Source organism: Dermacentor variabilis, chromosome 4, assembly GCF_050947875.1.
Source record: "Dermacentor variabilis isolate Ectoservices chromosome 4, ASM5094787v1, whole genome shotgun sequence".
In the NCBI taxonomy this organism is placed as follows: Eukaryota; Metazoa; Arthropoda; class Arachnida; order Ixodida; family Ixodidae; genus Dermacentor; species Dermacentor variabilis.
In genome coordinates this window covers 46,736,468-46,858,363 of record NC_134571.1, presented here as the reverse complement: position 1 = coordinate 46,858,363, position 121,896 = coordinate 46,736,468, and the positions used below count along the sequence as shown (strand labels likewise).

Genomic DNA, 121,896 nt, shown 5'->3' with positions numbered 1-121,896 from the left:
TCGTTTTATTTCTGCAAATCCTGACAATAGGAGGACAAGCGCATTAGAAGCACCAGCGGCGGCTGCCTCATCCGTATTTCTTCACTTCAACACTCTATTACATTTACACTGTAAATACTATGCACATACACCTGTGCATATGTTTAAATATATACACAGGACAACTTTTATACCTTTGAAAGAGGAGGAGGTAGCCAATTAACAATTATTTCTAAAGGTATGGATAGCCTATGCCTAAAGAATGAATTTGTTGCTATATGTTCACCTCGCTTCAAATTGCTTTGCGCGCTTTTTTTACCCTGGAAAGAACCTATAGAGTTCAGTTACCCCTTCGGCAGAATCTTTTATCAACGGCGTGTGAAATGCGCGTGAATGTTGTGTGTCTCAGTATTGCTTCTCTTTCCAGTAAGCCAATGCTAACGACTCACTAAAAAAAATCTAGTAATTTACAACATTTATTAGGGATGAAAACATCGTCACTTGTGTGCAGATGTCATAAATATATATAGGGCGTCCCAATTAAATATCACTCACCAAGATTTAAAAGAAAGAGCAATGCTTTACTCGGCGAAAATCTAGTGCATATTGTTTCCAGTACAGTGGAGTAGCTGCCAATAATATTTTTCGTAACTGAGATTTAATTAGGCCATTGTAATTATTTATCTGTCTCGAGACGTACTATCCTAATTATCGACGTGTCAGTGAGGCATTAGTAGGGCAGCCAAGGGACATCTAACTGGCAGTTTCAGCGACTTACCAATTGTGTACTAACTTTTTACGATTGATAAATAAACCCGGCGAAATATGGAGAATGCCACGTGTCTGCGCTCCCACCCGCATCATAAAGCAGCGCACTCGAACGGGCTCCCTCTGAGTTAGAACAAAATAAAGAAAATAAAGAAGAAACATCGCGATCGAGCTAGTGCCTTATCTGCCGCGCTCCGGCCGAATTAACCCGTCCCGTTTGATGTTATTTGGAAACAACCTGTGAAGGCTGTTGTCTTAGCGTAGATAAAGTGCATTGATGTAGTTTCTTCTTTTGTTTTTCACCACAAAACCTGCCATCACAAAAGCGAATTGACAACGTCAGTGCAAATGTTTAAAGGTGCGTTTTGTTTCATCCCAGTCGCCATGTCTTTCTATAATGAGCAGAAGGAAAACATGGCCCTTGCCCAGGGATCTGCAAATGGCAACAAGATGCAGGACGCATATATATATATATATATATATATATATATATATATATATATATATATATATATATATATATATATATATATATATATATATATATATATATATATATATATCTATATATATATCAGCCATGGAAGTGTAGTGGTGAACGAAACGCATCGGCTATCATAAGAAATTACGAAAACCTGAGACAAACTGGCAGCATTAAGAAAGAAAGGCGAAAGATTCCATTTTTGAGACCTAGCCTACACACGAGTGTTCTACCATTTATGGCCTCAAACCCTCTCGCTAGTGTGCGGAACGTAGCAGCCCATGTACTAATTTCCAAGTTATCAGTTTGGAGGATTCTAAATGACGGCCTTTCGCTCGTATCACCTTAACCAGCACCAATGCTTGGAAGATAGGGACCTTTAGAATCGCCTAGATTTCTCGAATTGTGTCCTCACAAGTGCGGGTGTGTCACCGCACTTTTTGAGCAACATCATGTGCACAAATGAAGCCAATTTTCGCAGAAACTCCCAGGTAACTTTGCATAATGCACAATATTCAAGTGTCTCCAATCCACGCTGGGTAAATCGCAATCGGCACAAGTATCAGTGGTCGTTCAATGTGTGGTGCGGAATTTATGCCGGTGCTATAATTAGACCCATCTTCTTCGATCACACACTGACTGGACAGCGTTACGTGGACTAACTCCTTGAAGGAGTGGTTGATGAGTTTCTCATCGAAGTCCCGCTGTCACGTCTTCCACTTCTGTGGCATCAGCAAGATGGGGCATCCGCACACAGCAGTATCCGAGCACGCAACTGGCTCGATCCGAATTTTTATGCGCAATAGATTGGAAGGCACGGGCCCGTAAATTGGCCGGCTAAGTCAGCTGACCTCTCTCCGCTCGATTGCTTTCTTTGGCGTCATGTGAAATATCTTGCTTACATGATCAAGACAGACGTCAGATTAGCTCAAGGCAAGGATAACGGATGCCTGCCCGAGACTTCGAGCGTCGGTCATCAAGAAAGCCACTGAAGACGTGATAAAGCAAACTTAGTACTGCGTGGCTGCAGAAGACCTATTCGAACACGTCCTCTACGCAGCAGCTAGTTTTCAACAGGGCTTACGAATTCATAGATAATAAGGGCGAACTGAAATCTGATGTTTTATTTTAACTTTTTGTGTAGGAATCCCGATTGCCAATTCGGCTCATTTATAAGTGTTATATTTACTTTTTTGAACGCATCGGTTTTGCCTTTTCTCTAGCTGTGGGTCGCCTCTAGATTTGTTGTTTCGCGTTTATTTTTTGACAGGAACCTGTTTTTGCAGCACGCATACACTTTCATGAAAAATAAAACCGTCACTTTAATTTGGTTTCTGGCGCGAAAGCAAGTTTTTGGCGCGAAATTTAGCTGCGCGCGCACTCTGCGGTGCTATAGCAGAGCCGGGATTTTGAAACATTCCATGCCTGCGCCTGTGTTTGTGATTTTGAGTCTGCGCCTGTGTCGTGTGGTTCTTTCTCTGTCTTGATCTTTTTTGCGCAGTTTTTCTTTGTTCTCATAATGTCATACCAACTAGCCCCTCACCGAACGCTTCTAGATTCCATGCCTATTCCATTGCTTTTCGCGTTTCGCGCATAGTCAGTGTGGCCCTTCGGACGCGTTATCAAAGGGCTTTCGTTATCAATGCGATCAGTTGGCCTTGAGAGACGGATAATAAGTGTGTCCTAGAAATGAGAGGAATGTATTGCTGCGAAACGCGAAACCTGCTGTTGGTGCTCCTTCCGTACCGTTATCAAGGTGATGCGCTGGCTCTTTGAGTTTGCGACAGGCACGCAGTTCAGTTGCTTTCAATCAGAGAGGCTGCAGTTTCGCCGGAAAGGCGAAGCAATAGTAGTATATGACAATTACACGAAGGAACATTACACCACCGCGAGACGCCAGATTCTTGTTTGTACGAGAGGACTCAAGCTGTGAAACTGAAGTGTCTCCTACTATGAGGACTTGTAGATTCACATATTTCCCCGACAGGTGACCTATATATATGGGGTTCGGAAAGCTGGTAGACCCCCCCCCCCTCCCTCCCCGGAAAAATGAACACTTTACGCCTATATTCTGTGCAATATCTTACGCTTGAAATACAAGTCAATCCGTCACAAAGAGCTCGCAAAAATCGTTGTTCTTCATCCCGAAATTGAAAAAAAAAAAAGAAAAGACGCCACCATTATCACTCGGCGGAAGGGACGTACAGTGAAGAATGTGGAGAACCACCGCCCATGCCGCCTGCTTTCCTTGATTGCTTTCCGTACCGGTTTATCAGCGAACAGTCCCACACGCCTGTCTGCTAACCTCAGAGTTATAGTATATAGTTTGCTAGCTGCTTCGTGCGCTGTGACAACGCTGTTGCGCACCCGCGATGTTCTTTGAATGCAAGTCCAGTTTGTTTCCTCTACCTGGTTCTTTTCGTTCAACAGCAGGTCTGTGGCAGGGCCTCGATGCGTTCTGCCTCCGCTCGAAGAGCGCATTGGGGTGACCAAGCTAAAGCTGCGGTATATAGACCGGCTTAACGCGGACGCGACCCAGGCGTGGCGCAGTTACGCTACATCGGCGAAAATTGGACACTGCACATTCTAGTGTGGCTTGCGTGGGAGTATAGAACATGTCCTATCGCACGCCGCACCTGCCGGAACAGCGTGTCTCACGCGCTAGCTTGGCTGACCAGCAGCATGCTGTTCGGGTTCACCGAAGCGAGCGTGTTGCGTTTGCGCCTTCGACAAAGAAGCGCACGCTCGCCTCGCACTTGTCCGCTAGCGCTGTGGCAACAGCTGATCGCCGCGCTACTGCCGGTCACGTTTAAAGCGCAAGGCAAAATTTTAGTGATCTTAGCGCCTCCGGCATGACGTATCCGACTTCACCGGCCGCTGCCTGGCACGCTGGAAACGCCGGACTCGTCGACCGATCAGACAATTACCGCCATCTGTAGTAAAGGATAAGTAGCTGAGGCTTGGCACGGCCGGGATAGAGGGGCTGGGTGCTAAGTGTGCGTGAACTAGAGCGTAAACTCACGGCCAGACAGGCCGGGCTGCAGACGTGATGAAGCTTCGCCCATTTCGCTCTGGCGGCATTGCATTTCTGCATGGCTTGCCGCCGCATCTACACCATGGACTCCGCATTGTGTTCTCCTTCGCGACAAATGCAGCATTCGGTTTCTGCTCGTTTCTGGCGTGTGTATAAAAAGGATTTCGTTCGTCTATACTTCGAGGCGCCCGATGTAGAGACGCACGAAGTATCTTGAAGATGATGCACTATATACCGCAAATGATCGCTCGAAAATATCACCCTTGAATACAATTTACGTTTGAACGTTACCTTCGGTTTTCGTGCGCCATCGCGGCACAATAGTCACTCTTAGAAAGCGTTTACCAAGCAAATATTTGTGGGTAAGGGACTGTGCTGTCGAAATGTAGCTTGTGACACTTTTATCACGGAGTCATACATTTCAAATTCGCTCTGTGTGGTAAATAAACAAGTAATTATGTAAATTAGACTAACTAACTGTTAGCCAAAAGAGCCATGCGATTGATCCCAACAGAAGACTAGAAGCTTGCCATCCGAGGAGCTCGTAACCGTTCCCAGAAATTCAAATAGTTGAAGCTGGTAATTTTTTGCAGCGTGTTGATTTCCTGACAATTTCACGCAGAAAAGAGAAACTGAAGAGTCGAAAATTGCTATTGTGGCGCCCATAACTGCTGGGGGGGGGGGGGGTGCGCCTCACTTTCGGGCGACCATGAAGCGCCCGAGATTGCCGCTTGGAAAGGGTGCTCGCTTGAGGATCATCCACCAGTGAGGCACAATCAGTTCACCCGTGGGCGTCTACTATGGGCGTCACAGTTACGCTCTTTGGCTGTTCAGTTTCACTTTTCTGCACATTTTCGATTTGTAGCGTCTTTATATTTAAAAAAGAAAGAAAGAAAAGGCCCGATTTTCTCTAGCATTAGCGGTGTGTGGAAGCCCCCTATACAGGGGCCTTGGTTTTTCGTGTGGCGATGGCCGGTTCCCCAGGAGACGGCGGCCTGGTCCGTAGACGGATTCGTCAAGCTTCAGCCACTTATGCGAAAGATCGTCCTGATTGATGTTTCGAGGTCGAATTCAATCATTCAGCCTGGCTGGCTTGATATCTCGAGCTATTCCGTACATGATGCGCTTGTGTATTAGGCCTACCTTGTGTCTATCTAGGACAATCCCACATCACATGTCTTCTAATGACTTCTTGCTGGCATGTTGCGCGCACATTCCTTCGTTTAGCTCGTCATCAAAAAGATATCTCTCTTGTGGGGTGACATCATTGTATATATGTGGTCATCCTTCTCACTAGTACCTGGGTTCCTCGTGGTAGCTACCTCGGCACATCCGGAAAATGAACATCGCCCATTGCGATTCTGTCTATACTCTCTTGCTCTGCGAAGCGCAGATTGGCCGATGGATTTAGTATAGATGGGTGAAGGTGGGCGTGGTATATAATTTGTGTGCGGCACGGATTGTCGTGTAAGGGCTGCTCGTACCTCGCTGTCTGCCCATTCCTTTCCTGTTACTCCGGCGCGTACCGGTACCCATTTGGTCGAAATATGACGCTGCAAAAATTATAGTGTCAACTTCTCGCATTTTTAGAAACGATTACGACCTACTCGAATGGCGCGCTTCAAGTCTTCCATACGTATCAATCGCATGGCTCTTTCGGTCAAAAAGTTTCATGGGTCTACTTTGCATAATTACTTGCTTAATTACTACATTGAGTCATTTTCAAATGTATGACTCCGTCGTAAATGCAATATGGAGATAATCATTTATCTCGCCTTCCCTAATTTTAAGGAATTTCGAACGGATTTCGTGAAACACCTGGTATAAAGCGCTGGATTTGGTCACGCCGGGAGCATACGTGCTGATTGCACGAGTGTTTGCGCGAATGCTTGCACGACGAGATTTACATGCGAGACATTCTTGTTGATAACAGCGCCTTTTCGTTTTTTGTTGATTCATGATGTTTGACAGCGCTAACGTGGACAAAGGACGGCGAAAGAGGCGACAAACGAAGACAAGCGCGCTGTCCTAAGGGCTGTCTCACCCCGATAAGATTATTGTTCCTAAGCTCCCAGATTCGCGAATTTCGAAAGCTTTCAGGTATATCGATGATTTCTTAATTTTACTAGACACTGACGAATTACTTTTCTGCTCTTGTGTTCATCAGACGTTAACTATATTCAATGAATGCCTTCACCCTTTGAGACCCAGTCATGGGCTTCCGGTAGAATATGCTATCCAGTTTCTAGATATGAAGCTAACGCTCTCAACCGTTAATGTCTGCTGGTGCTATGCACCACGAGCCAAAAATGACACTTTTACCTTTCGGGTCATCCAACAATAAGCTCATCAAAAAGGTAATCGCGAACACGTGTTTTTGGAATGCCTTAAGCAACTCCTGCAGTCATACAGTTCAGAAGAGCTTTGATGCGCAAGTGTCCAGTCTTCAGGACCTGACGTACCCCATACAACTGTTGATATCGATAGTGGAAACATTGCTTCAGAAAACAACTAAAGATCGTGCAGGGTGTGCGCGAAACCGTCACTAATGTACGGGAATCGCCAAGACGGAAAGTGGCGGTAATCCCGCACGTTCACCGTGCTCCGCATCGATTAAAGAAGTTTGGCCAGCGTTCTGGTGTCACCGTTGTCTTTTCCTCTCCCAAAAAACAGCGCTTGTCTTCATTTTAATTGTCACCTCTTTCTCCGTTCTTTGTCTATGTTATCAAACATCATGGATAGCACAAACTAGCCTGGTCGCATACCTTATTGCAGTTTATTTTTTTTTCTTTGTTTCCTACGCAGGAAAACTACGCTGATAATTCGTATGGCGAATGCACTCACGTGCAACCTGGCCAAATGCCGAAAGAAACTGACCACGGTTGCTTGGGTTTGTATAATGCTTTATTGCAAACATTCGACACCCTTCGTGGCGCCTTTATTTATCCTTAATTTATTTGGTATTTGATAAAAAAATAAAATAAGAATGTAGAGGGTGTATCACCATCGGCTGTACCACCTCTTGCTGCTTTCTTACTTTCTATTTTAATTTGGGACTGCTCCTTACGTAATCACTCCGGCGTGAGAGCGTATGCTTAGACGAGCGAGAAAGCCTATAGGTACCTCATCTCCTTTGCCCCGAACTGCATTCGCACTCAGCGATCCAATCGTCAAGTTTTTTCTTCTGTTTCTCTTTCTTTCCCTCTCCTCCCTTCTTTCTAAAGCTTCTTTTCACGTAACTTATACGTGCGGGTAAGAAACCGCAGACTAGCATTTGGTTGACCTCCATGCCTTTGCTTCCTTTCTATCGCTCTCTCTCTCTTGCAAGGGTGGCTGCTCCTTTAAACAACAACGATGACGACGACGACAACAGCAACAACAAATAGGGCCAACGAACTAAGAATGCAAGCCCGCGCTTCTCTTCGAAGGCGTGTTCTATTCTGGGCGTGATTAGAAACATGTCGAAGAGGGTGACTTTTCGAGATTTTCGAGATTTTCATCGGGTCACCAGCGCACCAAATCTCGACGATTATGATACATTGACTAGTCTTAAAGCCCCTTCAAACATGTTTCCGGCGACCAGCGCTGGCAAGTGGATGAAAGAGCTTGAGCTATTATTCATGCCGAGGCGCCACTCTGGTTCTCAACCGTCCAGCTTTTGTGTCATTAGAGAGCTTTAGTTTGTCCGGTATTCCGGTAAACACAGGCGGAGTGGGCGTTTTACCGGGTGGGGCGCGAGGCGTAAACGTGAGCGACCGAAGCGGTGCGGTCACCTGGAGGCACAGAGCTCAATCGGACAAACACAGAGCTAATATTGCAGTAACCAGGCGTATTCGTTTTCGCTTCTGGTCTATTTTTCACAGCGGCGTAATTGTGTCACGATTCACCGCTGCCGAAAATTTACACCAGCAGCGAAGTAGAATTTGCTGAAATTGAATTTCTTTGCCTGCGAGCGGTAATGGTGGCGTCTTTTACAGTGAAGCTACTAGAACCTCGCTGGGTTTCTCCTGACGTTCGCAGCTTCGCCGAGCTGGGAGAAAGAGAGCTGAGAGAGAGTGAAAGCAGAGTATAAAAATAGCATTGCGCAGTATAGCGACGCGGCGAGAGTGGGTGGAGCCTAGCGAGGGAGAAGGAGCGGCGTGGTGGGGACACAGGTGGTGCGACGTCATTGCTCTCCGATAAAAACCTGCGCGCTGGCTTCGGCGGTCCTCTATCTTGTAGTGGAAAAAAAATGATGCGTGGCTCTGCTGTCGCAAACACCAGGCACCGGTGAAGCTGGGGGAAGCCCAGCAAGAAGTAGACAAGTGTACGGTTTGGCAATGCTTTACTGGCCTTCCCCCAACTCCACTGGTCTCTGGTGTTTGCGATAGCAGAGTCACGCATAATTTTTCTCATTTTTCCCCGTCCCTTTTCAGTCCTGTTACCCGAAATGCCTATTTTCGCGAGACTTCTGTGACCCATCTACTTGTATTTCAAGCTTAATATTTTGCACGAATGCTGCTCTATATTCGCATTATCCTGAAACTACGCTATTTATGCGATCCAGAATTTAAATATCTTTTTCCTTGTGTTATTTTTCTCAGGATGATAACCTGGTCTCCCGTTGCATTTCAGGTCACTTCCTGCTCTCGTATCCTTTCTTGTGCTGCCTTTAGAAAGTGAAATTTCATTAGAAGCTCCACATAGTGGCCGTGTGAACGCTCACAAAAGCGGTAAACACAGCCGAGTGCTGAGTGGTTAGGCAAGTTCACCTGCTTGTTGTGTGTTGCTTGCTGTGTTGCTTGCTTGTTGCCAAGAAGAACAAGGTTGAGTAAAGACACTGCCATTTTGTCTGCACATTTTGTCGTTTCTCAGATATGAATTTCCTACTCAACAGCTACGTTTAGCCGAAATGTGAAGGGAAGCGAGAGGGAGAGAGCGTCGCAAATACTGTCCATCATTCGCCGGACCAAATGCTGCCTTTGCCTCCTTAGCAGCTGACGATGCACGTAGATGTCTTTTGCGAGGAAGATGCTTCGCGGGAGCTGGCTGCTCGCCCCGTCTGCCCGGCGTGTAAGTTTTTCGGCGAACTGTGAATGTATAGAATGCTGTAGCAGAATTGTGCCTTGCACAATGACATCTTTACTGACTTGTTGCGTTAGCTTGGATGACTCTAAAGTGGCCCTTCTTCAACTTCACGGCTTTTCTTTGAGCTTTCGGCAAGAGTCTTATAGACATTACATAATGGTCAGTGTGCTTTGGTAACTACTATACTTAATGCGTGAGACTTCAAGCGCGAAGGCAAGAAGCAGGCACGAATAAATCTTACCAAAGCAACGTATTTAGTAAGCTTCATCGCAATACCGACGTGTATTGTGGTGAAATAATCTAGCAGGCGAAAACAAAAATATACTTGGAAGGGAGGCCTGACAAGAGCAGGTGATTATATTAAAGTGGGCTGCGAGGTATCTTCAGGGCACCCAAGGGGCAGCGGGGTGATCAAAGCTTTAACCAGGACGGTCAGTGGGTGGTTGCCGCCGAGGCCAGATCGCGCCGAGGGTACGTGTTCTCAAACAAGATCGGCCGTCCGCGTAAATGGACAGTAGATTTTATACACCCTTGGGAGGCGGAGGCCTAGGCAATGCCTCAACCCACAGACGAGTCCAGGTTTCAGCTTCCGTGTCCCCGTCGCCCCTTTTGGTGTCCTGGAGGTGCCGCCAAAGTATACGAAATAAAAATCACCGCCCAACCATTCCGTACAGATGGTTAACCAGCGAAGCTGAAACGCGCGTCCCCAGTGTTTATCACTGGGTTAATCCCGAATGTTCATTAAACGACGGCTTGGTAGGCTGCCGGATCTCCGGTACGCAGTTCCTACTTGCGCTCGGCGGCACGAGCCTACTCTTGTGCCCGGGCTGCAGTATCGGCACGGCGTAGACGAGCTCGTTCCCGGTTATGCTCGTGGCGTTGCTGATCGAAAGCTGCCTGCACTTCAGGAGTACGTATGACGCGGGGCCTACCCATTTCAGGGCTGGAAAGAAACTGCTGTGCGCTCGGCTGCGACAGAGAGCAGCGACGTTACTACTGACGCAGCCAATCGCGCGCCTCTCATTTTTTTTTTTTCGTGCATCCGCACGGGGTTGCGCCAGGGAAGTTTTTGGCGTACAGGCGAAAGACGTACGGACGGACGGACGGAAGGAAGGACGAATAGGCTAGTCATATACAGCGTCGCTGTAATAATGACACGATGTTCACACTTACGCCTTGCGCAATTTCTTAGTTTCCTTCACCGCAATACATTGTGTATGCTTCACCGCATTACGTTGTGTACGTTTTGCCGCACTACGTAACTGCAATGTGAGGAAGATAATATGTGAATGCATATAATATGAAATGCATATGTGATTTTTGCGCTTTTTTTTAAACGGTAACTGTTAACCTTTCGTGCGCGTTATTAACCTATGGCGACCGTGTCAGACAGCGTTTGCTGAATAGAAATGTTGCTGCAATAGAGGTGCCGTCTACTAGCGAAACACAGTGCTGCAAGAAACATCTAGATTTCGTGTTTAACGCAGAAGCACGAGCCGAAGTATGATGGTACTCATTTTGATGGCAGCGAAAGTAAGCAAGCATGTTCATCGTGAAAGCCGTACTAACATGGCACAATACGAAAACCAGATCGAAGAAGAACACGAAATAACGTTTCTCTTTTTGCGTCTTTCACGTTTGGTGGCCATCTCTATGGCCGTCGAGATTGCCCGTTTGCGTTTAGATCTCGGAGGCCACGTACTGTTTGCATCCGCCCCCACTAGGCGCTCCTTCTCGTCTCTCTCTCGCGCATGTGATGTGAAAAACTTGATGTCCTCTGTTGTCCCCGCTTACCCGGATAGGCAACATAGCGAGAAGTCGCATGGCGTTCTTCGTGAATCTGTAGTGACCGAGGAATTGCTTGTCGTCGTACAGCTCCATCGGATTCCCTCGGTCACGTAGGGTGGGTCGCGGAATTTTCGGGAAGGGCTGCGCCTCTGAAAATGCTGTGTCCATGGCGTGGCAAGCAAACTCGAAAGCAGCTAACCTCCGCGCGAGGTCCGTTCGGGAGGCGGACATGTTGGAATAACACACGAAGTCAGTTTCAAGCTAGCCCGGGAGCAGACTTGAAACTTGAGCGGACTTCGACGCAGCCAAGTCGTTCGCAAGTCGTCCGCAAGCTCAAGCACGATTTAGGACGCGCGGCGAAGCTGTCTTGAGACTGCCAGAAGTCAAGTTCGAGCCAAGTTAGATCTCTGCATTCGGAGGTTATAGTTTTCTTCAAGGCGCGCGCTGGCCTACTTCGCAAGACGAACCCAAGGCAGAAGGCGATGTGTGCGCACCGAGCGTTGATGGACGACAAAATAATCGTGCTTTAGCGGGCTTCCTCCCATTTAATTTTCTGGCTTTGTTCCAACAGCTGCGATCGTTGCTGTAACATAGTCGATCAGTTTGAATATTCCGAGCCCGAAATAAGCACGTCCTTGCGCGCAATGCACTTTCCAAGAGGTATACCGTCCGTTGTCATGGTTTCTCGCTTCCGATGAAGAAAGGCTGAGAAATAACGGGGGATAAACTATTGGTTTCAATTCTGTCGGGACATTTATGAACTTTTTTTCTGTGTTCATTCATTCATATACATACTCGCTATGCGGCCCTTTTCTACAACTCCACCAGGCGGCGTTCAACTGCCGGGAAAGTTTGACTTGGTGCGCGTGGATGTCGACCCTCCTGAGCACTTCCGAACGGTGAGCACAACAGCGCATCGTCGACAGGCAGATCAGAAGTAGCGAGATAATGCAATCATCCTTTCAAAAGGAAATCGTTCCTTGAGGAACTATTTTTAGTTCAGGAAACGTCGTAGTTTGGCTGCTGTCGATACACTCACCTTTAGGACACAGGAATGCATCAACACTGGTCATAGCGTGCGTTTAGAAAAAAAAAAAAATTTGGTCTGTCAATGGTGCCTAGATTCCGCCTTTCTGTGTTTTGCAAGCGAATCACTGCAGTATCTGCAATGGCTGGGCGTCGATTAGCGTTATGTGAATGATTGGTTACGTCAATTGTTACGAGCGTAACTTCTTAAGAAACACCGAACCCAAGCGGAAAGGAATATTTGTTTCACTTCGAGGCCGCATTGGGTACTAATACTGCACTACGATGTGGCTAAATGAGCTCTGCTTTATCCTGTGCATATACTTTATTTCTGTATTTTTTATTCCGTAATTGAAATGCAGCCTCGGCCAATAGAAGCGGTGACAATAACCGATTGTGATTGTGTATCTGTACTCCCTTTATTCTTCTCTCTCTTCACTTTCCTGTCACATTACCCGCCTCCCCTCTCTCCCCAGTGTAGGGTGGCAAACCGGATCTTCCCCTCTGTTTAATCTCCCTTTCTTTCCCCTTTCTTCTCTCTCTCTCTTTCTGTTTCTTTTGTCCATAGAAACGATGCAACTGGGACTGCATGAGTGCTGCTTACAGCCCAAACGCTGCCGAAATTATACTATGACTGCTGACCTATGGAATTATAAGTGGCGCTATAAACATCTCCAGCTTAAGGAAGGTATAGTTAGTCTTTCTCTCCGGACCTTACGGGGTCTAGATTGTGCATGTTTATACCAGAAAATCGCGGTGCAAGCAACGTCGACAACGATAACGAAGATCTTCATCGTTATTGTTCAATTTGCTTGCACCGCTGTTATTTCTGGTTCGAAAATTCGAACGGTGTGAATAAACGAAAGATCAACTATAGACGGGTCTCTAAAGCAGCTGCTGTCATGCGCCCTGTGGCTTCGTTTCTCTCGACGAGGTCTGTGTGCGTACTAACCTGCTCTTGGGGGACTGTGGTGCACTTGCTTCTCGTGCGTCTGAAGATGGTGCTGGCTGGCTACAGCCCGGAGATCATCATGGACGCGTGCTCGCGGGCCCTGGCCTTCTGGTCGTACCAGATGGCCCAGCAGGGGTCCTGTCTGGAGACCTCCCTCGAGCGCAGCCGCCAGAGGGCAGCACAACTGGAGCAGGCCGTCGAGAGGACCACCCGGGAGTGCAGGGGTGCGTAGTTATGAACTATTGCATGGTGACGGATGAACAGCGCTCATGAAGATGTGGACTTGGGAATTAAATAGACGTAACAAGCGTTCTTTTTTCTTTTCTCTGACTTCACCAAAGTTTATTACCTGCTTCGGGATGAACAATATGATTTTTTTTTGTTTTATTTCATGCTGATCTGTAAGTCAAAGTCGTTATTTGCGCTGTTTATCCGTCACTATGCAACTATACCACCCGCCCAACTTCCTGCATTAGTGAAACGAACTATTACCGGCGCGAGTGACCAGCGGACAGTGCGAAGAGGGCTTGCTGTTGATGGAAAACGAAAATGGAGTGAACTGACAAGTAATGCGGTTCTGCTGGACACGTACTGCTGGTGAAACAGGGCCACATAGACCACCTTCGGATGTATCACCGTCTGAACGCGCTGATTGTGCTATGTCAGTCTAGCGAATGTGACGAATGAAATGGCGCACCTTCTCCTTTCAGCGTTACAGCATTTACTCTCGTGATGTCCATGCACGGAGGACAGACACCCTTTGTAGGGTGCCGATGAAGTGAGCTCGTCAAACTACAGGAGCAGTGAAAACGGAAGGCCGCAAGGACTAAAGCCCCTCTATACATGTTTTTGCCGACAAGGTTAAACATTGTCAACTTACCATCCTCCTCCGCGCACCTTCCTCGCTCACCCCCTCAGCTTCTGGTGCTTGCATTATACTCTGCATCGAATTCTGAGCAGCATTTGAAGCGCCGGTGAAAAGCCATAAGCCTGACTCGTGTCAGGCTTATGGCCTAACACGGCAAAAATTTCAAAATAGTGCGAACTACGAGCCGACAGTGCGAATCTGTTGTAGTGCAAAAGGGCCACCGTAAACCGATTAGAAAATGAAGGGCCTTGTTGTATACGGTCTTGTGGCAGGGCTTGTGGCAGGGCTGAGGGCTTCGGCGGTTGCTTGTCGGCGTTTGTACAGAGACGTGCGCCCTATTTTTGTTTCGTTTTTGCACGGTTGCCTGCACCGTCGTCTTTCTTACACGGCGCTTCTGCGAAAGTCAGGGATGTGTCACGTGGCTTGAGGGACGCTTTCTTGCCGCTCTTTGTCATTTGTTATGGATAAGAATAGATACCTTCGAGCATGTGCGAGTGCTGGTCCGCGGTCTTGCCGTTCGAGAAACTTACCGCGGCTGCTGAAAGTATGTCTCGCTTTCTGCTGTAAACCCACCGCAGTGGCTTGGTGGCTATGACGTTTCCGTGCTAAGCACGAGGCGGCGGCTTCGATTGCCGGCCATGGCAACTGCATTTCGATGGGTGTAAAATGCAAAAACGCTTGAATACTTCGATTTATGCGCACGTTAAAGAACCCCGGATGGTCAAAATTAATCCGGTGTTCCACACTACATCTCACCTCATGAATACATTGAAGTTTTGGCTCGTAAAAACTCAAGAATTCAATTACTGAAATTTTATGCTCTCAGCACAGCACCTCAAGCTCGATTGCGGGCCGCATTTTATTGGCGTGCAGTGCATAAGAATTGGTGCACTTCTATTTGGTTCACATTAATAACTCCCAGGCAGACAAATTTCATCTCTTACCATCGACTATAGCGCGTCCCTTTAAAGCTACATTCCTTCGTTCGGCGTGCTCCTCGGGGAGAAGAACACCTTAAGAAACAAACACCTGACAGCCGGTCGCGTAAGGGGAAATCACCAGAAAGTACAGTAAGTGATCGCATTTTGGTAACGGAAACGCAAAACGACAAGTCACAAAGACGAAGACGGTTACTGGACAAGCGCCGACTCGCAACTAAGATTTGGTCATCCAAAACAATGTATTATACAAGCACCCACAGTATCAAAGCAAGATCCTAAACAATGCACAAGCAATGATTCGTGTCGCCATCCGGGGTATCCTATTCACAGCGCTTTTGCTACCAGACACTTGCTTTTACTGTAGCAAATAATCACGTTAGACTAGCTAGATGGTTGCTGGATTCTTGATTAATGTCGCTTTCACTACCAGACACTTGCATTTACTATATCAAATAATGATGTCAGACTAGCTAGATGGTTGCTGGGTTCTTGACTAATGTCGCCAGCACAAAATTAGACGGGGACAGCACGTGCGCTTGAGCACAACAAAAATTTACTTAATGCAGTTCTACACTATGCAAGAGCCATAAAAGACAGCATTATTACTCGGCATGCGTGCCACTCACTCTCTGACTAGGAAACTCCTTTTTCCTTGTGATGCCAACAAAAGTGGCACAAGTAATCCTCTTGGTATCTAATGACTTAGTATCTTGTGGTTTATGATTCGTTCTACGGTCCTGCAATAATGCCTTTCATAAGACGCTGCAGGTAATTTAAATAAATAAATAAATAAATAAATAAATAAATAAATAAATAAATAAATAAATAAATAAATAAATAAATAAATAAATAAATAAAATTCACTCAAATGTAGCCGCTAAGATTTTTTCACTGTGGAAGCAGTGCCAGGACATCTACTTCAGGGGTTTGAAACACTCATGTTTGAGACCACGCACCCGACGCACGCGGCTCGCATGGTTCGCGGAGCTCCCGGGTGCGGCCTGCGTAGTCCCGCTGAGTGCATGGCTCGGCAGGGCTTGAAATAAGCCATTGAAGACCAGCAAGCTAGAACAAGCTTTGACATTTCGCAGCTCATAGCTAAGTCTTCCGAACCGCTTACGGATGTTGTCTTCATAAAGATGTGCCCGCTAGAAGACGCTGTTTGTCGTAGCATGAAAGGAAGTTTTGAGAAGATTGGTTACTCCGCAAACACTGTTGCTGAACCCGTTGATGAAATCAGCGCGGACATTGAGAGAGGTCGCAACAAGTTGCGCTGCAGGTTTGTCGCGCTTTAGATGGCTGTGGACGAGAGCGCCGACATTACCGACAACGCTTAGTGCGCCGTTTTCAGCAAGAGCGTTGACGGAAGTCTTAACGTCAAAGCGCACATACCCTGCATCGCGTAAGAAAGCAGTGAGAATGCACGCCATGTTTGGAAGAGCATGTTTGTGTGAGCAGCTATATTCAATTTGGTGAACATGAACAAGTCGTCGTCTGCGCTCAAAAATGACTGTCGCGCATGTTCAGTTCGTCACATAGGGACCGCGTCAGTGCAAGATTTTGCGACGGACAAATCCTGCCTTGGTCGCCTGAGCGTTGCCAGGCGTCAAGCCGGCGTCCGTGAAGGCAGCAGAGGGCCAATCAATGGGAATAAAGTACATTTTGAGTCCCACCCCTCCCCCCTTTTTTTCTTTTGGCCAGCGACCTCCGACCGTCAGCCACCAACCAGAAATACCGGAGAAAGAGCCAAAGACAGTTATTCTCTCGAAAAGAGAAAAATACATCTCAATCCACTGCTCAATGTTAAATAATAGCATGCAACTCACATACCAGAGAAGAAAGCAAGAATACCAGAAGAAGAGCAAGCCAGAACATCAATTTCATTGACAATTTAATAAGACATTTATTAACCTTGGTAGCCTGCGTAGAGCGCAACATTGTCATTCCGCAGTTAAGCGCGCGGGTGTGTTATATGTGCAAATGCTCTGGCTTTCTGGGTTGGGGGGGGGGGGGGGTGAGGTGGAGAAGACATTCTGTAAGTATCCACTTAGTAGACATGTCCATTTCGCCTGCTGCTGCAGCGCCGACTGGCTGGGGGCGTATACCCCAGCCCAGCCAATCAGAACTTCAGCAGCCGGCGGAATAGACACGTCCGCTAGGAGGACGCTTGCAGAATACCCCCCTGGTGTTGCAGGGAAAATCGTGTTTCTTTAAATGAGCCGTACAACCAGCGTAGTTTTCTTTTCTTTTCTGCTCATTTTTATATGCAAGTAATAAAAGGTACTTTAAGAGGGCCTTTAACTTTCATGTCTTAAAATTATGAATTAACGACGCTTAACGATGCTGAAGAAAATATCATATTCTAAATTGTAATTGGTACGTCTGCGAACGTGGTGCTACGCGGGACGTTTGATCACATTTACTCGGAGCACGTCACGCAAGTATCAAATTCCTGAGTGAATGAAAGTAAATCTTCCTTTCATTAGGTTATGCATACTTACTTTAGCAGTACAGTATATGATATATAGTATTAACGCTGTGTAGTAGCACAGCACAGAGTACACAGTATTTCACAGTAGTAGTAGTGCTACTTTTGTGCATTAGACAGAGAGATAATTTATTAGAAAGACAGAGGGGTCGGCTTGAGCTAGCGTGCTCTGGCCTGCTACTCTGCACAGGGAGAAAAGGAAAGGGGACAAGGAAGAGTGATGATAGATGACGACGGGGACAGGAAAAAGGGATGCATATACATGTATACACTAACACAGTAGTGGTTTCCTTAAAGTCTTGCGTCTTGTCCTGTAATCTTCAAGTAGGCCAGAGCAGCACTTGTAGCTATTGTTATACTGCACGGTCACGCATTGCAGACAAAATAATACTGTCAGACAATGTTCGCCTGGCGATGCCTGCTAGCGTCGAAGCCAGTGTCTTCTGCTGTGATGCGTAGAGAGGGCAGTCGCACAACAGATGTTGTAGAGTCTCAGACACTTGGCAGCGTTCACACTGAAGTTCACAGTGCAGTAGTATTAGAAAGAGTTAGTAGCGCTGTCTCTGCCGCTTATAAACTGTACGGTCCCGTCTTTAGCGCCGTTTGATTCCCTTCAATACACACAAACAAGCTCGGTGCAGCACGCTCCTACAGTAGCTTTAGTATATGCATTACTCTATACACTCTTTATACTGATTTTCCAGGTGTCAGCACGCGCTATGCCGCTTAAGGGCTACTCTAAAATCTGGTTTAAGTTTTTGTGACAGCTCCTTTGAGCTGTATCAAGTACCTCGAAGCACTGCATGTAGTGGTGTGCGTGCCACTAAACTGCTCTCGGCCTTCCTCTAGGCAGTACTTGATAATGTGTGTGCTTGCGTATTTGGCGTGCATGCGTGTCTGCTATGTATACAAATGCGTCGTTTCATGTGTCACCCCCATTATCCGGAGTAGTATGCTAGACGTATAGCCGGGCAAACATGTCCAGCCTCCTCACACGAATGTTTATCTATATATACTAAAGAAAAGTGCCCATCCGTGTTACACTGCTTTTCAGCAGTATCTTATTCGTGCGTTATTCTTTGCGCCTGTTGGAACATATCCCTCTAGATTCCCTCGTGTGCGCAATACTAAATCTCTCCAATCAGCTCACGTTTCGATGCATCGACATGTTTCCTCCTTCAGCTCTGAAGGAACACTTGCAGGGTAAGTGATGTGGCGGTAGGTTTGCACGGACCTCGGCGCCGAGGCTGTTCCATTCCTCTGCGACAAAACTACATCTCCTGCCCTCATCCGTGCTGGCGGCGGTTTAGTTGCTGAGCGCGAGAACGCCAAGCTGCGCCAGTACAGCGAGGACCTGCGCGACCAGCTCGAGAGGAGGAATGGAGCGGCAGGTATGGGGGGATGTGTACGAGTGCCTTCAGCCCCTGCCGCTGCCGCAGCTCCCATCGGTCCGCCGCCTGAACCGACGCATCTGGACGCTATATTCCAGGCCGACGATCAAGGTCCGTGCAGAGTCCTTCCAATATATATTTCTTTCTTTTTGTACTACCGTGTTGGATGACTCTGGTCCGTGTTTCGGTGGAAAGATTCACTCACTCACTCACTCACTCACTCACTCACTCACTCACTCACTCACTCACTCACTCACTCACTCACTCACTCACTCACTCACTCACTCACTCACTCACTCACTCACTCACTCACTCACTCACTCACTCACTCACTCGCTCGCTCGCTCACTCACTCACTCACTCACTCACTCACTCACTCACTCACTCACTCACTCACTCACTCACTCACTCACTCACTCACTCACTCACTCACTCACTCACTCACTCACTCACTCACTCACTCAACCATTCACTCACTAAAGCTCTTCTTTTATAGAATGAATTCTCCTGCGAGATTTAATAATACTCTCAAACGCCTTTAAAACGAAGTGCTTCGGATCTTCGGCAGGAGTATCGCGCAGCGTACCGCTTGCTACAGAACAGGCTCAACTCGTCTGAGAAAAGAAAATCTTTATTTAGCATGAATTCAATAGGTACTTAACGAATGACGTCGCTATTTTTTCTGAACAATTAGTTCGATGGAATCAGCGACTACAGGCTAAATTCTGGCAGCCAGGTTCGCGGCGTGCGCGGTGGCGAAATTCAGAAGTGACGCAAGGTACAGCTGCAGAGCGTCTGGCCCCGCTATTGTCTGCCTCGTCAAAATCCTTGGTTACTCTGCGGGCCGTTCATCACTGTTGCGTTCGTTGATCTTTGTTTCCATCCCGTCCTCCCGGCCTCGACCATGTCCTCAGCTCTGAGCAGATCATCACGTTGGATAAAGGAAGTGGGAAGGAGAGGTACGGGAGGTGCACGCTACTGTTTGGTACGAAATCCGCCTGCATAGTGGCGCCTTAGACGTGGCACTGAGGCACCCCACTTCCTATGCTCACAGCCGCTCTGTGCCGGCTGCGGAAGGTAGCGGTGGTGACGCTACTTGCGTTGTCTGTAAAGCAACAAATCAGCCCTCGGGGACGCCTATATTCTTTTGTTGGGCAGGCAGATTTGTGTTAGTGGTCTTCGTTGGACAGATAGTAATTCGGCTGGAACGCACGAAAACCTTCGTTACACAGATTATTTCGTTGTAAAGGCATTCGGCTGTAATTCACTGATCGATTGCGTGCTGCTAATTCATTTAATTACTGTCTTTTTGATTGATTAGTTGTGTTTAACGCTTCGAAACAATAACTGAGCTAGAGGAGACTATTGGGTGAAGTCCCGCTGAGTAAATTAGACCGCGTTGAAGATAAACAGTGTAAAGTTGCAACAATGCTACGTTGTCTATCGCGTCTACAACTGCACGCGCTACCCACCGCTTCACTTGCGTTTTGATGACAATTGGAAGGGAATTCCCACGTACATTGTCATGACATGTCATCGTGGTCGAACCTGCTCAGCCTTGCCGCGGTCCGTTTCTTGCAGGTGGCTTCTTCTTTCGGCCGGTCCAGAATTCACGCCCCGTGAGACAAACCAAGCCAACCTGCTTCGATCACCAGTGAAGATTTGGTCTTGTGGCTTCTCACTTTGTTCAACGCGACGAAAACTTTCCCAATTAAGCGATTGCTTTAATTCTTCAAGTGGATTCTCGTGCGTGTTCTTTCTGATAGTTACGAGGATGCGCAATCCTGCAGGGACATTAAAGGGAAAATTAAGTTGAGCATTATTAGCAAATGACACTTATCCAATACAAAATAATAATAATAATAATAAAGCCATTCTTACCTACAGAGGAGGTGTTGTAAGCGAGGAAAGGCGGTAAGGCGAAAGGCGAATAACGGCGCCGCCTCGAAGTTCCCTCGCCAACACGCCGTTAAGCGAAGGATTTCGATGGCGATTCAGTGTTCGGGCCTAAGACACACACACACACACACACACACACACGCACACACACACACACACACACACACACACACACACACACACACACACACACACACACACACACACACACACACACACACACACACACACACACACACACACACACACACACACACACACACACACACACACACACACACACACACACACACTGGGGCTGGGGTTACATCGCAAAATTGAAAACCTACAAGTCTAGCCTCCATTTCCTCCGCTAATAATCAACCCGTTATCGTTTAATCAACGAAACTTGAATTTTGGAAGAACACTTTACCGCTCTATACTGACTTAGTGTTCTTATTTGAGGCTCATTTAAACCTGATACAATTTGTTGGCAATATCTAACCGTCGATGAGCTTTAGTAAGGATTGTTCATGTCCGCATTTGACTGCACAGGACATTCGTATATAAAAAAGAGAAAAAACAAATGCCAGTGGTAAAGAAAGTTTAATTTTTATAAAGTAACTATAACAGCGAATCATGGAAGTTACTGAACTCAAGGGTCAGGGTAAGTGATTGCTTGCAAGAAAGCACTCATTGCGCGGTTCGGGACTAAGGAAAATTCAAGCAACGGAACATCTACGTAACGCTCCGCCTCCCGCATATGGATCGTACATCCAAGATACTGAAGTAACGGGGTTAACAGACGCCAAAGCAAAAGGGAAATGGACGCCTTTTGTTTAATTAAGGCGTCAGGTAAGTAATTATAGAGGCGAGTTAGAGGTACAAATCTCTCTCTCTCTTTATCGGCAGCGCCTTCGTCTTCCGCACTGCCAGTCACACGTCGCTTATATATAGCAAACTGAGAGCAGCACCGCCTAACAAAAGGCGGAAATACTCTATACGGCCGACGTAATTGTTGCAGTCTTCGGAATACGGGAGAGCACATGGGCATGGCGAGAGGCACGATATTTGTAATATACTGTGTATAGCCATGACGCTACGGACGTCAGTATGCGGGCACATAGTGGCGAGAATACCTGAGTTGGCTTCCACAAAGATGTTGTTCTCCTATTGCTTCTCTGTTCCTTTTCTCTCGCCTACTATTTTTCTTCTTTTTCTACCGTGAGGAGGCAGCTGCAGCCTCGCAAGTAGCGCTGTTGGAAACAATTTTTGGATCCCCGCTTCTGACAGCCTTTTAAGCTCCTTTATCCGCTTACACGCCGCACGTGGCGCCGAGTTGTCGCGGCAGGACAACTCTTTCTTGGGTTTCTCGGTAGCTGCCGAACGACTCGAGCGGTGGGGACGAGCGCGGCCATCACACCACGGTTGTCGTAGGACGCGGGGATGAGCCGCGCACAGGGGGTCTCGGCCACTGACCCTAGCGAGGTGGGAGAACTACGACGAAAAAGACATGGGGGAGGGGGGACTAACCTGGCCTCCACTGCTACTGCTGCTGGGCCGAGGAAGAAGGAGGCGTTCAAAGCCTTAGGGAGCAGCAACCTTCCTTTCTGTGTTCCTATACGTAGATGAGCGGTGTTGTCTAAGGTGGCGCCACATTCGCTTCTCTTATACATTGCTAAAATATTTTACCGTACACGTCGATCACAGACATATATTGACTATATTGACATTATTTTTCTTTTCCTTTTTGTTTGTTTGTTTACTTGTTTGATAGTTTTGTTTTGTTTTGTTAGTGAATCGAGAACGCTCGAATCGTCGTAACAAAGCCACGGGTGTCGGTTCGATCCAGTTACTAATCAAACAGATTTCCTCCGAGTGGCAGACGGTGAGCAGAATTCCAATCTCGACTACAGTCCGATCCGAATCCTCTCCCGACCGCAGACGAAGGTAAGTGAGAGCGAACTTGTGCTTAACTTTCTTCGTCATAAACCAGCTCGCTAAGAGACATCCGCTTGATCAAAATAAATAACTTGGGCGTGTATTCACAAAATAGTTCTTAATCTAGAACCGTTCTTAGGAGGAGAGGTCAATCAATAGTGTTATAGGACCTATTATTTGCAACGGTGGCCAGCTAATGGCAAAAAAAGAAAGCACTAACGAAAACCTCTGTGAATTCGGCACCTGAGAGTCTTTCGTCCGTAAGTGCTCTGGGCCATGGTACGGCCGGATGACTTCGGTAATAATATGCCCAACGTCTAGATTGGCTAGAATTTGGTCTTACGAAAAATTGTAGCGTTAAGAGAGTTTTGTGGATTTGGGCCCTTTATTCTATTCGCAACCAACCTCCCGGCGCGTGCGCATCCTCGAGTAATTCGAAAGGAAGCCTCCGAATTCATTCCCAGAAGCCTCGACGGCTAAACAAACGTGCACCGCATAAAATTGCCTTATAAGACTAAACGTTGAACGGGAGAGATACTCGTTACATATTAACATGCCACATTTGGGTAAACACATCGCGAGTAATCGTAAATGAATGGCGGTGCATCCACCCTTTTGAGATGACTGGCGACTTTAATGCTATTATCAATCTAGCTTATGGTCAGTGAGTAATTGTTGATGATGTGTTTTATATAATGATTATTATGAAATGCAGCACATAACCAGGGACTCCAGCAAACAGGTTCAACGGAAAGCCGCACATACCCAGTGAGACAAGTTGCCCTGGCGGTTGGTTTCGAATCCGGTTCCCTCAGCTCAGCAGCCCGACGTCGGCGGGAAAGGGATTATACTCGGACACAGGTACATAAACAGATACGTAGAGATATATGGACATACCGCACAGTGGGGGAAGAGTTCCCAAAGAATGCTAATAGCATTAAAACGAATTGTATGTTTCCTCTCCTACTGCTCCACGACTGTACTCTGTTCGCAACTACCAACTAGCCCGAACCAACGCTTTGCTCGGTCCAGAAGCCGTGCAAGTGCCTATTGTCGTGCAACACGAATATGCGTTGCCATTCGCTTGCGTGTATTGTTGCGCAATCTTGGCCCCGCATTCACAAAAAAGCTCTTGCGCCAGAATTGTTCGTGAAAGAAAAATCGCAGTCCATCCTGATGCTGGACATATTACTAGCTAACGCGTCCAGCCAATGTAAAATAACACTTACGAACGAAAAGCTTCGTGAATTCGGCCCCTTGTCCAGTATCACTGAAAGCATCGAATGCAATGCGCACAGTTCCGGAAGTGTTCTGTAAGGTGACACGTTTGCTAGTTCAGATATATATATAAAACTGACTCGAGGCGTGCGTTCGAAAAAAAAAAAAAAACTCGTTGGAAACGAAAAAAAAAAAGAAAACGTTGCTGGAAGCTCTAGGTCAATGACTCCTTTCTTTTGTAGGACGGTGGCGACCATGGCTTTATGGGCACCAAGCGTACTGCTCCCTAGAGATAGTGACTGGCACGCACTGGCCATAACGTCTGTTTGACGTACATCGAAATTAAAGAATAAATAACCTAATTACGGTGTTCTCCGAAACGAGACACACATTATTGCACGAAATTATGTTTAAATTTAATAAATAAATATGAAGGTTTTAGACTTAAACTTTCGACAACAATGATGTTCCTACTTGCACGTATACGGTCAAATTTTAAAACAACTTTGGATAACCTGCCATCTGCACTGTAAAGAACAGTTTTTAGCTCGTAAATATTATGTATTGCGTTTACAGGTGCATAGCTTGCCCGCTGCAATACAAGGAAAGAATGGGTTGACCGAAATAGAAATACGATTAAAGAGCTTCGTCAAGTAGTTTTTTTTTTCTTTACTTGTTGCCTAGGGATGATATAAGCGCTTGGTATAAGTGCCTTTTTCCGTCCAGCGTTTCATAGCTTAGCTTCACAACTTAAGCATTCTCAGTCAAGAACTGCTCGTAATTGCGAGTGCTGTTCGATCGTTCAGTGAGCGGTCTCACAGCCATAGAGGATGCGAATGGAAAAGAAACAGAAACATTTCGAACTAGACATCTGTTTAGCGCCCCGCATTTAAAAGAAAAGAAATGAAACCACGCTTCCTTAGCTCAGGCTTGCTGGCACTGCACGCAAACACGCCAGGGAGTCGTGTTAGCACATGACCCCTGCACGTGTGCACGTCAATCCGCCATCGTGTCACCAGTGTAGCTGAGGTGCTCGACCAAGCAACCAATGGAAAGCGGCGCTCAACGCGCCTCTTTCCCAAAGAGGGGGAGGAGCCTACAAAAGCGACCCACTGCCTTCCCAGCGGGTTTATTTCCTTTTTACCGTCGTCTGGACTGCAGGCGGCAACAGGTACGTCTACTGTTCTATTCCTGTCTCGGAACAATGATGCGGTGCCTCCGTATGTGGTGCTTCTTAAATAATGCCACATAACGTTTACGCGCAATTATAGGAACATCAGGCAATACATAATACAGCTCAAATCACAATATCTACCGTTAAAGGCGTCTTCACAACCGCTGGAGTGCCGGTTAGAATTTGGTTACGGTTATTGATACCTTTAGGCTGGCGTGTTTGTAATCTTAATTTCCATCTCAATTACCCCCCCCCCCCCCCCGCGGATTTGAGAACACTAGAATGCAAAGCATTAGACAGGACTCGGCGTTTCTAGCAACATCTCGACAAGCCTGTTCACAAATCACCGAGTTTGGTCGGCGCCCCGTGGCTTTGATTTAAATGAATCAGTTATCTCTGTACAGGTTCCTTAAGCGCACATTCGCTTTTTTTTTTCTTTGTCCCATACACACTGCTGACTCGCTAACGGAGAAGATTTTCAACTTTTCGTTTGCTCTCAGATTCTCTGCAAGAGTAATGCAAGAGTAATGTGATTTATCCCAATGAAAGAAAAGAGACCATTGAGGAGCTCATGACCATTCCCAGAATTGCAAAACTTGACGCTGCTAATTTTTACAGCGTAATGAATCCCAGCCCGAAGAGTGCAACTGTCCTGCCCTCAGTAGATGCTCACAAGTCAAGTCACTGCTTCGACTCGCGGTCGGACAAGCATGACGCGAGCGAGATCGCAGCTTGATAAGGCTAATAGCCGCCGACCGGTGAGGTGCAAGCAGTGATGTTACACGGCACCTGCTTAGGGCGATACAACTGCGCTCGTCGACCGTTCTGTTTTGCCTTTTTGTCTGAAATTAGTCGGAATTCTTTACGCTGTAAAAATTAGCACTGTCAAGTTCTTGCCAGGTTGGAAACGGTTATGAGCTTTTCGGATGGCGCACTTCAACTCTTCCATTGGGATAAATCGCATTGCCATTTCGGTTAAAAGGTAGATTTGTCTCAGTTGTATAATTACTTGTCAAATTACTACACTGAGTCATTTCCGAATGAATGACCCTGTCGCAAAAGCAGTCCGGAGAAAATCATTTAATTATCCCATGTTCCCTATATTTCGAAGAGATTTAGAATGCCATTTCATGAAACACCCGGTATATATACGTAGAAATATGTACCACACACGCGCGCGCGCGTAAGGTATCAGCAGTATTTTCTCCTTCCGAACGCGTTCTCGCAGAAACCACAGGACTGATCGCAAGGATCGTGTACACACCGTCGGCTGACACCCAGTTGGCCTTTTACTTCTCTGACGCAGGATGGGGCGCATATCGACGCTCGCAGCGATCACGCTCGTCGCGTGGTGCGCATCGAGCGGCACTGATGCCACGCCGCCGGCTCTGCTCGCGGGCCTCGCCACCTATCCGTCGCCCAGCGTGGCCGCCGTGCTGATCGGCGGCAAGCTGCTGGCCGCCAAGAAGATCCTCGGCATCAAAGGCGCCAAGCTCGTCGGTGCCTCCCTGCTCACACCAATCCTCGCCAAGAAGGCCATCAAGCCCCTTTTCGGCCTCACAGCCAAGGCCGTCGTGGCCAGCAAGTTTAGCAAGGTCGGCAGCAAGTTCGGCAGCAAGTTCGGTAGCAAGTTCGGCAGTAAGTTCCACAAGAAGCACGTGCCCTGGCCCGTACCGTCGGCTCCGGTAGTCTACGGCGCGCCCACCGTCTACTCAACCACCGTGGTCAAGAATGAGCCGAAGGAGCAGTGGCCCTCCGCTTGGCCCTCGGCAGCCTGGCCTTCCGCCGCCTGGCCTTCCGCCGCCTGGCCCCCTTCTTACGCCTCGGAATGGCCATCTGCGTCGTCTTTCGGCTCTTCTGCGGGTCTCAAAAGCAACGCCTACGGCGGTCTCTCGTACGGTGGACTTGAATCAGCCCAGGCGCCGGCTTTCTCGTACGCTTCCCTGGCCGCGGCTCCGAAGCTCCAGGCGGCGGCTGCTCCCCTCTCCACCGCTGCATTTTCGCAGAGCGTTCCGGACGTCTACTCGAGCTACTTGGACACCGCCAAGCAGGCTGTTCCAGCTAACTACGGCTCTTACTCGTTCGGCAAGCCGCTTCACGGACTCGCCTCCTCGGTGAGCGCGGTGAAGCCGGCGCTGACCGCTGCGCTGCCCGCGACGCACATAAGCTCGGCAAGCAAGTACACGGTGTCCACAGGCTACGCTGGCGGACAGGGTGGTGGCTGGGCCTTCCCCAGCGCCGCTGGCTCGGACTGGCCCGCGGTTTACAACACCAAGCCTGGCTTCGCCATGGCGCCAACAGTGACGCTGTGAAGCGACGCCGCCCCAACAGATGTGGTGAGTATACCACAATCATGTACTACATTGCTCAATACAAAAGTGCTCCTTTTGTCCCTGCGGCATGCAAGTCTTGATATGATGTTCTGAAAAAAGTTATCCCGAGCTACACGATAGTGCATTTAGCATGTGTTTGTGCGTAAGCATGCATTCTCATTCACTCAGTGTATTTTCTCTTTCATGCATGATTGTTGTTCGTTGTTCACTAAATAATGAGACTGCGTGAAAATAGGATACCGAATGGGCGGTTATCGCAATCATAAAACACACTCAAGCAACTAAGGAATGTAGTAAAAGAGAAAGAAAACGAAGCTTTGTGCTCTATTTTTTTCCCATTTGCTCTGCGTCTAGCAGTAGTCGGCACCACCGAATACTTCAACCTCCCATTTAGGTAAATTCGTGTAGCTAAAAAAATTATGCGTGGCTCTGCTATCGCAAACACCAAAGACCAGCGGAGCTGGGAGAAGGCCAGTAAAGTAGTGCCAAACCGCACACAAGACACCAGCACCGGCAACGCGTCCCTACAAGGTCCACCACAGGCGTCTCCTACGGCGTCCGCGATTCGCGTGGCCAACGCCGTGGTCGTGGCCGTAGTAGGCGTCCCGGTTGTCTCCACTCTGTGCGCAACGGCGGGCGAGGAGGGCATCGAGGCACCCTAGCTACCGCCGAAGAAGAACGCCCCTCCTCCCTCGACTGACCCCCCCCCCCCCTGCCTCGCGCGCCACAGGAGAGAGCATGCGCGTCCGGGCCGCGTTCCTCGCTCGCATGCGCGCCACTCCTTCACCTCCGCTAGGCTCTACACACCCTCGCCGCGTCGCTATGCTGCGCGATGCTATTTTTATACTTTGCTTTCACTTTCCCTCAGCTCTTTCTCCCTCAGCTCGACGAATCCGCGGACGCAAAGAGAAACCCAGTGAGGTTCTAAGAGGTCCACTGTAAAAAAATAAAGCAAGGCTACAGTAAATGCTGGATGTACTGCGATTTGCTTTCGTCGCCACGAGCTTACACTATGCAGGAGCGCAAAGAACAAAGCAATCTTTAAAAGAAATTTTCTTTCGTCCGTGCGAACACCACTCGTCATGTAGCGGCGCAGAGAGCGTCTGTCGCGGACGTAATTGCAGACTGCTGGCCTATTTATTTCAATGCACAGTTGCGTGCCAATATTCAACAGCGTGTATATCCATTAAATTCAATCGTGCGTATTTATATGGTCTCTATAAACGGCACATCACTCTGTATTTGTAGTGAAACTTCCACTTTTCCGACCTGTTGATATGTTTCAGACTTGGAAGACTCTCCAGGGACGATTGCAACAAAGCCGAAGCCACTCGTGTAGCCTGGATGGAAGTCTGCTAGAAACTCACTGAAGACAAGCTCGTGAACGCGTTAACCGACGAGCACTCGCTCGAATTTGGTCGTGTGCAATAGCTCGCGCTCTCACAGAGAAAGTTGTTTATCGCTGTCTATTAAATGTTGTGGTTTGGTACAGCAATAAAAAAGGTTGTTGCCCGCTAGGAAAGTAGCGTTCGTCGCGAAGTTGAAGTCTTGATCTGTCAGTAAACAAGGGACGGGCGAACGAGAGCCGCGGTCGGCGGAAGCACGGGCATTTTTTTCGCGGTGTCAAGCCCTGTTAACGAAAGACACTTTCACGAGCGTTTCACATTTCAGAACACGTGCTTGTGCTCCAATCCACAGTGCTGCAATACGCGGGACACTCCGTGATAGAGTAAGATGTACAGTGTAGCTGGGTCTCGAACATAGTGACTATGTTGTCATTTGTCAAAAGAGAAAAGAAATAATGCATAATTTCCTGTTTAGGATCTGGGTTTAAGTCCGGCAAATGGACAGTTAGCTCAGTGATAGACTGACTGAATGAGAATTCTTACAATGTGCGCAGAGCAGTAGAGATGAAAATTTGCTAGAAACCACCAGGGCGTTAAAAAACAAAAACAAAAGAAGAATCTTCAAACAAGCTAGTTCGGAAAATTTGGGAACGCCATTTTAAGCTACTATGAAAAGTAAAAATGCTTCCGCTGGCTACGGCAAGTTGTTGACACTGCACAACAATTACCGCAGCTATCCCTTTTTTATTTTTCGCTCAGACATTCTTGGTGACCTTTGGCATTTTTATCCATTGACAATAAAAGCTGCAACTTCGCTTTTTCGAAAGGAGAGAAAGAAATGGAGAAAGGTCTAATGGTAAGAAAGGCAGAGAGGTCGCCCTGACGCACGTTCATCGAGCCGTAAACGGCTACTCATATAGGAGGCTACTCAGCGCTGGGGGAAGGGGAATAGAGAAAGAAAGAGGAACGAGATCGATGACGACAGAGGGACGAGAAAAATCACATAAGGGGAAATTCTTCTCAAAGCCTATAGAGTTCAGGCCCGTACTTCTTAAAAAGCCGAGCAAGGCCTAGATGGCCTGAAAACTAGATTTATTCAGTCGCCGCAAGGGTCGAAATGCAAAGTCCTCTGACAACAGTTAGGTCTCGAAACGGTCAAGAGAATCATTGAACTTCTATCGATCGATCTTCCATGTACTCAGGGCAGACACCTAGCACACTTTTCACGCAGATGGCACGGTTAGTAGTTGCGAGAGTCGGTGCGTCACATGAAGTACACAAGCAAAGACGTGTGGACGCCCCTTTCAGCCGAAGCCGGCGCAGAAGACTGGCACTGCTGCTGCGCGGAATGGTTAGTGGTGGCTACCTATAAATGTAATCTTAGGGTCCAGTCTCTGGAGACGTCTGTGACGATTTTACGGATGGTCTCAGTGCTTTTTCGTCCGATTGGCGTCCGCTCTTGACAATGAAATCGTAAGCAGTGTGTGCTCAGTGCGTCTGCCTGCGCGTGTGCAGCAGTTTTTTTTTCGGGCAGTTTGTGAAGGGGCAGAATTTTTCAATACGTGGCCAATTTCACGTTACTGATTCATTGTGGTGAAAGCTAGGTCCACGCTTTTAGGCGCATTGAGTGAGTGGCGGAGAAACAGCAACAAGTAGGCGTCGTTCTGTCGACCATTTTGGTTGCGCAGTTTAAGACATTCTGACTGTCCATTTGACATTAGCGGGTAGTAAATCGAATGACTTGTCTTCAAAATCTAGTTCTAGGAGTGCGCAATTATACTTGTGCCGCAAGGAGGTCTGCCAATGCTGCAGCCTGAAGACTCGTAGAGAAATAAAAATTGCCGCGCGAATCGCCGCACGAGGCACTTTGCGTGTATTCGCGGACTTCTTTTACGCTCGGAGAAACACTTTTACGTAGCACCTATTGAGCAAGAGAAGGCTGTGTGGGGAGTTTTTCATGTTGCTCTACAATTTTCTCATTCACATTTTTCATATAACTATAATGTTCGAGAATTTGATTAATTAATTAAGAGTATTTATGTAATTAAGCGGAATGCAAGAATAATTTGAGTATCTCCAAGCGACGGCAAACAATATTACCCTAGTTCTGTCCAGCTACGTGGCATTTGCATATATTTAAATATTGGGGCAAGACAGTTGGGGCACCCCGTATATACCGCAATTGTACTGCTCCCGTGGCCGGTCACTTGTGCTGATCTGTTTCTGTTACCACGGTACGTAGGCACAGTGCCGCCCACTGTTAAAGAGAACACTATAAAGGGTGGCTCTCACTTTGCTACACCAATGCACTATACGTAAGAATGTAGGTCTCAGCCCCACCGACAACAAATCATCTTCCACAGAACTGGGCGTTTGTACAGTTGCAGGACTGGAAAATTCGCAGGTACTGTGCACTATCGTGCTCCCTTTAACAGTGGACCGCAACGTACATAGTAGTTATGAAAAATGCTGCACAGATCTGCCAGTCTCTCGGACTCTGTGACATGAGAGAAAGTAATTATGTCCCGAACCTTGTTCCAAACATCCCTGGAGACGCGTTTGGAAATGTCCCTGGAGAGACGACAGGCGCCTATAACTTGGCTTTCGAAGCCTGTTTTTGTTGAATCTACAAAGCCGCGAGAGAAGAGAAGAGGTCACAAGCAAGGCTCAAGTCTGTTTCACTTTTATTGTCCTGTTCCCACTGAAGCACTGAGGCATGCTCGCTGTGAAAGTCATGTACCAGATATCCTTGCGTGATACAAAGGGCCGGGTACCGCGAACTCCAGTTATCCGTGGCTCATTTCTGGCCACTTAGGCTAGGAAAAGGGGGGGGGGGGGGAGGGGGGGTCGAGATCCAGTTACTTTCTTACGAATTATGGTGATAGGTTGGTTAAAAAAGTTGTAGTGGCTACCGCCTAGCGGTGGCTGAAGCTGCAACTACGGTGGGGCGAGGCAGAGACGAGAACTGAGAATCGAAGTTGAACGTTTCTTTTTTTTTTACCGAACCTTTGCGGTGTGGCTCGTACGTGCATTCTGCCGCCACCGCGGTTCTTTCTCTTCTTCAGTCACCGCCTGTAGCAGTTGCCGCTACAATGTCAGTATCCGTCATGCAGGGGAGCGGAGAGGAACTATAAGTAAAGATGAATGGACGCTCCATCCTCAGTGTCTGCCGGTGCAGCGCTCCATTTCTCAAGTACTATAGGCATAAAATGCCACAAATACAAACGCGAACAATTCCGGAACTACTCCAATGTATTGTTCCGCTTCCAGGTTCGCCTGGTTTTGTAACACGGGTCAAATTCAGACTAAAAAAAAGAAAGAAAGAAACGTACTGTTCCGCTTCCAGGTTCGCCTGTTTTTGTAACACTGGTCAAATTCAGACTAAAAAAATAAAGAAACGTACACTCGGGACTGCTTCACGTTTAGAAACTAGCTGCAGAGCGGAAGTACATTTTGTCCATTCATATAATTACTGCTCTAACAGGTGTTCTGGTCAGTTATTTCCTGTTCTTGCTTCAATTTATAGTAATGCTGCGGATGGTACAGAGCATCTAAACGATGTTCGTGTGCACGATGATAGCTTCACTGTGCGCTTGAAATTGCCAAAGTTGCGATAGAGCTTACGTAGCCTTCTTACGCCGTTACGTCGGAAGTAGCAAGTTATTACGGAGAGAGTTCGGCAGATAAGTCTTTCCTGTTTCCAAATAGTTCACTTGTGGGGTCGTTTATGTTTAAAAGGTGTGCAACAGGCGCTATATGAGAGTGCGCTATATCGGAGAGCTCCGGGTTCGTTTTATAAACCTGAAATGCTTTAACGTGGTCGTAAATCTAAGTGCGCGTGACTTTCACAAGGCTTCGAAAGCTGTATAGTTTGCTGTTAGAGAAATGAAACGACTCAAGGTGACTACTGTTCGTGATACAGCATTATCTGTCCACCGGAAAACTTGGGACACCACGCGCAAAAAAACAAAAACAAAAGTGTGGCGCTGCAGGCGCAATCACTTTTACGTATGAAAATATTTATCGAATATTCCATGTTTCGATACCAGGAATCACGGATATAACGGGCCAAGGGCGAATTCAGCAGAAAGATAAGCAGCACAAGGCTGATGTTTCAATGTTAATGTTGATAATAGCCTTCCATTCTTCCAGTAATTCCTAGGCGTACTTCTTGGGCTAACGGCAGCAGCACAAGTCAGCTTAACTATCCACAAACGAATATAAGAACTATGGCTGACCTTTGCTCAACCTACAGCAAGCGCGAATTGGCGCATTTGCTGCAACTTAATAGCATTGAAACTGGGTCAAGATACAACTGAGTTGCAGTGCTGTCTATTGACAGGTTATTGGCCTATTGCGTATCGCATAAAGGTTCCATAAGCAGTGAGTGAGTACGTGGAGTCCTCAGCATCCCGTGCTTCGGTCTGTAGCACTGTAGCCACGACCACTAACACATAGGTGCATGAAAAACCGGTGGATGTCTTGTTAGTGATCTTTAAACACATTCACATTTAATTGTGAAAGCACACTGCTCATTTCCGCCATAATACTGTTATTTTATACGTGGCCTTCTTATTCACTGTACTCAATGTTTCTAAGCATGAAAAGTGTGTTCAGCCAGCATAGTTTTCTTTTCTTTGAGTACAAAGCATTCAGTCCATTTTTCAGATTCTCAAGGTTTATCGAACACTGAACACAAACAGAACAGACACACACATGAAAACCAGTTGGCCTTACTACACACTTCAGCGATGCCAGCGCAACGTTGAACATCTCGAAGTTCTATACGTGACTCAAGTACTCGCTCTTAGAATCCAGCGAGGAATACGGAGAGAATAAATATACAAATTATTGTCCAAGCTAGATATTCCGCTTGGGTCACCGGCAAAAAAATGCACATGCCTTTACGGCAAGTGTCTCATGGCGAAAATGAAACGCCTCCACGTCGAAACACAGTGCAGTATATAACTACTCTACTTCTTTGTCTTTCTTAAGCCCTCGTCAAGTTTCACGACCAGTGCAACACCGTGCAGACACAATCGAGCGTTGTTACAGCACACACAAACACGTGACCTGCAACCTGATGTGCGGTCAAATACTGCATGCCGCCGCACCGCTCGCGTTTGCGGGCCTCATACCGTTCGTATATGTTAGGTATTTCGCGAGTGAAAATTGTCCAGCAATCGGTGGCGCGTCTCGAGGTGACGTTGGCTCCGTAAACACGCACTTGTGTCAAGCGCCGCGAACTGCTCTCGCTGCTTAACCCTTAATGCGAGTGACAGAACGCATGCTTAAGTTAGCTCATAGTGTGTCTTTCACGTCTTTTTATAAGCGCTATAGTAGACCTTCGCTATATTGACCAACGCACACAACTGTGAACAACGCCCTCTACTCTCAACTAGCGGATCACGCATTCTCCGGCCTCTTTTTACCAAGGCAGCGTGACGCTTACCCCAAGTTGACACACACACACACACGAACACACCAAGAGTTCACTGCGGGCGACAGAGTCAGCTATTCGCTCCGGTGTTCCAGCAGCGAATCGACACGAGTCAGTCAGTCAGTCAGTCATCATGCGGTGATGATAGCCTTTGGCGCAGCGAACTCGTTGTTATGCGGTGTGAACTCGGATGTTCTCAGTGGGCAAAGTATCTGCAGAGTGTCCGATCCGATGGCAACAGCAGCAAGGCGAGAGATACACTGCTCGCGCTGTCCGTACCACCACCGCACAAGAACAAAAAATAAAAACGAAAAAAAAAAAATGAAAACGCACTGGCTCGTCTCCGCACAAGAACCAGTCTTGATATGGCTGCACGCACTACTGTCCAGTCGATATGTCGACGAGATCGGAGAATTGGCGTCGCTTCGAAGACTCGTACGTTGTCGACGCTGTCCTTCGCGCTCGATGAGCCACTGCCTCCGGCTAGTTCGGTGTCCATAGCGTGCTCTTGGATTGCGGACGCACGTCGGTGTCGCTAGACCTATCGGCCTGGGAGGAAAATTAAAAACGTACGAGACGAATGTGAGTAGACAGCAGAAACGGAAACAAACGTGACTAAACAAAGGTTGCCAAAAACAAATTATCACTGGACATCATAACTTAATTTTCTTGGTAATTTATGAACAGTCATGTGCCGTAAATAGAAGAGCTGTTGGCTGAGAAGCTAACATAGATTGCGAATTTGCTGATCAGTTAACTAACTATAAATAATTATATCAGCAATTTATTATTTTATATTGCTAAAAGAATGGCTCTAGGGTCTATAAACTCGGTTATGAAAGTGGGAACGGATCACGCAGAGCTGCCTAGAGGGGGTAGGGCTTGGCTTAATTCCCCGATGCATTGCGCGTAAACTGATAAATCCCGATCATATTAATATAATCACCGAAAGGTTGCGATAAGAATACCGCAGGAAAACACTAATGTTGTATATTTGCTCCGTTACCGCAAGTGAATTTCTGTTAAGCTCTTCGCTATTATATTATTCCTTGGCTAAACTATTATGAGCACTAGCAATGCTTAATGCGAACATAAAAATGTGTACTTACTCTTAACACTGTTGTCTGACTCCATGGCGATAGTATCCTCGCTCTTGATTTCATCCTGCAATGTTTCTGAAATTATGTAACAAACAATGGTTCAATATTGTCCAAAGCACATATTACCAAACTTACACGGCGAAGTATAAAGCAAACAATTCTCGCTCGGTTTGTACATACAGAAATGTCCAGTTAGCCCGAAGCGTCTGCGTTTACTGAACTTAGGCCGATGAAATATAGTTTTTATCACTCCATGCCAATCCATTCCAATTGTAAGGCTGACAATACTAACCCCCATTCAAGTCATACATACTCCGCCCATCCAAAGACAAATTGTATTCCCGAACTAAAATGTGCAGTTTAGGGCCAAAACACACGCGCCATTGCTATGGTCAACATCTTATAATTTTACAAGTGCTTGCACAAGTATAATAAAGCTGTGTAGAGTATTATTCTGTATACCTGCCACTTGCAGCAGGGACTATATGCAACAAGAAAAATAGGTAATCAATTGTGTCTTATTATTCCGCAATAATAAGCGGCGTTCTATTGACAGCTTAACAGCTGTGATTCCAAAAACACACAAACAAACAGTTGCTGTGAAGGCAAACGTAAAGCAACCGCAGTAAAGCATATGCTGCAGCCACATGAAGCGCATTTTTTTACTTATCTTCGGCAAGGCGGTGTTACTTATGTTTTGCGCTCTGTAATGCTCGCGCTGCGATTCCGGCCTGAATTTGCGTGATGTATTTACAGAGTTGACGAATAAAAAATGACGCTAAGCCGTCAGTACGTAGCACACACCTTCCTCCATGTTTGCAGTTTAAGAATGCCGCACTACAAGTGGCTTTTCGAAAGCGAGCAAAGCTTTAAAATTTTGCGGCTTTGAAAGGCACTGTATGCCTGAACCCCGAGGAAGGAAACTCGCCAACTTTCCGTGCCCACTTTCCCGACATGTCGCGGGTAACAGCTAGCGCATGCAGTCGTAACAGCGGAAGCTGCCTCTTACACCATCGTTCCGCAAGATTGAGACGTGCACCCAGAGAAATAGTTGAACTCCTCCCTTACCTTTGGGCGTCTGCTGCGACTCCACGAGCGTGGAGCGGAGCGCTTCCTCGCACCGAGCCCTCTTCTTGACTTCGCCTTCCAGCTGGTCTTGCACCTGGCGCCGGCAGCGCTTCTCACGTCGAAGCCGTTTCTGGTAGAACACTGCAAGTGCATGATCGAGGTACGTTGTACAATGAGAAGGTGCGGTTTGGACATCCTCTCTGAGCGACTACGCCGGCATCAGAGCATTTGAATGTAAAGATCCGGTAAAGCACTTCCTCTGGTCATGTCGTCGACTGATCACTTTGGGCGATGTCGCTTTCCTCGCGCAGTAGTTGGCTAGGCTAGCCGAAGTGGTTGTGCCGAAAGAATTCGCTGGCTACCTGTCAGCGTCATTTTCTCATCGCATAGTTCTCGAATGCATTGAATACATGACCATGACGCGTTGCGCTCGGTGATTACATGACAGAACATGTCCGAAAGTGACCGATCGAGAAAACGATTAGGAACCGTTCTCTCAAACTTCAGAGCCGCTGATATCTTACGAACGTAACACCCAAAGCGTGCTTCGCCGCACAGTATGTCTTTAGCAGGTGAAGCAATCTTTTTAAAGTTAGGGTGGAGCTGTCAGCACGAAGGCGGTAGAAAGTCGGTGGCTCGGTTTTCGCAATGTTGACAAACCTACGTCAACCAGCTAACACAAAAACGCACGAATGAGAACATCTCTCTTTCTTTTCTCTGCCATTTGTCGCGTGTGAGAATATGCTATCAACTTGAAGTTGATTTAAACGAGGGCTTTTTGGAAAGGGAAGTTTCGCCCTTTGGCAGTCAACTCAGGCTTGTCACAAGCATTCTTTAAATGAGCTCTTGAATGTCTGTTTGCATTAGAAGTTTTGAGCATTCTTTCCTGCTGCAGCAGGGAGGAATGACAGCCACTACTGACCTCGTTTGGTTTGTTCCTCCTGAAGTTTCTTCTCAAGGCCTTCTCTGAGTTCTCGCTCACGAAGGATTTCCACTTTTAGTTCCGCTGCAAAACAAGAACCGCAATAAAAATATTAATTAACGCAACTTGTTGGCAAGCTACTAGAATTTTGGGGACAATATGCAGAACTAGTTGAGCAGCATAAGCAGATTGAAGTCGCTTATTAGCACGGTAAGACACTTTCCACGCGGTTTCAGGGAGCCAGCGCGAATGTAATGATAAAATAGAAGAACGAAACATCCCACAGAGTAATGACCACTAAATATAGCTGGACTCCGAAATTCACGGTTGTATTTTGCATAGGGACTCCGCTTTTAGTCAACGCTAGTTGTCATAAAGTTCCTTGCGTCACACCAGATCGCATAAAGCGACAATAATGTTTCATGGCAAGTAAGCAACCGCGCACTGAAAACAACAATAACGTTGCGGCAGCTTACATCCCGCAATGGTATCTTGGGCAATTAGGAAGCCGGTTATCTTGTGAACTCAGCTGGGCAGAAAGTAGCGGCTCGTGCTGGTGTTGCATTCTTGAGGATTTTAAGGCGCGAGGGTACGGTCAGTAACAGACAAGGAGACAAATAAGGACAGGACTGGGGCCAGGCATACTTCACCGTGCACCACTCATTATGCATTTCGCGGTGACTCAGAGTCTATGAAGTTCTGCACTTAAGCACAGGGTCGCGAGTTCAACTCATTATGACGTCCCTCGCATATACCAGGTGCTGCTTTGGGAAATAATGAGATCGGTCGACCAAGCAATGAATGAATGAATGAATGAATGAATGAATGAATGCACTGCTTATGCACCCATCGACTACAATACTCGCAACCAGGTCAGCGTGTCACAACAGTGTCTAATTTTACGTCAAATAGCAACCGCCTCCCGCCGAGATGGCTTGGTGGCTATGGCGTCATGCTACTGAGCACGAGGTCGCGAGTTCGATTTCCGGCCGCGGCGGCTGCAATCTGATAGAAGCGGAATGTAAAATAGACGCTCGTTTATCATGCTTGCAGTATAGCTTAAAAAAATAAGAAGAAACACATCTGGTCGAAATTGAACAGGAGCCTTTCGCTAAGGCTTCCCTCCTAACCCGCTGTGTAGTTTCGCGACTTTGAACCCCAAAATGTAATAGAATTTAAATAAACAGTGACCTTGATTCCCTATATTTTGTTCTCAATCGGATGATGACGATGACGAACGAAAGCAATCCACCGCGCACGGCGCTCACCTCTCTCCATGTGGACCTGCTGCTCCTGTTGCCTGGCGTTCTCCTCGGCCACCTTGAGCAAGCCGAGGATGTTCTGCAGGAGGGTCTCGACGGAGCCCATGCCCCGTGCCGCCAGCAGACCGGCCCGCTCCATGAAGAGCTGCGCCTCGCCGTCCTGCGACGAGCTGCGCTTCATGCCTCCGCCACCGGAGCTCGACAGGCTGGCTTCCGAGTCCTCGCCGCTCAGGTCGCCTGCGTGCAGGGGGGCCCCGGAGGACGCGCTCGTCAAACTCGCGCGGCACTTCGACGCTATGTGGTACAGAAACGATAAGGTGCAATTTCTACACGATAGCTCGTTCGGTGGTTTTGACACTTAAGTGACAGACTTGTTGCGAGGTAATGAACCATTCAGAAAACAATAGCGCGAATTCGCGCTATTGTTTTCTGAATGGTTCATTACCTCGCAACAAGTCTGTAATGTATTGTTTTTCTTCTTCTTTACTATTTCTATTACTATTACTATTTACTATTTCTACACGTTTATATTCTTCATAGGCGTTTCCTTTCGATATTTGAAAAAAAAAAACGAAATGAAAAGAATAAAAGGGAAGCTGAGAGCTGTCGAACAGTTGGGACATTGTCATATTTTGACGTATATTTCGTCTCCTGTGCTGAATTTTTTTCAATACGGATCCGGCTGTTTCTCTTACTCTGAGTCCACGTTGCGGTAGCACTGTGCACACCCGATCAATATCAAGTCTCTCTCTGTCTCTCTCTCTCTCTCCACTTCATCCTCGCCGCTTTGCTAAAGTTGGCGGGTAAGGTCATACAGACCGAGATTAGGAGCAGGCCGTGGATGTGAGCAGGTGATGTAATGCGTAGAAGAGACGACCTGTAGCTAATTGCACTAGCTTAACGGGTGCCAAGGAAAGCAAGTGTGTCAAATGTGCTGAACGGGAGCAATGTATTAAACGTATTGATACAGATGGCGAAATCTGCAGAAATAGGATTGCTTCGACAGACATAGGGCAGGGGTAACTGGAAATCTCCATGAGATAATGTTTTCGTCCAGTAGTTGGCGTAAGATAGAATGATGGTGAGTGCCATACTTTTGTTCAGAACTGGATTTCAAAGGACGACCAAAGAAGCATTGTGCCACTATATGGTCCCGGTGCAGCTAGATAGTATTATTATTATTATTATTATTATTATTATTATTATTATTATTATTATTATTATTATTTTTGCTCCGGAGTTGTCACGAGCGAAGAAGAAAGCGACCAGCGACGGAAGATGACGCAGGACCACAGTGTAGGATGAACGCAGGACACATCAGTGTTGTGTGCTGTTGGTGTACCCGCAGCTCTCAGATTCAGCATGTTAAGTGCGTATGCTCTTCTGTGCGATGGACAGGCACGTCGCAGTTTTACTGAAGTTTACTCACGCTGCGTCGGCGCAAATCGGGAGCTCCAAAGAGCGCCTTGCTCGACATGACGGCACGCGCGCCAGCATCAATGCGGCAATGTCAGATGCCGAGTTCCCCGAGATTTTGTCACAGCAGAAAGATAAATTACAAGTCTAAAGTTCAAAACTACAAATGAACCAACCTACGAGATTCTATAGCGCATGCGCTCCATTCCTTGTTCTCAGATTTGCAATTAAATTTAAAATGCCCCGATCCCAATACAACACATTTGAAAATTCGTTCTAGATCAACTACATCAAAGTGGTTTCCCGCCTTATAACATTAAGAAAGGTCATTTCTTTTCACACGAAGGATGGCTTGAAACAGCGTAAGTTTGCTTGAGCTATCCGTTATGGCGCAGGCGACTTTTTTGCTCAGCATTGAGAGTGCCTTCACGTTGCACTTGTTGACCAGGTTTATAGCGGCATTGATGTTACTGGATGCTGTGACCGATTTCGTGTGGAGTCGTCAGCGACAAACGAGAGTGTGACTGATAAAACACGGAGCCCCGAAGACGGTCTATACCTTGCTCCCGGTCCTCGGCGTAGTCCGACTCCGCCTGCATTTCATCATCGTCCCTCGCCCTCTGGTGGCCGTCGGCGGAGTCTCTGTCACGCGGCGGCATTCCGCCACTTTGAGACAAGTTGAGCGCCGAACCAAGGTCGTGTTCTCCCGGAGGCCCTGCGAATTTATATGGCGAAAGTTAAAAAAAAAGAGAGAAAAAGAGGTGTGGTGGGCATGATAATCTGATCTTGCACTTTCTGGTTCATGGCCCTAGTCGATTCTTTTTTTTTTTTTTTTGAAATTTCAAGCATGGTGCTTAAGGGATACGCTGTGACTCACTTCGATCAAAAGACATTGCTGGAGCTGGCTTTTCAACGAATGGACTTGCTTTTGTCGGGACGCCTTGTCGAAACGTAGGCTCCACTGAGATCTCTCGTTAAACCACCTGTTGATCACTTCTACCCTCTATCTTCCTGTGAACGTTTGTCTTGATTGGACATTGGTACTATAGCGTATCCATCGGTCGGTTCAGGGGAGTGGGTACTTCGAACTCGTAGGCACAATGTTTCCATGCAGGAACTCTGCGCAACGCAGTCAACGACATAATGTGGGGCAGCGCACGCAAATTGCGTGTATGTGCGAGTCGATACAAGAACGCTCACAAATACAGCATAGAAACAGACGGCACACGTCACACGTCGTATGTGCGTACGCCGTCTGCTCTTCGTCTCGTATTGTTGTTTGTTTTGCAGGTATGTAGCTATCATAGACGTTTGAACGCAAGGTTACGCTGTCCATGTTTGCTAGGATGAACGGAACAACAACGAAAGCACAGGACTGCATCACAAAAACGGTTACTCGTTACTTTTATCAGCGGTACGAATACTTTCACGCTGCGCTAGGTGCGTCGCGTGCATGCTAGCAAGCGCTGATAGTCGCGTTTTTCGTATTCATATAGCTAACGCGTACTGCAGCAGTGCTTTTCGCCTAAAACGTTAAAACTAAAGTTTTGTCTTAGCACGGTGAGAATCAAACATTAAGAGCAACCATGTAATAGTAATGAAATATAGGCATTAATGGCGCAGCACCCACCATGGTCATGATGCGTTAAGACAGGGTAGGGATATATATCAACGTTTTCTGCACGGTCGAACGCTTAGGAGAGTAAAAGCGTTAGACGAGCTTGCACTTACATCCTGGACTCATTGATCTTCGGTTCGGGTCCGTCCCACGCATCTTCTCCTTCTCGCCGTATTCGTCGCTGTTTCTGCGAAAATAAAGAAAGAAAATTTAGGAAAAGAACGTAATTTGCACAACGAACAAAGAATGTGTGACTAAAAGTGCAGGTAACTGCTGTGCGCACGAATTAAGGCGCGCTAAAATCCAATGAACGAGCACTTCTTTAATGACGTATCGGATTTAATAAGTGAAAACTGCGAACACGTAATGAGTTTCAAAGCGGATTTAATTATTTCTGTTCTTTTCTTTTCAGTGTTCTAGCTTTGGAGAACCCGCTGTTGCGTGTTTAGTTATGACGAGAGAAGCGCCTCTGCACCGGTCTTCGGGAGTAGTGATGTCGATTTTATTACAAAAGAAGCCCGAATGCTAGCCCATCTAATAAATGCATTAATTAACTAATTCAATCATTCCTTGCAATACCAATTATACGGACACTCGAGCCGTGCTTACGCCTCGCCGCTGTGCCCTTCTGCGTTACTAGCGTTGCAGGTAACGTGACCTCCTGGGTTACCGAGGAGGCGCACAGTGAAATGACAAAAAGCGTGGCAATACAAAAAAAAAATACATAAAAAGAAGACTACGATAGGACAGCCAGGGGTCTTACGTAAATACACGTCCGCTGTACTACAGGTAGCGCTGAAGGAGGTACGGCGTTTGTTGATAGACAAAACGGACAAGGAACGGCAGTGAGTAAAGGAGCTGAGTGTATACGAAGCGGATACTTTATACGCGCATGGGAACAAGGTGGCGTATCGAAATAACAGAGAGGGAATCGAAGAAGAGACACCGTGCAATGAGAATACAGAGAAGTTGTCCCAGTCATACATGGCCTGATACCTTCAGTGCTACACGTATACTCCACGTGATATGAATGTAAAATGAACAAACCGACGCGCGCGATTCGCTCGAACGGGCGTGGCCGAAGCACGCTTCTTTAACGCCACAAAGCGAAATTAACCAGTAGTAAGTCAGCGCAAAAAAAATAATAGTAGATAAAACGAGCAAATGGAGGTGGTCGGCATCATCTGTATCAAACGTTGCAAAAGAAGAAGAATAATAAAATGAAAAGAAGGGCAAATATCACTCCATCAGACGCGTCGATCGGCGTCATTCACGAGCGGTCAGGCTCCAGATTAGCGCAAGGAAAGCGCATTTATGTAGAAAGATCCAACGCAAAGCATAAAGCACGTAAAAAAGTAAAAGTAAAAGGCAAGATACGAAAACAACGGCGGCGAGAAGGAGAGCAAGTTCTGAACCGGTGACCATTTGCTGTCTGGCCTCGTACGAGCGGCATGCTTTCTCTCTCTCTCTTCCTTCCTTCCAGTCTCGTGGCCTGCGATGCGTAATAGGCTGTCCGCGTATATGCGCGCACATCCAGAAAAGCGCGATCGCGTCATATTCCCCCGGGGTTTTCTTTTTTTTTTATCTTTGTTACGTTTTACTGTCGTGCTGGCTCGGTCGTCGGGGCCGGCCGAAGCGTCGGATATTGACCGGCCGGGGTTGTTCTTTATTAATCGCGCGCGGTTTCCGGTCACCCGTTTCGCGCAGCGAAGCCGAGCCGAGCCAAGCCTGCTGCCAATCGAGCGGCGGCAACGCTCTTTAATCTCCGCAGCTCTTTTGTTTCTCTCGCGATGCTCGTGGCTGCAATGTGATATCGACGACGGAAGAGTGGGAGCATATATCGGACGGACGTGGGCGGGAAGTCGGGCCGTCGCCGGAGTGGTTATGGGTATGTATACTACTGCGCGCGCCGTTGACACTCTATTGGCCGTTGATGACGACACGGATATAGCCGTTAGGAAAACCGCGCGCGCATACCGGAAGGCGTAGGGTGCTCATCGAAGTCTGCTTCTCTGTTATCACGCCTGTGTAAGTGACTGCTACCGCGTGACGCGATAAAACGAGTTCCGATGTAGATGCAAGGGCTATAGAACAAACGGGTTGCATGCAGCAAATGTAGCCAAGCAAATAATAAGCAGCGCAAGAGCTCATGTAATGAGAGTGAATGTATAGAACCCTTACTTTTCTAACCTGTGCCGTCAGTTTTTTTAACTGCAGAGAGAGCGGCTTCTGAAGGATCCCCTTCGCCAGCTTGAATTATAGGCCTTAATATACCGGTTGGCCCAACTATTGCGGCCTGGGCATTGCTATTTTAGCAGTAGGAGCGTATGTGGTACTCTGTTTATTATTATTATTATTATTATTATTATTATTATTATTATTATTATTATTATTATTATTATTATTATTATTGTGGCTCCCATGCTAACTTGTAATTTCTTTTTTTTCCCTTCAGGTGAATATTACAGCCATTATGATCACTGCCTTCACATTGTATTTTTTTTATTTTACCTTACAATAGCTGAACGCATCGCTTTCTTTTGTTCTTATGAAACATTGATTTTTAGTCAGGAACGTTGTTCAAACATTCTTGTGCTCTTCTACCACCCGATTTCTGGTTTATTACGCGCCATTTCACTTGTGACAAAACCAGCTGACCTCAACTCCCAGTCACGCGCCACTCAATTCTTTAGAACATTTGCCTTTAGTGAGGTTAGGTTTCGCAGTGCGGAGGCTTCTTTGACTTGTTTATTCTATTTGTCGTTTAGTATGCGCTCGTACTATTTGGCAATAGCGTATCGCCGTTCTCGTGTGACCACATCGTTTCTGACAACCACAGTTACATGCGTGCTTTATCTTCATGAGGCCTTAAATAAATATGCATGTTGAGCTGTGTTAGAAAATTAGGATGCTACTACTATAAAAAAAAAACGCCGTTCTTACCGGGAAAGAAGCCTTAAAAAATTTTAAAAAATGTTAGAAAAAAAAACATTGTCAGTAAAACTGATATCAGTTAAACTGAAGTGTTTCAGTCAATATCTATGTAACAGATTAAAACGATGAGAAAACAAAATTTAGCGCTTACCGCTGTTTGCTGCGCTAAGATGCAAGCTTTTCCGTTCCGCGTCGTTACTCTACGTACCATTTGGCATCGCTGCCTGACTGGTTCTCTAGACAATGAAATAGCACCATCGCATAAGATTAAGCGAACTACTGCATGGACGTGATTGACGTGGACGTTGTCCTCAATTGTCGGCAACCAAATTAAGAAATCAGCGGGGATGACGGGGCTAGCAGGGCGACTCTTGGGGGTTGGGTAGGTTGGTGCTTCACGTTTCAATAATGGGAAATTATTTTGTGATTTTCCTTGCGGACGAAGTTTCCATCCTCTGCGAGCTACCTACGATGTTTTCTTTAGTTACCGGCAGGTGGCGCAGCCAGTTCACGTCTATTACGGTGCCTGCATAAAGGCGCACGCATCGAGGCAGCCTAACGTCCACGCGGAAGTACGTTCTTTTTTTTGTTCCAGAAGAACCAGGCAAGCCACGGTCCCAGTTGTTAGAGTGAATGATGCGGATAAGAAAACGAAATCTTGCAACGATAGTTAAGCGCAAACAAATCAGCGGTAAACGCAACACATTTTTTTTTATATGTTGGCGAAGTAACGCAGCACACGGCACTTGCATAATTACTTGCTGCGCGTCCGAAACCTCAGCTTCTCGGTACCAGGCGACTCATCTGCTATATAGATTAAGGAAACTCGGACCTTTATATCTATTAAATTTACTCTGAATAGCTTCTGTAGGAAGAGCCATGTGTGTGTGTGAGTGTGTGTAGGGAGAGAGAGAGAGAGAAACCGCTGTTAATGCTCTCAAAGAAGGCATGGCAAAGATATCAAAGGCTAGTTTTGCTTCAAGATGAGCAGCAACTGTTGATACGGTTATTGTTTTCTTTTATGCATTTCTATTTGCCTTTTACCTTGCCTGCCGATGGCGCGCGTTCGCCTACGGAAATATGATCGCGTTGCGCGAGAGCGGCGAAAGGATGAAAGAAAGAAAGTGGTCGAGGTGCCCGTTAAGCGAGTGGCTGAACGCGAACGCGTCCGTCAGCGGGTGTCGGCCGCAGAAGTTCGAGAGAGCGAGAGAGCCGCGTTCATTAGTTGAGCCCGTCCTCGTCAGCGCGATTCGGCGGACCAGATGGCTCGGTCTAAAATACGCAACAGATGGGTTGTTGTTTCAGCTCGAGAGAGCAGGGTCGATTTGCACGGTGGGAAAGAGAAGCGCGCGTGCGTCCGGTAATAAATTCATCAAGGAACTGCTATAGGTGACTAAGGAGAAAAAAGAAACCGCACGAGCACAGTCTGGCGGCTGCAGCGCCGTTGCAGCTGGTGGGACCGCGGGGATCGAACCTGCGAACCCGCGCTTGGTACCGGAGCGCCAGGACCGCCGACGAGCGCAAGATGTGGCTATGTTTCAAAATAATGTCGCACAGAGAGCGGCACAGGGCTGAAGCGAGCTCATGGCGCACGAGACTGAGCAGAGGATGCACGCGGCTGCAGGCAGGGGGCGCCTGCGTTCGCGTGACCATGCTCCCGACTCGCTGCTGTCAGCAGTAGTCAACGCTTACGCGTGTCATCGCGAATCAGAGCGTATAGTTCGTGCACCAGAAATCGTCAGTCACAGACTAGCATCGAAACTCCCCACACGCTGGTCCCATGCTTGAGAACCCCGACACACCGATTTCGGATACGTGTGGTTCTGCTGATTGTCAAGCCAACTATATATAGACATCAAACCTAACTATATATAAACAAACCCTTTCCCAGCACCGCAACAATAAGGAGATATATAGGTGTATGAAAAATTTTCCACTCAGCGCCTCTTTTCAAACGGATTTGTCGTTTAGAGCACATTTTACCCGGCGATACGCGACGACACATCTGAGCGCAACTTTATTTACTTGAAGACTGGTGGCAGATCAGTAAATTAACCCCCGAAGAGAAGACTGATAACTAGGGGGGACATAATGTATAGCGCAACGACTAAACCACGACTAAAGAAACATAAGCACGCGTCACAGGCGCTACTAACAACTTCTTTATCTTCTGAATCAGCGAGGTACACCATCGTTATTCGAAATGGAAGGAGGTACAACTATACAGTGTACCTCGCTGCCTTTCGAATAAAGAACTTGTTAGTAGCGCCTGTGACGTATGCGCTTGCGTTATTGTTTCTGTGTGGTTGTGTCGTTGCTCTACATTATGTACATTAGCGAGCACCAACTGGCACAGCAAAATGCCCTCCTCCCGATAACCCGGAGTCTTAAGCGGAGTTTACAGAAAGCTTGCTTAAATGAACTCGGGTTCTCGTGAGCCCGGGTCTCCCTCAGAGTTATAGTCATCGGAAGAAGGGCCGCATACAGACCTGGGGCTGCACAGGTCCAGCCCGTGTGCCAGGGCTTGTTGTTGCTGCTGCTGCTGATGCTGCTGTTGCTGCTGCTGTTGTTGTTGTTGGTGGTGCTGCTGTTGCCTGAGCTTCTCGTGTCCGCTGACGGGACGTCCCAGCTGCACCATGCCTGCGGCGGCCAGCGGCAGCGCCAGTCCCCCAGCGAGCAGGTGCCTCTGGTAGGCGGCGGCCGCTGCGGCAGCGGCAGTGGCCGACGGGTGGGCAGCGCCGTGTGCACTCAGGCCCAGCATGCCCAGGGCTTGCTGCTCCATGGATGACACGCCCAGCGCCGCCTGGTACGCGGCCGCCGCGCTGCTCGCCGACATCTTGTCCGAGGGCACCGCCGGACGAGCACCTGTTCAGGGGAAGCGAGAGATGTCGAGTGGTGCCCACGATATTCTTTTATCATTAACGTTATTATTATCCTGGGGCATTCGCTGCAAGGCGCAGGTAGTAGAGAGAGAGAGAGAGAGAGAGAGAGAGAGAGAAGAATACAGAGAAAGGCAGGGAGGTTAACCAGAGGTAGTTCCGGTTGGCTACCGTGCACGGGGGAAGGGTAAGGGGGGATAAAGAGAGAAATAGAGTGGAAGGGGGAGACAGAGAGAGAGATGAGCACGAACAAAGCGCGTACACTATAGAGCGGTAGGGAGCGGCATTCTTATAGGTAGCAAAATAAAATAAACAAAAGTTCGTCAAGTAATTACGCATACAGCCCTCTGTGATGGAGCACTGCAGCAATGAGGTGGAACCTTTGCTTGCAGCCCGCTATCTGACGGATATGGTCATCTGGGACGTTACAGTTCAGTCTGACCTCCTTGAGAATCTTGCCCCTAATACCTGGAGTACAGCCACAAAATGTGATGAATGTTTGCCCTTGGCACAAAAGCAGATTGCAGTCAGAAAGCGAGACATCTGTGAGCGCACACTGAAGATTTTGCCACCCTGATGAGTGTATATACATGGCTTGGTTTGACTTATGGCTGATACGCATAAGGGCTAAGATACCTTAACAGTTAAAGGTTACGGAACGTAGGTGGTGACAAATAAATTTTTGTTTTGTGGCAACATTTTCTGACGAGTAAACACGATGATAGTTGCGACGGATACGAAAACTGCATAGCCTAAACTTTAATAATCATCGCTTTCAAATTCGAGTGTCTGATATTTGGTAAACACCAGCTGTTAGCCGTGTGACAAACGAGCACTCTTCAAGGTGTAAAAATTTGTAGAACGGTATGACGTGGTCCTGTGTCTAAGTAACATCCTCAAATAGAAACCGCGACGGCAGCTTTCCTATATATGGCAAAGGGTAGAAAAACGGAGATTAGAAAAAACAGAAACCGGAGATTAGGACCTGTTACATATTTTTTGACACAACAGCCTTGACACGATGGTACATACAACATGTGCAGTAAACAGACTTGGGGAAACTTCTTACACGCATACTATAAATATGGTCGCATGTAGTGATGCGAAACCTAATCCCATGCACTGGTCCTAATAACACACAAGTTACGAACTAAATATATATTTTCAAGACTATATATTTCGTTTTACAAGCCTGGATTTTAAATGTGTTTGATATATTCTGTCTCTGGTAATTTCTCAACATGTTTCACTAGTGTGACTTCACTTTCGCAGATCGCTGCTGCTGCTGTATTGCATTGCGAACCATGTGCAAGTAACGGTAAAGCCTTGACAGGCCTTTTTTTGCTTGCACTTCGCAGTATCACTCGTGTGGTAGATTGTTTCGCTGGCGCTTATATTAAGTTAATTGATAATTATGTTACCGGTCAATGGAACATTGGTATTCGCATACAGTGTAAACTTATACAGTTTCCTCAAAAAGAAAGCTTCGCGGCTCTTCAAAGGGAAGAAAAAAGAAAGGCCTTGGCTCTCCACATTTTCTTTATCTGTGGAGCTTGGTTTTGAACCACCCGTACGGACTTACTTAACAGCTTCGTGCTGCTTAGGGTTTGGTGTCAGTTTTGAGTCTCGTGAATTTAGCTCCGACTTGCCGATTTGCACTGATCTGGTTAAAATTTCACGCCGTTCTAGGACGTGTTATGCATACAAAAGCCTGTCAGCTGTCTTTGATTCCACATACCTCGTAAGATGGAAACCGCTTTCCCGAGTCGGTTATGACGCTCACTACGTAACCACACTTCGCGCAGCCTTAGCTAATGATGCAAACCCAGAAGTCTGACCATCATTATAGTGTTTTTTTTTCTGTCTAATATTCATTTCAGCTTTGTTAGCGTACGAATGAAGCTAACCAAAGCTGTATGTATATTTAGCTATATTTGTATGATCATGGAACTTATGGTCCCGGTATACGTGGATACCATGGATCATGGAAGGCACGCACGCTTATTGCATGCTTGCGCAAAACGAAATGCTATACAGATTCCGAACACAATAAAAGCAATTATTGTTTCTTTCGTAATAGCAAACAGCACGTAAGTTTTGTTTCTTAACGAAGGAAGAAGGTAAAAAAAAAGAAAAAAAAACGCAAATCGCTTCTAAATGAAGAAAGGTCGCAGGAATCAGCGCTGATAAGGAAAGAGAGGCGCGTTCCGCTCATCCAATAATCGAGCGGTGACGACTCAGCGATTTTTCAGCCAATTTTAATTTCTGAACCACCGGCTTCGGCGGCCGGGTGCAATGTCGGGTGAATCAAATTAGCCTCTCCGAAGAGCCCGACCGCCGGCGCCGAGCGTTACACGGCGCGCAAAGGGAGGAAACCACGCGAACGAGCTTTCCGGAGCGCTCCGCCTAAGTATAAATCAAAAGGTCGATTTGGCAAGAACTCGGACAGGAGAAAAAAGGAGAGAGAGAGAAGGAGAACGGCGAAGCGCGGGCAGAATCACAGCGTTACAACTTTTATACATGCAGCGCATGCACGAGGCTTCGGCTCGGCCGTCGCAGGAAGAGAACTCTCGCGAGCCGAGCCGTGGTTTGAGGAGGAAAGGAATACAGCGCCACGGAGTGTACGGTGGCGCGCGCGCCGGAATTCATCTTGTCCCACTTCGATATTCAAAGACTCACCGCTCCCTCCTCTCCCTCCGCCCTGTAGCTGCAGCGCCGGCGCTTGCTTGGGCTTTGCGAGATAAGGCGAGGATATTTATGCGACTGCGTAATAAAAATTCTATTATGCGCCGGCGGAGCGCTGTCCGTCACCGGTCGTTTGGCTCGGGGCTTTGCCCGCTGCCGCCGCTGCTGCTGATGCCCAATAATTCCGCTAATAATGTTTCTCGGCTGGGTGGAGCGCTGCGATAAAGATGCCCTCCTCTACTACCTCCCTCCCACCTTTCGTGCCACCCCACGAGCGCACCACGTACACGACCACCCCCGTTTCGGTTCCTTCACTTTTCTTCCCCGTTTCACAATCAATGTCCCTTTCCTTCGCGGACCTTTCGCTTTCTTAAAACCCGCGCGCAACGCGTTTATCTTGTACTCGGCTCCTGCTCAACGTTCGAACAATGGGCTGCGACGAGCATGATGCGACTTTATAAGGCGGAAAGGAATTCTTTTGGAACGCGCGCCAGCGCACTATTTAATGGCCCCCTTTGGAAATGAGGTCGGTTCGGCTTTCTTTCCCTCTTTCTTTCTGTTGTTTTCTTTCCATTCTCCTAATGTCGCTTAATGAAGGTTGTAAAGCGAGACGGACAACGCTTGCGATCCGCGGCGATTCCCTCTCGCCTAATCAAACCAGGCCGCACGAACCCTTTCGCGATGGGAGCCATATTACCCATTAACGTCGTATCATTGGTTGCCAGTGCGGCCAAGTACACAGGTCCCTTGACGGAAGGAAGAAAACTGCTATCCGCTTGCGATTCCACGAAATTATCGAGCAAACGCGCATGTGTGCTGCCTCCAAAGGAATTATGGATTCAGCTTCTCCCGAGTGGGCGGACACAGCCGACTACATCAAATAAGCAAAATTGGACGTACGCGCACTGTAACGTAATGTTTATGTTTTGATTCAGCAAGCTGGGGCATATTAAATGAAATGGCTACGAGTTTGAGAAAAACGACATAAATGCACACATGTTAACCATGCAGAAAGAGGGCTAAAATGAGAAAAGATTCTGCAGTATTCCGTGCGAAAAAGATACAATTGTATACCACCTCTAAATCTGAAGCAGGCCAGAATTCGGTGTTTGTGATTGCTGAACACACAGAACATCAATAACAAAAAAGAAAAGAAAGAAAAGGAAAAAGAAGAAGAAGAAGAAGTGCTGCGATGACACCGACGGCGATACCATCGTTGGACTGCTCATGTCGGCCGACAAGTACGCGTATATGACTGAAGCGCAAAACGACATGACGCAAGGACGAAGAAGGCCACGGGAAAATTTATAAATTATCCATTCGTTCATATAAATACCAGCAAGAATTCGAACCCCGCGATTCTTGGCCCATCAGCCGCAGTGTGCATGTGGTGTCATATATATATTGAAGACACATCATCGTTATCATCAAGCACTCCAGCCGCGGGAACGAGCTTCGCTCCTTTGCGTCCCCTCATTTTGCGTTGTTGTTACAAAACGCAGTTAATACAAACTCGCCCAATTTTATATCCTGTCGCAACATAGAATTTTAGTGCGTCCGGTATTCCGGCAAACGCGAGCGGTTTGCCGGTTTAGCGAGAGCGTAAACGTGAACGGCGAGATTGGTGGGGCCAGCTCGTGGCGCAATGCTCAACCACACAAATACAATTCTAATTACTATATTCTGCTTAGCTATTGGCGTAAACTTTCGACAGCGACGTAATCGTGTCCACAATTAGGCTGCTTCGAAAAATATGCACCAGCAGCGAAGCAGAATATAGTGGGTTACTGCAGTTTTAGTTCTGTGTTTGTCTGGTTGAACTCTACGCCACCAGGCGGCTGCACCGCTCTGGCCACTCACGTTTACGCCCCCACAAATCCGGCAATCCTCCCAAACCGCCCCCGTTTGCCGGAATAGCGGACAGGCTAAAAGTCTCTAACTTCTGTCTTCCTCGTTCGGAATCTGCTGACTGGACCACACATTCAACGGCAAGGTGAGACTGACTGCTTGTGTACCCAACCCGTGAGCGCTCCGGAAAGGCCTCCTTCAAGCGCCTGACATTGCTTTATTACTGTTTTCTGTTTTCGACGCTCCAAACAAGTCGTTACATCGGCTGCCCGTCATATACGGTGTGGTGACCACATGGTGGACAAGAGGCGAGAAAAAGCGCTTGCTTTTCCTGTAAGCGTATTGTTAAAGTATAAGTGGAGGAGGAGGAGGAGAGAGAAAGGAAGCAGGAGAGCGGAAGTGTGTGAACGTTGAGATTTACCTTGGCTCCACATCTTGAATAACACGGCTGGGATGTTCAGTTCTGCTTCCTCCGCGCAACGAACGTTCTCTGAGGACGAAGCAGAGGGGGGAGAGGGAATACAGATATTGGGGGAGAATTCGGCACGGGGTAACTGCTCCCGCACACGCACACTAAATAAAGCACGCGCGCGCAGCTTTAGCGCGTGGGCGTGGGCAACCGAATACTTTCGGAAACACGGAAACCGAGCAGGTGACGCAGAAATTTTCTTCGAATCGAAGATAGAGTGGCGGCGTACCGTGAAAAACTGCGTGGAAGTTAAACCACGCACCGCTCCTTGTAGAAAAAAAAAAAGAACAGAATACAAAATTATTATTTTGGCGCCATTTAGTATGCACTCGACGAATGACGGCTGTTGCCTCTGAGATTTGGGTGCACACATCTGCCTATATTTTTTTTTCGTTTTTTTTTTTACTTTTAGTAAGGCGTTGTTTTGGGTGGACTGACATATGACCCACAAAAGGCTTCAGACAAGGCGACGCGAACGACGACAGACACGAACCCTAACTTGCTATCCCAAGTAAACCTTTTCGCGATTAGACATTTCGGAGGCACATATGCCACGCAAGAGGCGTCACTAACACGTGCAAACGAAAGGCATAACCTACCATCGTGAGTAAAAACAAACAAACAAGCAAACAAAAACTTTGAAAATAAAGGGAACGAAGAAAGAGTTGCACCGAGTTATCCATCAATCCATGGCTCCTCAAAGGAGCGTGCTTGCCGCCCGAAAGCTGCAACGCGAACAATGAGGGACCTCTTGGCGTAAAAATCAAGCGTCATCGGGGGTTGCGCGGTTGTCGGGGAAGAAAGAGCGATTCGACGGAGGCCGTAAGCGGAGCCGAGGATATATGGAAGCGGCGCAGGAGTTTTGACAACGCGATCTTAAACGGCAGTGTAACGATAGCTATACAGCTGGCCTGGAAATTCGAAGGACAAATTTAAAGCTACTTACGAATAAAAAAAAAACAGAGAGAAAAGAACACCAGACAAAGAAATTACGCGAAAATCATCGCACTTTCTCGTTCGCGCGGGAGGTGTAGGCGTATGTATATCGTTGCGGGCATTATGGAGATGCAAACGGATCGCTCGTGCTTTCGCTCTCTTCGGAGGGCCGCGCTGCGTTCTGCATTGCAGATTCGAACAGCCACAACTACACTCCTACCGCTGCAAGTTTGCCTTTACGGAGCTTCCTGCGCTGTTTTATCTTTTTCTTCTTGCATTTCCTTTCTTCTGTTTTTTTTTTCATGAGCCGTAGAACTCTTTCGGAAATTTCCCTTCTCGTCGCAAAAAAAAAAAAAAAGAAAAAAAAATCTCTTCCGGAGCAATGGAAAATCACTGTTCCACCCACGCAGCGGGTGATATGCCGATGAACGAAACCGCAGACTTGTAACTTCGCTGCCAACTTTCCGGGACATTACGGTCAGCTGCTCGCGACCGAAAACGCTTGCTTCCGCGGAAACAACACGAGGCCCTCGGCGCGCATTTGCATTGTAGTAATCGAGAAACTTTTTGAGACTTGTAGAGGACTTAGCTTTACATATGAGCGATCGCCATTTTGTACTGGGGCAGCGCAACGCGAGATTGCTGCCCCCCAACGAGTTTTGGAGAAGAAAAAGAAAGAAAGAAAGGTCTCGTCGTGAAAGGAACGAGGTTTAATGTTATATTTATTTTCGAGGCATCGGGCCTCGAATTCCCAGCCGTTACGATTTTTTAGCGGAGGAGCATTTTCCCCTATTCTGATTTTGCCACTTTGCCTACGATCGCTAAACATTTCCGCACGTCCTCCTGCACGTTCTCGGGATCTTTCCAGCATATGCTACCTCGTGCTGCACCCACCAAATGGTCTCTTTTCTTCCTTTTTTCCGCCCGCATGCCATTACAGGTACACGACAATAGCACATTCGCTGCTTGCGCCTGAAAGCGTTCAAATATTCGTCGCGAAATATATCGCGGTGCCAGTGTGAGCGATGCAAGGAAGTATACGTATGCTCATACGAGCACTATAAGCATTGCAATGGCACACCAAGAGACAGGCGCTCGCACGGCAGCAAGGTCAGACAAATTGTGACGCGTCGGTTATCGGGCACAATGACGTGCCTCGTGGGGAGCCTCTCACGCACTCAAACAAACAGGGGAAAAAAGAAACGAGAATTCGGGGAGAGGACCAGAACGGCAGAAGTTTCCGGGGGCCTCCCTGAATGGGATGATACGTGAAACCGAAAACCAAACTTGGGACTTCCATTGTGATCGTCCGGATCCTCTCCGTGGCCGGCATTACTATTCCCCCCGCTGTCCTATTCCTCCTTTCCCATTTCCCTGCCTTTGTTGGATCCCTACAGTTGTCTCTTTTGCTCCCTTCTCTCCCCAACTTCGGCATGGCCCGTTTCCCTTCCGACCCGCGCCGATCCACGAAGTGAAAGCGCACGCCACGAGAGGGCGCCGCATGTGGCCCTGCACGGTCCCTATACGTGCCCACGGGAGGAAGAGGTGTCCGTTGTTTGCGCGTGAAAAATGTAGCCGCGGGCCCCGATCACCTATACGGGCCATGTATCACGCGCAAAAGGACAGGGGCCGAAAAAAATGGCGTTTGCGCTTTCAACTCGCGCGCTCGCTCTCGCGTTTCTTTACTTCTTTCCGATTTACTTTTGTTTGAAAACGGGTGCGGAGGACTCTTTATATGCTAATCATCCGCACCGTCCCTGACCGCAGTGAAACGGGCCCCTTGTTTGCGACTCTCACACGCGCTGTGCTCTGCTTCCTCTTTTACTCTACTTGCACTTGTCCTCCGGGTTCCAGCCTGGAAGTTACGATTTCCTAGATAGTATCACGTCGCAGCAAACTATCAGATCGGAAGCGCACTGTTCCTCTTTGATACTTATGCTTACGGTAGGGGGCTCATATTCTTGACAAACAACAAAAGATTTCGCACACGGCCGGCACTACAAAAAAAAAAAAGAAGAAGAAAACAAAGCGAATCTAGTGCTTCGACGACTGTAGTAATATTTTTATAGCATCCATGTGGGATTTAAACTATCGATAGTTCCACTCTGTGAACCGAGCCACACTTCCTCATTTGGAATAAAGGAAAATTTGCCTTACTGCGTGCTACGTTACTGCTGAGGCTCTTATCTGCTCAGGGGGGAAGTGATCGATAAACGAGGCGTAAACGAGGTATACGCACCTATGATTAAAAAAAAAAATTCTTGGCAAGTCAGACTGACAAACTGTAGTTGACGAGTGCATTGCTATATTTTCAATTCCTAGTTTGAACAGCAGTTTTCAGTTTCTCAGGTAGCACGCCTAGGCATCAACGGGCATTCATTTATTTTTTATTGTTTTTTACAGAACACCTAGTCTGTATAATATTGAGCATAAGTGTACGTCGATTGCATTGAGCGGGAGTTGCAATGTTTTGGCCGAGCGATAGTGCATGGATCACGCTACCTCAGACCGGCGGGCTCCGGTTAAACGGCGCAAGAGCTCTCTGGCATAGCGCCGCTTAGCGTCCTTGACAACTCGCTCAGGCAAGTAAGTGCTCCTGTACTTCCAACGTCGCCCAGACGGATCAGCTATTCACACATGTGGATCAGCTACATCGTGAACTATAATGCTCGCTTGTCGCCTTCCCAATTTCACTGAGCGGATTTCGGCCCACACGTGTGGCGTCATTACTCAATTCTAAAAAAAGGACTCACGCCATTTAACTTCTTTCTCAATGATCTGGGGCCACAGTGGAAGCTGCGAGGCGTTCTCTGGCCGTCAGACCGGGCACCCGATACTGAGCAGACGTCGTTCTGACACGTAAGGACACCTGACGTATATACGACGCATGAGTGCGCTCCTAATTTGATGACACGCCGGCCGCATCTTGTGGCGAATTCGGCAAATCGCGCCGCTGGGCACCGGGGCGCCCCAACGTGCCGTTCGTCCAATCACCGTTGCCTCAGGGCGCCCCGGTGCGATTTGGAGAATTCGCCATTACTCTCCAGTGCCTCATTGTGTACGTATGTAATGAAGCAGACGCTCCTCGTGTTTTCGGTGGCAGTTCGAAGACGACGACGACAACCACGACCCGTGCGGTGATTGCGAGAGAGCTCGTGCTGTTCGATGCTGCTAGACTGCTGCTAGATTACCCCCTTTGTAATTAAATCTCATTACATGAGGCTTATGCGTTGGTTACGGCTCGCGCAACACACGTGATCAACCATATGACGTCATACGCATAAACTTCACGCTTGTGAACGAAGAGACATGACGACGCACAGTGCGGACAAAATGAGCAGAAGACTGAGTTGAGACTGTTTTGCAGTTCGCCGCTTTGAACAGTAATTTTGGCCAAGCAACTTCTGAAAAATATGCCTTCCATGAAAATGCGTGCTAGTAGTGATTATCGATTGCTTTTTTTTCTTTGTCGCCTGCACTGAATGTAACTGCAGTGACACCGCATCTTCGTGACGTCACATCGTGGCGCTTATATGTATGTATTTGCTCATTTCTCAACCAACCTTCACACCTTAGTACGAGGCTGCGGCCGTTTCCCGCTGAAAAGAGCAGCGGGGAAGTAGTAGAAAAGAAATGCGTTGAGGTATAAGGCGGAGACAACAATAAAAAAATAATAATAAGGAAATTCCCAACACACACCCGGTACGCCGCCCTACCGGCAGCAGCGCGCGCTAGAGTTATGCAGTCCGCTGAGCTCTCGCACGGTACGGGGCCTCTGCCACCTCAAACAGCCGAGAGAATAGAGGGTGGGGGGGGGGGGGGGCGCCGACAGGCAAGATGTAATCCAGTGTCAACGCAGTCCTTTGACAGGGCGGCTCGCGGCCCATTGAATTCGGGCGCATCCTCAACAATGCGTCGCTGTCAGCCACCGTATTCGTTGGGCACCGCGTGAGGTGATCCAGCTTGTTACGCGTTCACATATACACTAGCAATGTGCCAACTAAGGCTGCGGGCAGATGCCGATTTTATGACGCTCGTGCCCTTCTGTTCTTTATCTTTTTTGTTCGTTTAGTGGTTTGAGGATGCGTTCGCTCGAAGAAAAAGCTTTCAGATGAATCACACATCGCTTCCTTTCTCCCTCCGTACAGAAAGGGTCGGTTAAGCGTCATTGCGCATATATATAAACAGCTTGCCCAGTCTATAGTCGCTTCTCTTTCTTTTGTCTGCAGCGTGAGGGCCATCAAATTTTGCAATGTAAATGTATTTGAATGTTGGGCCAACGGACCAAGGCATGTTACGATATTCGGGTGACTGGCTACAGTTTGCCTGCTATGCGGGCTGGCCGAACTTCAGTATTGCTTGCCCAACATGGCTTCCGTTCTGTAGCTATGGTTTCAGGAAACCCAACAAAGAGTGGAGGTTAAACTACTTCAACATGCAGCCCCGTTTGAACAACGTCGGGTAAGACAAACTAAACAGAAAGAAAAAGCTGCTTTACCTGTTCTCTATTTGACGAGTTGTGATCATTATCCGCCTTGCTATTGTAGTTGTTTCCAACGTATTTGAAATTCTTGAAATTAATTTTTTGGAATTGCAAATAGTTCAATGTTAACGTTAGTAGGTCGATGCGTACCAATGACGGCATATAAAAACAAATTATGAGCAGCGACACCGTTTGAAATTCCCACGCCAGCTTTCGTTGTCGTTATATATATCGAAACGTCTAGCCAGCCTATAGCTAAGCTTAACAGCAGCAGCAGCGGAAGCAGCAACGGCAACAACATGAATGAAAAAAAAGAAGATTACATTTAGTTCGAAAATGCAAAAAAGAAGAATAGCTTGGAAACATCATCAGATTCCCCCTCTCTCCTTTTTCTTCTTTCGTTTCTTTTTTTCTTTTTTTTTGCATGAAACGCGGTCGCCTACACAAAGAAAAACCCGTGACGTTGCAGTGACACCATGAGTGCCACACTCTCGATGCGACATTCTAAAGCTCAACGTTAGCCCCCACTCCCTCCGATAATTTGCAATATATTTCTGTCGTAAAAAAAAAAAAATCAGTGAGATTACTTGCAAAGGTCGTATTATAGCTTCTTTTAAAAGAGGTCTTACGACTATTCGATAAAGTCGCCCTACAGACTTCTAGAAGAAGAGGTCTTACAGATTATTGAAAAAGTCGTCTTACACACCGCTTGGAAACGCGGGTCTTAGGGACATTTGAAGAAGTCTCTCAGATTACTTGACAAAGTTGTCTTTTAGATTACTTGTAATAGTAGTCCTACAGACTATACTTAAAGAGTAGTCTTACACGTAACTAGTACAGTGGTGTTACAGTTAAGAATTACTATATATCTACAGTGGTTCACTCAGTGTTTCCTTTTAGTGACCCAATAATCTTCAGAGACACATGCCCTGGAACAGATCATTACAAGCCATCATCAAGATCATTAAGCAACTGCAGGCAGCAAGAGGATTAGCGCACCTATCAGTTTAGAGCACGTACCGGACTTGATGGCCGCGTCGTAGTCCATCTCGCCTCCGGGTTTGAGCAGCGGAGGGTAGCCCGAGCGACCGCCGAGGCCCACCAGGGAGGCACGCTTCGGTGGTCGACCCGGTCTGAAAACAGCAAAATTAGAGCGAGCGCGTGAAACACTTGTTAACTAACATCAACACTCACCTCAGGACATAAAATTATGCAGGCAAAGCGGGAGTGATGCATGCAATATAAGAAAGGACAATGATGGCATGTTAGTTTAACAGCCGGGTATTACATTATGCTCTCTTTTGTCCTTGAAGAAGCAGCGCAAAGGCAATTTTAGTAGGTTAATCGGCTTTTGCTAGTGCTTGTGTGGCCGTGAAACGTCCTCAGGGCCAAAACGACAGTTTTTTTTTTCAAATACACCTTGTACGTGCAAGAGACTATTCAAGAGCTAACTTGAAAATTTCGTAAACGATAGACCAATTAAAGAAGCAAGCTCCTTGGCGACCAACGCTGTGGCCTGCAAGGCGACTATATAGGAAAAATATATACGAAACAAGATAACTTCAATAGAAAAGCCCGCTTCCTGTTGGCGGTGGTGTTACTGTTCTTGCCAGAATATAAGGGCTTCGTAATCGCCAAGCACAACCGGGCGCTCGGTGAACGTGACGAGGCACTGCGAAATTGGCGCATCCATCACCACCTTTCCTCTTCTCCGCGTGTTCAAGGCTGGGAGCGCGCGCGGGGGGGCCTCGTACGTAAGCCGTCGCGTTTCCATTCAATCTAGAACGCCTTCGCGCATTCAACGCAACACAAGATTGAAACGTCGCGCTGATTTGCGCTCCACCGTATAAAGGTCGCGGCAAATGCGCTGCCCTGTCGCTCTGACAAGACTCATCCCGTTCCTCGCAAAGTGTGTGCACGCGTACTAAGCGCGCGAGCCGTTCCTGCATTCGTCTTCGCCGCAGCACACAAACGCAGGCGGGCGACTGTTCGCACGACTCGCAAAGAATGGGAAGGGGGGGTGACCCTCAGTCAGACAACGTGTTCCGTTCCGACGCTCCGATGCGGGAAGGGTTTCATGCACGGTCACGTTCGCAGTCGGCTCGGCACATTCGGAAAATACGGGTTTTGAGACGAGCCGTGGCTGGTAAGGACGACGACATTTGCGCGCTGTTGTTCGGGAGCTGTTTACGAAACTGCGCGTGCGGGTGCAGTACCATATTTCCATTCTTCTGCGACAAAGATAAATAAATGTTCGCTTTGCATGTTTTCGCGGTCTTTTTCTCAGCGATGAGCACGGGGTCGAATAGCGTAATGATTCTATTTCTTTTACGTGTTGCGTCTGTCGTCCGAGCGGTGCTCCGCCTATAAGCTATCACCGAGATCGGTCCGTCACTATAATAAGAAACAGAGTCGAGCGAAAGGAATCCCAACGTTATATCCGCCCTAGATAGACATGTAGAGAGAGAGATAAACAAGGAAAGGGAGGGAGCTTAACCAGATGGACGTCTGGTTTGCTACCCTGCTCAGAGGAGAGGGAATGAGGGATTCAAAGAAGACAGGCAAATATAATACGAGAGGCTATATGGTCTCCCAGATACACCGTGTTGTTCCTGTGATGAATCGCTAAGAATATTCACTCAAAGACAAATTCGTCATTAAGGTATACGTTCGGCTCTGTGCGTACCGCTCGCTAAGTGTCACGAAATACAAGCAAGTTTACAATAAAGTACGGTGGAACAAATCTTCACACGGTGTCGCCGAAAGTGCTGCTGTGAGACATACCTCAGCTACGTACAGAAAACGCTCTCTCTCCCTCTCATAGCGAAGCGATAACTGCTGTGATAATTCACGCGTGTGTTTGTATATAGATGCGTGTGTGCGCGCGCGCGTCCGTGCTTGTGTTTGTCTTTCTGTAACACCGAACACACGTGAACGCGGCAATCCACTGATGTTATATATATGCGATGTAATCGAAGTGAAGGAAGGTGGGTGCCTGTAAAACGAATTTCTTTTCTAGTGCACATCGCTTTGTTGGGGCTGTACGCGCGAACCTAAAATTCAAGGATAAACTATAGGCACTAGGCTGTCTCGCTTCATGTGGGAAAACTTTGGGACAGAAAGGAAAAAGAAAGAAAGTTATCTGAAACACTCTTTATCATTTATCAGGTGCAGCATCTCGCAGTCTCAACAGCGCGACGAAAGGGGAACCGGTCGTTTTTACAACGGCTAACGAATCGCGTCCGGGGCACACTCCCAAAGCCACGACCGCACCGAGAAGTTAGAAAAATAAAATAAAGCGCACTGACACGGTTTTCACAGAGCGCACTGAAGCGCAAGGGAGGCTGCACAACCCGACGAAAAATCAAGTCCGGACTCCCCGCCTCCCCTCTTTTCACAAGAAAATGAACTCCACTGGCGTAAACATGCTTGTAAGCGACGCTCCATTCCCCTTTCTTTTTCTTTTCTCCGCGTATACGACAAACTTCTCGCGAAAAAGCGGACTCCCACAGAGCGAGATTCAGTATACAGTCACCGGGCACTCTATGAAAACGGACAAGGAAACCACGCGGCGGAAGCTATGGGAGAAAGCGAGCATCGCGTAGGCACAAATACGGACCGAGAGAGCACGCGGCTGCCCCATTGTGACGTATGCAAATCGTCCCTGCTTTTTTTTTTTTTTCTGTCGAAACAGGTCCCCTTATTCTATACTCACTTCCCTATCGGAATGCTCCTTTTTCGGAACCAGTGGAGTTTACTAAACGCTCATTGTTTGTAAACCGCGCAAGGCGGGGCGGCGTGGCTAGCATTGTGCGCGGTGTGCATCGTGGCGTCCGCAAAATGGAAAGTAGAAGGCAAAAGGAAGCGTGTTCGTGTGTGTGCGGGGGGGGGGGGGAGGTATTCTAGATATTCTAATGAAAACGTCTTCGGAGAAGGAAGCAAAGGCTGGCCGCATTTTGCAGCAGCAACGGGAAAACCTGCCACCGCGGTCGTCCGTTTCCCTCAGAGTGTTCTCTTTTCTGCCCGACGAGTTTCATATGCAGATTCGTCTGGTTTAGCAGGGAGCTCTTCCCTGGTTTCTCCGGTGTTCGGCTTGGCTATTGGCACGTCGGTCTCTGTACATGTAGCCTGAACTTGCGAACGTTAATTTTGAAGTTCTCCCGGGCAACATTGTATACCGTCGGCCCAACGGAACTGTTCGAAAGGGGTTCAATGTTTTGGGGAGATGGGGAAAGGCTTGTGGGAAATTAGGCGCCTGGCAGCAAGCAACCTGATAGGCTTCATAGTGTAACTGAAGTACGAGTATAAGAAAGAATTGTGTATCGCTGGTGGGAGGCACTTACCAGACCGAACGTATTCAGCTGAATGGGCATGCTAAGACTGAGGAAGCGTTATGTTGTTGTTGCTGATGTTTTCTAACCGCATCGGGGTGGCGACAAACGAGGTGGCGACAAATAGTCATCTAGCCTGCTTAAGCTAATCAGGTATTATATACTTGCATAATAGCATATAGTCGAGCCTGTATCCGTTTGATCTTTTCTCTCTTCAATGAAACATCTATCTCTATATTGTAAAGTTGTGTATATACGCCTGTAGTGACTCCACATCTATCAATCTCTTCGATTGGATTGGATTGGAAAAAACTTTAATAAAAGTCCTGCAGGACGCACCTCAGCGCGCAGTGAATCTCTTCGATGCTTTCTTTTTCCTTTTAGAAATACTCTAAACATATTTTGCTTATCCAGACTGCTGACCAGTTAATGTTTCCATCCGCTTTGAACCCCAGCGCTTCGGGAAGGCGGACGTTTCCGACGAGTCTTTGTGGGAGAATATCTTGGCATCATCCATTACGATGTGCCGAGTCGTCTTTTGGCTTTTTTTTTTGTTTTGTAGCACACGCATGTCTCATCCTGTAACGAATATTTGCTTCGGCAAGTTTTTTTTCAGCAAGGCACGGCAGCATGGCCTTCTTTGTGCTATCGTACAAATCTTCCCTCCTGATTTCTTTCTTTCCGTATTTGTAAATATCCACGGTCTTTCTTGTTTCCATCCTTTCTTGCATCCAATTTAACGTCTCTGTAATGTAAGCGTGGCAATGAGCGCCATCTTTTTTAACATTTAGGAAACATTTGCGTTTTCATCCTTTGCCTAGGGGACACCAAAAGTATCAGATCTACGAAGCAAATGCGGAGGCCTTGATCACGTGCGACGAATGTCAAAGCAAACATGTCCAAATGAACACGTCGAAGTGAATAGTGTTTTCATCGAGCTTAGACACGCTGCTACACCTTTACTTCTTGCTTCGCAATCATGGTTTGCATGGAGCACTGCTTGTGTCACCCTCTCACAGCAGCGGTCGCGTGTGAAATCTCAAGAACGCCAATAATGAGCCACGCAAAAAAGAAAAGCTTCAAGAAACGCTTCAGAAGTGACGTTTTTCTAGGTTGAGTGACGGAGAGCCGTTTAACCGGCCAAAGTACTCTCTGATAGCGTACACTTCGCGCTCGCGGAAGATTTAATGCGACGCCGGACGCCATTGTCAGAGCTCGTGTGTGGCGTTGACATTTCTGCAATGGGAAGAGATATACAGCCACTGACACGGCGCATTGTGCACCGCTTTGCGTTCTTGACTTTTCCATTGTGCGTTTTATGAGAGCCGGCTGTATATGGCCGCCCCGAGAGAGCGCTCATTCAACGGGGGCAGACGGACAGGAGGAGTTGAAACAGGTTTGTTCGCTGCATGCGGCAGCGATGGACGTACGTGCAAATCCCGGATATATATATATATATATATATATATATATATATATATATATATATATATATATATATATATATATATATATATATATATATATATATATATATATATATATATATATATATATATATATACGGGTGCAGAGATTAGCATAACGTCTATGTGGCGCGCGGTCAGCCAGTCGTTTTTATTTCCTTTCTTCAAAATCGTACCCCACGGTATACACACACAGCAGTGGGCGGTTGCCGTATAAATTCTCGCCTCCCTTTTCTACCCCCGAACCGTCACGCACGAAGAGGGCGTGTACGTTTCGTTTAATTGTGCACGCACATGGCACTCTTTCTACTTTCGCACGTTTTCGGGCAGTTTTGAACTCCAGGCAAAGGCGTCCTCTGACTGACTTTACACTCTCCCTCTGCTGGCCGTATATATATAATATGGCAAGCGGGTTCGGCACGCAACAGTTTCAGATCCCCTTGACCAAATAGTTGGCCATCTTTCTCTCTCTCTTATGTATGTGTACACGGACGCTCAGCCGCTGCCAGGACTTCCCCTGTCGACGCGAGGCGATTGTTTCGCCGGGATTTCTCCCTATTCTCGGGCCGCGAGCCATCCTCTATTCGCCGCCACTCCTCCCGTTTTCCCGTCGTTGCTCCCCTCGACGCGCTGCTTGTCTTTTTTTTTTGTAGCTCTTCACTTCTCAGTGATCTGAAAGCGGTGTATAGGTCACGTTCATACTATATACGGGAAAGCGCATATATTCGACGGGGAGCCATGGGAAGCGCGCACTGCTCAAAGAGAGGAGAGAGAACAGAATTCACGAGGAACAAAAGGTTTTAGGGAGTACGGCGAAAAAGAGGGCAGGCTGTTTTAGAAAGCGCGAATATATTTCCGCTTTCTGTCAGCAACCCGCACGCACTCTTCCGTTCCCGTGCCAAACGCGCATGCGGCCGGCCCAGCAGACGACAGACAGACGGCTGTCGTTGCTCGCTGAAAACGCCATCGCGACAAGCGCGTGAGCAGAGGAGGAAGAAATGGGAGCTGTGGGTTGATGGCAGGGTTAAGATCACGTGAGGACATAGTGAACGCCGAAACCCGTCGTATTTTATCGGCTCGTGTCGGCTAGTTGTTGGCGCTCGTCCGGAGGGCTCGAAGGCTAGCTCTCGCCTCGTCGGGAGGCCATGCCGCCTGTCGTCAGCTTGCGTGGGCACTGTGGACGACACGTCGTTCCCCCATATTTCCCTGTCCCCTGTTTCTCGTCACCCCACCGAACGTGTGCGGCTAATGATTCTGGGAAGCTGTATCAACGCTGACGATGTGCCTCGGCGGAAAAGAGTTTTGGAGCTGGCGACGTGGAAGGTCGTTTGCATGTTGATGTTCTGCCCCGCGATATGCTCCCTGGCTGCTTTTGCTGCGTGCCGCCTGTTATTGGAAATCGGGTTCGCGCACGAAAGGAACGAGTGAGTGCCGGTACTACAAACGGGTGACGCTTCTTCTAGAGTTCTTATATTACGTATACATATCAGTAAGGTATGTAGCCGTTATATGCGACAGGTGATTCATTCTGTTGATTGAGTGTTTTTATTCTTTTTCTAGCCGCTGAACTGCACAGAAAGACATCTAGCAGTGCAGCTAGTAACCCTCGGAGCACGAACACCGCGTCTGGGAATCGAACTCGCTACCTCCATCACCATAGGGACATGTAGCCACTGAGCCATTGAGCCACTCCAGCGTGTCTATGGTACCCAATGAAGGAACGCGGAAGGTGAGAGAATGGATGCCTGAAGTGAAGAAGAATAAGAATCGATAACGATGTGACAGCAGTCCCGCGACGGAAGCAGCATCTGTACGTAGCAGAAGGGCTCTGCGCTCTCAGCCCCGACGTCACGTCGTAGGGCGGTGACTAATATTTTAATGCGAGACAGTGGACGCGTTTCAAGAACACCTGAAACGTCTTTATTATTACTGCGATTATTTTGTTGCGGCATAGTTTGGTATCTGGACCACCGGCAGCAACAAATGATCATGCGACAGCGCTTGAGAGTTTGTAAGTTAAGAAAGCAAATTGTCGAGCTTTCTTTCTTTTTTTTGTGCACTTTGTTGTCTGCTTCGGGTAATTCACTTTTAGTTTTTGCGTCACATGCAGATAACACAGGCCTTAAGCTGCCTGCTATAAATGCGTCGAGCTGAAGAGGCTAAAATAGTATGTGACGTGCAAATAGGTCGCGCACGAAACAATCACCGCGAGGACCACGAAACAACAGCACTTCTGTTTGTAACCCGCATGCCGGTATAAGTGAACGCAACCAACATCTGCCCGCCAATGTCAACCACCGGACAGAAGGAGCCCCGCTATCAAACTACACAGGAAGAAATTGCCGACGCGTAGCGACTCCCTGTCGGCGTTGCTAGAATTCGCAGTGACAGCTCACCGCCACGTGTGACGGGGACAGCGCGACCGTCGAGCGACTGTGACAGACGCACCGACGGGCGAGCACAATCGAGCACGTGACCGTGGCAAAACACGCTCCGCAGTGGAATGGAAGAAAAGAAGGCTCTAGGAAGAGAATGGCGTGAAGCGGGGGAAAAAAAAAAAAGGGAACTGTTGTGTAAAGTTTTCCGCGATCTGAACGGCGTATCTGATTGCCTAGGCAACCAGGCTCGCACCTATGCTCATATACATGTGAAAGCAAACGGAAACGCCGTTATAACTTTTTTTTTCTTTTTCCGCTCGGGCAAACACGCTCGCGCGGGCCATCTGTCCGTCAGCGGAGCTGTCGTCGAAAGTGGCCAGTGCGAGACGCCGCGCGCCACCAAACGCCCGACCGTCGCGTTAGCGAGATCAAATATGCGCGAATAGAAAGAGTCGCATGCGATAGAGATAAGAAAACAAGACCCCCCCCGCCTTCCCGGCCCTCATTTCCCCGGCGTTACCTTTTTGCTTGCCTATTCATGTGGACACAGTGTCAGCACGTAAAGAGAGAAAGTGGTGCGTGACGATGAGAGAAGGACGCAGGGTGGGCCTATACTGCAGGGACGTTCGGTTCATTTTCTTAGTGCGTAGTTTGGAACACGTCCGCGCGGAGTCACGAGCCAAACCTAATTCGACAGCCGAACCTGAAAACTCCGTATGGAATGGGGTCCCGCATGCGGGATGTAGATGATTGACATCTGGAGGTCGGTTTCTCCTCCTCGTCCCCTCTCTCTACATCGCCCTCTTCCTTTCGCTCTGTCACTTGAAGTGTGAATACCAACAGCTTCGTAGTTACAGTTTATCGCTAACTTTCGTTTTTTATTTCTCTCTTGGTGTATACTCTTTGCTTGAATCGCGCACGTATATAGCGCGACGCTTCATGAGGCTTTGAGCTCCTGAAGCGTCGACCCAATTAACGCCTTTGTGTTGTAGGCATCATGCGTGTAGAACTCGATTATCGGTTGCGTGCGTATAACGACAGGCCTTCCCCCTCTTCACTGGAAGCGTAAATAGCCCTCAAGATAAAATTGAAGGACGAAATAATCAGAAAGAAATTGGACAAAGGGGCGCAGATAATAGAGCACAACGGCTGTAGAACGTGGGACAGAATACAGGTGAAAGTCTTTAACGAACTTAAGTGACACGGGGAGTTTTATAAAAGCGCACGTGAAATGCTCTGCGCTTACATAGATAGATAGATAGATAGATAGATAGATAGATAGATAGATAGATAGACAGACAGACAGACAGACAGACAGACAGACAGACAGACAGACAGACAGACAGACAGACAGACAGACAGACAGATAGACAGATAGATAGATAGATAGATAGATAGATAGATAGATAGATAGATAGATAGATAGATAGATAGATAGATAGATAGATAGATAGATAGATAGATAGATAGATAGATAGATAGATAGATAGATCGGGTGGAGAGGTTGGGAGCTGCTGCATTTAATTTCTGGTGTATATAGGCTAAGACCCTATCTGAAGAAAATTACTAAAAAGCACATGCTGGTTAACATCGAAAAATTAAAAATAAACAAGTGGTGGATGACGATGGAGTAACATAAGGGCGAAGCTGGAAAAAATAAAATGAGGTTCCAACGCAATCACCCAGTCAATACCGCAGAGTCGCAAAATAAATAAATAAATAAGAAATAACCTCATCGCACATTATGCCCTCCTTGCAATGCCTGGAGAAGGCCACGGCCCGAGGATAGTCCCAAAAGATAGCACAGTGTTTCCCCATTGTTCTAAACCCGACGCACAGTTCTCGCTTCGGCTGGGCATAAAATTCCCCAATTTATGGCAGTGCACGGGGTGTAGCAATTGATGTGTAACTAACTTTGGGTGCCTTACATGACAACGAAGCACCTTTAACTTTAATGCAAATATTTTCACAAGGGAGAATGAAAGTTCAGGCAATGAGCGGTTAAACTAACGTTGCCACGAATCCTTTTCTTTTCCTTTCATAATCATTTTACCACGTCCATAGCATCCTTTTATTATTTTTCGACGTTCGTTAATGCAATGTCAACGTTGGAAAGCTTCGGTTTCGTTCAATCGATGCCACTCGGAGAGGCCTTAATAGGGTGCCTCTATGCGCTTCTCCTTGAAGTACCCCAGGCCGCGATTTAGGGCTCAAGACCTACTTTCGCCATCTGGTGCTGGGACGAGCAAACATGCTTCACAAGCCACGTACTCGCTGTCCAGGCGCGCGTTGGCGCTGCAACGGCGGTCATGCAGATGGCCCACTTTCTTTCAGCGCTATAGGTTGATACTACACCGAATTTGGCAGAAAAAAAGGAAAAGAAAAGGCAGAATCTTCGTCATAAGCCTAGATTCACGGAATAAAACGAGCAAAAGAGAGGACCCCGAAGAAAAAGAAAGGAAACTATAATTTTCAGGAGGGACTCGTGCACAATGTGAACGAGGAGTTCTGTTTAGGGACGGACGGGGATACTTACTTACTTCTTTCTTTATTTATCTGTTTCTTTTTTTTTACAAATAAAGAACTAAAAGTGAGCTATGTGTCAGAAGGGAGGTCTATGGTGGAGTGGTGGTGGGCTCTGGTTATATGTGTGCTGTGCGCGGAGCTCGGCTTTCGCTTTTCAACGCGCGCTCGCCGCGTTCGGTTGAAGGGATCGGGTATCGTGACGGAAGCGGCCGTAGGGATGGAAGCGGAGAGGAGAAAGGCAAAAACATAGGGCGGGAAAGGTTTGTTTGTAGTTAGGGGCGGTATATTTATGGGACGCACGCGATATGACCTCGACGCACACCCGGGAGCTATACGGTTTCCCCGCGTTTTTGGATCTGAAAAATGGGGGAGAGATCGCGCTGACGCAAATGTGCCGAGCCCGATGTAAAGACAGTTGTCTGCTGTGTGTGTGTGTGTGTGTGTGTGTGTGTGTGTGTGTGTGTGTGTGTGTGTGTGTGTGTGTGTGTGTGTGTGTGTGTGTGTGTGTGTGCGTGTGTGTGTGTGTGTGTGTGTGTGTGTGTGTGTGTGTGTGTGTGTGTGTGTGTGTGTGTGTGTGTGTGTGTGTGTGTGTGTGTGTGTGTGTGTGAGGTGCACACGGGACCACAAATAGTACTGTGTGTTCTCCTAGAGGGTATTCTATGTGTACATGTCTTTGTGCTTGCGTTTAAACACGAATCTCCTTAAAAGAGGTTACCTATACCACTGTCATTTCGCCGTCATTGTCACATTCACGGGTCGACGTGCATTTATTGACAAAATCGTAAACAAGTTCTGTCTACTCTTTCTTTCTGCAGCATTTAGTCATTCTCAATACTGCCAGGTCTTAGCAAGTGGGCATATAATTTTACAATTCATGCAATAAAGAATTCAGCATGGTGAACGTATATATATGTACAACAATAACAATGGCCACACACTGGATGTACATATGAAAAATGTGAAGTAGCATGCAAGACTTCATAGGTCCGGACTAACTTTGCTTCTATGTGTTGTAGTGAATGAGACCATGGATCCGACAGAATAATTGGTCTGGTTATTTCATTATTTCTTTCTTGCTTTCTTTTTTCTTTTTCTTTTTTTCTTTTTACTCGTTGTGAGACCGATTACTCCTTCCAACCCACGCTATCGACTCGGAAGCTGACTCTCCGATATAGAAGGCAGTAAGATCCATGGGATATAGCGGATAAGCTTGTCCATACATATATATTTGTCCGAGATAGCTCACATAACTACATGTCCCAAGGCCTGCGACAACAAAAAGTGCGCGCCAGCGTGCCTGTGGTGATGAGGGCCGAAGGCCTGGCATCGTCTAACACAACACCCTCTCTTTGTCCGCCGCGAAAGAAAACAGAGATCCTCAGGCCCATCAGCGGATACGAAAAAAGAAGAGAAAGAAAAATGAAAGAAACTTAAGGACGAGGGTAAACGCGTTGGGCATTCATCTGGGACGCCCAAGAAAGAGGAGGGACCCTCTCGAGGTCCATGGAGGCCATGTAGCTCCACATACGAGGCGCATACGCCATTCGGGAATATGCGGCGCTCCTCCCTGCGTTGCAGAATGCGATGAGAACGCAACCGGCAGAGCGAGCGAAATAAGTGAAGGGCGAAGGGGGGGTGGGGGGTGCGGTAGTGCGAACGAACGATGCGGTGGGCCTCCAGGAAGCAGAGGCATCAGCCGCAGCCAGACAGAACTCGATAAAGCACCAGAGTGCGCCGAGGAAGCCGTAGTAGCGGAGAAGAGTATCTTGGAGAGAGAGAGAGAAACACTTTATTGTAGGAGGAACTAACAACCGCCACGGCGGGCGCGCGACCCGTGAGAAGGAAGGAAGCGGGCCACCCTACCCGCGCGCGACATCGCGCCGAATTTTTCTCGGGCCCGGGGCCCGTTTTTCTGTCCCGGTGGTCCGGGAAAAAGGAAACAGTCAAAGGAAAGGAGCGAGGAGCAAGCGAGGAGGCGGCAAGGAGTCCGCGGCGCAGCAGAGGAGTGGGAGGCTCCGGGCTTCTCGCGTTTTCTTAGCATTTATTTTTGAAGCTGCCTCTCGGGGCGAAGAAGAAAGCACGCCTCTCTAGTCGCCGCAGAGTCGTCGCTGGCGCCTGCTCGCTTTCGTCTGTTTCGTGTGTGTGCGTGTGTCACTGACGTGCAGGTGGCGTCGGGAGCGCGGAGGCGGACCGGCGACGCGGCGCGGCGCTTGTCGTCGTCGTCTTCGGTCGGCACGCCTACCGGCGTCTGCGGCGTTCCGCGGCGCGCCGGCGCAGAGCACGGCTCCGCATTTCGATTCGGACTCCCCGCAGTGGGACGGCCTTCTTTCCTTGGCGAACCCGCCTCCGCCCGCCGCCGCCGTCGCCGTCGGGTGCGGAAACGGAGACGTCTCCGGCCCCGTCGCTGCTGTTGCGAATGCCCGCTTTCGCTCTCCCTTCGCGTCCCCTTCCCTCCGTGTCGTGGACGGCGTCGGCGACTCGCGAGTCCTCGAGCGAACCGAATCGGTCGCCAGATGGCAGGAAATGTCCGCGGTCCGATTTAGAAATCACTGGCCCCCTTGAAACCCTTGGTTTCTGCAGGGGTAAAGTAAATATGTCCGCAATGGAGATTAGTAAGAGGCGATCGGAAGATTGGTGGAAGTAGGGAAACGACAAGCAAAGGAGGCGTACAAAAACAAAGTTCGCCGTAGGGGTTCAGAAACTTTGGTTATAAGAATTCATCGTGGGTTATTTGCTTTCCTTTCTTTTTTCTTTTTTGACATGAGTAGGACATTAGGTAATAAAATAAGAGATTGGTGGCGCAACCCACCATCCCATCCCAAAGGGGACGCTCATAACATCCATCCATCCATCCATCCATCCATCCATCCATCCATCCATCCATCCATCCGTGGAAGTTAAAAGCCCCTCAGTAAGTGGGATTCATCGTAAGCGCACTGGCGACTATTTTTTCCCTAGAACCCAAGCGTAACTACCAACGATCCCTCGCTTAACACTCGCACGCCTCAGCAACACAAGTAGCAGGTCAGATTATATATATATATATATATATATATATATATATAACTTCACATGAGCCAGGGAATAACGTTTACGTGCGTGGGAAAACGGAGAATTCGGCCTGTGGCAGATTTTTATAGCTTGATACTATGTATGCACTGGAAAGAAGATTCGGATGAAAGCAAGTTCTGACAGCAATAGTGTTCACATGTACGGTGTCATTTCCTTCTTTTTTCTCTCTCTCTCTTTATTTTTTTTCTTCTTTTTTTTTTTTTTTTTGGTCAAGGAGAGAACCCGCGCGGTTCTAGCTGCCCTACGACCCGTGGCTTTTCGCGCGCGTCCTACACGCAAACTCTGCCTTTTGTCATTTGCAAATTTCTGTGAGTGATTCTCCAGTTCCAACCAAAACATATATGCACAGCGGTGTAGAAATCTCGACTGTTTACTTTAACGGAACGCCGATTGTGGCACTTCAGAGCCAATGTAGAGAAGCGGCATACTTTTCCGCATCCATGCTTTTTCGCGACGTTCCGCTCAAAGCCCGCAGGCTAGGCGCGCGGCCGCTACTCGCTCCTGCCAACAGATGGCACATCTAGCGCTTCCCCTCCGGGCTAAAAGCCATTAAAGCCATTCCGAGGAGGGAACGAGCCCTCAATTTTCACTGATCCCCGACGCAAGAGTCTCGAAAGATGAGGCGGGGCGGACGGATGGACGGACGAACGGACTATGCTGGCCTGAGTCACGCGCGCACAGACCGACACATCCTCTCCCCATCGCGCACAGTTCTAACTTCCTGGAGGCTGATCCCAAAGGGGCTAGCCTCGATGGCATTCGATTTGTCGTCGTGTCTCGTTGCGGTGTCACTGCTAACTAGGCTTCCGATCACGGTGATGCGCCCGGCTCCATTGTCTGCGCGCTGAAACCAAGAGAGCCTTCCTATATACTATATAGGCGATACGCGAACCCCCCTGTTCCACGTTGTGAACGTTCGTGTGTATGCTTGTACGTTTCACAAAAACATACGCGTGCGCGCCAGCCTGCACGGCGGGGGTCGGAACTGCGCGGAGAAGAGAGTGGCGCACGAATACGTGCGCGCACGTGCAAGCTGTAGCACCCATGCAGTCGGCACCGGGACGGAGAAACTAGATTGAGTGGGCCTTCGTGAAATTGGATCTCATTTCCAGCTTCCCCTTCCCTTTGTCGGTTCTCTCGCGGCCTCCGAAGGGGGAAGCATGCGTCGTGAGAGAGACGCGCTCCGAACTTGGGGCGCCAGCGACGGTCCGTCCCGTTAGCTCGGATCTCGTTTCTTTCACTAAAAGCGGTGTATACATGTAGCGTAAACGTATGAGCCGCAATATGGTTTGTGCGCGTGTATTGAATGTGTATACGTTTTAGCTGCACTCTGCATGGCTGCGACTGCGGAGCATATGAACGGAGAGAAGCTCGCGCACGTGCATGTGGCGTCGTTTGTGCCTGGTCTTACGAGTGCATATACGTTTGTTTGTTTGCGCGCGCGTGAACTGAGTTGGTTGCGGTGCGGGAAGGTGTCGAGGACGTCTCGTTTTGGCAGACCCTTCTAACAGTCCTCGTATATACTGCGCTTTCTTGTTAAAACGCCGCGTCACTGCATATTCGGCTTTCTGAGACGCACATGCACAGGCCCTTATTCACACGGGAAAGATCTCACGCTAGAACTGTTCGTATATAAGAGCAAATGGCACCTAATCGTGATGTTTGACATATATTGTCGGAGAGGGCGGCAGGCCAATGGCAAACAGCAGTATATGCAAACGTAAAGAGGTAAATTCGGTGTCATCTGGGCTACAATAAAACGTCGATTTCGGTTTGCCATAGGCGCGCACGCAACTAAAGGCACAAAACGATGAGCGTTTAAATACCACTCCTACACACCGGCTCTACAGTCATGCACGTGTATAGCATGCAACGGAAAAGCGAACTTGCACACAACGACATGAAATAGAGGCTAAAAGAAAAAGCACGTCTTTCCAACACAAAGAGCTATAGGAAAGCGTGTTTGCTTACAGTGATGCTCTTCGTCCTTCTCCCGTCTGTTGTCTGCAAAGACAAAATACGGTAGATACTTTTAGCCTCCCATGAAAACGCTTTTATACGGCGGGAGGCTGAAATGAAAGCAACATGTGGAGAACAGCTCGATGAAGACGCGTATACAACCCTTGTCGTCTCTAATTTGTCATCTTAATTTCTAGCAAAGAAGACAACGTCCAGTTATAGAGAACGAGATTTGGCATTGGACGAGATACGCGGCAGATAACTCGTTCGAACGGCAGAAGAGTACGCATTTGGCCTGGTTGGTTAATGATTACGAGCAGTAAACAGCGCTGAACAACAGGACGAAGAGAGGGAGACAGACCACAGCGCTGTGTCCCTCTCTTCGTTCTATTGTTTAGCGCTGTTTACTTCTCATTCGAACGGTATATAGCAAATATAGGCTGTGCGACTTGAAACGCGAAGTACCATTGTGTATATACCGAGTGTAACTTGAAGCGACTCATCGCTTTTCTACTGGAGATCGTCAGATCACTGCGTATAGGATGAACAAACGCTGCCGACACATACTACCTAGCATGCAGTGACGACTGCCTGCAAGCACTCGAGCACCAGTGTTCACTGTGCGTGCCCGTTTGAATGGACGCGTACGACACCATCCGTTATCTAATTAGATGCTTACGCTCACTGAATCACGAGTGTGTGCGAAAGAACGTTTCATATCATGTGCGTGCACGTAGCGATGTGCGAGGAGGAAAAGAAGTCGAAACTGCTAAATTATGTAACAATTGTTTGTTGTACAAACACAACCAGAATACACACACACGCACAGACGAAGTTGACAGGACGAGCCCCACTTCGTCTGTATATGTGCTGAACTAGCGCCCCTCTTTTCTTGGCTATATATAGGTTTCACTAACTATATATAGCTCACGAGGATGTACTTCTTTGAAGCATTGCATGCAAACGCTACACACGTCGAACAGTTAACTATGGCTCGCAAATTCGGCCCCCGCATGTATAGAATGCACATTTGCGCACGTGTGTGTATATATATAGCAGAATTAGTGCGACTGCGTGGGCGACGTGAACTTTCGATCGCGTGTCTTTTGTCTGGGTCTCGGGACAAAAAAGCGAGCGAGTTTCAATGCCATGAATTCAAGTAGAGGGCCACGTTTTCTTTGAACTGAACGCGTTCAGTTGTCCGAAAGTGCGCATGTTATTCGTGGCTTGGGCACACGTGTACGTGTTCAACTTCTCGCGCGTTTCGCACCACAGCTGAATTATGAACAATTGTGAATGACAGCAGTTCGTAAGGGCAGGTGCCTACTAATTATGATAACGAACATATCATTGGCGGGGAAGACCAGTCAATGACGTACAGTATATGCATGCTTACAGACGGACGGCTTTGTCAATTCGTCCGGGGCTAGCCGGCACATCGAATTCGCGAACCGAGTCTACTTGAATGCGACAGTATAGCGCATCGGATTATCATTCAAGCACGTCGCATCAAGGAAGATAAAAGCGAAATCAATATGACTGGCATTTTTTTCTCTTCCATTCAGGCGTCGTTAGGGATGGGGTACACATGTTCACGGTGGCGTGTCGCGTTAAGGCAACGCGCTAGAAACTGCAATATATGCATGCGGTTAGATGCACGTATACGCGGCTACTGACGGACAGCTCTGGCCTACATGTCATTCTCTTTCTTGCCGGCTAGATTTGGCTGGCTATTTGAAGGACCAAAAGTGGAAGTGGACTATACCCCGAAGGGCCGCTGATTGTAAACAGCCGAGCAGTCTGTATACACACTTAATTTCGCAAGCGTGACTCACGCGGGTGCCGTCGACACGCATAGTTTAAGCGTGTTTCGATGGAGTGCACTGATTTAATAAGATACTTTGTGTATCACGACCGACTCGAAGCGTACGCGATTTCCTCTGGAGGCTCCCGGAAACGTCAAATACACGTGTATTATACCTCTATCGACCGTTCAAAGCACCGCCAGGAAGTTTGGTTAAAGGCACGGCTCGGGCATGTAAACAGGCCGGGACATCCATGCATACACTCGTTCAGGTAATTGGAGCTGGCCAGAGGTGACCGTCCCGGCGTTTATATTCGCGGCGGGAAATCGTTTGCGCGCTTGGCCTCAACGTGCACCGCATATTACGCGAGGAACGTGCCGATCCTAATGAGTTTTATTGCGTCGGTAACAGGAGTGCGTCCGAAAATATCGCGGCACGTATAAGTATCACTCGAACCGCGAGCCATTTACTTTGCTGTGTAGTAAAAAAAAAAAAAAAAAAAAACGAGAGTAAATAAGAAAAGGCTCCCAGCGTTAACTGCGCGCACGGAACTAATTTGAAACACGATCGCCATGGCCGCATACGCGAATAATCTTACGCAATACGTTGGTTGCGTAAGATTATTCGCGCATGCGGGCAGCTCGATGCACGGTGATATGATTCGGTGTGCAAGGCCGCGCTTCGCCCTTGTGTAAAGTTTATATCATACAGTTCTGTGCTTTTCTTGAAAAACACGGGACTTTCTGACAAATTGTGACAGTACAATGTGGGACGTAGAGGACTGTACGGTGACACTGCGTAAGACTAGGAACGCCTTTGCGGGCTGCGTGACAGTGCCCACAGAAACAGTTCGTGTGTACGTGCGTGTGTGTGTTTAGGTTTTTCTTTTTTTTATCCTTCTCTCTCTCACCTATTGCATCCCCTTGCCCCTCCCTCAGTACAGGGTAGCCAACCGGAGGTAATCTAGGGTGAACCTCCCTGTCTTTCCTCTGCCTTTCTTTCTCTCTCTCTCTCTCTCTTATCAAGTGTATCACGAGAATGAGCGTCATTTAAAAACTCTTGGCAGGCACTGTATATATGAACGAAGATCGCCGTGCGTGCAAATGTACTTTCTTGAGCCAAATTTACTCTCCAAAAGCTCCATCACTATGACGAATTTTCATTTATCGCACCAGTTTTACGAGGAGATATATAATAAAGTGAAATTGAAGAGAAATATAGTCTCTTGAGCTCAGTTCCTTTGTTTGTAGGCTACAGTTCTGGAGCTGCAAATGTATATACACAGCCTTTCGGATGTGGAGATTTTGTATACGTACATAGGAGTCATGTAGAAACGAGGAACAGTGGCCCCGCCAGTTTGCAATTTCCACGCTTTAGAACTACGTGACGTCACAACTTTCGGCGGGGACTCGTCTAAAACGCGTCTATTTGTTTAGCTATCAAAATGGGGCTACATCACGTTCTTATGAAATAAATACCATCTTGTGCACGGCAAATATTGCGGACTTTTCCGCGAGACAAATAAAAACTCAAATGCTTAAAAAACACAACGATAGCCATGACATTAAAATGATTTTACTGACGGCCCGCCGTGGTTGCTTAGTGGTTATTGTGTTGGGCTGCTAAGCGCGAAGTCGCGGGAACAAATCCCGTCCACGGCGGCCGCATTTCGATGGGTGAAAAATGCGAAAGCACCCGTGTACTTAGATTAGGTGCATTTTAAGTTAAAGAACCCTAAGTGGACCAAATTATTCCGTAGTCCGCCACTACGGCGTGCGCCTCATATTAAGATGTAGTTTTGGCACGTAAAACCCAATTTCAATTAAATTTTGTTCACGCCGCAGTTTGCACGTGAAATCTAAACAAAAAATGATGCTTATAGCTTTTATCTTCTCAGATATGATAAGTGACCCTCTTGCGCTGAAAAAATATGTACAAAACGATTTGAATTGGGTACTTGTAGCAATCGAGAGAGAGGGGAGGGGGACGATTTAGCATTTTTCTCTGAGTATCGAGAGCACGCTTGTTTATTTGTGAAGCTCCAAGAACAGTAGTAGTCAGGGACAAAAACTATGGTATGACGAATTGCCGGCACGATACACCTGTCATTCATTCTAGTACATAACACTCGGAAAACTTCTGCACTAGCGGTAAAGACTGAAATCTATATCCTGCATTTTTGAATAGCGGCGTGGACAGCAGCTAGGCGTTGAATGAACTCTCCGCTGGGGCCTCCGTATTGTCATTATCACTATCGTTATTGTCATTTTTGTTATAATTTTTTTCAGTGGAACAGAGAGACTTCGAACACGGAAAGAAGACGTAGTTTCTACCTCAATATCAATCGGTATTCATAAATACGATAACATTTTTGAATAGTTTAAATCCTCTAGTGTTGCCAACCAAACATAAAGTTGGAGCAAAAGTGCGATAAATATTATCCCGGGGGACATAATGTAGTAGACATCAAAGGCGATAAGTTAGGCGTATAGCGGAGCCCGCTATCGCTCAGGGAGCCAGACCTCTCCTTCTCAACTGCGATCATTCGCACTCCCCGAATAATGATCCGAAGTTGTTAGTATGCGAACAAACTGCCTATTTGTTCCAACTGTTTCATTTAGACTTTTGATAAACTACGCTTCATAACGTCCAATGTTATGAAAGATACTTGCCGACATTACGAATACCAGGATATGAACATCGTTTTATATTGCACCACGCAACTCCAATGTCACGCGAACGAGGGATGGAACACCGAAGACTATTTACTATTTACAGACTATTTACAAAAACAACTGCAGCGTTGGCCAGTTCAGCCGAGACCCAGGAGGTGTTTGTCTCCTTCGTCGGGGCGCCCGCGCGCATCGTCCAAGAGAAACGCGCGATATGCATGTAGCAATATTAATGGAGAAAAAGAACGTTGCTCATTGTAAAGCTATTCGATTCATATTCTATTCCGTCTCAAAAATTGCTATTCGCACGCCCATATACTACGCAGCCTTGCCATGTTTGGCGGCACTTGCACCACCCGATCGCCGTCTTCCAGGAAAGTTTATAGTAAACGTCAAATCTACAAGAACTGTATGACGTTCGGTGAGTCATCAGTCGGAGGCGCATGCGCGCGACAAAAGAACCAAGACGATCGGACGCGCTGCATCGAGGCCGGAACAGGATCGACGCAACTTCGTCCGCAGACTGTGAGCCGCATACAGATGGAGCGTGAGGTGGATGGCGTGCTATCGGCATCGAAGATGACGACGAGACGGCCCAATTCTGGGAAGAACGTGTCGCCAAGCCGAGCACATTGCACGAGAGAAGAGAGAGAGAGAGAGAGAGAGAGCCGGGAGGCGGCACGCCGCTCTGGACAGAGCGAATGGCCAACACCGCGTCGTTTCTCACGAGAGGCGGCAATCATCTCGCGTTCTCGTACGCAGTATAATAAACAAGCCGGCCGCGCAAGAGAGAGGACAATTTGGACGACGGCAGGATGCATGCTGCGTGCCATCTCTCGCAGTTCTGTGAACGCGAGTCCCATTGCTGCTATTTCCCCCGGCCACTACACAGCTGTAGCTCGCGCGTGCAGGGGCGCGTTGCACAAGTGCGAAAGACGAGAACTCGGCGAAGAAGAATAAGAGAGGGAGGGAAACGTGCGTCCGACTGCAGCAGAAATATTGCGCGGCTCCCGAACCGACCATTATCATCCCGAGCAGCTAGGAGCGATTATACACATCCTCGGCGAGTGCTGCAGGCAACGGGAGGGGGGGCTGTATACAAACGTTCAGCCCATTCGCCGTCTTTTTTTTTTCCGTCTTCCGATTTTCGTCCAGCAGCTTCTTCGCGAATCTCTTGCCACCTGTGCGTGGTGCCAGTGGCGGCAGGTGCGCGCCCGGAGGCTGGTTACGCGCACGTTAGCGCGTTAGCTCGTGTAGCGTATAGATAGAATATAGTGATGCAGGTGCGAGGAGAGATTTAGAAGGAGAAACATATCTATAAAAAATGAAATGACAATAAGGGGGGGGGGGTGCTGTTGGGTGTGGCATTTGCATTTGACGCGGCATAAAACTGAAGTTCAGTCACTCAGTCAATATGACAGGGACAAGTCTTCTCTGCAGCGCTTTCAAGCCAGCCAACGTTCCGAGGGTAAGCAACCAGCCCCTCTCTCAGCTGAGTCCGCTCCCTCAAAACGCCATCCGTTCCCTTCCCCACACAGACTATACCGGGTGTTTCAGCGAACACCTAAAAATATTTTTTTTAAAGATTGCTTGTGGCAGATAGCACTATTCTAGGCCGTGAGTAATTGGTTTACTGAAAGAGGCGAACATGCAAAAAAAAATGTTTAAACGCATATATCTAATAATTAACAGAATTCACTTCAAGTTTTTTAACTAATTACCTTATGGCACATATTACTCGAACACCTATGTCTGCCTCCTGATTTTTTCTACTCTCAAGTTTGCTGGCATTCTCCTAGTATAACCATGTACCAACTATAGCCCAACAAGCCACTCTCATGACCTCATGGAACGTTTTTGACAAAATGCAAACGGGACGAAAAACACGGTAAGAAGTATAAAACAGGCGCTAACTGACAACTCACGCTTTTATTGGAAAAAGCAGCGAATAAATAGAAAAAGATCAAGATGCGCGCGCATAACTATAACACCTTCGGGCATATTTGTTTCGCCATCGAACAAGAAAATACAGGGGACTGCATGATATGCAATTCTGGGACATTTCTTTTTATTGATTTGGAACGCTTCTAAAATTTCACGCGCACTCTTAATGCCACGTCTATACTGTACATCACCGAAGCGCACGAAGGCTTTTCTTTTTATGCCTACACTGTCGCAAAAGCTAGTGCTCGAAACACAGAAACGGTGACCTTCAGGAATTCTTATTGCGCAGGAAGTTACGCAAGCTGCGAATGAAATACATTTAGCGATAAACGCATAATTCCTCCAACATGTTCCCGGGGGTGGTGGTGGGGAGGGGGGGGGGCATCTCTGTAATTTGTATTCCACACAAACACGCATCGTCTGTACTTGCTTTCGAAGGAAGCTACGCGAGCGTTTATGGCAGCGAATTCACAAACGCGAGCAAAAGAGCACCTTTTGCGAAATCGCTCAGGGGAGGTCCCCCACAGCGAACGACAGAGTTTTTACGTAACGCTATGCATGTATATACGCGCGCAACCCCTCATATCTCGGGCCGCTGGAGCAAGAAAGGAGCACGCGCGGTCCGCATTATAATAATTACGTGACGCAGAGACAACGCCGTCAACCTGAGATGAGTAATGCGCGCCGAGTCCCATTCTGTCCAGTGCCCTCTCCGCAGCTTATATATACCAGTTTCGCTTAGCTATGGCTTCGACCGCGCTGTGGAAAACACATGCTCGGAAAGGCCTTCAGTCCGAGAGACAGAACTGCCGCTTATAGGAGAAGAGAGAAGATGCGCGTTTGTGTGTGCGAGCGTCTGCCAGTAGTTTCTGGTGTGCGATGTTTATGTATGTGTGTATGCCTACGTCCAAGAGCATTAACGGGGCTCAGTAGATACACAGAAATGTACACGGGTTCATGTCTGGAGCACGCGGCCGGCTCGAGTCTTCATTCATCACGGCCCACAATTATCCGGCATTTTCGGCTACCAACGGCGTGCGCCTCGGGCGTCGCCCATTGCGTGTCCGTGCAACAGCAGTGCGACTCGCAAGATTGTTATTACTGGCACCACTGTTATTGTCAAGCTTGTTCCTTCGCCTGCGCTTCTTTGTTTTTTCTTTTTTACTGCTCCTCTTAACTATATGTATCGTGTCGCGCGTATGCAAGCTCGAGCATCGCCTACAGGTTAAGTTAGCATATGCTCGCGCTGGGCAAAGAAAAACTATCGCCGCTTATTGTTGCCCGCTGGCAACCGAAATGGGCACGCCGAGGAGTGGCGGTTAAGGAAGCGCTGCCGCTCCAGGCATAATGACAGATTTCGAATTGCGTACCGCTTCTCTGAGAGGGGGGGGGGGGGGGGGTCTGCAAGCAGCCAATGACACGATGCATTTGGACTCGGTTACATTTTCGGCTCTTCGCTTCGTTGAGGCTTGCAGCAGTCCACCCCACCTTCTGCCGAACGAGGCCCAAATGACCGCACACATTCGCCGATTGGCCCGTTCTGTTCCGGCACAAACAACACGGACACGCACATCGGGCAAAACGATGCTGGCACTGGGGGCCGAGGGAATGAAGGGGAGAAGGGGGGGGGGGGGGGGTTCGCTGGTTTGCACGGTACGAGAGACCACCGCGCCGTGAGCGGAATGTTGCCGACGTGTCCAACCGAACGAGGCATTACCACAGCGCCGTCCGGACACGCTGCATATACGTGACACGCAGCATTTCGAACTAAGAGTGAACCCATCTCTCTCTCTCTCTCTCTCTCTCTCTCTCTCTCTCTCTCTCTGGCGTGTGTGTAACTCTGCACTGGTAAGAGTCGTTGTGCGTTCGCGGCGTTGCGCAGATATATGAACACGGTCATTTCGAAAGGAGCAGCAGCAGCAACAGAAACAGCAGTCGTCTCTGCCTGTACGCACCACCGCCGCTGCGTAATGACTGGCCTGCGCGAATTACATACCGCGCAGAGGGTCATTTCTGTTTGCTACTGCGCGCGCCCGTGCGCGTGTTTCCTTCCTCGTTCTTTCTATCGTCTTACTGTCTGTTGAAAAAGCAAAGAAAGAACAAGAAACAAGCTACAACGAAGAACCAAACAAATAAAGAAACAAAACCGTCGGAAGGCGATGCCTCTGTGCATGGAATGAGTGGAAAGGGAGCAACGAAGGGATGGGCAGCTGGACCGTCGAGCAATTTGCCAATTTGCGAGAGTCGCAGTCGTCGTTCCAGCCGGCCGAGTTTGCGAGCGAGAGCGAGGCAGAGGGAAAGAGAGAGAGAGAGAAAGACAGACGGAATTGCAGGCTGGCTCTGTTTCGATTGTGCGCCTTACGCGACCGCCCGAATTGCCACTTCAGGGTGTGGTTCCACGCCTGGCGCGAAGGCTGCGGCAAGCGCACTTACTGCAGGCGTTGCACACATACGTGTGTTGTACACTCGTAGTACGTGCCCTTGTAATGGGCGGCATTCGTAAAGTCCGCTCGCCGACTGTCGACCAATGGTTCGCCGAGCAGGGCGGGGTTATGCGCTTTCGCGTGGTCAAAGGCTGCGCTCTCGACGGTAATGTTCTCGGCGAACGTGCGAGGGACGTGGACGAAAGGAGCACTTGCTCAGCTAGCAGAGTGGAATAAAAGGGAGAGAGAGAATGATGACGGCGTCGAAAACTTTTTTCAAATACGACCTCGATTGATACGAAGAGCAGGCGCTGCCGTGTATATAGGCGGAGTGTTGTGAAAGAAAGAAAGAAAGAAAGAAAGAAAGAAAGAAAGAAAGAAAGAAAGAAAGAAAGAAAGAAAGAAAGAAAGAAAGAAAGAAGGAAAGAATGAACGAACGTACTGGTGTGTTCTAAACTAAGGCTCGCGGTACAGAAGCGCTGCAGGACAAACTACACGGCTGCAACCGCATATTTAAACGTTTAAACATCATAGCGAGACTCATGACTGCGAGCGAACTGCGTTGCAAACGTGTGTCTCATTTTCACTGCGTAGTATTACACAACGCGTAACGCCTAGCGTGTCCATTCTGCCGTCGAGCTGGGACGATCACGAAGGTATAGTGGATTGGGTGAATTGGACCGATCCGTAAGGCAGCGTGCTCTCCTATATAGCGTGCTCAAAGCGCTTGCTGCCCCGAGAGAAGGACGGAGAAAACGTGCGCGCTCTCACTTCTGTAAGTATAAATTGTTGCTATGCGACGCGACGCACGTGCCAAGAGTCTCAAAGCGCTATAACTTGCACGAGGAAAGGAGTGGTAAGGTTCCTATTCCTTCGTTCTGTGCATGCGTTTGTGTCTTAATGAGTATAGCATCGGGCTGCCACGTGGGGGGGTGGGGGATGTGAGGGCGGAGGCCTTGCTCAAATCTGACCATCGCACACTTTTCCTGTCGACAAGACACGCGAAGAGCCGCCGTCAAAGCTCCCATTGCGCCCACTATCCACTATATATATATATATATATATATATATATATATATATATATATATATATATATATATATATATATATATATATATATATATATAAAACGATCTCCTCATCATGTCGAAATGTGCCACGTGATTCATGCGACCGAGAAGCAGCAGCAGCAGCTCAGGTGGTCTCGAGTTGCGCCATATGGAGCGAGCGCTCGCACGCGAGAGAGAGAGCGAGAGAGATTACCCGCTGTGTAGCGGCTGAAAGGGCCGAGGTGCTTCGTGACCGCCTCGAGGCGAAGAACGACGGCGGGCGGGCGAGCTCGACGGTGCAGCGAGCTGCCACGCTTGCGAGGCGCTCGGCGCGCTTCTCTCAGCGGCGGCCAGCCACCCCTGCACGGGCGAAGAAATCCGACCTCACCCCTCTCGACACCCGGCGTGCAACGGAAGCGGCCAGCCACGTTGATTAGAAGTGATCTAGTCGCTCCTGCGTTGACCCCTGGCAGTGCGTTCTGCTTGTTTGCGGCGTACGTGGAGAAAGAAACACTGCACGAAATAGCCGTGACGTGTGCTCTCTCCCTTCTTGGGTCCAGGTAGGCATATATATATATAGAGTCACGTGCGAAATTTTCTAGAGGCAACTCCGCGCTCCAATTACTCAGCTACCGCGATTCGTCTAATTTTCGTGCTTGTGGTTCCGGACGTTATTGGGGCGTTATTTTTTATGCTTTATCTATCTAAATTTCCAAGGAATTGCTCTTTGCCACCGAAACGCATGAAGGTAATAAGTTTCATCGTGCACGCATGCATGATGATCGCGCGTTGATTTTACAACGCAATGTTTGTTGAACATTGCCGATCTACAAAGCCACAAAGCCATTTGAAGGCAGAATGACGAAGGCTAGGCGAATCGATGAACTATACTCGCCATAGCCACGCTGTATGCACTGTATATATACAAATTCAGCGTAGAGACTAAGTGCCTGACACTCACAGAAATATTAATAACGCAATCTGGCCTGGTCTCCCTAAGTATATAAAATTAAAACATGACTATAATTCTGGAAAAAGGAATGATGTCAGCTTGTGTTAACAAAATTTGTCCTGCGCAAAGGCGATTCCTCATTGGTCGACCATCTGGGTGCCCAAAAATCATGGCAGCAATCAGCGTGATGAAACGATCGCCTCGACGTTGGCCAATTAAGGATGGCACCTAGCTAAGAGAAACAACGAGCGCGGGTCTCGATATCACAGCGCTTTGGTGAAGCCGTGCATCGCCCTAATTCGCCCATATGTTACCAAGTTTGACAACGCGCTATAGAAAATGTCACTGTGAACGTTTCGTTTTATTACTAATCGCGTTTTGACCTAAAGGTAACGCCTGCGCGCATTAACACGTCAGATATACATTTTTCGCATGGTTGATCTGTTCGTCTGAAATTTCATTCCATTTTTGTCTTTCTTGTTTGTGCATATGCGCTCGGGAACAGGCTTACTTAAAGCTCGTCCGTGGAAATGGCACAATTCTGTCACAGCAGTTGGATTGCTCGAAAAAAAAAGGTGGGCATTATTTGCACAACAAAGTTTCATTGAATAACTATTTAATTATCTTCGTTAGGACACACTGCCAATTGCAGACTGTATAACAGTCATGGGCAGTGATGAAGCCATTTCCGTTTAGCTCAAGTCCGGTGCTCAGCACGATGTTTTGAGATTAACCTTCCCGATCCGGGATCAGTCATCACGGCTCTTTATGCGCATACGCGTTCCTTCTTGCGTCCGTGTCACTATTTCGCGCCTTTTTATGCCCCGATCAACCTGGTACAACCTAAAGCTCGCGGCTGAACAGCAGAACCAACTTTCGGTGCTTCACTCGCATAAAACTCTCACGCGCCCATTTTCGCATTCATGCGCGAATACACACGCGCAACCTACTCATGTGCAACAAACGGGTTTTCGTGAAAAGCGAACAGTGGTATTCGTAAAATACAAAAAAAAAGTAAACCACTAAACAAGGACAACTCATCAACTGTGTCGTTCTCAAGGTTGGCGTCGTGCACGGCGCTATAAGTTGTCGGACGCACGTCACTATACAAGGCGAACGGATCATGTACAAAAAAAAAAAAAAAGCTCGCCGAAATCTGCGACGAAAGAAAGCGACGGACTGCGTTATCGCCGCATGACGGACTCCATATCGTGCCGTTTTTTTTCTGTGCGGTGCCCACGTGTCGCGCAGAGCCTTTTTCTTCGTACAACGCCGACGAGCGCGTCGCCGAGTCTGCCGGACCATTTTAACGGAGCGGATAGCAAGAATGCGCTCCATTCAAAACCAAGACGGCGGCTCCACCGAAGGTGACAGGAACCGAAGGAGAACAGAAGCAAGCATGAAAAGAAGAGAGAGTGTGAGTGAATGAGGTGAGAGAGAAAGTGCGTGATAGCGCCAGCTAGATGCCAGATTGCGGCGAAACAAAAGCGCGCGTCAAGTCGTGTGAGAAGGGGACGACGCGCGCGCGCGCGTTATGCACTCCACCGAGCAGGCGTGCCCGGTATATATGGGAGAGGTTGATAGTGCCCGTCGGTTCCTCTGTAGCCGGCTGCTGCTGCTGCGGTGCGACCGCGAAGGGCTCGGCTCGCACGACGGCGTCGTCTTCGCTGGAGCGATCACTCGGCGCTCGAGGAGAAGAAATGCGCAAGGCCCGAGTCGCCCATTGTGTTCCCCACCGCCGACCGGCCGGAAAGACGTCTTCGCTCTCGACACCGCTTCTTTCTCTATTTCCTTCCTTTTTTTCTTTCTTTCTTCTCTCTCAGCGCTGGCGTTGTACATACGGACCGCCAACCATTGTGTACTTTCTTCGACACCGTGTGGTGAGGAGAAGGCAACAACAACGCGACGAGCGCCGGGCCGGTCGCTGGATATCGTTCGTGCGCGCCTGCAGGGCGGCGTGCCGCATGGTCGAGCGGTTCGGACGCGTGTGTACGCGCATGCGCTCACACGCATGCGCGCAGTGTACGCGTTGCGACAAAAGAGCCGCGTCGCCGGGGGAGTTTATTGGAACGTCCACTCGGCATGCTGCGACGGCTCCGACAACTCGGCGACAGCGCGGTGTCAATGCGTGACGCGGCCGCGCGGCCTAGCGTGCGCGCGCGCGCGCGCGCGGGGTTGGTCGGTCGGTTCATTCACATCTTGTTGTAAGCCGGCGGCTGCAACATGCGTGAGAATGAAAGGCGCGCGAGGTAATGATGCCGGGGTATAACCCTCAGATCCTAACCCCCCTCCCCACCCCCTCGTTCGTTTGAGAAAGACGGCATGAAAAAGAAGGACGCGTACGTTCGAAAAGAAAGGGAGACTCAAACTGAGACAGGACAGGCAGGCAGAGTCTTATACGCGAGCACTTACAACTCGAGTGCATTAATGCGCTTCGTTGAACACGGGACAGCTGAATTCGGCGGCTCAAAAAAATGCCCCGAGAAAAGCGGCTTGTGTGTAACATATACTCCCGGTGAGGTGAGGCAGACTTTCTTTTTTAAGACTAACTATAGAGGTGGGCTCGCATATGCTGGTTGCTCAAAGAACGGCGTTTCGAAACGCGGAGTTTGCAAAAGTGGGAGAGCCTTTTATGCGCCGTAGCGTTGCGTGTCATAAAATTTACCGAGAAAAGGCAGGATGTATGTTAGAAAAATCGACAGGAACGGAACATTTGTGAGCAAAGGCGTGAGAGCTGTCTAGAGCAGCGCACGAAGCGAACGTCTCCGGTTTTCATTAAGGAGCCTCTCTGAGCGCCGAGTTCCCTTAACAACGGAGAAGAATAAGAAAACGGAAGATTCGGGCATTTTTTTTTTCTTTTCTACTCTACTTTCATCTGCTATGCGACATTACCCCCGGCCACTGACAGAGGTCGCTCTACTGATCGCGACTGGCAACCACGGAGCTACTCATGGTGAGCCGGGGTTCACACTGGCGAGCACGACTTGCCCTTCGCCGCACCGAAATTTCTCACGACTGGTGCCGTTCCCGTCTGATCACTCCGTGCATCATCAATACGTCGTCAATGCATTCATCAATGCAAAACATCAATGCGTTCCTACGTCCCGCTCCGCCGCTGACGGGTTCAGCAGCTTTGCGACTCTATATAGTCGCGGTGCTGAAAATCGATCAGCGCGCGAGTTCCCGAAATCGGTCGCTTTGCGACCTATAAGCGACCACTTGCGACCGACTTGAGCGAGCGCGATTTCCGCGACTATAGCGGACGTGAATGTTTCCTTACTTCACATGCTCGATCGAAAACTTCGGCGACCGCTAGCTCTTCCAATGCGTAGCTACGAAGAACGGTAGGCTTAAGAATATATAGACGAGTATACGGCTAGGAGTGCGTTGAAAAGGCATGACACACAACAGCGCCTCAGCTCCCTATCTCTCTATTCGGTTGCGCTTGAGGATCATTCATTACGTCAACGGCGCCCGCGCTAACAAGATTAAATTGGGTCACGCATCCCCGCCGCACGTGGACTCATACAGGCCGCTCACGGTTATATCATTGAGCCCTGATCTGCTGCTCGTGTGCGCAGCTTCGTGCACAACAAAGCATCATTGTTCTTTCCAAACCAAAGGCTTTTTTACTGTGCCCGAGAAACAAAACGTATTGTTTTTTTTCCCACCGTCATATATATACGAGCGTGCGTAAAGGAATGTTTCGCAACGAGTCGTGTTTTTTGTGTGGTTTCGATTGCGTCTGCGCACGATTTCCTCGTCGGTGCTTGTCGGTTGTCCAGCGCGTTTCTCGCACGAGATATATCGCGTCGATCAGTGTTTCATTCACGCCCGCAGAAGCAAGAGAAAGAGCCGGGTAAAGGAACAATGCAACTCAAAGCTTCGAAACCGGCAACAAGAGGGAAAAAAAAATCAAAAGAGAGTTCTGCTTTTCTGCCAACATCATACAGCTAATCTTCACCGTTGTGTTCCAAGACAAGGGGTGTCCATAAATTAGAGCATCCGCGCAGGCAAGAACCGGAGGCACGAAGCTTGAGTGACGTGAGGGAAGGGATGCGGCGACCACCTGTCAAAGACTTTTTTTTTTTTTTCCTTAAAGACGGTGGCGGTTTGTGGGCTGAGATGAGTGACGTTTCGGCTAGCTCGGAGGCGTTCTTCGTGCGGGTGGGAAGCGTTTCTTCCCGTGTTACGTACTGCGTAACATGGACTCCCAGGGCTCAGGGATGATTATGCTTTGGTGTATATGCGAAGGCTACTCGTAGATGGGAACCGGCAGCTTTCTCACCGTACGCTGTACTTTAGTAATGCTATATTCTAAAGTAGCTAGAAGTGCATACACACGTTAGCTGCAAAATTGTGGCCGGAATATGAAGAAAGCAACAGATGTAAGTATGAAACATACATGGGCATATCATTCTAATCGCAAAAGTAGCAGGTCGTAGAAACATATTGAGTTGAAGGGAATAACAACGGGTCTACAAAAGTGTCTTTAGCTTGTCGTACGCCCATTTATATACATGACCTTGCACGAGTTCCTCGCGCTGTTAAACGATGATAATAAACTTGAAATGGTCTAAGATTTTTTCGATGGTGTTTCAATTCATCGAACAGCACCTGAACGTTTACATCTGTGGTAAACCAGTCACGCATCGGTCATGCTGGTCCTATATATCGCGGATGTCCATTAGATCTTTAGAGCATTAGATTTTAGCATTAGAGCATTAGATTTTTTAAGTGACTCCCAATGTTGATTAAAACAGAACCGTTTGCCATTTGGCAGATAGCTATATAGATGTGGTCATGCAAAGAGAAAAGAAGGAGAAACCGCATACTCAATAAGAAATCAGATAATTGCCCGGACACAAAGCACACCCCACAAAATCCATGCAGAAGGTCACATAAACAAATGACGAAGAATGATCAGAATCAGCTAAAATGGGCGTGCGCTTGCGTGTAATTGTCGCATTGAACACACAAACACACAACAGAAACACAAAATTGGTTAACAGGAGATCGCGCTCTTATTACTAGAGTTTGACGGAATCGCGTTCTGCATGCATGCTACAAGTAATGTAGCATTGCAATAGCTGACCAAGTCACTGAAGAAAGAAAAGCGCAGGAAAACCATTTCATGTGAGATGAAAATCCCGCAAGCAGAAACTGTGCGCTTGGCGAACAATGTCAAAACACCTCGAAGTTAATCTCGTGCGGTACAAGAAGCGCGACGATTCCAATGTTTGCCAGAGGTGGCTTATGTAGCGTCGTAGATTCTATTATGAAATTTGTGAAAAATAAAATAAATAAAAAATGAAAAAAGCAACACCAACACTGTAATAAAAAGTACAACCCCAGCGGATGCATTTCAACTCAACCTGTACTTATAAGCACACCAGCACTGCTTTTGTAGAGAAACGATGAAGAAACACATGTTATTGGGGAGCCAGGAAGAATATGCAAGAAAGAAAACAGGCACGGAACACCGTGTTACCGAAGTTTGTTTTTTAACCACACCGGAAACACGAAGAAATTGACACGCGAGCAGCCTTGTATCGTAATCGTTTCTTTAAACTGCAGCCACCTTCATTCGCCGTTGTTTCACATGCATCCTCGTACAGTACTAGCAAATGCCTATTTTTTTCTTCTTGTTCTTGGCATTACTAATGCATACGGCAGAACGTTTACTCGGAGTTTTCTTGAATTAACACTTGAAAAATATCTTTCACTACGAAAAAATGTGCATTATAGTCTTTCTTACGCAGCGGAGCAACACGTATTGGGATAATTCATTGGGGTTTGATTTTAAGTGTGACGTTATGCGGAAGAAGAAAGCAACGCAGAAAATAGGAAGAAAAATATACAGAACAGAGATGCATGCCTCGCTTAAATTTTAGTTACGTCCAGATAGTTTTCACTGCTTAGCGATAGCGCACACTTTCTTCATTACTTGAGTGTCTGCTACATATATGCGCAGGGCCTCATCGTGATGTTTTTGCATACATGTGAATTCTGTTCATATACTGCAATCTTCTTTCATGTTGTCCAAATTGCCTCTATACTTCAGCACGCAAGCTATAATATAGCCTTGGTCTGTGGTTCCAACCAACATTTTGCAGCTCTGCGTGTAATCAGAGGAAACGATGATAGCCAATCAGGCAATTCAAATATTCATCTGCGTTTCAATTGTGGGTTCGCTTGCAGGCCGCGGCGCGGAAGCATTTCAATAAAGAAAAAAAGAAAAGAACAAGAGAGAGAGAGAGAGAGAGACGCTTGTGTTGCGTGCTTTGGGTGCCCTTTAAACAACTCCAAGCTGTAGAAATTATTCCGGAGTACTCCATTGCTTAGCTCGAATGTTGCTGCGCGACTACGTCGAACCTCCGGAATCAATCACCTAGTCACCTGTGTTATATTGGCTCCATCACAGATTCAGATAGGGGAGAGAGAGAGCAAGGTGAGGAAAGGTGAACCAGACGAGCATCCGGTTTGCTACCCTACACTAAGGGTGGGGGAAAGGGGAACAGAAAGATGAAAAAAGGCAGAGAGTAAGCAGTGAGTTCGTGTGGGAATTTGGTGAGAAAGCCAGGGAATAAGAAAAGCGCTTCAGCGTTGCAGCGATACCGAATAGACATATTCGATAACGCTCTGTTAACAAACTGAGCTTTCGAAACATAGCAAGACTGCCGCGAGAACAAGCTCGGGGAGCCCCCCAAGAAAAGCCGCAAAAGCAGTTTCCCGCCCCAGCTCTGAGTGACGTCATGAATTTTGGCACCTTAATCGTGCTTAGGTCTGTAACGGCTAATAGTTTATTGGTACGAGCTGTGATCAATTGCATACTAAAGGAATCGAATAGTTAAGCTTCGAGAAACTGTTTTGTTCCAAAACGCGCTGAATACGAGTAATGAGTTGAACCCGTGATGTCACATTGAATTAGCAACGCCGAAATTTGCGCACGACAGAGAGAGAGGCCTTCGTTTTCTCTGCTAGTAACCAATTTCTTTCCGTCAAATGGAATTTCGAAACTCTAATTTATGAATGTAAACGAAGAGGAAGAGAGGGAAAAACAGGGCATTTATAGCCAGTGCATAGACCGGGCTGTCTGCGCTGTGATGGGGTAAGGGGGCGTAAAGGAAATTAAAAAGTAATAGACGGCGACACGAGGAAAGAGAGAGAGAGAGAGAGAAATAAATAATACTAAAAACTGTATGAGAGTGCGATGTAGCGCGCGATCCTTCTCAAAGTCCGTAACTCACCAGTATTGCACTTCAGTTTATTTCAAGCTGCAATGTTTTAGGAATCGTCGCGTATTACTCGTTCACGTGATGAATCAGAAATTCCCGAGCAGACTGAAAGATAATGAGCCGGACGCGAAGAGCCACAAGCGCTATACGAGTGACGGCTCGTACTTGCAAAAAAGTTATTACACGAGAAATGTTCGCAAGAGCAAACTTCAGCTAATAACGGTGGTGGGCATATTACTATAGCGAAGGCGGCCACAACGGGAAAAATCATTCTCGAAAGAGAAGCTTTGTAACTTCGGCCCGAGATCGCTCAGAGGACAAATTCGCAAATATTATCGTTCGTACCTGTTCTTTGCTATTGGCAGTTGCTAGACAATTTGTGACGTTAAACATTTTCTCACTGGAGGCGGTCTGCCAATAGCAAACTGCATTTGCGATCGAAAAGTATGGTGGATTCGGTCCCAGAGCCTTCGTAAGCGAATAATTATCGCGAAGGCAAAGAATGCAAAGACGTGGCTTCTGCTGCAAGCGCTTCTAATCCTGCCATCAACAGACGATTGAATTATAATTCTACAACCAAAGGGAATTCAATGAACGACGTATGCTCTCGTATATACGCTCATATTGCGCCAACGTTTCTCATAAAGCATACAAAAAACGGCGTCTTCTCCAAGGAAACCGCGGGTTTTCAGAAGCGTCGTTGTTAGTTTGCGACTCGATCAGTCATCACTATATATTAGATTCATTGTTACTTGAGATCGCCCGCGAAGTGCGCGATTGTGCGGCAGTGCGAGACGTTTTTCCAACTTCGACGTTGCTACCGGAATAAAAGGTCAAGTTATGGCGACATATATTCGCATATTTTTTTCGGTGTTCCACCGAGGTCGCTTTGCCGCATCGTCCATAAACTAATAAATGCACAATAATGCGCTCTTGATAGCTAGTTTGTCCGCACATTCTTGAACCTCTGTTAGTTCATTGACGATACGGCGCAATGACATAACGCCGGATTACCGAAGCAAGTGGGGGAAATTGAAACAGCATATCATTTTTTTGCGTGCTTGTCGCGCGTTTCATCATGCTGAATGGACTCTGTTATCTATAAAAGAAAAAAAAAAAAGAGATCGTATCGAATTTCACTAGTCGCCTTCGCACGACCGAAGGTGAATGCACGCGTTCTTTTTGAACACGGTATCGTTATGCCTTACTTCTTTTTCCCATTATGTGGCGCTACGATGCGCGTGTCATTCATGAGTTATATACGGAACGCTCTACCAATCAACAATAATATTGATGTCTTTTTTACCTTGCGGGGCGTGAAATGAACACAAGCTTCCATTAGAGCGAATAAGCAGAAAGTACGCAAATGTTAAGCGTCGCTTGTGGTATTCCGCAGCTTTTTGTTGGTGTTACAAGAGCCCTCGATAGCGTCTCACGACTTCAGCGTTGTAGTTTTCCACGTTGTCGCTCCGATAATTCACGAAGAGGGATGAAATATACAGTGATTAAGGAAGGAACTTCCTGCGGAGCCTCAAGGACATTAACGACCGCGTGGTACTGTAATGGCTGGTATATAAGATTGGGTGGGCGCAGTTCGTTGAAGCTAATGGCTGCCGTTGGGCTGAGTAGCAAAATAACTTTGATAGGTCCGTTAGCCAATATAAGCCGACTTCTCCAAGTTGATGACGTGCAATAGAAAAAAGAAAGAAAGGGACGGATATCGTGATCTTGATTGCTTTCTTGTCTTGAAAGGTGGTATAAGAAAGAGGGTGGAAATATAGTCGTTGGGATAAAAAAAACCTTCCTACCTTTCCCTCTTCGTTTCTCTCTCTCTTGTCACGAGCAGGAACGCGGATTCTGGTGCCTAATACACAGGTGAAACAGGCAGTGGCACGGTTTTGCTGTTTATGACATTTGGGGGTAAATAGAAGGGCACCGTTGAGTTTATGGAATATACGAAATTTATAGGGTGCTACGCATGGCCGCGGGGGACCAAGGAATGCGGCGGGTTTGTTCGTTATTGCGCATAATGTGACTGTCCTGGGATTTTCCCGAATCACGAAGCTCCGCACAGAGGTCCTAATCAGTTCCTCCAGTTCCCGTCCACGTAATCGTTTGATAAACGTTAAACTATAGGAGGATGTAAGAGACAAGCTCAAGTCGAGTGAGTGCTTACAACATATAATGATGAAAAGCTTTCTTTCGAGCCGTGGGTAGGCCTACTGCACATGCATGTGATATTGCAACTGCAGAGAAATAAGGCAGTGTATAGTTTTTAAATTGAAACACACATAAAAGGAATGTCACCCAGTATGCACTAAGGTTCACTTTAACGAGAACATCAAATTAATATTCGGGACTGATTGCAGTTGTTTTGAAACGAGCACTCTTTACAATGAAGTTGATGATATCCTGAAGATAAATGTTGCATCAAATAATAATTAGGTGTTTCAAATATAGAGTGGACCGCGCTGCAGATTTAATATGGCTGTGTCTCTAAGCGAGTTTTGTGAGTGAATATGCATTGGATCTTGTAGGTACATGCAATCCAATAGAGAGGTCGATTAAGTATTTGAATACGCGCACAGCTACGTCATAAATACATGGTGACGCATTTTCTTTTTGCTTTGTAACGGAAGAGGTTGACGAAGCATTCAACTTTACTACTTCTAATTCACTGAAGAGCGAGAAACTATATCTCCTCCACGGAAGTGTTTGCGCTATTACTGGGAATTACATTCTTCGGTACTTTGTAACGAAAGTTATCCGGACGTATGCCATACCGAGATACTGGATGAAAAAAAAAAAAGAAGAACATAGCAGCTCGACTGACAGGATTCAAAGAAGCAACGGCGCTGAAGAGCAGATGGTAATCTGCGAATGCTAATGAGGACGAATTTCGAAACATAATCGCGGTCGCCTCGCCCTGGTTACCTTAGCCATTTCGCTTGCATGTATACACATTGACCCGGAAAAAATAACATGCACGTGTTATAGATTATTCGAGGAAGGTTGCGGAGAGGAAAGTTAACGCGGAATTTAGTTTTGCTTCTTGTTGTTGCGGGTGCGTGTACTGGATATAAGGTCATTACACCGCTTTTTCTGTTCCGTTAACTTCAAGAAGTTGCCAATTGCACGCTCGTCTTCCCCCGAGTTGGTGGCCCGGTATTCTGCCAGTGCTTTCTATCGAATACAAACGATCACATAAAGATAAGGACAAGATGCGGCAATTCCGCCGAACGCTTTCAATCTGGTATAGAAGAATGGTGCAAGATCACACAAATAGGCATTATGGAGAAGAAAACGCGCGTAAAAATCAGGAGGTAATGCTCTACTTCACCACAACCATGCTGGAAAGGTTGAAAGTAACCGATAAAGAAAGGTGGACGATGTGCGGGCGTGTAAGAGACAGAAGGTGCAAATCAATGAAAGTGGGAACGAGACTTCGAGCTCCGAAGACGCAGGACACGCACGCACATTCACACGGGATACACGGAGTGAATGTGGGAGGAACAGAGACAGGACAAAAGGGGGGGGGGCGCAACACAAGAGAGAGGTGGTGGTCTCGACGGCAAACCAACCCGAGCAGAACGCAGCGTCCTGACCTGGCAGTGGTGCAGTCCTTGTAGAGCGAGTCGAAGTCCTTGCACGACAGCAGCTTGCACCGGTTCACGCCGGGCTGGATGGCGCCCAGTCCGCGCAGCACGCGCACCTGCTCCACGTTGCACACGATGGGGCTGATGCCCAGCCGCTTGAGCTTGGTGTAAACGGTGTGCAGGCCTCCAACCAGGTGCTTGAGGAACAGCTCGAACGCCTGCGGCAGGCACAGCAGATACTCGCCGCGGTACGCGAACGCCGCCACCTTCTCGCCGCGGTACTCGATGAGGCGACAGTCGGTCGCGTCCGCGGCGACCGACCGCGACGGGCTCTTGAGTCGCGCCGCCGCTGCCGCGGCCGACGACAGCGGGTCGAGTCCGCCGCGGAAGCCGTTGATCACCGAGCAGAACTGGTCGCAGAGCGCGGCCGCGTTGAACGCCGGCGGCAGGGGCGGCGGCAGGTCCGGACCGCAGGGCGACGAACCCCGGCTGTCGCCCCCCAGGTACGAGGACCCCGGTGCGGGGTGCCCGCCGCCCAGCGAGAGGTTCTCGGGAAGCAGCGAGGCAGCATCGGTCGATGCCATGCTTCTCGGAGAGGACTCGGCGCAGCGCGAGAGTCCCGCACTCGACTAAGCGGCCCGCGAGTGAATCGTGCGCGCACTCACACCGGCGTGCTCCGAGCGGCGACGGTGGGGGACGGGCCGCGGGAGAGAGTGAATTCTCGACTTCGGAGAGGGCGAGGGCAGTCCGGATGGTGGCGCCGCCTGGAGACGTTTCCTAGCGTTATGCGAGCAGTGCCTGTCTCCGCCTTATTGGAGGCTTGTCGCGACCGCCGCCGGTCGCGGACCCTGTCGTGCGGCGATGCCAAGAACGGGAAAGGCTGTTGTTTAAGCGAGGCAGGGCGTATTCCGAGGCCTTCCTTCTCCAACTGCGAATGAGCTGCGAAGGAGACAGAAATTCACAGAAAAATGAAGGCTTGAACTAACTGCAGTGGTCGAACAAGGAACGTCGCCGGTCCAACTATATATATGCGAAATGGCGCTAGGGAAAGGGACACGAAGCGAAGGCAATGCCACAGGGCGCTGGCATATCGAAGCCATGTGTAAGCGCCGAAACAAGAAAAGTTCGAGCGCAGGACGCGATACACTTGCGTGATCGTGTTTATATTCTCTCGCTGAGCAACGCCCTTGTGAGAAGCTATTCTGTTGCTCCACAGACTATTTCACGAAAAAAAAAGATGTAATTAGAAGCTTCAGTACATTTTCTTACATGGTCTTTCCCACGGACCGCATCGTGTAATGCTGGAAACGGAGATATTAAACTGACAGGAAGCATAAGGTGGCATGTGCGAGCACACAACCCGTCAAAATTACGTTTTGCAGCAGTAGTATTAGAAGTATCGAAATCACTGAATGCAGCGGCCAGTAATGAAGATAAGGCGGAACAATATTACCGTTGCGTCTAAAGTGCCTATCTATGACAATACTGGGCACTTATGAAGGCACAATGTGAACTCGCTGACACATGTATAAATAGTTAGCCGTCGCTCATGTATACTTGAAGTTCTTTTAATGAGAAACGTATATAATTTGTTCAAGAAGAAATATTATTTCACTTTTATATTAGTGCCTCTTCCTTACATTACCATACGGAATACGAAGTACTGCACGCAAACTCCCATATATGAGGGAATATACACGTTACTGTTGAGTGTAGCACTACAAATATCAAATGGGCACTGCAAGACATAACCGATATGTCCTTGGGAAGTTATCGCAACTATATATTAACAATAGCTTTGCCTACAATTCTTGCTTCGTGTTACCACACATCTGCGCTTGCTTTTTGCATCGGAGGGAAGTTTAGTCGACACGATACGTCAACTTGCCTCGAAGCAAACTCTGCTAGAATACTTACGTTTGCTTACGTGGTCGGTACGAAACCGTCAAACGCAACATTTATTAATCATGTGGTTTCCATTGGCAACTTGACGAATAATTGATTATAAATGCATGGACGTGCCTTCTCAGGTACAAAACGTGCGTGTGTGGGGGGGGGGGGGAGAGAAAGAGAGAGAGAGAAAATGACAATGTACTTCTGACAACTGCACGCACAAAACTCGCCATATCTCTACAGTACCGCGCGCCCTGAATAATATTACATCGATAGCACCTTTCGTGGCTGCCATAAGGGTCCGGCGAATAACATCAGTTAGATGAAGGCTGGGCCAGTGGAACGTAAGGGATACATTTAGTTTGATTATATTATCTTCTTATCATCCATCGCTGACCGCCGGCCTGTCCTGGTGATAACGTACAGACGGAGCACCGCTATGTGGCCACTGACGAAGCGTGAAAATAAAAATAAATAAAGTAGAACAAAGATAAACGAAACAAAATATAAAATGGGAATAACATGATTGCATTATTCCTGCCCAGACTTGTCGAGCAAGTGTAACGTCTATTAACTCTGCACTAACGCGCTATTTCTTCTTCGCGGTCACCCGGCCTATTCGGGCGGGCGAGCGAAACAGCTCGACCACTTCCTGCATCGCAAGCTTGTCGACCGAAAAAAAAATAAGGAAATAAAAGAAGATGTGGCGTGAATAACGAGAAACGCCAAGCCGGACCAGCTGTCCCAAAAGAGGTATAATTCTAAAACAAATGAAAGTTCAGGAGAAGCGAGGAACATGCACACGTACAAAGTGACGTGGCGGCGTGACCGACGCCCTCTTTTATTGATCGAAAACGCAGGAGGAAGTAACCGCCAACAAGCGACAGGCGTGATGACACACTCTTTCCCCGAACTGACAGCCGTCGATGGCGACACGGAGACGAGGAAAGAAGCCGAGAGTTAAAAAGGAAACAAATCTTCAAAATTCGGTCGCCTGTCCGGCGGGGGGAAAACCATAAATGGCCTTGTTTTTTTTTCATAAGCCATGCTGCGGGGATGGACTCCCCACTGCAGCAGTTCCGGATTCGAAAAAGGTAAAGAAAAGTTAGGCACGTCAGCAATACAAGCATCCTGTAGTGTTTGCTACCCTACACAGGGGGAAAGTGGTGTGAGGGGAGTGAAAGAAAGAAAGAAAGAAGGGAGAGAGTGGATGCTCTTGCAGGCTCGGATCTCTCCGTCAGCATCCCGCAGGAATTAATCTTGCATGCTTCATGCGTTTGCAGACTCGCAAAGCAACGCGGGAGTAGCTGTAATGTCTGAAGTCGACTGGCTTCAGCGTGACCGATTCCAGGTGTTCCCTTTGATGGCGCGTTCTACGGCACTTCGCAAAAATTTATTTGGACAGTCTGCAGAAAGCCTGCCGACGTTTTCATTGTGGAATCTTCAGATTGTGTAAAAACACTAGCCCGTGGGCATATATACGAAGCCTTGCACTGTTTGTTTACCCATTCAAGAGCTCCCCCCTTCCCCCCGCCTCTTGTATGGACCACAACAAACTTATGCAAATTGAATTGTTGACGGCTTTGTCTATAGACTGTATGAGGACATTATGTAGCCAAGAGGATACGTCTACAAGAAGGCAAACTTACCTATACTATATAGAGGCATGTGGACCATTTACAGACATTAAAATTCTATTGTGAGGCTCAGTACTTTCTGTGGAACAACAGCAGAATTTCCACATAATTATCAAAAGTTCCAGTGAACTGAAAGTAAATTAATTGTTATAGACAAAACTATGATTCTATATACAGAAAAGGTGCATTTACAAAGCGTTTCTGCGTTACCTTCTGAACGTATGCTAGTAAAATAGGAAAAACTTTGCGGAAGAGGTTTGTCATTTGGCGGAGTCATATATAGTTGATTATTTCACCACCGAGAGACAAGATCTTATGATATTTCCCGCGCTAGGCATAAGTTGGTTGGTTGGTTGGGCACGGTGTTTGTCACAGGCGCGCTGCTATAGCCTGGCAGACTGGCTCTATACGAATGTCTACGTAACTCGACCAAAGGCGGCCTTTGACGGCAGAAGTATCGATATTTTAGTAGTGGTTTTTTCCGAGAAACATCTGGTTTGAATTTACGGATAGCCTCGGGCAGATTTAGCAGATTTAGGATGCACTAAAGACAGCTCACCGGCTGAACCATCGATATTTTATTTGTTCGCATTGATAGCTATTACGAATTATCCGAGTTCAAAACCTGTATAGTTGAATGAATATGCGTAATAGTGTTGTGCCTATAAATATAGTCGTAGCATAACAATCTAGTCAATTTTGTTTTCTTTCTGCGTCTTCCACGCTTGATGCTTGCACTTTTTGTAGACCGTAATCTCTCAGAAGACAGGTGGCGTGAACAGCTGCTTCAGTGACAGAACGGCTTCATGACAGAACAATGTGGATAATCAACGCATGCTTCAGTTGCCTGGCTATATGACTGCTTAAGTTATTAGTGCAACGTCGTCAATGTTGCCGAGCACGAATCATTTTTCGTCCAAGGTAAAATCTAATCTGGCAATGTAATGTTTGTTGCAAGACACTTGGCTGCGAATATTGTCAGCGTAGGCGATAGTTTTCGACAACCAGGTTGCATTCAAAACGCGCTTGCATTAGTGGTACGCGCAGACTGCACAACAAAGCAACAAATGTGGCCTGCCACATCCAAAAGCCTTGTACGTTCATATCGGATGAACCGAATGAGAGTACTATACTGACACGACTGCGTCTTTCAAATTTCAGACATGCTAGGGAAAACGTGCTAAACGCAAGTTTTCCCGAAACATAACGCGCAAGACTAGAAAAGGGTAATAGTCTAAATGCAGTCAAACTCCTTTCACATAAAGCAAAAGAGGTCCTGAGGCGTTCTCATATACGCAGGTTTCGTTTTGAATGTAATATGTGGAAAATGGAGCGCACTATTAAGCTGCATCAAGCGGTGTTTCGTCCTCCTGATGACCGAGTGCAATACGGTGCACGCGTTTCTTAAAACGCAGTCGCCTGAAAATCACGACAGTAAGACTTTTTCGGATTTCAGATTCAGGCCAATGTATAAAACCTATTGTGTGTAAGCGAACGAACCACCCCTAAAAAAAATAAAGGAAAACAAAACGTAATCGTTTCCGAGTGAGGACTTTGCAGTAAAGGTCGAAACATAGACCACAAGTGCCCCTTTTCTACTCTATACATTTGGGAGTCTTTTGGAAAAAGAGGGAAACGGCAGTTTCCTGCACAGAACTGCACGTAAAATCGAGTTTTGAAGCCAAAGCGAATCGTACGGAGGAAACAGACGGAGAAGGAGAAAATGGCGGTTATAGATTCTGTAGTTAAACTGAATGAGTAAAACCCGGGTTCATTTTCTTCTTTACTGCACTGCCTGAGACTTGCGCCGCGAAGCGTTGGACCTTTATGACGAGAATCAAGACCGGCGGGATATATATCCGGCTGAGTGGGGGTCGCTTGCGTCCGACTCAAAGCGAAAACGAGCGACCTTTTTGCGACCCGCTTTTACGATTGCACTCCGCCGCGTCGAGTGGTGGCCGTTGGAGCGGAACGCCGGAGAGCTCGGCTCTGGATCGGCTTGGCCCAGGTTGCGGCTGTAATGGAGAGTATGTGCGCCTGGCCATCTCGCTGCACGACCGGCCACTCTGAGGCGCATCGAGGGTTTCGTGGGCGAGCGGATGTCCGGAGGCATTCGACACCGTCTATTGCCATGCATATTTCCCGCTGGAAAGCATATAACTCGAGATTGAATTTGAAATTAAGGTAGCCTAATATATTTTTTTTTGCTTCCTCTGGCCTCTGCATCTATTTTAGCGTTAGCCGTATGCTGATAAATGTTCCTGAACACTTATTATCAGGTATCTTCAGTTTTCTTCAGACTTAGTTACGGAAATCTTCAGACATGTGATCGAGACAGTCTGCAAGATTACGTACGGAAACTTCTTTTTTTCAGTGCCACGCATATTACCTGTTACATACACGAGAAGAAAGGGAGCCGAGGGGCACGATTTGTATTAAGGATATCATAAGAAGTCAACAAACAAAGGTACCAAGGACAACATAGGAGAAATCGCTTGTACTTACTTATTTAATTAAGGAACTGGCCGCAGGTCGGATACGAACCCACGTATTCGCATTACGCGTGGGATCGTTCCCACCTGCGGCAAGTTGTTTTTTCATCCACTTTCATTTCCAAAAAATTATAATTTTTTAAAATTAATTTAGTAAGTACAAGTAATTTCGCCTATGTTGTCCTTGGTGCCTTTGTTTGTTGGCTTCTTATGACAGTGTTACTTATAAGTAGTTTTCACAGGTTGACCCGGATTCTTATTCTGGACGCTTTCTGTCTCCGGCGTGTATTTAAAGTATTCGCCATCTTGCCTGCTATGATTGACTCTGTGGGATTGGCTTGCAAAACAATGTCTTGAAGTTCGGTAATATGATCTAATTTCGCAATATCCTAAATTCAGTGTGTCATAACAATCCGTAATAACAAATGCAGCCTGCTTCCTCTCCTTTTTCCTATTCTACAAATAAGAATATAAATGAAAAGCAAGAGCACTAAGGACGCGCCACTTTAGCCATGGTAAATCGGCGTTGTTATTATTGCTGACAACCACCAGCTTGAACACTTGCTTCAACTGCAGTGTTCAGAAGCCGCAATATGGCATTCACTAAACAAATGCTCGCACAAGCGGTACGAGCGTTGCTGAATGTATGCGACGCCGGGTTTGACAAATAAAGGCTGTCCTCTCTATCAGCGGGAGGAATGATATATTGCACACTCCGAAACTCCGACGGCATTGTTTGAAAATTATCGCGAAACGATGTATATACGGACGTAGTTCCGACAGTTAAGGCCATGCGCTACTAAGCTGAACAGCGGTTGACAGGAATTGTGTAAGGAAGCCGACTTAAGAGTACATACAGAGTTACAAAAATCAAACGATTATCGCGGAGGCATTTGTGGATCGTATATAAGCGTGCATCATCTCGCACTCCTGTTGGCGACAAAATTTCTTCCCACTTTTGCATGGATGACCACGCGTTTATTTTGAAAGGAGCATCTTTCCGTTGTCGTTCTTGACTTCGATCTAGGGGTTTGTTCGCGCGTGTCTGGAAGGACTGCGCGCGTATACGTGCGTGCTTGCGTCAAACCCTTCGGCTGTGCTTTGTTTTGACATCCGTGAAACGTTTTCCCCCGACACTCGGAATTTCGAGGAAAGCGCAGCGCGGTTTCCTTGCGCGCAGCCAGCTGCTGCGGACTCGGTTGTGTGCGTTTGTATTCGCTTTGCGGCCCTCCCTTTTTTTTTTTCCGCGCTCTCGTCCATGCATTTGAAAGAGCCACCCACTCCGCGGTGTGCGCATATCTGCGTGTCACGCGCTGAGTGGAGCGCAAACACCGCTCGCTTCCCACTGTGGACACTTCCAGTTAGAAAACCCTGCCTCATGGAGGCGCGCCGAAAAATCCATCGCCGCCTTTCCCCGTCGCGCAACGCCCAACGCCCTTCCATACGAACCCTCTCTACTCTGGCTTTCTCATCCGAAACGCTGAAAATACACTTGCACGCTTTTTTTTTTGTTACTTGAACGCCGCATTCGTCCCATTTGTATCATTTGAATTCTCGTTTGTCCACCGCCGTGTCGCGGAGGCAACTGACTACGTATGCCAACTTACGCCAACGGAGATAACCAGACGATATGGGAAAGTTTTTCTGTTTTTTTTTTTTTTAGAAACCGAAACTTCATCGCTGGTGAAAAGCATGGGCCCCGGTTCTAACCGTCCATGTGTGGCAGCGCACTTCTGCACTATACGCATGCACGCTCGCATGCACAGAAATGCTTCCTGTTTCACGCACATGATGGATGGAACGATGGGAAAGCAAAATGTTGTGCTCCGATTCGAGTCATCAACAGTGGATGAACAAGGAAAGCCGTAGCAAATGAAGCCTCTGTTACAAGAGTCCGTGACCCCCTCGAGAAATACGAAAAAAAAGAACACCCGAATTGGTTTCAAGGGGACTTTGGCGGTAAGTACACATGCCCAGCATAAAAGTGTTCAATGAGACTATGTGTTTGATGGTAAAGCTATTGTTACATACTAAGACGTGAGATTCGCTTTTGAAGATCACGAATTATCAGCACTTAAAAATGAATTGGTACTCCCTCTCTCACTGCTCAAGACTGTGTGCAGTAGATGTAAAAGCTAAGACGAATTACCAAAGCACTGGGAATAACCAAAGCACTCGCAAGCGTGTATATACGCTTGCTGTATATGCATCTTGTTAGCGGGCTTCACTTGTAGGAGATAACATATGTATACTAGCACATATCATGTATTTGATGAAAGTGTGATCTATGACTCGGGGTGCTGCTGTCTGCGGAGTTGAGGTGTTTCCCCATTTTTCGTTTCTCTCTGTCTCTATCCTTTCCTTAATTTCTTTTTTCTCTCCTTCCAGTGGCAGAACTGAACTCCTGAGCCCTTTCCGTCTCGCTCAAGGCTGAACCACTACACTCCGGGTGTGGATCCCCGCTGCCCAGACTGCGGCGAGGAACGATCCACTTTGAACCACATGCTGTGGCAATGTTCTGTGTTGCGCCACTCGCCTTTCAACAGGCAAGAAGATTGGGATGAAGCTGTCAAGAGCGACAACCTTCAAGTCCAACTTCGGGCTGTCCAAAGGGCCTGCGCCAGTGCTGAAGATCACGGTCTCCCGCCCCTGGCGCGGGTGCGGCCCGCGACTACGACAACGTAGTCCCTTAGGGCCAATTAAAGTTTCTTGTCTGTCTGTCTGTCTGTCTGTCTGTCTGTCTGTCTGTCCGTCCGTCTGTCCGTCCGTCCGTCCGTCCGTCCGTCCGTCCGTCCGTCCGTCCGTCCGTCCGTCCGTCCGTCCGTCCGTCTGTCTGTCTGTCTGTCTGTCCGTCCGTCCGTCCGTCCGTCCGTCCGTCCGTCCGTCCGTCCGTCCGTCCGTCTGTCTGTCTGTCTGTCTGTCTGTCTGTCTGTCTGTCTGTCTGTCTGTCTGTCTGTCTGTCTGTCTGTCTGTCTGTCTGTCTGTGCGGTAGTTATGCGATGACTCATCCTGTGAACGTTAGAGTTTGGGAACCGTTAGCGTCGAAGTTATCCTTATATTGCTTTTCACAAGTCTCCATGACATTATCATACGCTAAATGTTTTTTGTATTTTTGTCGTGCGTCAAAGCGGTCGAGTAGCCACTGCGAATCTCTGACATGCCATCTTCTTAGAAACCGCAAAATGTATACTTAAAGGCAGTGTGTGTACAAAGTAGGGGCACCGACATATTTTAGCTGATGACGGAGATATGATGATGATGAGGGAGGAGGATATATATATATATATATATATATATATATATCCTCCATTGCTTAAACTCTTCGCGGAAACAACTGGTATAGGGTGCACATCATAGGTCCGGCTCGGCTTATTGAAGAGCCGGGATCTATGAGTGTTTCATATCATATATACGTAAATATTATATGATAACTTCACCAGTTTTACGCTACCTGGCAAACTTCTGTAAAAAAATATACAGTTGATGTGACGGCACGGTCTATGTTTAGTCAGACCAGGGTTGTTTATCGAAGCTCTGGCTGGGTCACGCAAAATGCGGGTACTGCGTCTTATTGGTTAACCTTGAAACTGAGTGCAAAATAACTGCCAGGAACTGATTCTGATGTCGCCAGTGTGTACCGGACTAGAATTTCCTGCCACTTTATTATATTTTTATTGATCAAGATCGTCCCTTCAATTTATAGTACTTCTTTTTTGTTACGCCTTATATTGTCATTAAATACCTATCGTCTAATACGCGCGCGTGCGTAAATCATGCGCATAAAACATGTGCATATTTTTCTTGGGGTGCGTCTGAATATATCAATCTGTTCTTTATATATTATTAATTTTGCTCCGTCTTGGATCAGTGCGGAGGGTTTCATGTAGCTTATCCCGCCCCTCCCCCCCAATTACGTACATAGCGTAAGTTTATCGCGCTTACATAGTTCGTTTATATTCTCAGCGTTACTCCGAACTCACGGGCTCTTGGCTCTTTCTTAATCACTTATGTTATCAAAGTTCACGACTATGGCAGGCGGGTATACCGACCGCATACCCGAAACATTAGCCGCACTGATTCCACGCTCGATTCAGCGCTGCCGCAAGCTTTATCTTGGAACCTGACAACGCATTGATGCGCGGGCAGAATATATAGTAATAATAACGCAAATCACTCAAAACAACAGCGAAGCATGCAAATCCCGTAGTGTGGGGCGCGAACTTCGAGAGGTAAACACGAGCGCCTGGCCGAGCGCGCGCGGATGTATCATCCACCGCCAGCGTCGTCCGCGAAATCGTTCGAGGCATGTGACACGCATGCGGGTCTAATGGCGCACGAAGCAGGTCCCGTGGGGGGATCTGCCCCCTATTTCTGAACTGCTGACGCAGCGGATCTCGTGCGGCGTCGGATCCGCGCTCCTCGCGCTTTGCGAAACGCGCGGCGGCATCGGCGCGGTTGCTGCAGCGTGCACGCTCCAAGTGTTCTCGTTCCCGACGGGCTTCCGAAGTCGCCGACAGCGTTTCTTGTTTACGGGTCGCCCCCTCGGCTGAGCGAGGTCGAGCGCAAGGGCCTGCTGCTGTTGGATACAGGGTACGCGCCCAGGTCTTTAACCCTTCCTTGTTTCCCCGACGGATCCTAAGAAGGTGGGTGAATGATACGGGTACGGAGCAGACGTACCCTGGCTTTGTGTGCACGTGTCACTAAAAAACCGGAACGATACTGTGTACATAAATACTTCGGTAACCAGCCCGTTTGGATAGATAGATAGATAGATAGATAGATAGATAGATAGATAGATAGATAGATAGATAGATAGATAGATAGATAGATAGATAGATAGATAGATAGATAGATAGATAGATAGATAGATAGATAGATAGATAGATAGATAGATAGATAGATAGATAGATAGATAGATAGATAGATAGATAGATAGATAGATAGATAGATAGATAGATATGGTTTAATGCCCAAAGCAACATCTTGGCTTTGAGAGGGATAGTAGTGGTTGATTCCTGGTTAATCTCACATGACCGGCTGAGAATCGAGAGTTATTTATGCGGAACTAAATCACATGCGCTGTTTTTGCCTTCATGTCCTCATCTGAGTGCAGTCACCGTGGCAGGAACTCGAACCCCTCCCACCTCGGACTTAGAACTAGAACACTACAGCTTCTGAGCCACTGAGGTGCGTTGGCTTGACGTGTGGCTTGACATTGGTATTGACGTGTAATGCATAGTTGCGTGCCCGGCCGCCATCCCTCGGTCTTTTTGTCAATGCTTACCTGGCTTCAGAACGTGATTAAGTGTTCTTTCAATACTAACAAAATGTTTATGTTGCATTACCTATTAGTCTTCAATTTTCGACTTCGTAAGTTGCGAGCAATCACAAATTCTAGCTTTTCGTACCCGTACAGTTAGGCGCAGGATGCTCAGTACGACGCCTCTGTCTTTGACACACTTTTGACAAATGTGCTTTGATAGGCGCCTTTTCTCTTATCGTACGGAATCTCAGGTGCCTCGTGTCCGTCCAGTTTTGCTGGGCAGCTTTTATCCTGAAGCAATACTTAAGCGCCCGCACACTCTGTTATTCTCACTTGTGTTTCCTGCTGCTCACTGCTTCACGATCAGATAATGATAGATGATACGGGCTCTTGAACAGCACTAACACGTTCACCTTTTTATACGTGCTCTGCGCAATCTGTGCACACTGGCGTTGTTGTGCAAGAAGCTTTTCACGGATTAGTCGTTACACTCTTTCTTTTTTCCTCAGCTCATCTCTCTTTGGAAGGGATGCTCATAACGTTTTCAATGCCAGTCATCTTATAGCTATAGGCCACACTTGTCCCGACCCTCGTTTCCGGAAAAAAAAAAGAAAAAATTCCTCCGCGTAGCTGTTGCTCCAAAAACTCGGACACTCCAGCTCCGAACGCTCGGTCGGTTTAGGGATCCCCAGCCGGCGACAACCCTTTCGACACATGCAGGGACAGGATTCTTCCTAACGAGCCCAGTTTCAGGCTTCCGCGACGGCGGCGGCGCACGAGACAGGAAGGACACGCACAGTCGAACCGGGCAACCGCCTCTGGAGCGTGATAAAAATCATACGAGAGGAAAATGTTGTGAAGGCCCGCACACACTTGGAGGATTTCGGGAGAAAAAAAAAAGAAAGAACGGAAGATAACTGCGCAGAAAAGCAACGTGGGCGCGCAGTGCAGGATTGAAGGTGGCGGCGGGTCGGTTGGTGGGTGGGCGGGTGGGGTGAGCCCATCAATTAATTATGCGCTAATTAGTTTGCTTGAGCCCGCTCGTTTCGCGTCCCTCGCTCGTCGTCGTATATAGCTTTGGTTCGGTCGGTTGGCTTTGGCCGGCTATAACGAGTTTTCGATGAAAATGGACCACGGGCTGCCCGGACGCGGCGCAGAGTGCTCCGACAGGTCCTGGGTCACCTTCTCCCTCGCTGGGTGAGGGGTTCCGCCGACGGTGCGGGATGCGGCTTGTGTTTTCTAAGAAAAAATGAAACAAAGGAAAGAAGGAAAGACCAGGGACGGTGAACTCCTTAGGCACAACTATTTCCCCGTTTGCAATATTCGTCCTTGGAAGGCGGACGACATTGAACGAAACTTGGCAACGGCGAATTGGTAAAACCACGGAATTTCGTTCAGACTTATGAGAAAGGTAACGGTTAATTCAGTCGTTCAGGTGACATTGGAAGGACGAGAAGAGCAAGCTTCGTATGTAGTGCTGTGACGTGAATCCGGTAAACTCCGGTACTATATGTAAGTTTGATTTCCTTCTGCTCCCCACTCCCGTTGTTTTCGTATCTTCGTAGTTTCGCCTTATTGTCACGAAGTTGTGCGAACTTCTTGCACCTGTATCGACTGCATATACACTATATACAGAGAGAGCGAGAGAGCTAAAAAGAAGTGAAACACCAGAGGACACCTCAGGATGAAGCAAATGGACGTAAAAGTTAAGAGATAAAACAGGAGGAGAGAAGAAACTACTGAGACTGTGTAAGCACTGTCGCAAACCGTCAGTCGAAGTGTACGTCGTACAGTCACGTAGGCAGTGATAACGTGTCACACAGACGCATACACCGTCATATAGTGCACATTGTCACACAGCCACAGCAAGTCACTCAATCCGGTATCTTGCATATATATGCATGAAGCTCCTTTGAAGCCGCACACACTGACGTCAGTCGAGAGCATGGAGTGCCCGAGAAACACCGACACTGCTTCACTGTTTCAATTCAAGGAACTGAACACAGGGTAGGGCGGTAAAGATATGATGGATGAAGTGGTACATGGTGACACCTTAAAGTTCTAATAATCGGTAAGATGACTCCACGTGTTTATCTTTGTTCAACCGGTGTACAAATAATAGAAACTAACAGTTAATTTCTGCGCTAAAAGACTCAAGCAGTTTATTTATAAATATATATAATATCGGGTCTTACGCGCCGAAACAACGATTTGATTACGAGGTACGCCGTAGCGGGCACCTCCGGTATAATTTTGACCACCTGTGGTTTTTTACCGTGCACTCAGTGCACGGTATAGGAGCGTTCTTGCGTTTTGACCCCATCAGAATACGGCAGCCGCGACCAGGATCGAACCCGCTACCTCCAGCTCAGCAATGCCACAGCCACTAAGCGAACGCGCCGAATTCAAGCAATTTCCTTTTTCAATCCCCTTTCCGGCTTCCCCAGTGCAGGGTAGCCTACCGGGCTCAGCCTGGTTACCCTCCTTATACCTTTCCCTTATGACTTCTCTCTCTCTCTCTCTCTCTCTCTCTGAACCGCTAACCCACTCACAGAGTTTTATTTCGTGCGATCCACGTCAACGAAGATGACCGAGGCGTCCGTTGGCAGCTTGCCCGCTTTTCGAAAGCTGCGCGCAACTAATTAGCGCGTAGGCGCCGGCTCGGCGTTCTGTTCGCTCTCCGTCGAGGTGTTGACTAATCGCGGTCCGCGGTTCGCATTTCCCATTAGTGAAATAAATGAGTGCCTCGTCGCAGTCTGAAATGGCGCATGCAAATGTCCTTTCTCGCATTACGTGTTGGTATACTTACGAGCGAGCCAGGCATTGGCTCGTTGCTGATGTTTCAGCTGCGGTTCGACGCGCCATGCGTAGCGGTGAGTCACACGCACTTACCAGGTTGTGAAACGCATCCCCTTGCCACTGCGGCCCGCTGAAAGACGAGAAAGTGTCGGACGCGATTAGTTACGTATTTCTCAACGCATGTAGTAACCAATTATGTGCATTGTGACGCGAGCTTAAGTGTTCCGCGTGCTTTCACGTTTTGCAGTGTATTTATGAACTCGCGTGACTGTTCGCCGGTGACTCCGTGATTGATCTATTGATACATTAGTGGGGATACATGATTAGTGATACATAAAGATGTCATTGTTGTGCAAAGAGCCGGCATGTCGAAATCGAATTAAGAACGGAAGCTAGCTTTAGTAAAATAAGAAAAAAAAAGACAAGGTGCGTAAAGCATTCCGCTTATTTTATCTGCAGTATCCGATGGTGTTGATATCCCTGCATGAAAAAGAAAAGTTTCTTGCTTGTGCTTTTCTTTGTGTGTGTGTGTGTGTCCTCACTTTAACGTCCACGGGAGTGTATGTTTCAGTCCTCGCGACACTTCTTATTTATTTATTTATTTATTTGTTTGTTTGTTTGTTTGTTTTGTCGTTGTGTATCAGACTCGTTTCGAGGGGACACTCTTTTGCCATGTTTGGAGTGAGTTGCTTGAAATATGTCGAGGGTACATAATATACATCTTGCGAACGGCGTGAAAGCAGAAATGGTTGTCTCTTAAGGCACGCGTGGTGTAGCCTAACAGGGGTACAGAATAATAATAAAACAAAAAAAAAGCGAATAAGGCACAGATTAGAACTTTATTAATAGCATCAAGCTTAAAGAAGTTTACCAGGAACTCCCGTGAAACTGAACCTCGAGGAAATAGCCACAGGAACATGCAAACAGAAAAAAAAACTGCGCATACCACCGGACGACATGGCTGTAGGGACAATCAATGCAATGCCTTATATACACAGGGGAAGGCGGAGGGGGGGAAGGGAGAGGGTTACACCTGCATGTGAACATAAAGGGCGCCCAGCGCGCTCCGCATACCGCAACACCATCGCGGTTGCTGCAAGACGTCGTCATAAACGCGCCGACCATGCGCGCTTAAGGTCGCTTCCCACAAAGGTGAAGACCTCGGAGACGTGAGACGTGCGATGCGAATGCGTCGTTTGTGTGTATGTGTACGTATCTAACGGCGTCGATGACTGCACCCGCGGCATTAGCAATGCCGAGAGACGGCGGTAGTAAAGGAAGCATTCCCTGCCTCGGCCTGTCGTATACGTGCTCGGTCCGGTTGTGTCTTCCATACACCTCCAGCCGCCGAACACGCCATCTTCTTCTTCTTCCTGTTGTGGGCAGCAGTAATGCAAACGGCGGCTGCGAGCTCGCATCACGACGGCGCTAAGGGGAATATGACCGCGCGTGCTGGGTTCCGCACGCCTCCGCTCCGAATTACTGCCAGGATGTCGCACGGTCATGATGCGGCAGTCGTTTCGGATCCCTTGTGGGAAAGGCGCGTATGTGGAACGGCGTCGGTGGTGCCGGTCGTAACCGAAGGGGTTAAGACCGAATTATGCCAAAGGGAAGCCGGTATAGACGGGAGAGCTTGCGAGGAGGAAGTGACCAGAATGAGGCTCGTCGTGCCGTAGACGGAAACCTTATTGACTTTGGTCGCCAAAGAGAGAAAGCAGAAGACACGAACATCGAGGAGAGGCGTTGTTAAAAGTATCGACGATTCTGTTCCCGTACACTTTTGACCTTTATTACCGGTGAAAGCTTCCCCACTGAATGCCGCCGGCTATTCCAAAGCCTTAGCCAATAAAAAAAGTAACGGCAGAGAAAAGGAAATATATGGTTGCAAGAAAATGCTATAATATTAAGCTCAATGGTCGAAGTTTGGTCGTGTGTGGCGAATATTTCGTGTCGTGACTATGACGCTGGCGTCAATTCGCTTTGCCTTGGGACGCATTTCTTTGTTTGCCCCCCTGTCCTTCCTTTGACCGCAGTCTTTAGATTTCCGTTGTTCTAGGAAAACAGGCAGGCGCAGAGCAACTTCAGTAACAATTGTGAGCCTTCTTTCCTCGAGCTTTTTTTTCTTTTTAATTTGTGCCAGTGTTCTTATATTTTGGGCAAGTTAGAATGTATTAAAAAGTTTCGTCTTGCAGGAAAAAGTTGGGGAGCATCTATACACGCTATGTTACAGTTGTACATGGCGTTGTTCGTTGGATTCCTGCGATACAGCCTGCCTGCAATATCCAACACCTGCAAGACTAACCTGCGTACGATTCAGGGTATTCAAGCCCAAGCCCTTAAGATATGTCTTGGCTTACCACGCAGTGCATCAACGGCTGAAACCATTGCCCTAGCGCAGGATTACCCGATCACGACGCATATTGCCGTTGAGACAATGCGTATGCATCTCAGGCATTATGCTAGGACCCCTTCCCACCACTTGGCGAGCCTCACTGCTGCAAGGCCCTGCTCGACATTTAGCGGTATTGTCAGTGCACATCGTGCGTCGTTTACCTCAGGGTACGCACCTGCGGCCAAGCCAGCGTTTCCTCCGTGGTGTTTGAGCCGTCCACAAGTTGAGATAACGATTCCAGGACTACAGAAGAAGACAGATCTACCGGCCTCTGCTCTAAAACAGCTGAGCTTACTTCTTCTGCATGAAAAGTACAGCAACCACGTGCACATCTATACCGATGGATCGACTACGTCGTGCAGTTCTGGTGGTGCCGTGGTTATACCAACGCGAGGAATGACACTGCGGTTCAGGACATCGCATGTCACGACCTCAACGGCGGCAGAACTAACAGCCCTGCGTCGAGCACTGGAATTCATTGATTCGGAAAGACCCAGAAAATGGGCTGTGTTCTGTGATCCAAAACCGGCATTACAGTGCACGCAGTCAGTTCTCCGACACGGATGTCATGACCAATTGACATACGAAGTCGTGAAACTTCCCCACGATGTCCAACAAAAAGGCCACGAAGTCGTTTTTCAGTGGGTACCTGGCCACTGTGGAATCAGTGGCAATGAGTCCGCCGATAACGCTGCTCGCACAGCTCGTCAAGAAGAGCACAGCATTCCGATTCCGCTTTCGAGGACTGACGCTGCAAGGCAGCTTCGACACCTGGCACGTAGCCTCACAGTGACCGACTGGAACTCGCAAAACTTACGACTTACACGACTACATCGACTAAACCCCTCCCTGCAGCTCCGACCTCCACCCGGACTTCCTCGACGTGAAGCTACGCTTCTCTGTCGCCTTTGGTTAGGAGTGGCCTTCACAAAGGCATACTCTACATTAATTGGGGTGACTGACAGTGCAGCATGCGAGGTCTGTGGCACCGAAGAAAACATCGACCACCTGCTGTGCCACTGTCCAAGATATGCTCTAGAGCGACAAGAACTTGCCAAAGCTTTCCAAAAACTGGACAATCGGCCGCTTTCTGTGCAGGTGCTGCTGGAACACCGCCCCCATCGCCCATCGGCCCATAAAGCGGTGAAGGCACTTTTGTGTTTCTTAAGGACGACGGGTTTGTGCGACCACCTGTGACTATTAAGGCAATTTCTGTAAAACCGCACGCGTCAGCGAACTTGCCACAATTTCATTCTTTCCTTCCCTCCTCTCTCTCCCTGTGATCTTTGCTTTCCCCTTTCCCATTCCCCCGGTGTAGGGTAGCCAACCGGACGTTATTCTGGTTAACCTCCCTGCCTTCTTCTTTTCTCTTTCCTCCTCCTCCTTCGCAATGAGATGGCCGTTACGGTTATAGAGGCGGTTACGCTACAGAAAACATATTTCAGTTCGTAGTGCTCGCAGTGTCGAACGCTGAGAGTACTGCGGCCACACTAGGAATAGCGGATGTGTTGTGAGCTGCGTTGTGAGCTCCCTGCATGCCGTCCTCTAAAGATGCGCTTCCCCCCCCCCCCCCCTTTGCACGTCAACTATCGCGCAAATGAGCAAGAACCTTGCTCGTCGTTAAAATACGTGCAACCTGATTCACTACCGCGACACATCGAGCTGCCCTAATAAAAAATGGCTGAAAGGCGAAGAAGAGGATGCACACACCTAGTCGTACGTGCCTTTCTTTGCCTTCGCCTGTTTTAACGCTGTTAAGCGAATGAGAACATTCATCAACAAGCCCTGACTTTCCTGATACACCGAGCAGCGCAGGTGTATTTCCCGCAGCGTGAGTATCTTGGGTATTATGGAAACGCATCGGCATCACATCCCTTACAAGGAAAAAAAAAGAACGAAAGTGAAGAGAGGGAGAGAGAGAATAAAACATAGAAAGTGGGCGATCTTGATGGGCAGTATCTCGTTCTCGTCGGCCCCGTATATATAGAGCGCCATGTGGACAGCGTCTTGGCCCCGTATGTCCCCCGTCGAGTAAGGGCGCATCCTCCGCTGCGACTTCATCCTATCCCTGCGTTCCGTTAATGACCGGCACAGAGTCTCGGCAGTCGTAACCTACGCCTTATGGACACCGACAGCGACACAACGGCATCCTGACACCACGGGGCGCGTACCCCCTCTGTTGTTTTGTATCGAAGTTATCCCATCTATGTGTACAGTGGCGCTATCTCGGACTGCTTTCTCTGGAGGAGCAGCGGTGAACAAGTGAGACGAGGGCGTACAACAAATACTTGTTTGCGTGTTTCATTGGAGTTTCAGCAACGGGACTGATAGAAAAACTCCAGTTGCCGCACTGACTCGTCCTTTATTTATTTTTTAATTTTTTTTGCTTCTTTTCTTCTCATCTTTTCTGCACTTACCCCACCTCCCTGGGCAGAGCAACCAACCGGACACTTAATCTGGTTAACCTCTCCGCCTTTCTCTTCTTATTTACTTTCTCCCTCTCTCCTTGTGCTAGGCCACGCGGTTATGAAGAGACAGTGTGTTCGTTGTGGATATTCTCTTACTGACTAGAATTGCCGTTTTTGTTCACCTCTTCATAAGTAATATGACTTGTCCAGTCCTTACCTAGCAACTTGGTCAAATCTGTTGATATATATTTGTTGAGTGGTTTCTAGAAATTTTATTTACACATTCTGTAGCCTCGGTAATAGTTCACGCTTACCTTTTTACTTTCTTATTAGCTGCGAGAACCGTGGACCAACCCATAGAACAACAACAACAAAAAAAAAAGATAGTGAAGCACGCCTTGAATATTTGGAAAAACACGTTTCATTTTACGCTGCTAGGTTGGCATGGGTTACGTTAGGCACATTTCTGTTTGTCGGAATAACTGTACCGCCTCCCCCTACTGTGGCGCATATATACTTCCACACACAACAGTATACTGTGACTCGGGCACAGAAGGGTGAATGTCGCTACTTTCGGCATACGCCGACTATACCCGGAAAAAGGCGCTGTAGCACTGGTCAGGGAGGCACGGGTCTCACGGCATGCGAAGAACAAGGCGGGACAGAGGGGTCTCGCCGAGACGAGCAACACGAAGAGCGAGGGGCGGGATAATCGGGAAATGAACCGGGCCGGACTTGATTGGAAAAGATGTCGACTCGCGATGGGGAAGACGCTGTGCCGGAAGGGAGAGCTGCGTCGCCGGTGCGCATCCAGCACAGCAGAGCGCTCGTTGTTGCTCGCGCCGCAGGCGGTGCCGTGCCCGCCGCGCTTGATGGGAGCTGGAAACGTGCGGCGGCTTGGCGGCATTGTTTCCGAGCTGTGATCTCTCGCAGTTTTATGCCACGTCCGAGTCGGTGTCAGGGAAAGTCTTAACAGTGCTTGATGCGCCGTGTCGGAAGCAGACGGGAGCGAGATCCTGTCGATTGACGCTATCTGTTGTCGTCGGTATAAAGCTGATCTTGTGATGTGTGTGCGTGTGTGTATACAGGGGAGAAGACCGTTCGGCATCCCCCCTCCCCCCCTCGGATAAACCGCGTTGGGACGAAGACAGAAGTGGCAGGAATATCGCTGCCGTTCCCGCGCATTGAGGGTTCAGATGAGGACATGTAGGGGCAGGACCTCTCGTTACAGCATGTGACCCGGCGCAAGGAAGCCGGTGCACAAGACAGGAACAACGATGGGGTGCGCGACTGTTGTTTATCTGCTTGATGTTGTGGACTCTGCAGCGCTGCGTTGGCTGTCTCTGTGCATTACAAGCGCAGAAGGATTTAAACGCCTTGCTGGGCTTTGTGTGAAATCGCATCGCACACTCCGTGACCAACGAAGTTTACATGAACTGTAATCATAAGCGGGCACAGAAATCGTGCAATTCGACAATAGTATACGCCTGTCATCTAAAATACACGTGGGAACAGAAAAAGAAAATCCCACGAGAAATATTATAATGTAAAGGCAGCAACTAAAGGAAAACGTCACCGGCCCTTTTCAAGAGATAGAGAAAAAGAGAGGCGCCTCCTCTCTCTACATTGGAGTTGGAGTCTATCGTTCGGTCCATGCGTGAATGCTATTGTATCAAGCGGCTTTGCAGTGTCAAGAAAGTGTGTAATGATTTCTCACTTTTTTGGGTAGAACACGACAAGTTCGGCGTTCGCTGCATAGCGGCTTTCTTAGGGAGCCTTCCTGCTTTTCTATAAAGATGCGCACACATTCGTATCTTTTCGCTTCGGCCACTTTCTCGTTTACTCTTTTTCGTTCTTTGTTTTGTCTGCCACGTTCCGGAGCCATATGTATGTATACCTGTGCGTCCACTAAGAGCGAGCGGAGGCGCGAAGTCGTACGAGTCCGCACTACACCCCGGGGACTGTCGGACCCGTCCGGCCGTAAACCGCACGCTCCTGTTCCTCTTCTCGCCCCGAACGCCTTGTGGCCACGACCCCAAATGACCGTCGACTACGGACGTGCAGAGATCCAGAGTGAAGGAAAAAAAATTAAGAGAGAGAGGCAAATAAATATTTCCGTTGAAGAGGAAAGAGCACGTCGGCTGGCGTCTATATATATATACTAGAGTAAGGCACAAGCTTGATCCCTTTTTCTCTCGGCAACATGCCGTGTCTTTAAAGCCACACGGGAAGGCTCCCCAGAGCTCCGTTCGCCGGCAGCATCCCACCGAGATAGACCACCCTGGGAGAGTATCGGGCGAAGGTGACTTGGTGTTGTGCGCACCGAACACGGAGTGGGTGCCGCACGTAAATGGCCGAGCGAAAAACAGGCACCGACCTGTCCGCGAAGCCCGTAATCACCGGTGGCATGGGAGTCCGTACTTGTGAACGCAGTGAGACCCAGCGAAGCTGAAAGTTGGGTGAGTTGGATTCACGTCCGCCATTGGAAATCGAGCATTGCAAATGACACTGGAGTGGAAAGAATGCGAAGCGAGACCACGGGACGTTGTCGCGTGCAATTTTTCGAGACATCAGCATTAGACGGCCCTTTGTTCCGCACACAAGAACGCCTCTTCTAGGTAGGTGGCCCATAAAAAGCCTAAAAGGTACGGGCAAGTCCACAGTCCCCACTTCTCTGCCCCATCGGCTCTTCTCTTTAGAGAGAGAGAGAGAGAGAGAAGGAGAGAGAGTGCTTAACCAAAACAAAAGGTCCAATTTGCTGCCTTGCAGGATGAAAAGGGATGAACTAATCGAAAGAGTAAAAAAGGGAAACATAAGTTTGTTCACCAGGTTCCTAGGCGGCACGCATCGCTCTCGCAGCTTTGCTCCTTGTATACCTTGCAGGCCCGTACAGATGGCAGGGTGCGAACTGCAGCTCACCTTCAGCGCAGAGCTCTTCTCTGGGCACTTTTCCAATATCTTTTGTTCTCACCGTTGCCGTCTGTCCAGTCTCTCTAGCGCTATACAAAGCATTTGGTTCTCCTCGTATTCTCTCACAGCTCGAGAGCCTCTATAGAACAGGTCAGCAACACTCGAATGAGGTGCGCGCCGAGCGTTAAAGCGTGCCCTCCCATCTTACCCCGCCACCACCTGCTCTGTGCGCGCGTGCGTGTGTATACCTGCAGAGGTGGGATGAGCACCTTGATCGCGCGGATTTCTCGACAGCGGCCTTGTTTACGGACTTGGGAGCTCTCTCTTTAGGGTTACGACCCGCCGGGTGTGGTGGTACTTCCACTGTAGGCTGGCTGCTTGCTCGCCCGCGTTCTGCCGGTGCCCGGCGGGAGATGGCGTGCACGGCGACCCCTCCGGCCCGGCGTTGGTTCGACATTACGACCGCGGCTGTATACGCCGCCTTCTGTTTCGTTTGTTATCGTCTTGCGAGCCAACTTACGGAACAGTCGTAGAGCTACACGAAAATGATTACCGTCTTCGCTATGAACAGAGGCTCGTAAACGAGGGGAGGCAGGGGCCTCTGGCCTATTCTTTTTCTTTCCCTTTCTTTTGATAAAATGAAGCGTAGTTTCTTTGGCTTAATGAAATAAAATAGCATTAAATTTCACGAAGAGCGAGGAGAAAGAATGCCAGAGAAAGGACGTTTGTTATTTTGATGTTTAGTGATAGAGTTAGCAGCCGCAAAGCTACGCATATATATATATATATATATATATATATATATATATATATATATATATATATATATATATATATATATATATATATATATATATATGATAAGAAACCAAAAAGCACAAAGGCACCAAGGATAACGTAGGGGAAATTACCTGTACTTCCTAAATGAATTAAAGAAGTGACAAATTAATGGAAATGAGAGTGAATAAAAGAACAACTGGCCGCAGGCGCCATACGAACCCATGTCTTCGCCTTACACGTGCGATGCTCTTATTAATTGAGCTAACGTGGCGCCGTTTTCCCATCAGCTTTCGGGGTATTTCTGTTTTACTACTAGAACTAACCCTGGAAGTGTTATATGTAACGTGTAAACACGTACCTATATTTAAGTATGCACAGGTGATGTTGTAGTCTGCCCCCGTCTAAATGTGGCATATACGCAGCTGGGAACCGAACTCGGGACCTTGTGACCAGCCGCAAAACGTCCAAGTGCCATTACGTCATCGCGACAGGTGTGTAGTATTCATTCGTGTAGGAATAAAACAGTAAGTCATGATTTCCTGCTGCAAGTTACCCGTAGGTATGCGCGTAGTAGAAGCTGCGTGCAGCTAAAGTGATAACGTCATTTCGTGCGTGCACCAATTTGCGGACGCGTGACGTACTAAATCGTCAGACTTCACCCTGACGTCAAGTACAGCTGCCACGAATTTATTTTCCAGTAGTTATCTGGCCACTGCGGGATCAGTCGAAATGATCGTGTAAAAAGTAATCTGCCTGAGCGTCACATCATAAAGAACATAGTGTTCTCATTCCTCTTCCCAGGACAGACACTGCAAGGCAGCTCCATCACCTGGCACGCACGCTCTCTTTAGCAGCGTCGAACACCCCAAAACCTACCTGCACCAGATTACATGAACCGACCCCTTCGCTCCAGCTCCGACCTCTACCCGGGCTTCATCGATGTGAGGCATCGCTTCTGTACCGGTTGTGGTTGGGGGTGGCCTTCAGGAAGGCTTACATGACATTGATTGGAAGGACCGACAGTGCTACGTGCGACGTCGGCGGCAGCGAACGAGCATTTATTTTTCCGCTGTCGTCAATTTCATTAGCAGCGACAAAGGCTCTCTATCACATTGCGAAGACTGGGCAATCGGCCGTTGTCCGTGCTGGCATTACTCGAGCGCCGTCTCCATCTCGTCCGCCCGCGAGGCTGTGAAGGCACTTTTGTGTTTCCTAAGAGCAACTGGCCTGTGTGAATGCCTTTGACTTAGTCGTACCCGCCGCGCATGCTCGAAATCACCGCGGCATTCTCTCTCTCTCTCTCTCTCTCTCTCTCTCTCTCTCTCTCTCTCTCTCTCTCTCTCTCTCTCTCTCTCTCTCTCTCTCTCTCTCTCTCTCTCTCTCTCTCTCTCTCTCTCTCTCTTCTATTCCCATTTCTCTTTCCCCATCCTAGGATAGACAACCAGACGCAATTTTGGTGAACACCCCTGCCTTCTCCCTTTTTTTTCCTCCTTACATGCCAACGATACATGCATTTAAAAAAAATAGCAACGCTTATAGTTGCCATGAAAGTGCTCTATTTCTAACACTCAGACAATCATGCGCAGAATGAAGCTAGTCTTTCAAATGGGCTTCTCCTCACAGGTATTCTTATTGCGGGAAAGCGAGCTGCGACGAACAGCTTCTAGACAGCTACGCGGTGGCTGCAGCACATTATGACCAACCTGTTACAAAAGGCGAAGACAGTTGCAAACGCGAGACTCACTTGTTACTTAAGTTAGTAGGTCATGCGACATCTGTGCAGTATTTAAGGCCCTTCTTGCTTCGCCCACGATGGAACACCTACGTTCTGCGTTCGTTTCCCTTCGCGAGGCACTTCGTTCAGACTTTTTGCTTCGACACGTTACTGGCTGGCTGTGCTGTTTTTTCACAGCCAACCAGTAACGGTTATGTCTCCTGCGTTGAGCTGCGCTAGTCTGTAAATATCCTGCTCGAGTATTATCGCTAAGTCCGCGCGCGCAAAGCTCTGCTTCCGAAGGTAGCCCTGCGTATAGGAGAAGGAAAGTGCTTCAACTCAACGTGAAGCAAGATTAAAAGGAAGAAAGATAAGCGAATAGTTTAGTATACAAAAAACATCGTCTTGGCCGAAATCTCTCCCTCGCGTTTGTTTCTTCCTTTGCGTTAATTGAAGCTTTTAATATGAAAAAGGGAGTAGTAGTACTTTCCTTCGCACTACTACTAACTGTGCGCAGGCATTTGGGGAGCAAACTTGTCCCACAGTCACTGCCTGTTTTACCCCCCTCTCTCAAAGAATTCGCGTTGCCTCTTTTTAAGGCCTCGAAAGAGCCGGGAGACATCTTTCTTCTCCTCACGGGCCAAGTGCGTGCCAGCCAGGGCGCACCTAGCCGTATCCCAAGGTAATCCAGGCAGCTCTCGCCAGGTGCCTCAAGTATTACATCTACTACGCATCTAAACCTGCGTGGTTCGTTGTCATTTTGCATCGCGTCGGTCGTGCAATGTTTGTTTTATTTATCTCCGACGAGCACATTTTATTTCTTCTATGAACGAGCCAAGACATTTTCTCTCTCTTTGACGAGCCAACGCATGGCTGCAGTCTTATTCTGGTTCACTAAAAGCGTGCAACGTTTCTAGAGGTATGTGAGGCATGCTGAAAGGATTCACTGTAGAGCGTCCCGAAGAAGAAGTGCTGAATTCGTAGCCCGCTCATGTACCTATACCCCGTGATCGACGTATTCCAAAAAGCCCACTGATGTTTGAATATTTTTCCGCAAGTCCTTACGTTGTCGTCTGCTTATCTTCAAAGAAAACAGACAACGTACGTGGGTAGCAGTTGTGAGCTTTGCGGAGGAGCACTGTCTATGGCACGTCTACAGCCCTCAGGTGTGCTCGGAGTAGGGACCGATTTGAACGTACCACACTTCCTAAAAAGCGCAGTTGTGGCGACTTAGAACACCTGTGCTCACCAAAGCACTTCCAATATAGCGTCGTACTCTCCTACTGCGTCGCGTGCCTCGCGGTTACGGAAAGCAGAAGACCCGGTTGCAAATGAAAAGATCGCAATGGAACACCACGCCAGTACTATATGCGTTGACTGCTTTTATTGCCAGACGTGAGCTCTTAGCTTTTCCAGCGCTGCTTCGTTTTAATGAGAAAGCGTCGTAGACAAACCGGTGCACTGCTCTATATTTAGCGAGGACGCGTCGGGCAGGGTGTATTAAGGCTCGCCGGCTCCGGGTTCAGACCGGGCGGGAGCTAAAACCACGAGCTCAGACTCGGCTCATCAGGCACGGCGGTGCGTCTAAGGCGCCGCACGGTGTTTATCTCGAGAACGAGTTGTTCCTGTAGCATGCTCTCGCGTTGACGAGAACGCCTTCGCGCCTCCGTAGTTTTGCTTTTTACTACGGTCTTTTTTATTTTCGTGTTTTTTATACGCATCCCACATTAGCTCACGCTCGCTCTGTTCTTCCTCTTTATGCCTTGTCGTTATACGCAAGCGGCGTGGGTGTTTGCGCGTGGTTGCGTGCATTCGGTATATAGAGGCGAGAGAAAGAGAGAGATAGAGAGAGAAAAGAAAGGAGAAGGAAGCCCTCGCTTTTTGGGTCGCTTTCAGGACATTTTTGACGCCGCCTCCTTAATCGCTCGGTAATTAGGATGCCGCAACTTTTGCGATTCGCTTTATTTTGCAGGGGGCTTTGTGAAATGTGGGTTTCACTTCGGTGGTGTTTTTTTTTTTTCACACTTCAATGTGTGCGAGGAGGAAGGGGAGGCGAGTGTGAGCCTCCAAATCGAGGGTGAGGTGTGGGGACTGTTGAAAGGAGTTGGGAAGGGTGGGGCGACATGTTGGGGGTATATGTTCCATGTTTTTCTGCTGGGTACACTTGCTCTGTTTCTGATGTACGCATTAGTTCATTAGTAGTGAATTCTATTTTCAGTCTGGTATGTTAAATTATCCATGTATATAACGAGCGTTTTGGTAAGGCAAAATGAACACAACTCTTTAGAAGCATTTGTTCCCGTTTTTATTTTATTTCTGCGCGAAAGGGGCATGCATATATATATATGTATATATATATATATATGTGTGTGTGTGTGTGTGTGTGTGTGTGTGTGTGTGTGTGTGTGTGTGTGTGTGTGTGTGTGTGTGTGTGTGTGTGTGCGTGTAATATCCGTCGCCGTA

General features: G+C 47.9%; 3 protein-coding genes across 5 annotated transcripts; 2 read left to right on the top strand and 1 right to left on the bottom strand.

Moving 5' to 3' along the window:
* Positions 1-7,072: 7,072 nt before the first annotated feature.
* On the top strand, positions 7,073-20,599 carry LOC142577745 (uncharacterized). The gene is made up of 8 exons (XM_075687199.1): positions 7,073-7,152; positions 8,877-8,892; positions 9,255-9,314; positions 11,946-12,016; positions 13,142-13,319; positions 18,575-18,595; positions 18,703-18,894; positions 20,365-20,599. Exons 1-8 carry the CDS (start codon positions 7,090-7,092, stop codon positions 20,439-20,441), a joined length of 678 nt encoding a protein of 225 aa, XP_075543314.1. The 5' UTR covers positions 7,073-7,089; the 3' UTR covers positions 20,442-20,599.
* Positions 20,600-22,414: 1,815 nt separating this feature from the next.
* LOC142577743 (uncharacterized) lies at positions 22,415-28,874 on the top strand. 3 transcript variants are annotated; one of them, XM_075687196.1, is made up of 4 exons: positions 22,415-22,611; positions 23,318-23,463; positions 26,301-27,330; positions 28,614-28,874. In XM_075687196.1, exon 3 carries the CDS (start codon positions 26,302-26,304, stop codon positions 27,304-27,306), a length of 1,005 nt encoding a protein of 334 aa, XP_075543311.1. In that variant the 5' UTR covers positions 22,415-22,611; positions 23,318-23,463; position 26,301; the 3' UTR covers positions 27,307-27,330; positions 28,614-28,874. The 3 variants fall into 3 exon arrangements, with proteins under 3 accessions (XP_075543311.1, XP_075543312.1, XP_075543313.1); XM_075687197.1 differs by having other exon boundaries at positions 22,415-23,463; XM_075687198.1 differs by lacking the exons at positions 22,415-22,611; positions 23,318-23,463 and having other exon boundaries at positions 25,883-27,330.
* Positions 28,875-32,655: 3,781 nt separating this feature from the next.
* LOC142579054 (dachshund homolog 1-like) lies at positions 32,656-95,784 on the bottom strand. Its single transcript, XM_075688877.1, has 12 exons — positions 95,155-95,784; positions 73,478-73,510; positions 58,754-58,866; positions 52,267-52,335; positions 46,923-47,298; positions 41,613-41,686; positions 40,441-40,596; positions 38,472-38,702; positions 37,204-37,287; positions 36,282-36,422; positions 35,223-35,288; positions 32,656-34,662 (listed from the first exon to the last, which is right to left on the bottom strand). Exons 1-12 carry the CDS (start codon positions 95,727-95,729, stop codon positions 34,655-34,657), a joined length of 1,926 nt encoding a protein of 641 aa, XP_075544992.1. The 5' UTR covers positions 95,730-95,784; the 3' UTR covers positions 32,656-34,654.
* Between the last annotated feature and the right edge of the window lie 26,112 nt (positions 95,785-121,896).

Excerpts from the sequence above, each read along its gene's own strand:
- LOC142577745 (XM_075687199.1), top strand. The coding sequence starts at position 7,090 with ATGGCGAATGCACTCACGTGCAACCTGGCCAAATGCCGAAAGAAACTG. Across the intron at positions 13,320-18,574 it reads GACCACCCGGGAGTGCAGGG|CTCTGAAGGAACACTTGCAG; the intron begins GTGCGTAGTTAT and ends TTCCTCCTTCAG. Across the intron at positions 18,596-18,702 it reads TCTGAAGGAACACTTGCAGG|TTGCTGAGCGCGAGAACGCC; the intron begins GTAAGTGATGTG and ends GCGGCGGTTTAG.
- LOC142577743 (XM_075687196.1), top strand. The coding sequence starts at position 26,302 with ATGGGGCGCATATCGACGCTCGCAGCGATCACGCTCGTCGCGTGGTGC.
- LOC142579054 (XM_075688877.1), bottom strand. The coding sequence starts at position 95,729 with ATGGCATCGACCGATGCTGCCTCGCTGCTTCCCGAGAACCTCTCGCTG. Across the intron at positions 58,867-73,477 it reads GAAGGACGAAGAGCATCACT|ACCGGGTCGACCACCGAAGC; the intron begins GTAAGCAAACAC and ends TGCTGTTTTCAG. Across the intron at positions 40,597-41,612 it reads AAGATCAATGAGTCCAGGAT|GGCCTCCGGGAGAACACGAC; the intron begins GTAAGTGCAAGC and ends ATAAATTCGCAG.